Genomic DNA, 139678 nt, shown 5'->3' on the forward strand with positions numbered 1-139678 from the left:
CCAATTTAAAGCAAGGTAATGGCAGGAAAGGCTTGCCCTTCTGCTTCCCGTCAGACTTGATCATTGTCTCGAATAACAAAACAGTTGCCAGAGAGAAAGAAAAAGTCCGAAAATGGCCGTTCTGTTTTCCAGGTCAGTCCAATACCAGGAGTAGACGTTACCTAAGCCTAAGTGCAAAAAAAAAATGAAATGCGGGTGACTCACAGCAGTCACAAAACTACCCTATTATCCGTTTGGAGTAATTTGACCGAGAAAGTTTTGCTATTCTGACTTAGAGCCCTCATTTAGCAGCAGCTGGGAAATTGAGTACGGATGGATACACTTGTCATTGTTCAAGATATTGCGCCCAGTGATAGATGAAGAGGCCCAAATATATCTTTGAGTGGTGCTCGGACTGTTTAATATCTAAGTACTGTTGAAAACAGTAGATATTAAGATATTAAACTCCCTCTCATGAATAGAATTTTGAGAGCTGGTTTCAACAGTACTTAGATATCAAACAGTACTTTGATATTAAACAGAACTTAGATATTAAACAGTACTAAGATACTAAGCAGTACTTAGATATTAAACAGTACTTAGATATTAAACAGTACTTAGATATTAAACAGTACTTAAATATTAAACAGTACATAGATATTAAGCTGTACTTAGATATTAAACAGTACTTAGATATTAAACAGTACTTAGATATTAAACAGTACTTAGATATTAAACAGTACTTAGATATCAAACAGTACTTAGATATCAAACAGTACTTAGATATCAAACAGTACTTAGATATCAAACAGTACTTAGATATTAAACAGTACTTAGATATTAAAAAGTACTTAGATATTAAACAGTACTTAGATATTAAACAGTACTTAGATATTAAACAATACTTAGATATTAAACTGTCTCAGATATTAAACTGTCTCAGATATTAAACTCTCTCTTAGATATTAAACTCTCTTAGATATTAATCTCTCTTAGATATTAATGTCTTATATGCCCTGCCATGTTCCATGTTCCTCGTTTCCCCATGTCTTGCCATCAGGTTTGGCTTTGGGATTTGATTTGGCCCTTGTTATTTTCTGAAAAATCCTGCCTTAGTTTTTAAGGTTCTGTTTTAAGCACTTGACATCCTCGATTGTTCCCATGCATTTGGATCTGACCACGTTCCATGACCGACCCAATTGTAACAGTGGTGTAGACACTGAAGTCAACTCGCAAGAGCCCAATAAAAACAAAACCAACTGTCATCGCTTTAAACAGATCAAAGTATGGTGTCATTACTTTGAATGTAGTACACCAGGAGAGAGAAATAAAAAACTGCAAAATACGATCAAAAGACGTGACGCTCTCTTAAGACAAGTCACATTTAAAGTCTTTAGCCTCTGCTTACGTAATACATGTGGGTACAGAACATCCTGTTCCACAACACCCGTCAATGAGAAGAAGCCCTGCAGAAAAAATCTTGTCAAATTGAGAAATCGTCAAGTCTACGCTGTCGGCACAACAGCGCAATACTTCTTTAGCTCTTATCAACTTAGAACAAATAGTATGGGTACGAATGAACAGAAGGCCAATAACAGCAACCTAATTTCGGCCACTCCATACATCAGTTGTTAAAAAAAATCAACAACAATCATAATAATGACAAAGTCAGTTTTAAGTAAAGAGGTCATCTTCATTAGTGGCTATGACTATGTTGTGTAAAAACATTATTTTGGCTGAGGAATAGCACTGATACTTCCTGAAAACTTCTTAAATGCAATACCCAGGGAATTAGAATCATGCCTTACTCAATATCTCTGGAATTTCACAAGACATGGCATTTTTTATTTTGTTTATTATTAACCCCAAATTCTAACACAGTCAATGAGAACCTATAAACCAACCAACCAATCAACTGGCTCTGAATATGTTCTGTCATGTAGTTGTCCAGATTCCATTAATACAATGTCTGTACATGCAAAAAAATAATTATCCAACACACCATCGTCTCGTCTAATGTGGTTTTGAAACTTTTCTGCCATTTTCATTACAATCGCAATCAATTAAAACCACAAAATGAACCCTTTACTCTACAACACGTCAATAGCAGATCATATTCTATTAATTAAACCATGCTGTTACGCCCCATAGCAACTAGCTTTAGAGAAATGTGATTGGATACACATGTAAAAACACCCCTTAGGTCAGTTTTCCTCCAAAAATTTAAAGTACTGTTCTCTTCATTTGTCTCAAACGAGACTTTTCAGTTGAAATAAAGCGACTCTATTACAAGACGTTTGTACGGCAGAGGGTTCACTAGGTAAATCATCTGGTTTGGAAGAGACATCTAACGAGTAGCCGGAGGGGAAAAATGTCGGTCTAACTTTCAAAGCATTTTTTCTTCATTTAAAAATATTGGCATCTGATGCAGAAAAAAAAAGGATTCTGGGAGAAACTTTGTTTGGCAATGCATTTTGGCTGTTCACCTCCTTAGCAAGCCAATCAAAAGTCAGATCCTTGCCATGGAAAGAGTGGAAAAGCCAGCCAATTGGTTCCCATACATGAGATGCAAACTTGCTGTTAAACAATGGTTGCGAGTGCAGATTTTTTGGCAGATTTTGCAAAGAAGGAAGAAATTATGAAGAGGAGGAAAGTGAAATTGCACAGAAAGTGTTTATGTGAAGGCGAAATTATATATTACACATATTTTAAAAGGTGGTTTCTCTTATTGTGGTAAAGAGACATTTGATTTGATGCGAGATGGGTAGCTTTTCAAGCTCTTGAAAAAGTACAAGAATATAAATTCAAAAGCAACTAAATACATGTAAAAATGTGTTTTAGGTAAATTAAATTAAATGAAATAGTTTTCATCATGGACCAACCATATGGAAGTTGGTTCTTTTACACAATTTATGACTGTTTGTGGTTGTGGTCAAACATTAAATACACATGTAGTGTATTTTGTGAAGCCTCAAATTAAAAAGGGGTTGTTTTTTAACAAGGTGACATGGCACTCATGCGAACCCTTTAAAAAGTTTGGAAACACCATCGGATATATGATAATGTTTTTAAACAGTTCCTCCCGAAAATGACCAACAATCCTGCCAACATTGACGCAGTTTGCTTCATTAATTACATAAAGCATGACAGAAGTATTCGTCTTACCTTCCCCAGTTCAGCAGTAAACGTAAAACCACCTGATGGTCGCCTCCTTTCTAATCAAGAGCTCCCACCTAGAAAATTGGAAAAATGAAGAGAGTTTAAAATCTAAAAGAGAGAGTTTAATATCTAAAAGAGAGTTTAATATCCAAATACTGTTTAATATCCAAGTACTGTTAAATATCCCAGTACTGTTTAATATCTAAGTACTGTTTAATATCTAAGTACTGTTTAATATCTAAGTACTGTTTAATATCTAAGTATTGTTTAACATCTAAGTACTGTTTTATGGCTAAGTACTGTTCAATATCTAAGTACTGTTTACTATCTAAGGAATGTTTAATATCTAAGTACTGTTTAAGATCTAAGTACTGTTTAAGATCTAAGTACTGTTTAATATCCAAGTACTGTTTAATAGCCAAGTACTGTTTAATATCCAAGTACTGTTTAATATCTAAGTACTGTTTAATATCCAAGTACTGTTTAATATCTAAGTACTGTTTAATATCAAGTACTGTTTAATATCTTAGTACTGTTTAAAATCCAAGTACTGTTTAATATCTAAATACTGTTTAATATCTAAGTACTGTTTAATATCCAAGTAATGTTTAATATCAAAGTACTGTTTAATATCTAAGTACGTGTGTGGCTGACGCGCTAACCACTCATTTACAGGCTTTACCTGTCTTTATCAGTACTTCTACTGAAAGTGGGAGTATTTTTAAAACCACAGAAATTCAAATAGGAGTTAACACCGCTTCAAATGAGCCACTAATTACCGTCAATGAATGTTATTTCGACCTGTTAGGAAACAGCGAGTATCTGCGTGTGTTGCGAAAAGGAAACAGTGCACACATTGAAGCAAACTTCCTCCGACGAGAATCATTATCACATAAATACGCATCAACGGCCAGACTCAATTGCAATGGCCCACAGAGGTCATTTCCCACAAGGCCTTGAGTATGCATGTGTGATCTGTTCATTCCATTAGTGGCCATATAACCAGTCAGAAAATGGGGACAACTGGGTTCCCGCTTCTACCGTTGCTGCAAAAGGACTTAAGACTCCATCCAGTCTGGGAATTACTTGCTCACTCCCAACTCTCATTCTTAAAATATTTCCAAAAGGGGGAAGTAAAATAGGCCGATGGAGGAATAACGATGGAAAAAGCGACTACAGTAAACAATGTGATTTTTTTTTAAACTGTAATGTGATTTCCTATTAGGTCCAATGTGTACTTTGTCTCAAAGTTCTTAACTGTACCCAATTTGGGTTTTTATAACTGGGCAACCTTCCAATACATGCCACATTCTAATGGAACCACAAATGTATTAATTTTACATTTGCTGTACAGTTATAATCCAATACTTTATGACAAAAGTGGGCTTTAGCTTTGTGATGGAACTTTTTAACACATTTGGGGAACCCTTATGTGTGTGTGTGGTCTAATCTTTGCCTCATGTGTGTGTTGAAGGCTTTAATGCTCAAAGTTGGGACTTTTTGGAATAAAACGAAGCAATTTCCAGAACTTGATGACACATCTTGTGTTTCTTGGAGGCTGTCATAAAACAATCGTTCAGGATTAAAGCAAGTTCGCCTTCCTGCAGTGCTAAACCTAATCCTAACCCATATCAAATGTTCTTAATGTCGTATTTTCCGGATGATAAGTCGCAATCTCATAATTTGGCTGGTTTTGGCTTTTCACTTTGACCGCCAACAACTGTTGGTGTTTTTTTAAAGTAATAGTTTTTGGAAAAAACATTATTTTGTGACATTGTACTATACTTCTTTTGCCTGCTGGTCCCTAATACTTTAATGCATGTTTTACAATATATTACAATATATATAAGTTGAAAGTGTTCATAAGTTGAAAGTGCTCATAAGTTGAAAGTCTTCATAAGTTGAAAGTGTTCATAAATTGAAAGTGTTCATAACTTCAAATTGTTCAAATTAAAGTTAATTCAGTGCTATATTTTGTATTATAATTAATCTTTAAGCCCTATACAAGTATATTGAAGATTTATATAAGTGCATTTGTATATTTAAGCCTTGTATAAGTAACCAGCATTGGTTTGTACTGAAAAAAAATAGTCCCAAAAGTACAGTAGGTGGTAATAACAGGAGCAAATTAAGCAGGAGTGTGTTAATGAGAATGAAGTAAAGGAGTTTTCAAGCCATCCCTATCATTACCAGATGTCCACTCTCTTATTCCTCCTCCTCCTCCTCCTCCTTCTTCTTCTTCTCCTCTTTCCAGCTGTTTTCATGCTGCCGCCTCTACCGATTGTTTGGGGTTCTCACCCACCCTTCCCCTGACTTTCTCTTCTCTCTCTTTTAGTCCTTCTCTCTCTCTCTCTGTCTCTCTTTTTCTCTCTCCTCCCCTTGTTGTGACAGAGCACACCTGCTTGATCTCCGCCATAGAACGCTCCCCGAGTCCAATTACCCCGACGGGCCGAGCAGCCGCTGTCCGCAGCTCATTCCCCCGAGAAAGCAAAATTTGGCTGGATTTTTTGGGGGGTTTTGCGGGGAGTTCAACATATATTGTCTTCTGATTCCACAAGAAACAGGTTAGTCCTTTTCATCCACTTTTTAGGGCAAAATGATGGGAATTGTTTAATGGAGTATTCGGAAAGTAAAGGGGAATGTTTTTACAAGTCATGTATGTTCCTTTTTGAAGTTTTTTTTTAATTTTCCCACTTGGAATTCTAGTCAGGCTTCCTTTTTGACGGGTAAAAGGGGGTGTGGTGGGTGCCTGTTGATGCTGGCCTGCAGATTGCCCCCCTTTTTGGTCCTTTTGTTCATCCAAGCCAGCAAATTTCCACCAAGCCAAGTGCACTGTTTTGACACTTGGCCGATTGATTGTTTGGACAAAGTCGATGCGGAACCTCCCGCATTCCTTCGTGGCAGCTAAAAAAATTGCGTTTTTTCTATATATTTCCATAGAAAGTACTGGATTCAAGACTATTAGCATTAGGAAAATATTTGACTTTGCCCTGTTTAGTAGGAAAAAAACAACAGCATTTCTATTTGATGATTCACACCATTAATATTCGTAATGACTTGTTTTTTTAGCAGAAAAAAACCCGTATCTGTTTAAAAAATGCTTTCCAGCAGGAGCCAAATTGCAGTTCAGAAACTTTGAACATGAGATGAAAAAAAATCAACGTCTAAACCAAGGGGTAGGGGAATCTATGGCTCAAGAGCCACATGTGGCTCTTTTCATGGATGGATTTGGCTAAAATTGTGAGCAAAAATATGGAAACCAAGCTAAAATATGGAAAGCAGATACTACATCTACAGCTGCTTTAATCTTCATTTTTTTTTGCATTAGACTCTTCTGGAATGCATATTTTCATTTATTAGGGAGTGTATAAGAATGCCAAAAGTAGTTTTTTCCACTTTAAAAGTGGTGAAATTACTAAAAAAACATAGGCATCTATTCATATGTATTTTGACTTTGGCTCTTAAGAAATAACATTAGAAAATATGAATTGTTTATGGCTGTCTTCGTCAAAAAAGGTTGTTCTAAACCATCAGAGGAGGTTTTTGCTAACTCATTACATCCTTTTTTTGCCAGCAGCAACAAAAAAAAACAAAAAAAACCTAATGGGACTCAGATGCAGAGGAAGAAAAAACAAAGACAAAAGTGAGGAAAATCTGGGCTGGAAGGACAATCACTGTAGAGCCAAGCAGATGTTTAAAATTTGAAGCAGCAGCCATCAATGAAAAAGACATTGTGAATGCTTTTCTTTCCATTTGATATGCAAAATTTTAGCCAAAACAATGCAAGTTGCACATATTTTTCTGGTTAGGAGGATCAAACAGGACCAAAACAGTGGGGAAGAGTGTTGGGCGGTGGCTAAAACATGGTCAAACATACAAAAAAAAGCTATAAACTTTGAGTCTATTGTCTTTTATGGGAGAATCTCATTCATTGGCTCTTAAGTGTTTGTACATGTTCTCTAGTGAAATTGCCTGATAACCCACAAATCTAAAATTGGGAGCTTTTCCAGAAAAGTTGTCTTCAGTAAAACCACGTGGAAGGGGTGTTAGGATAACGTGGAGGGGAAGGAGTACACGTGTTTTAAAATGTACTGTGGCGTAGGGATAGTATGGTCTGCCTTAAAATGTTGTCAATAAGGTTGATTGGAAGCTAGGAAAGTGACAAAAAATTGAATTTTTGGAGGAAAAATTGACAAACCTGAGGTGTTTTTGCTGTCTGGGATTCATTAAAAGTGCTGGTGCCACGTTTGGGGGTGTTGGGGTGTTGTGGTGGTGGTGGTGGGGGTGTCTTCATAAAATTGGGGATGGGACTTTGACGAAGTTTCAGCTACGTCCTCAAAAGATTATTTGATCGTGCTTAGTCACTGTAAATAAAGAACACAGAGTTATTTTCCAGTAAGGTTGCAAAATTCAGAACAGAAACAACAACAAAAAACACAGTGACCCAATGCTATAAATCAACCATAATATTGATTGAAAAAGCAATAAAAATCATTAATATGTACTTTATGCATTGGGTACTTCAGTCTCATGAAAAAATGTGGTTTAAACTTTGAGCACAATTTTTTTTTTTATGTATTATATTATAAAGTATCAGTTACTGGTCATATGTGTACTTTGTAACAGATATTTATACTAGAAATTGCAGTATTATCCCTTTAATACAAATGTCTTGAACCTTTTTGACAGAGAGAGCCATAAACAATTGATATTTTTAATTGTTATTCATTGAGAGCCATATTCAGAACTTACTAGAAGTAAAAATACATGAAAACATGTGCATTTTTAGTCATTTCAATGCTTTTAAAGTAGAAAAAGTACCAGAATTATATTGACAAAATTGTTACACTGATGCTAATCAATGGGATGCAGAAAGGTTTCATTAAAAACTGGAAGATTTAAAGCAGATTTTAGCTCACAGTTTAACGGAGAGCCACAAGCACCCATCAAAAAAGCCACATGTGGCTCCCGAGCCATAGGTTTCCTACCCTTGTCTTAAAGCGAGGATGAATAGAGTTGCTGTTTTTGTAAGGGGGATTTAATAATTGTGAGTCAGCCCTCTCCTTGTTCATTAGAATACTTGCTTATTTCAAAATTCATGATGACTCAAGCAAAAAGCATGTTTAAAAAACAGTTAAATCCTCCCTTTGGTAAGTCCCTCCAGTACCTGACACACACACACACACACACACACACACACACACACACACACACACACACACACACACACACACACACATACCCACACACATATACACACACATATACACACACACAAAGCCACAGCTGGGAAATATTAGAAGTCTGTTGAAAAAGGAATGCCATGAAAAATGATCAGCAAACATTCTGCAAAAATACTCTCTTGCTTTCTTAAAGAGATTGAAAACAAAAACTTGGTGTTTTTTGGGGGAAAGAGGCTAGAAAGATGTGTGGACATGTCGCAGCACGTTTTGACATAAATTCGTCCTGCTTTTAGTGGATTCTTCGTGAGATTGTAATCCTGTCAGGCTAGTGGACATAGTCTTGTAAAGCCGTGCATGGTCTTTCTAATTTGCTTCTTTTAAGAAACTGAAAAAAATTGTATAGATGTCAGACAGAATGCGGTGAATAAAGTCTTTTGACCAACATGGCATCCAATAATTCTCAGACTTTTGGTCGCCGGTCTTTTGGTCACCGGTGAAATGGTTAGAGAGAGTTTACTGTTGAAACCAGCTCTCGAAATTATATTCATGAGAGAGATATTAATATCTAAGAGAGAGAGTTTAATATCTAAGTACTGTTTAATATCTAAGTACTGTTGAAACCAGCTCTCAAAATTAAATTCATGATAGAGAGATTAATATCTAAGAGAGAGTTTAATATCCATGTACTGTTTAATATGCAAGTACTATTAAAAAACCCGTAGATATTTAGATATTAGACTCTCATGAATATAATTTTGAGAGCTGGTTTCAACAGTACTTGGATATTAAAAACTACTTGGATATTAAACAGTACTTGGATATTAAACAGTACTTGGATATTAAACAGTACTTGGATATTAAACAGTACTTGGATATTAAACAGTACTTGGATATTAAACAGTATTTGGATATTAAACAGTACTTGGATATTAAACAGTACTTGGATATTAAACAGTACTTGGATATTAAACAGTACTTGGATATTAAACAGTACTTGGATATGAAACAGTACTTGGATATGAAACAGTACTTGGATATGAAACAGTACTTGTATATTAAACAGAACTTGGATATTAAACTAAACTAAAATGAACACACAATTGCCATTGACGTCCAATTCATTCAAAGTAGGAGTGTTGGCAGTGAATGAACGAAGGTTCATTCCACCCATTGGATATCTCAACTCGTCATGTGCAGACGAGAAAGTTGTCCTTTTTGCTGAATTTGTGCTTTTTATTTTTTTGAGATAAAAGATCTTGACCCAGCCAAGATGACTCAGCCTGCTAGGAAAGTGGAACAACATGTCCTCTGGACTTCATGAAGCTCAGACAAGAAGTCTTTGTTCCAAATAACATAAGACAAAATGAAAAACATACTAAAAAGCACTGCAACTCCAAACCTGTAGGATTTTTCCTAACCATATACAAGTATTACTAATCCACTGCATACCAATGGAAGTGTTTAGGGACTGAGATTGTCTCATTTCTTTGTGAATGACGCAGCATTCGGGAAGACCGGAACAATCTGGTCTAATCACCCAGTGCAGAACGCTGCCGGGCTTCCTTATCCCGCTTACGATTTCCGGGAAGTTGTGCCGAATCACTTTGCTGGCCACATGTGGCTCATGTGTGGCCTTTCATTACGGATCTCACAGCGACCACATGGCCCAGCAAGAAGATTGGCAGGTCCATGCACCCTTGAAAGGTCAACGGTTCTATGTTTTGCTTGGACTGTGGACATGGAAACAGTAGAGAATGAGGAACGGCCATCAAAAGTCAATTATAGAACATCTACTTCGTTTTCAAATGACTTTTCAATCGTTTATGTCATGTAGGGAGACATTAAACTGTCAATTCTGACAACATAAAGCGTGATTTTTCAAAACAATGTCTAACTATCTACAGGCTGTCTTCACCTCGCGACACCATGAGATCGGTCTGTCTTTCTCTGCTCCTGGTCACCGCCTGCTGGGCACTTCCATTTCGCCAATCTGGATTCCTCGACTTCATGATGGAGGACGAGGCCGGCTCCGGAGTGCTTGAGTACGAGCCCAAGAAGGTGGATATGGAACCGAATTACGAAATGCCGGTGCCTGAAGGACCCAAGTGCCCTTTCCGCTGTCAATGCCATCTGCGGGTGGTTCAGTGCTCTGACCTCGGTAAGACCATCCCATTGGTTACATTTTCTACTGTTCGAGTGATTTGTTTCTCAACATGACATCGTAAGGGATAACGAGCATTGAAACGGCAGTATCTAATATCTAAGAGAGAGAGTTTAATATCTAAGAGAGAAGTTTAATATCTAAGAGAGAAGTTTAATATCTAAGAGAGAAGTTTAATATCTAAGAGAGAAGTTTAATATCTAAGAGAGAAGTTTAATATCTAAGAGAGAAGTTTAATATCTAAGAGAGAAGTTTAATATCTAAGTACTGTTTAATATCCAAGTACTGTTTAATATCCAAGTACTGTTTAATATCCAAGTACTGTTTAATATCCAAGTACTGTTTAATATCCAAGTACTGTTTAATATCCAAGTACTGTTTAATATCCAAGTACTGTTTAATATCCAAGTACTGTTTAATATCCAAGTACTGTTTAATATCCAAGTACTGTTTAATATCCAAGCATTGTTTAATGTCTAAGTGCAGAGAGTTTACTGTTGTAACTAGCTCTCAAAATTATATTCATGAGAGTTTAATATCTAAGAGAGAGAGTTTTATGTATGCATGTTGCCACAGATGGTAAAATGCTGTAACCACCAGATGACTCTCTTTCAAAAGAACTCTAGCCTTTTTAGAGCAGGTGTCAGTTTTGCGAGTCAGTTTCACCACTGAGCTCAGCTTGCAGGTATGTCGCCCAGGAAATTTGTTTTCAACTCCATTTCCTGCCATGTGTGCGCCTCAAAGAACACAGATCTTTATTTTTTTTTATACCTTTGGAATGTCAGCGTTTTATCAACACATTGTTTCCAAGTACTGGTCTTTGAACCTTATCTGGATTTTGTGTGTCTAGGAATTTCTAATCCTGATCATCAAGCAAATCTAGTAGTCTGAGAATCATTTTTTTAGTCATTTATGAGTTTTTGAATTGTGTTGCCAGGTCTGAAGGAGGTTCCCAAGGACATTCCAGATGACACTACCCTTCTAGACCTGCAAAACAACAAGATCACTGAGATCCGCGAGAACGACTTTAAGAACCTCAAGGGCCTTCATGTAAGAGACTTTGGACCTCATAGTTTCCAGGAAGGATTTGTTGGTTTTCATAAATGTAGGATCACGTTGAATGGTCTGTTGCCCGGTTCTCAAGGTCACCAGGTTCACTGAAACTATTCACATGTTGTGATCTGGTTTTCCAGTCAAAATGAGTTGCATTCCTAGCATGGTGTCTTGTATACACGAGCGAGGAACACCAGGAGAGGACTTGAAACTCTTGTTGTACTTACAATAAGTGATAAGCTACAAGGATGTCATGGAAAAGTTTAAACTAACATAGCAGAAACGCATTATTGTAGATAAATCTCAGGAAGATATTGTTGTCCTTTTTTAAGACCAAACTTCCAGACTGATGGTGCAGGTAACTAACAACCTTCCATCCATAGAAAACAATATTTTTCTTATTTAATGATGTGAGAACACTGTTTTTTTTGGCAGTGCAAAAACATTGCGGTCTGGCTCAATTTACAAACTCTGATTATGTCATCTCAATTAGAATGCAAGTGTTTTTATGATTAAAAACAGAACACTAGTTGACAATTCAGATGTTCTTCCACCTGTAGGCACTTATCCTGGTGAACAACAAAATCAACAACATCCATACTAAGGCTCTCAACCCATTGACAAAGCTACAGCGCCTCTATCTGTCCAAAAACAATCTGAAAGAGATACCGGCCAACTTGCCCAAAAGCCTACAGGAGCTACGTATCCACGAGAATGAGATTAGCAAGATCAAGAAGGTCTCCTTCCAGGGGTTGTCCCAAATCATCGTCATGGGTAAATCTAATTAGACAGAGATTATATTTGAATTTGAGGAGGATGAACCCATTCCACATTAATTTAATTATTGATTTCTTGTCTCAGAGCTCGGTTCCAACCCCCTGAAGAGCGCTGGGATTGATGCCGGTGCCTTTGCCGACCTCAAGAGAGTTTCCTACATCCGTATCGCGGATACTCAGATTACGGAAATCCCCAAAGGTACTGTTATGGATTAATTTAATTTACTGAGTGTCAAAATGATATTTATTTCCACAGGTTTGCCTAGTTCACTCTCTGAACTTCACTTGGATGGAAACAAAATCTCCAAAGTCACTGCTGAAAGTATGAAGGGCCTCAAGCAGCTTGCTAAGTATTAAAAATATTTTGTTTATCTTTGTTACACATGTTTAAATGCAAGATGTTTACGTCTTACAACACAATTTATATCATAAGTCAGTCGTGTGGATCAGTATTTCGTATAACAGAGTCATTTAGACTGAATTTAGGATTTCTAATCCTTTTTTAATCTCTTTATCTCCTTGGATACGGTTTAATAAAGGAAACAATAGCTGTGGAATTGTCCAAATGACTGGGTGGGACACAAAATAGACTGTGAAAAAACTTGGAATGAATATAAGGGAAGCATTGATGGAGCACCAATCCAGTAGATTGTGTTTCAATTTCCATTTTGTCATACCACAGTCTAAGGTTGGGAAAGCGAGGGGGCGTCTTTCCATGGCCTAATTTTCTCATTATGTTTCCAATAGTGGAGTAAGAATGATGATAATACAATAACTGGTGATGTCACTCTTTCATCATAGGTTGGGTTTGAGCCACAATGAGATCAGTCTAGTGGAGAATGGCACTCTGGTCAATGTCCCCCACCTCCGAGAGCTCCACCTGGATAACAATGCCCTGACCAGTGTACCGGCCGGCCTGCCCGACCACAAATACATCCAGGTTAGACTTGTTTTTGTGATTATGATCATCTAATAAGCAATAATGAGCATCTCGTTTCATTTTGTTATGTAGATTTCATTACTATACTTGTTTAAAAGACAACCAACATCCCTTTTGGACTTTTTCCTTAAATAGGAAGTCATTATCAAATGCTACAATAAGCAACTTTAAAATATGTCATATATGTATGAGCCATATAAACAAATTATATCATATTTTGGACAAAAAAAAACCCACCAAAAGGATTAGTAATGAAATTATATCCTAATTTGCTATTCTTTCTCCACTTTGGCCCCTCCCACACAGAATGAGCTGCAATTATTATTACAATTATAATTTTTGAATCAGTTAGCATGTGACATCACAACCAGAATGTATTTTATAAAGTATGTGTTCCCTAATGCATTTCTTAGGGTAAAATACCATATTTTCACGACTATATGACGCATCGCATTTAAAGCCGCAGTGTTAGTAACAAGTGTTATTTCTATATTTAACACACACACAAAGGACGCACCCTTTTTAAAGTTTTCATATTACTTATTTATGTTTTCACTGTGAAAACACACTTTATGAAGTAGCACCACCAATTTAGTCATACGCAATTGTATATAATGACAATAAATGTTTTAAAATTTGATTTGCATTGATTCCCTCCCTTCCTTTAGGTGGTCTACCTGCACGCCAACAAAATCAGTGCAGTAGGAACAGAAGATTTCTGCCCTCCTGGCTTCAACACAAAGAAGGCCATGTACTCGGGCATCAGCCTCTTTAGCAATCCCGTTCCCTACTGGGAAGTACAGCCCATCACTTTCCGATGCGTCTTTGACCGCTCCGCCATCCAACTGGGCAACTACAGGAAGAAGTAGAAAAGCTCCATCCCCTAACAGCCACCATCTTTTACCACCAAAACCACTAAGGAAGTGTGTATTTTGTAAATGAGCGCATGAGTGTGTGTGTGTGCCTTCAACCCGACTCTTTCCTGATGGTGGACTTAGACCTCAAGCACATTGTTTTTTTCCAAAGTTCTTTTTTTTTTACTGTCATTTAGCTCGGCTTTGATTGGTAACAAACAGGTTGGTAGAGCCGTAATATATTCTCACATTCGTTCTGTAGCATAGTCTCACATTCATTGTATTGGCACAGTAATCCTTTTTGTTTATAGATGAGATCAAGCAAGCGTGTCTTCCATCGCTTCCTCACTCACACTCACTACTCGTTTTCTCTTTGCTGTCCGGCGAGAATCGAGTTTGCTTTCGAAATTTAGAATAAATCATATATGTTTTAAATGTCATGGCCAAGGATTTCTATGCATGCGTCTGTTGGTTCTTTAGTTTGTTCTTCCATTTGTTTCAAGAGAATGGTATCCCGCTGCAACCCCCCCATTGCCATGAATGTTGTACGTATAGACCAGAAATGGGCAAACTACGGCTCGTGGGCCACTAAAGGCTCTAAAGGAACGGACTTGGTCACTCCAGCTGTATAAAAACCTCTCATGGCATACAAATGGCACACACACATAACGTAGCTCTGAAACAAAGGTGTTCCTCTTCAATCTCCAGAGGAGGGATCTCCCGCTAAAGGTGTACTGAAAGAATAAAAATACTCATGAAAAGCTTTTGCGATGGTTGTAATGACAAAAATCGTGTGTTGCTGTCAACAATCACTACCTGGGAAAACCACAAGGTAAGATCATCACGGACAATGTGCCACTCCAGACTGGAGAAATAGACCACATTCTGGTCCAGTACTTAGATAATAAACAGTACTTAGATATTAAACAGTACTTAGATATTAAACAGTACTTAAATATTTAAACAGTACTTAGATATTAAACAGTACTTAGATATTTAAACAGTACTTAGATATTAAACAGTACTTAGATATTAAACAGTACTTAGATATTAAACAGTACTTAGATATTAAACAGTACTTAGATATTAAACAGTACTTAGATATTGAGCTCCCTCTTAGATATTAAACTCTCTCTCATGAATATAATTTTGAGAGCTGGTTTCAACAGTAAACTCTCTGTCACCAGACCTAATTGCAACCCTAATTGCCTGCCTGCAGCTCATTATTCACAATTCAGCGATTGGCTGCAAGGGGAATCTTAATGCTCATGTTGTACTGGAATTTGGTTGATGTGTGAAAATCCAGTGTGTATGTGAGTGGGGCAATAGGGTTCATTTTTTCCATGTGCTTTGGACACAGTCAATCAACGCTTGCATGAGGTTTATGCATTAGTAAAATGAAGAAATGTAACCTGATCTAAAGCAGATGTGTTTCAGATTCTTGGCCTTGCCTTTTCCAACCTATTATTGGATTGGATAACTTTATTCATCCCGTATTTGGTAAATTTTGTTGTCACAGTAGCAAGAGGGTGAGGATGCAGAAATAGGAAAAGTATTTTAGACATAAATAGATAGTTAATAAGTAAGTTAAAAAATAAATACATGAATAAATATATCAATAAGTAACAGCGTTGCTGGAATATATATATATATACATAGATATACATATATATAAGCACATATATACATACATATACACATGCATAAGAATTTGGTAGATCCTAACCCACAGCCATTTGCTATTTCTATTGCTGAAAGAGCTTCGGAGGGACTCCACAGACTCATGCAGGGGATGGGAGGTGCTGTCCATGATGGACATCATCATGGTCAGCATCCTCCACTCTCCCACTTCCTCTACAGAGTCCAAAGGACAGCCCAGAACAGAACTGGCCTTCCTGACCAACTTATTCAGCCTGTTCCTGTCCCTCTCCTGCATCCCCAACAAACCACTGCATAAAATACTGTAGACACCACAACACCATCTGACACAAAATCCAATTAGGAACATGTCAAATCAAGTATGTGATCACTGATGGAGATTCTATTTAGGGTTTTACGCAACACGTGCCCTGATGAGGGCTGAGTCTGCACGGCAGGGACAGAAGGTGGTGTCTGGCTTCTTGTCTGAGAGTTTATTAGAGGATCTAGTGTGCTGGTGCCAAGGCGTCCCAGAATATCCCTGTTTGCTAATGCTGCGTGTACCTAGACCTGCGGGAAGCCCTGTTAAAGCATATACTTCCAGTTGGAGCCTTTTTGTCTACTTGTATGTATCGGAGTCCTTCATTGAGATTGCTGATTGTTTCATTCACTTTGCATAACATTTGTTAAGTGAAGCAAGATTAAATAAATCGTCAGTGCATTTGCTTTGCAGGGATTTATTCTAAATAAGTTTAAATGGGTATAAAAGTGCTCTAATCAAAACAACATTGCCCAGTTTTCCATGTTTTAACTGATTCGTTTATGACAGAAAATGGTCTTTTAGGTTGTTTTGTTACCTGACATGTTTCACCATGTTACTTTCGCCTTTATTAGAATGTCACAAGTATTTTTGACATGTATTTTTTTAACTTTTTTATAAGCAGTTAGATTTTTACTCTCATAGAATTTTTTCTGAAAAGAACCAAGATTTCTGACCAATCAAAACAAGCCATCTGGTACTTCACAGGGTATATTTTCAAGATAAATATGATCATTTTTTTGACAGAGTGTCAGTCTGGTCATGTTACTCCAGTAGAGAATAATAGTATGCAAAATACTTCCTAAGAATGTTGAGAATGTCCATCAAATAGAAACTAATGCTTAGAACATATGTGTAACTAAATACATTTTTAAGAGAAGACACTAAACTTCTCTTTGTGCAACAGAGTAGAATGCAAACGATCAAAAGCACCCCCGAGATCCTAAACTTCTTTGACAGTGTGATGAACGTCTACCGACAAATGGGGGAGGCCTTTGGCTTGCCTCCCCCTTTTTTTCTCTCCAAAGGGTTAAGTCTTTTAAACCCGCTATCCCTTGTCATTTAAACAATTGTCAGCCTTCAGAAATGTGGTGAGAAAAGAATGTAGCGGTGGTGGTGAATAAATATTGAATGAAACTCGAGATGGACACGATCTGCTTCTACTTAGCCAACAGTTCTTGCTATTGCAAGCTCATTGTTATTTAAGACTTTTCTGGCTGTCTCTGACTTTCCAAAATTGGAGCATTTTTCATTTTTCTGCTCTGCTATTACGAGGGTGTTTTTTTTTTTTTACAGAAACAGCACACACAAAAACAAACATTGTACCACTGATGCAAAAATGTGACTGTTCCCATACATCCTAATAACATCTTTTCAGTCACTACAAGCTGAGGTTGCAGAAAAAAATCTCCCCCATCATTGCCTTATACTGTAGCCCCCCTAAAAACCTTCTCTCCCTCCTTCTTCCCTAGCAGACATCGTCCTCTCCTCCTATTTCCTCTCTCCATCTACCACCACCCCTCTCTGTTTCTTTCTCTCCTCCCTCTCTGTTCTTTCCTGTGTTTTTCTCCAGAGAAATCCACTTTTTTGAAGACCACAGTGATCTACCATCACCCTCCAACCCCACGTAGACGCTGTAAGAGGAACGCAGGTAAGACTGATTGATTAATTTCACTAATTTGATTAGATTAGATGTCTTTTAATGGGAGTGGCTTTCTTGGCTGAACAACCCTAAATTCAACAAGGAGAAAATAGTTATTCAGGCTTCTTCCTTTTGTGTTTTATGAGGAAGTTTTTGCGATATGTTTAGCAGTTGAAGACCAAACCAGATGCTCGTATTTGCATATCATTTGTATGCCAGTGGTAATTGGGAAGAAGTATGGCAGTAGTTGAGAACCCCAAACAATATTTCATGGCTAAAATCATGGTATAAGATTTCTGAAACATCTGTCTTGCATTAGCACGGCCAGCCGGCGCCTCTCGGAATCTGTTAAAGTAATAGATTACTCTTCTTTGAGGGTATAGGTTACCCTTTTGGGTGTCTTATCTTGCACTCTTGATGATTATATAACTTTGAGGGAGTGGGTGTGGCAATGCCTCTGTCCGGTTCACCTGGATTTTTAATTTTTTTGCTCCCGCATCCCTATTTAACTTAGTCTGTTTTTCTCTTCCCTTTTCAGAAGCAATGTTTCCTCTCCGTGTACACCTGTTGGCAACGCTTGTCAGCCTGGCGTTGTGCCAGTATGACTACGACTACATGCCGCACTCCATGATAGGACCGTCTACTGCAAATTGTGACCGCGAGTGCGAATGCCCCGTCAATTTCCCCAGTGCCATGTATTGTGACGGCCGCAAACTCAAGGCAGTACCAATGGTGCCTACAGGAATCAAATATTTGTACCTCCAGAACAACCAGATCGAAGAGATCAAATCCGGCGTGTTTGACAATGTTACCGCGGATCTCCGCTGGCTGGTCCTTGACAACAACCAGATCACCAATGCAAAGATTGCATCAGGAACCATTGACAAACTGACCGCCCTGGAGAAACTCTTCTTCAGCCAAAACCTTCTCACCGAACCAGTAATCCCTCCTTCCAAGGCTCTGGAAGAACTGAAGATGACCCACAACAAACTGAACAAGTTTTCCTCTGGTCTCCTGAACGATAAAGAGAATCTGACCTCTGTTAATGTACAGCACAACGAGCTGACCTCTGAGGCCATTGCCGGTGCATTTAAAGGTTCCAAAAAGATGCTGTCCCTTGACGTAAGCCATAATAAGTTGAAGAAGCTGCCTGTAGGCGTGCCTGCATCGCTGGAAATCCTATACGCTGACTACAACGACATTGACAGCATCGGCTCGGGGTATCTTAGCAAAGTACCAGGTCTACGTTACCTGAGGGTCTCACACAACAAGTTGGTGGACTCTGGGCTTCCTGCAGGAGTGTTCAATGTAACTTCACTGTTGGAACTGGACCTATCTTTCAACAAACTGCAAACTATTCCCGATATTAACACGCAACTGGAGCAACTCTACCTTCAAGCCAATGACATCAGCAGTGAGTGACCTCTACCTTATTGTCACATTGAGTCATTTTTGTATTTTTGGGTTAACTCCTGTGTCATTTAACCAAATCCTGTCTTTGTCCCTACAGAGTTTGACCTGTCAAGTTTCTGCAAGTACGTTAGCCCAGTCCACTTTTCCAACCTGAAGCACCTGCGCCTGGATGCTAACAACCTCACACCCCACAGCATGCCCCCTGAGACCTCCAACTGCCTGCGTATGGCCTCTGAAATCATGTTTCAATAAGGAACTTACTGTGACCGGACGTTTGGTCACCGGACGTTTGGTCGCCAGTCTTTTGGTCGCCGGTCAAATGCACTTAGATATTAGACAGTACTTAGACATTAAACAGTACTTAGATATTAAACAGTACTTAGATATTAAACTCTCTCTCTTAGATATTAAACAGTACTTAGATATTAAACTCTCTCTCTTAGATATTAAACAGTACTTAGATATTAAACTCTCTCTCTTAGATATTAAACAGTACTTAGATATTAAACTCTCTCTCTTAGATATTAAACTCTCTCTGATGAATATGATTTTGAGAGCTGGCTTCAACAGTAAACTCTCTGTCACCATTTGACCGGCGACCAAAAGAATGGCGACCAAACGTCCGAGCACCGGAACTTACTAACCTACCCACCTGTACTCCACCAGTTCTGGATTTCCATTCTTAAATCATTCTCAACACACCCAAAAAAAGCGGTATTGTAGCATCATATTCAATAAGCACTTGATAAGAGAAAGGGGACGGATTTAAGTAGGTATAGATAGCAAATATTTTTAGATAAGGCAATAAAGTTAGCCAGAAATAAAGCCTTTAAAAATAAATGGCAAAAAAGTTACAAGGAGCTGTACCTGTGCCACCCAAAAATACAACACGTTTTTTAAAATTCCAATTTGACTGAGACAAGACTGAGTAAAAATTGTGTTATTGTCTCTTTAGTAGCTTGATTTTGTTTTTGTTCGTTATGTTCTGTGTTTAGCATGTATAGTATCGTGTTTAATAAAGCCGTTGGTGTGCAAAGGGTTAGCAAAAAAAGACTGCGTATTCAACTGTTTCGTGTATAATTCATGAGAAAATTGTAAAATATGTGTTGGGTATTAAAATTCTTGAAAACGTTGGCGCATGAAACTAAAGCGTCACACATTTGTTGATTTGTACCTTTTCCCATTACGTGCATGAATTCATTTTGGTATCCTTGTTTTGATAATAAACTACAGCTTTTGCAGTCCTGGCACTTCTCCATTGTTGTTCAAGACAACATTGCCCTCCAATATTACAATCATGAATTGACTGTGAGGAACTCAGTTTGAATAAAACTTGTTTCCACTACATTTGTACAAATGGAGCTTTTTGATATAAAAGGTATACTTGCATGGACACGCATCAGACAAATTACCGTGACCGGACGTTTGGTCGCCGGTCAAATGTACTCAGATATTAAAAAGCACTTAGATATTAAAAAGTACTTAGATGTTAAACAGTACTTAGATATTAAACAGTACTAAGATATTAAACCGTACCTAGAAAATAAACCGTACCTAGAAAATAAACAGTACTAAGATATTAAACAGTACTTAGTTATTAAACAGTATTTAGATATTAAACAGTACTTAGATATTAAACAGTACTTAGACATTAAACAGTACTTAGATATTAAACAGTACTAAGATATTAAACAGTACTAAGATATTAAACAGTACTTAGATATTAAACAGTACTTAGATATTAAACAGTACTTAGATATTAAATAGTACTTAGATATTAAACCCTCTCTCTCTCTTAGATATTAAAACTCTCTCTCTTAGATATTAAACTCTCCCTTAGATATTAAACTCTCTCTCATGAATATAATTTTGAAAGCTGATTTTAACAGTAAACTTTCTGTCACCATATGACCAGCTACCAAAAGACCGGCGACCAAACGTCCGAGCACCCAAATTACAGTTGACCGGAAAAAAAAAAAATTGGCTGGCTGACAATTAATCATTAGTGAAAGGAAAATGATAAAGATTTGTTCTTCACATGGCTAACTACAGTACTTTCGTATTTCAAGCTGAGGTCTCATTCCAGATCCCCCATTTGGACACTCAATTCAAATTTAGATTGCATTTGGCTCAGCCAACTTGCGTCAGTACATGTAATCTTCATTTTTGGCTTTTTGCATTGTCCATCGTGTACTCGTTGACAGTACTTGCGGTAGTACCACAAAATGACTTTTGGAGTTCTTGGCACATGTACACAACACACATACAGATTCACATCGCAAATCACAGCCGACTGTCTTTTAGTACAATACAGTCAAAAGACTATTATATAATGTTGTTTTAATCTGGGTTTTGGAGTACTTGAGTAGTTGAGGTTAAGTATTGCTCCTGAGGCACAAAAAAAGGACCATAAATTTGTGGTTTCTGCTTCACTTTGCAGTATGCTTAAGCATTTTGTCATAACAATAGTAGATTGTTCTTTTGTTTGGGGGACAGATACTGGTTTAAGTGGGCCACTTGATATAACAATTGTAACTCTATAAGTAGTACTTTATTAAAACCGTGGAGAAGCGGTAAAAATACACAGAGAATACAATGAATACTGCGAAACAAATATCAATAGATGTAAAAGATCTGGTTATCATTTAGTAGTATAATACGCTATACTGTATTTTTCTTTAGAATAGAGCATATGAAAATTTACTCACATTTTTTTGTCTTGGTCTAGCAGGGTGGTGGGCAAATCATTCTTCAAAGGTCACTGTGGTTGCAGATTTTTCTTCCAATTGTTGAAGCATAGACAGTTTAACCAGTGAGGTTCTGTGGAAAGAAAACAAAACACCTTGTAGAACACGAGATTAATGTCACCCATCATTTATGTTGACTGTACCTATTCATGTGGTTGATTATACCTATTCATGTGGTTGGCTATACTCATTCATGTGGTTGACTGTACTTATTCATGTGGTTGACTGTACTTATTCATGTTGTTGACTGTACTTATTCATGTTGTTGACTGTACTTATTTGTGTTGTTGACTGTACTTATTCGTGTGGTCGACTGTACTTATTCATGTGGTTGACTGTACTTATTCATGTTGTTGACTATACTTATTCCTGTTGTTGACTGTACTTATTCCTGTTGTTGACTGTACTTATTCATGTTGTTGACTGTACTTATTCATGTTGTTGACTGTACTTATTTGTGTTGTTGACTGTACTTATTCATGTGGTCGACTGTACTTATTCATGTGGTTGACTGTACTTATTCATGTTGTTGACTATACTTATTCCTGTTGTTGACTGTACTTATTCCTGTTGTTGACTGTACTTATTCATGTTGTTGACTGTACTTATTCATGTTGTTGACTGTACTTATTTGTGTTGTTGACTGTACTTATTCATGTGGTCGACTGTACTTATTCATGTGGTTGACTGTACTTATTCATGTTGTTGACCATACTTATTCATGTTGTTGACCATACTTATTCATGTTGTTGACTAGTACTCATTTATTGTTTATTTTTATTATTATTATTATTATGTGTTAATTATTTATTTGTCCACTTCATGGTAAAGCTTTAAATTTCAGCACATACTTGTATAATGGCAATAAAAGCATTCAATTCTATTTAAATCTGATATTGCCTCGTACTATAGGAATTCACAGGTCCATAAACGTGTGTACTGTTGCATTGCGGCTGTCCTCACACGAGTCGCTAAGGATAATCCAATTGCATTGCAGCCTCTGCCGTCATCGCTGGAAAGAAGCGCTTGTTTAAGAAGCAATTGGCCTAACGAGCCTACATTAAATTAAAATCCCCTGGGATTAAAACTGACCCCATGACAACAGGGCCCCATCTATTCAGCAAAGTAACAAACCAATAAGAAAGTTTCTTTGCTTTATAGTTATTTGTTACTCTGCAAGACAGCAAACTACAGACTCCTGTTTACTATCAAAACAAAAAGGCTTGTTAATCCTGCCTAGGTTCCAAATGTTGGCTGCATAGAATTAACAAAAAGATTGGCATTGACCCTTGGGGATTTGTTAGTTCCAAAGAGATCAAGTGCAGCACGGAGGAATTAAACGAGACAAATGTACATACAAACGCAAACAGGCAGTGTATAACATGTAGTGTTGCAGTGACCTCTTTCTAAATGGGCCATGTCACCAGTCTTGTTAAGGCTTAGGACATGAATACTCATTGGCTAGTCATGGCTGGCTTTGTCTGAAACTGGTGGTACAAATACAAGCTCGACGCACTGTCTCATCCATTGAGACGGGAATTGACAACTCTAGAGAAGACGTGTCTTTTGACAAGCTTTGAGGTAAGTTTCTTGTAGACTTGTCTTTAGAGTGTACTCTATAACCAAATGTAGTGATGTAGGCACTAGAAAATCGGAGGCATATCTCTTAAAACAGGTATGGTGCCTTTGTCTTTGAAGAAAACGTATGCCTGACATGACATTAGTTCTGCACAAATGTGGAGTGCATTAAGAACTTCAACCAGATGTCATCCAGAAGAACATAAGAGAAATATGGACAACAAACTGACCTTGTATTTTTTCCTTGAAGTAGCACTGCAATGTGGATATTCAATTGAGCGCTAAACATCTTTAAATCTGAGCTTTAAAGATGTCCTAATGGTATCAAAGTTCAGATCTGTTGTTCCATCAGGCTAAGAAATGGAACAACTCAGAAAATGAATTGTTTCTTTACATTTTGTTTATTGATAATTGCTGAAAAAGTACAATAAGAGCTTTAAATATAATTGCTCACTTTGTATTTTTTTCCATAGGATGGCTATCACCAAGGATTACTTTCTATGGCTTCTCTGTACCATGTCTCTAGTCTGCATGGTCATGACCCAGGACATTCCTTACGAGGAATTGCTAACCCAAACCCAAACATGCCCTGGAGAGTGCCATTGTCCCTATAACTTCCCTCGTGCAGTCTACTGTGACAACAAAGGTCTGAAGAGAATCCCCCAAATCCCTCCATTCACCTGGTACCTCTACCTTCAGAACAATCAGATTCAAGTAGTCTCGGCCGACGCCCTTCGCAACGCTACTCAGCTACGTTGGGTGAATCTGAGTCGCAACAAAATCACCAGTGAGGGAGTGGAAAAAGGTACACTGGACGCAATGCCACTTCTAGAACACCTTTACATGGACGACAACCTCTTATCCTGGGTACCCTTTCCTCTACCGGCTAGTCTGGAGCATTTAAGTCTCTCTCGCAATCGGATCTCAAAGATCCCTGATGGAGTCTTCTTCGGCTTGGATAAACTGACCCTCTTAGACCTACAGGGGAATAAACTGATGGATGATGCCGTGACTGCAATGAGCCTAAAGGGTCTTGACAATCTGGTCCAAATCAACCTAGCCAAAAACCAGTTGAGCAACATGCCGCTGGGTCTGCCACCTACCACCACTCAGCTCTTCCTTGATGGCAACAATATTGACAAAATCCCTACTGGATACTTTAAGGACTTGCCCAAGATGGCTTTCCTTAGGCTCAACAAAAACAAGCTTGGCAGTGATGGAGTTCCTAACAATGTCTTTAACATCTCCAGCATTCTGAATCTTCAACTGTCCCACAATCTGCTCACTGAGGTGCCCGTGATTCCACCTGGCCTTGAGCAGCTTTATCTGGACCACAACAAAATTAAGAGTAGGTTTCCCATCTACACACTTATACCACGACTATAAGGCGCACCCTCAATGAATTACATGTTTTTCCATATATAAGGCGCACTGTCTATTTTGGAGAAAATGTAAGACTTTTAAGTGGGCCTTATAGTGGTGAAAATACGGTAATTGCTATTGACTTCCAGGTATGAAGCACTCACTACTTTACAGTCACCTCTAGAGCCAGCCATTGTTGATGTTTTGGATTTTTTTTGTATAAAATCTTGCAGTGGGGGAGGAGCTATATAATGGAAGTTTTTTAAACTAAGATGACATCTGCATATTTAACAGTATTGTTTCAGTTCAGGCGTTTATTTTTTAATATCCGACAGTGGTGGTTTTTGGTTTTTGGTTTTCTGTTTTTCCATATATAAGGCGCACTGGATTATAAGACGCACTGTCTATTTTGGAGAAAATTTAAGACTTTTAAGTGTGCCTTATAGTCGTGAAAATACAATAGCTGTAATAGTTTACAATGTCATTTCAGGTGTGAGAGGCTCCAATGTCTGTCCGGTTGACATCAATGAAGCTGATGTAAATGACAGCACTCCACGACTGCGCTACCTCCAGCTGGATGGCAACGATATCGAACCGCCGATTCCCAGAGAAGTTATTACATGCTTTCGTCTCCTTAGATCCATCGTCATCTAAATTTAAAAAGAGAATCCCTTCACCAAAAACGGTTTGGAAGACCGACTAGTAGTGCCTTCAAATGTACAGATCTGTGGATCATTAAGATCATTTTCTATTACTTCAAAATGTATTATAGCATAGACTATCTGAAAATGTACATTTACAAATAGTAGTATCTGTTTGTATCCTTTTGCATATCTTGTTATCTCCTGTTTTAATAAATATATGTACAAATACAGCACTTTCTGAATATCCAAAATGCATTCAAATATACTCAAAAGTTCTTCATGTGTCTTTAGTTCGGATTCCAGATCAGATCATTTTGCATAGTTTTCTAGCTGAACTCAGATCAGCTACGAGCACACCTGCACTTGGCCTAAAAAAGTGGGAGGTTCTTTGAAAAGCAAGGGGGAAGAGTTCCTCTCAGCTCAACGTTAGCCAGGGGCTCTTCACAGAGGTTTCATTGTGTGGATCATAGAAAATGCACGCACATAAACACACACACACAAACTGAAACAGTTTCAACACCAAGAAATTAAATATCTAAAGGTAATTGAAAGCAAAGTACTCTCGTAAAGGATCTAAATCTATCCTTTTCTTATATCCGAGGATGTATGTGTGTGTGGTAATGAGATTATTACACCCCCCACCACCCCTAAACCTTCGCCAACACCCCCACCCAATCTGAAAAAGACCCCAAAAGCAACCTGCTCCAGTCCAATCAGCCTCAGTGCCTACCTTCACACATAGTCGGCAAGGGCACTCAAGTCTGGCAAGACCCTACACATGTACACACTACATAGACACTTGTGACACCCGGACGCATACAACAGTACAAAAACCCCCTCCCTTGACCCACCACCGCCTACCCCCGCCCTCGTGGAAGCACCTCTGTGCCACCCCTTCACCATTGGCCGAGTGGTGGAGCCCTCAGCATCTCCATCGAAGCTGAAGGGAGCATTCAGGAGAGTGGGAGATACAGGTAAGTGTCCTTGACGCTATCTAAGGGGGGGTTCCTAATTGACTGATGGATTGAGTTTGGGGGAAGCTTCTTGGTGACAGATTGGTGACATCTTGGTGATTGGGATTGGTTGGCTGTTTTATGACCTTCATAGTGGATAGGATGCTATTTATTCCATCATCTTTATCCGTGGGAAAATTGACTTCATCTTTGCTTATAATGTGACTTGAACTTTGAGTTATTGTTGGGAATTGCTACAGATTTGGATGCAGCATTGAAGGATTGAAGTATGATTGGATGGATTTTAGTTGATGTATATATTTACATGCTTTAATGAGCTTATGGTTGTTCAATTGTCTTAAAGGAGAACTATAAGTAAAGGACTGTTATCCTGTTGGTGATTGAATTCCATTGAATGATTGTTGTACTTTGAGGTCTTTATATACATGATTTTGAAAGATAAGCTATTGTTGCATGTTGGAGAATTTGGGAAAGCTATATTTGAATGAATAACTTTGCTTGATAGGTTATATTTTTTCATGCTTAGGCTTTTTTGGGAAGTTTGAGATCTTAAACGGGCTCATTTGTTATTAAAGCCAAGACATTTGACGTAATTACGAAGTGAAATGACCCCCTGCTGGATATGTAATGGGAGTTTTAATTATTTGGAGTTTAGGACTGTTCTTTGAGGCTGTAAATGCAGTACAGCTAACTATTTGGCAAGGACAAGATCTCAAGAATGTCCAATTCGAAGTATAACACGAACAATTTTAATAATTCCTTCACTTGTAACACATTATATAAAAATTCCCCTCTGTATGCATCTAATATTTCAATAAATTCATAGATTCTCTTGCCTTGTGATGTATGTAGAATATCTCTCTCTCTCTCTCCCTGAGACAGTGTGTATCTGTAAGTTCTTCCAAGTGTGTTTGTTATGCGTGTGTGTATTTCCCGAAAAACTGACTACCATCCTGTCCACAAACCTCGGTGGAATTTGGAGTTTGAGTGCTGAGACAGGCACTGTCCAGGTCTTCATAAAGACCCTCTGTGAAGGGCCAAGGGGTCGAGCAAGCCTAGAACCAAACCCCTCCTTCCTCTCCTTTTTTGCACTCCCTCCGTCTAACCCTGAGGGCCAACATCTTGTCCACGTCTCTCTCTCTCTCTTTTTTTTCTTCTTCTTCTATCTTCCTCGCTCTCCGTTTCTCTGCACCGGCCTGGAGGACTCTTCCTTGTTTTTTTTTTTGGGGGGGGGGGTTTCACCGCCAAGTCAAACATGCTGAGACTTGGCTGCACCTGTCACTGCAATAAATACGTTTCAGATTCTACGATTCTAAGATAGCTAATTAAGATGTTGTTATCATTCGCCAGTAATCACTAATAACTCTCCTCAAATCCAACTAGTATATAAACAAGAATGAATACCTGATCCCAAAGTTGCAAAAAAAGTGTATTCTCAGTACTTAGAAATTAAACGGTACTTAGATATTAAATAGTACTTAGATATTAAACAGTACTTAGATATTAAACAGTACTTAGATATTAAACAGTACTCAGATATTAAACAGTACTTAGATATTAAATAGTACTTAGATATTAAACAGTACTTAAATATTAAACAGTACTTAGGTATAAAACAGTACTTAGATATTAAACAGTACTTAGATATTAAACAGTACTTAGATATTAAACAGTATATATTAAATCTCTCTCTTAGATTTTAAACTCTCTCTTAGATATTAAAATCTCTCTCTTAGATATTAAAATCTCTCTCTTAGATATTAAACTCTCTCTCATGAATATAATTTTGAGAGCTGGCTTCAACAGTAAACTCTCTGCCACCATTTGATTGGCGACCAAAAGACAGGTGACCAAAAGACCAGCAACCAAACGTCCGAGCAACACCATCACCAATACTCCCAGACTAATGTATTACTGTGATTTACACTACTTCCTTGATAAACTCCCCACTAACACACATCTATCAAGGAACTGGGGCTTCCATTTTGATGACACACCTGTCTTTTCTTTGTATTTTAAAGGCCAACGATGATGACGCTCGTGCGACTGGTACTAGGGCTGCTCATCCTCAAAGTGGCGGCAGCCAATCCTCGCTTTTCTCGACAGGTTGACTTGGATTCGTACAGCAATGGCAACTACGATGTGGACGACCTCAACTCCGAAAACCAAGAGTACGATTATGAAGACGGACCCACGATCGAGAACCCTGAGGTTAGTCGAAAAAGGGGGGTCCCCACAGGTACCGTAAATATGTTGGAATTGGAAAAACCCCATTTCAGCAGCTGCGAAACCTTTACTTCCAATCTCAACAAATCACATTTACGGTGCGCATGAGTTTTTTTCCTGAACAGGTCAGGTGGAAAAACGGTTTCCAAAGTCTGGCTTCCACTCCAACTTGAAATATCAACAATGAATATCAATGAAAGAATTCAAGACCATATTACAGGCCACCAAGAAGGCTTCTTCTTCTTCTCTCTGTACTCTTCTTCAGATATTTTTTCCCCAAAAAAGAGGGATTCCACAACTGGTTTAGCTTAACTGCGGCCGTTTCATATGTCAAGTCTGCAAGACATGTGCTTCTATCTATCATGCAAATATACCAAATGCCAGTTATTTTTTATCCAATCGATAAAATCATCTAAATATTCCTACTATACATCCAGTGTGAGATTTTTAACAGTTTTTTAACTCCACATATTTAGTTGTCAAGGAAATAATGATGCATGAAGATGAGCAGCATGCCTCTGGAATGCTGACTCTTGACTTTCCACTTCCAAACTTTGAGTGTGTGTTGCGATTTATCTTCCCATTTTTTCTAAAAAGGCAGCAAAGACTCATTGACAGAGAAACTGGAGCAAATCCCCTAGTTTTGAATAAACATACTTGAGGTTTATGCCACCTGACAATACTTAATGGAGTCTTTGTAAAGATTTTTTTGGAGATGGCCTTGAATATCAACAAAAAAATGCAGTTGTCTGGTTTTGTCTCCAGTTCTAATATCCCCTGTTGTGAGTGTCTGGACTAAAAAAAAAATAAAACAAAAAGAAAATACATTTCTATTGGAGTACCAGAGTATTAGTCTTTCTGGTTTGCTCTTCCAACATTTATTTTGGAAAACTCAAGAGACTTTATCTGGTATAATAGCCACAAATATTCCAACAGATCAGGATACTACACATGCATGATATGAAGTATTACTAAAACGGTGTAGTTTTCTCTCTTTGGCTGAATGCATCCAGTGACTATCAAAACTATGTTGCAGGCAGCAACATACTGTTTGGCTTTGTGGGAGTAAAGGAGGGGGGGGGGGGGGGGGGTTAGGTGTTAGCCTTTTCAAAGACCTGCCTTGTTGCATCCTTACGCTGTCATCTTGCCAAAATGTAAACATTGGGATATCTCATAATGATTCCCATTAGTGACTTATCCACTTTAGAAAAGGCCTTCTTCGTAATTCCTACACATCGTCATTCTGTTGTGTTGTTTTGGATCTGTTATGGCTTTAAAGGAATTGCAAAATATGAATTCCGACAGATACCATGTGTGTCTTGGTTCCACAAGAAGTATTGACTGAGGCTTTTTACTGCATACGTTTACTTTTTTTTTAGGCATTAGTGTTGAGTAGTATTACCTGGGCTGTGTGGTGTGTGGTAGTTCATTGCCACCAACTGGAGGAGACTTGAACTGCATGATTAGGCTAAATATACAGGAAATGGTGGTTTGTTTTAAGTGCGTAAATCATTGATTTGACATTAAATGCATGTAATACCTGTTGTATTGAAGATTGGGATGGAGCTTTTATGGATGACTTGATGGTTCTTGAGAAGTATGGTGGATTTGAAGTATCGGAAGTTTCTTCTAGTGTCTCGTGCTGTTCCCTCGCTACTTCACGGTTCAGCTACCGTGGACTCAGAGCTTCGCAATTTTTTTTGGGGGAAAAATACAAATATTACATTGAAACAACATATTTTACAGTTTTTTTTGTTATAACATGAATTGCACTCTCTCTACCCGTATTCTATATGGTGTACTGTATATAGGGGGGTAATTTTTAAAAAAAAAAACATTTAAAAAATATAAAAAATAATAATTTTGAATTAAATTCAAATTAAGCATTTTTGAAGGGGAATCCCTACTTTGTGGAAATTCACTTATCGCGGGTGGTCCCAGTCCCCATTAACCGCGATAACTGAGGGAACACTGTACTTGCTTTTCAATTAGTCTTAGGGTAGGAAAATATAGTTTTAGGGTTTTGTCAATCCATCCCATTCTAATAAGGTGAATGATCCTTGGCAGTCTGGTCTCAGGGCTGTTGTCTTCTCCTCAGATAGAAATTGGTACCCTGTCTCCACCCGACTACGACGGTCCAGTTCCTGAGGCTTCATTGGAGGAAGAGGAAGAGTTGACCCAAAGACCCCATCACGTCCCTCTGGGCTCAGGGGGATCCGGCGTTCTGATGGGCCCAGACACACAGAAAGGTCTGAACAGCTCAAATTCGTCCCAAATGCAAAGTCACTTAAAATCAAAGGTATTTAAAAAGGGCCTTGGAGTTGTGCAAGCAGCATTGTCCTACAACAACTAATCTATCGTGGTGATCTACCTCTTTTCTTCTTGCATGTGTTCCATTTAACTAGCTGCTGTCTATGGTTAAATGTGTCCAGTTTGTGGTGTGTCCTTTAATAACTAATCTTGTCTCTAACAAGAGGTGGAGCTGCGGCTGATGCCCATTGACATCCTTCATGTCTCCGGGGATTTTGTGGGCTTGATGGGCTCTGGTGGATCAGGGGCCTCAGGAGTTTCCGGGTCAGGAGGCCCAGGGGATCCACTGGTCTTCAGTGCCTCCGGGGATTCCAGTGACATTATTTTCATCTCAGGGGCTTCTGAGGAGTTTCTCAGCGGCTCTGGAGAATCTGGGGAGTTCCTGGTATCTGGGGATGTGGATTTCTTGATATCAGGGGATCATTCCGGTTCTGGGGATGTGGATTTCTTGATATCTGGGGATCATTCCGGTTCTGGGGAGTTTTCTGGATTTACGGAGATCTCTGGATCTGGAGATTTCTTGACATCTGGTGATTTCATGGGATCTGGAGGTCTTTTGATATCTGGAGATTTTTCAGGATCTGGAGATCTCTTGATATCTGGAGATTTTTCAGGATCTGGAGATCTCTTGATATCTGGAGATTTCTCCGGATCGGGAGATTTTTCAGGATCTGGAGATCTCTTGACATCTGGGGATTTCATGGGATCTGGTGGTCTCTTGATATCTGGGGATACCATAGGATCTGGGGCTTCGGGAGTTCTAATTGAATTGGAATCTGGGGGTTCTGGTATTGTAACAGAACCTCTATTGGGCCCTGGAGAGTCTGGGGACCAGTCTGGTTCTGGGTTCTCGGGAGATCTCCTGACCTCAGGTGCCTCTGGAGGCTCTGGGGTTTCTGGAGACATCAATGAGTCTGGGGAGTCAGGGATAACTTTATTACCTGGAGGTTAGTACTTCGTCACTGTGTTGTTCATTACCATTGTCATCCTAACCTGTTGTTTTAATGTGCGAGAATGATTGGGTAACGATCTGATTGAATGTCATCCCACATCTCATTCTTCTTATGTCTTCTAACCACTGCACCGTGGCACAAACAAGAGGTGGAAATACCTCTCATTCCTACAATTATACCACAAGAGGCTTCGGGCACTTCTGGGGACTTTTCGGGAGTCTCTGGAACCTCGGTGGATTTTGGCGTCTCTGGAGATGTAGAAGTCTCTGGAACTTTTAGTGGGTCTGCCTCTAGTGGGTCTGCCTCTGGAGAACCTGAAGATCCTGATATAATTCTGATTCCTGACACTGATAAAGGTCAGTATCTAAGCTAGTTCCAAAAGCATCTGGCAAAGGGTCATTGGATTTGTTAATGGTGGTCCCAGTAAAATTGATCTGCTTCCTAACACATAACAGTGATTTCCATTTAACTGTTGTTAAATGAAAGAAAAACTTGGTAACACCCCTAACTACTGCGGCAAACACTTTCCCACTGATTCCCAGACTTATGGTTCATGTCCAAGCTTGTCTAACCGGTTTCCTCAACACCTAATCTTGTCTCTAACAAGAGGAACAGCTGCTTCCGACACAAGAGACCCCTCAGGAGGGTACTGGTGGTGTAGAAACGACAATGGGCTCTGGTCTACCAGAACCCGAAGAACCTGAACAACCTGAGGTTGACACCAAAGGTGAGTTAGGAATAAAGAAGAGAAATAAAGACACTGAGTTCCACATGTATTTTACGTTGACCCTTGCTCACAAAACTGAATTCGACCATAAACTCAAATATCTGACTATTGCGGCTTTGCGTGTACCCCGTTTGCGTTTATTGTGTCTTTTAGACATGCCAACTTGCTTGCTGTGCACGTGCCTTGGAGGTTCGGTCTACTGTGACGACTTGAAGCTAGACAGCGTACCACCGCTACCCAAGGATACCACTCACTTCTACGCCCGCTACAACCGGATCACCAAGATCAACAAGTCTGACTTTGCCTCAATGAGTATGTTCAATATCTGTTGACATGATCGGTTAACGTCAAGAACTCACTGTGGATATCATTACTTACCAGACAAACTAAAAAGAATTGACTTGACCGCCAACGCCATCTCGTCCATCGAAACCAAGGCGTTTATAGGCCTGCCAGAGCTTGAAGAATTGGTACTTCGGGAAAATCACCTCTCACAGATGCCCGACTTGCCCGAGACCATGACCCTGATCGATGCCAGCCACAATAATATCGACTCCAGGGGTATCTCCAAAGAAGCCTTCCGCGTGAGTATATCAGAACCTGAAAATTATCAAACCCAAATTGATCATTCAAAGAGTACTTTTTTAGTCAACCTTCAAACATTTCTGTTTAAAACCAAGGACATGACTGGCCTGTTGTACCTATACTTGACGGACAACGAAATTGACTACATTCCTGTCCCTCTACCAGACAGTCTGCGATCCCTACATCTACAGGTAATGTCTCCTCTCATCAGTTTCAATGCTGTTTTTAGAATCCACCTAAAAGGAACATGTCTTCTGGTATTTCCTCAATTCTCCCACAGCGTAACAACATACAGTCGATGCACGAGGACACCTTCTGCAACATGCGAGACTTCAACTATATCCGCAATGCACTGGAGGACATCCGCTTAGACGGCAATCCCATCAACCTGAGCCGAACCCCACAGGCATACTTTTGCCTGCCGCGAATCCCGATTGGCGACTTAATCTAAAAAACACACACGGACACTGGCACCGCAACCACGCGTCCCTGTAAATATCGAACCACCACCTGCACGTGGTGCGCGGACACTCTTCGTTTGGCGGGCTTCCGCGTTCTGCTGAGATACACTATTTTGTGGAGGGGTACCACTTTGCGTGGTTATCCACGATTCCATAAACGCGTGAGATGTGAGTGACCATGTACATACACACCGTTGTAGTACACCTCTACGACGGGGTGTGCACAACACACATACATAAAACTAAACCCAAAATATCTGGATTTGTAAGTTAAAGTGAATCCTTGTCTGAATGTTTCTGTCTAGTGCCAGATCACAGCAGGTGAGTTTTTGTTTCAAGATGTTTGTTTTGTAAAGATTAAATATAAAAATTTTAAATACATCTTGCGGAACTGTAAACTTATTGAAGGCCAGAGCTCAATGGAAGATGGGGATTTGAGGATCTAATGCAATAAAAGACGCATTTTAAACAAGCATTTGTTGTAAAGTTTGTACTGTAATATAAATTATATATTCAGTGGGTTTTTGGTGGCTAAAAAAATGTATTAAATGGGCACAATAACTTATTCCAAAGACAATTGTTCATGAATTGGAGTGTGTAGTCGTGACTGTGTAATTTGTATCGAATAAGCTTATGAGTGAATAAAGTTGTTTTGAAGCCCGCTTCCATTAAGAAGCTTTTTGTATTGCAGTACTACTGAAAATTGTTAAAATAAAGTAGGTCTAACTTGTATTTTAGGAGGTAAAAATGTTTAGTTTACCTCCAATGCATTAAATATTTATTACCGAAAGGCCCATCATGGTCTTGGGTTCAAATCCAGTAATACCTCTAATATTGCAGTTAATGTAGACCAGATAAACATAAAAACCACGACGTAGGATCACCTCCATTATTCGAAACACAATATGCACGTGTTTTTGCATCTCTGCAGAAATACAAGATGATCAGTGTATATTTATTAATATTACAGCTATAAAGTTTAATCTAATCTCTAATCATCAAAAGACTGTAATGTATTAATATCGGATTTTGGCATTTTCCCGTGTTTTTTCCCGCATTAGTCAATGCATAATACAAAGTGAACAACAATGGATCCAAAGCACATTGTAATTACACTTGGGTTTCCCCAAAAGTTTGGAGATCACCTTACTTGTAATTGTCCAGCAGTGATCTGATGTCTTTTTGCAGCTTTGGTTAAACAAATCAAAGTTGCAAACACGGGTTTGGTGTCCAAACACCATGTAGATCGGTAGCAGATAACAAAAACTCCCAACAATACAATACAATGTTCATCGGAGCCCGAAATTCAGGTGTCGCAATTATAGTAAACTGACGTCACCATTATGGGTGGAGTCTGCGAGCTCTCGCTGGCTCACTCTAGCCCCGCCCACTTTATCTAAATTTTATCGACTTTTGTTTTATGCAGCAGAGCCTGTAGAACTGATTGTGAAGGCTTTTGGGCAGATTTCTGACCCTGGCAACAAATAATGACTGAAATGTGATTAATTTAATGCTTCAATATGAACACATATGCCATGATGAAGTGCATTGCAAAATATTGACGCGCCCTGAATCCGTGACGCGCTCCAAACCCGGAAATATCATTGCCAGGCACTATAGCCTAACATGCTAGCTGGAAGCTGCTTGAAAACATGGGGGCTGTTAGTCAAGTACACCACTGACAGCTTTTCTTGGGAGTGGGCGATTTAAAAGGAAATCACCCGAAGACATTTTGTCACGTAAGTTTCTGCGATCTGACGAAATGACACTTGATTCGAATGAATACGAATTACTGCGCATTCTTGGCTTGTTAGCACAACCTCTCCACTGCTGCGGTGAATCATCACCAGAATATTAAATCGATCCGCGTTAACTTGTGGTCCTTAACATGTCGGGTTGTTTAATTGGCAGCAAACTGTGGCATTTTGTTGTACAAGCCAAGACTTGTTGGTTATTCATAAATAAGTCGGTCATCATTAGTAGTGCTATCAACGTTGCTTGATCTCTTTTTTAAAAAAGCCAATTTAGGATCTATATAATTCGCGCATTAAGATCTGAAAATATACATCCGCTCATTCACAACATGGGTACTATGAGTAAAAATTGTTTTTATTTTACAATACAAAATTTACAGAAGTCACTTAGACTAGCTGTATAGATGAACAAATTTCAATTTTACGTTGTTGTCAATATGACATTTAGGACTTAAGATGAAAAAGACAATTCCCCCTGATATATTGCCTATAAGTGTAATGAATTGTACACTTAGCATCTTTAATCCCAGCCAATGACAAATACACTAGTCTAGTGAAACAATTTGGTAACAAACTGTTCCTTTATTAAACATTGACATCTTTTTAAAACAATGTATCAATTCTTTGTACCATACAGATACATTCCCGGTCCCCCTTCAAGATGGAGTCCATGCTGAACAAACTGAAGACCACCGTCACCAAAGTGACGGCAGATGTCACCAGCGCCATCATGGGCAACCCTGTCACCCGGGAGTTCGAAGTGGGCCGACATATTGCCAGCGGCGGACCCGGTATGTGCTGGAGGATCTACAATGGTACCAAGAAATCCACAAAGCAGGTGTGTATTTTTAATCCGTCCTATTAAATGGAAAAACTCACCGGATGTGTTTTGGTCATCTCCAGGAAGTGGGCGTTTTTGTCTTTGACAAGAAGATGATTGACAAGTACCAGAAGTTTGACAAGGACCAAATTGTGGACTCTTTAAAGCGAGGAGTGCAACAACTGACCCGACTGCGACATCCACGTCTTCTGACTGTTCAGCATCCTTTGGAAGAGTCACGGTGTGTAGTGCACTAATGTTTCATGTAAAAACATGCTGTAAAACACGAAAAACATAAGAATAGACAAAGCTACTGCCACAGGCTGCCGCGTAAACGCCGCCATCATGGGGATAGGGGTAAAAAAACATCTGGATTTTATTTACTGCGAGCCATAAGATTGCTGCTGCGCAGAGAAGACGAGAATAGTGCATGACACATCTGGCATAGTACACTGGATTATAAGTCGCCCTGTCTATTTTGGAGAAAATTTAAGACTTTTAAGTGCGCCTTATAGTCGTGAAAATGCAGTACTTTTGAACCAGTTCTCCAATCAGAAAGCATGTTAAGGTTTAGTTCTTGTTTTTTTCAGGGACTGCCTAGCCTTCTGCACGGAGCCAGTGTTCGCCAGTCTATCCAACGTACTTGGCCACTGGGACAACCTTCCCAGCCCTGTGCCTAATGACATCAAGGAGTACAAGCTCTACAACGTGGAGACCAAATATGGTCTGCTACAGGTGAGAAGGTACAATCTCAAAGTCTACCAGACTCATGTCAGATACTTCTACCTCGTTTTAGATCACCGAAGGTTTGTCTTTCCTGCATAACGGAGTGAAAATGGTCCATGGCAACTTGTGCCCAGAGAACATTATTCTGAATAAGAGTGGTTCATGGAAGATTATGGGTTTTGACTTTAGTATTTCATCCAGCAATCCATCTGACAGTGAAGTGAGTGGAAGAAGACATCTAGCAGTTTCAGTAGCATCTCCGGTCATTGTTTTAACTTGGCACTTATTCGCTTGCAGCCCAAGTTTTCGTGTAAGGAATGGGAACCAAACCTTCCGCCGCTATCCCTGCCCAACCCGGAGTACCTGGCGCCAGAGTACATCCTCTCGGTCAGTTGCGACACGGCGTCCGACATGTATTCTCTGGGCGTGGTAGCACATGCTGTCTTCAACGAGGGCAAACCCGTTTTCGCCGTCAACAAGCATGATATCTTCAAAAGCTTCAGCCGGCAACTCGATCAGGTACCCCCGGTAGGACAAGGAGGCCACATGGGACTTGAGCATTAATGCATGGTTTGCTTGTTTTAATGTAGCTCACCAACATCAACCCGGCATTGCTGAACAAACTCCCGGAGGAGGTGCGTGAGCATGTGAAAATGCTGCTGAGCGTCTCGCCCACTGTGCGACCAGATGCCGACCAGATGACCAAGGTCGGCATTTATCTCCTGACATCGCACCGTCCTCGTGGTGTTTGTCTCTCATCCATTTTTTCCCCCCTCCTGTGGTCTAGATTCCATTTTTTGATGACGTGGGCGCGGTGACATTGCAGTATTTTGACTCGCTCTTCCAAAGAGACAATCTGCAAAAGTCTCAATTCTACAAAGGCCTACCTAAAGTCCTACCTAAACTCCCCAAGGTAAACATGGTAACTTTCATTAGGGCTGGAGTTTAATATCGAAGTACTGTATAATATCTAAGTACTGTTTAATATCCAAGTACTGTATCTAAGTACTGTTTAATATCCAAGTACTGTATCTAAGTACTGTTTAATATCTAAGTACTATTTAATATCTAAGTACTGTTTAATATCTAAGTACTATTTAATATCTAAGTACTGTTTAATATCTAAGTACTATTTAATATCTAAGTACTGTTTAATATCTAAGTACTGTTTTATCTAAGTACTGTTTTATCTAAGTACTGTTTTATCCAAGTACTGTTTTATCCAAGTACTGTTTTATCTAAGTACTGTTTTATCCAAGTACTGTTTTATCTAAGTACTGTTTTATCTAAGTACTGTTTTATCTAAGTACTGTTTTATCTAAGTACTGTTTTATCTAAGTACTGTTTTATCTAAGTACTGTTTAATATCTCAGTACTGTTTAATATCCCAGTACTGTTTATAATCTCAGTACTATTTAATATCCCAGTACTGTTTAATATCTCAGTACTGTTTAATATGTAAGTACATTTGACCGGCCACCAAAAGGGACCAAAAGACTGGCGACCAAACGTCCGATCACAGTGGTCATGGACCTCATTTGATTATTCCTGTCCATTTTTTTTACCCGATTAGCGTGTGGTGGTCTACCGGATCCTTCCCGTTCTTTCTTCGGAGTTCATCAACCCCGACATGGTCCCCTTTGTACTGCCTAATGTGCTGCTCATCGCCGAAGAGTGCACCAAGGACGAGTACATCCGCCTCATCCTGCCCGATCTCACGCCTGTTTTCAAGCAGCAAGAGCCCATCCAGGTAGGACTCAACTTGGAGTCTCAAAAAAAAGGGTCTGAAACAGAAGCACGTTCTTAGGTTATCTATCAGACTGTCTTTCTATTCCCTCTCATGCTTCCTAAGGCTAGCAACATGGTAGGTGGTACAACAGTGCTTTACCTTCTTGACAGGGAAGTTGTTTCATAACTCTCCACTTGTGTTTGCCTGTACAGATTCTACTAATCTTCTTACAAAAAATGGACCTCCTCTTAACCAAAACGCCACCAGAGGACATCAAGAACAGCGTTCTGCCCATGGTTTACCGAGCTGTGGAAGCTCCATCCGTGCAAATCCAGGTTGACATATTATTTGTCAGGGGAAAAGTGTAGTGCTATTGAGCCTTGAAATTAAATTCTCTTTTTTTTTTGTCATCTAGGAGCTGTGCCTCAACATCATCCCGACTTTTGCTAACCTAATCGACTATCCGTCCATCAAAAATGCCCTCATCCCTCGCATCAAATCTGCCTGCCTACAGACGTCCTCACTCGCCGTCAGTTATTTTATAATTGGTTTTATAAATCTGACATTGAGTCAATTGTGACTTTTCCCCTTCTTGTGGTCATGTAGGTGCGTGTGAACTCGCTAGTGTGCCTGGGAAAGATCCTGGAGTATATGGACAAGTGGTTTGTTATTGATGAGATCCTACCCTTCCTGCAGCAGATCCCATCCAAGGAACCGGCTGTGCTTATGGGAATCCTCGGTCAGCTTCTCATTTTACTCTTTTTAAAATATATATATATATATCTTTATTTGGAGCAAAGCCTTACCCGTCACCTCTTTAGGAATCTACAAGTGCACCTTCAGTCACAAGAAGCTGGGCATCCCCAAGGAGAACCTGGCCACCAAGAGCCTGCCACACTTGGTGTCGCTTAGCATCGATAGCAACCTCAATCTCAATCAGGTAGTTTTTACTAGCAATTGCGCAGTACTTTCGTCTTCTCTGCGCAGCAGCAATCATATGGCACGCAGTAAATAAAATCCAAACTTTTTTTTAACCCTTTCCCCATGATGGTGCCGTTTACGCGGCAACAGATCTGTCCACTCTTATGTTTTTTTGTGTTTTACAGGATGTTTTACATGAAAAATAGAGGGAACATTGACATGCACCTGCTTATGGCAGGTTTGATACTAGTGTGCTCATAACGAGCAATGATATTGGTACTAAGTGCGCTTAGGGAGGTTGTCTTTCTGCCCAGACCAACGAAAAATTAGAGAACATTGTTTACTAGTGTAAAATTGGTACTTAGTGATATATTTGTGTCATGTTTTGTGTTTTGCAGTTCAACTCATTCATGGCAGTCATCCGAGAGATGTTAAGTCGCATGGAGGCCGAGCACAAGACCAAGCTGGAGCAGCTGCACATCATGCAGGAACAGCAGAAGTGAGTTTACTTTTAAAGACCCAAAAGCATACTTTCTCTTGGATTCCTTTCCATTGTCTATCTACCCATCAGGAGTTTGAACATCTCCGGTACAAGCAAGCCATCAGAGGAGTCCAAAATCCCATCAACATCACAACAGGTAAATTACTTCAAGTCCTGAGCAAGAATTTATGTTTTTTATAGGTCATTTAGGAGTATTTTGTCATTTCTTCTCAGATCGATGACATCTTGGGCAGCATGGGGGCGAACGGAAAGGAGAACGGATCTTCGGCTGTAGCTCCTCAGCCTAACAGAGTAAGCTACAAGTCTTCAGCCTTGTTTAAAATATCTCAACAGTTCTTCTACTCTGCCTTCAGATGTCTTTGACTCTGGAAGAGAAACAAAGACTGGCTAAAGAGCAGGAGCAGGCAGCTAAACTGAGAAGTCAACAGCCATTAGCGCCACAGACCATCAAAGCGACCACCTCCACCAACTCCAAAGTATTCTTTTCTTTTGGGGGGGACTTTGGTTTCATTCAGGGGTCGTGTAGACTAAAATGCTACATTTTTCTTGCAGACGAAAGATCTAACGAACAGCCTGCTCAACAACATGGCATCCCTGAACACAATGTCAATGACCAACACGCCACGACAACCCATGGCACAGTCCGTTTTCCCCTCGCCATGTACTGGCCCGCCCATATCCAATGGCTTCAATTTTCCTCCAACAGTAAACATGGCGACAAACACACGGCCACCAGGTTCTAGTGTCTTTAGCGGCATGCCCACCACCACCAGCACCCCCAATTTTGGCGCAATGGTGCAAAATAACAGCCAGATGAACATGTCAGCATTGGATAACCTTTTCACATCCAACAAACCCAAAATGTCACTTAACCAAATGGCACCTGTGAATAGCAACCCTTGGCTTGGCCAGTTTGCCCCAAATACTCAACCTGCCATGCATGGGGGTCCGGTAGCTGGATTCGGAATGCAGGCGAACCCTTTTTTCACTCCGCAGAACTATTCGCAACCTTCCCCCGCCGCCGCCAATCAAAGCGGAATGAAGAACAGCACATCCGTGAACAACGATCTAAAAGATTTATTTGGCTGATATGATAGTTATGACAATGTGAAGTTGCAAAAATCGACTTTTACAGCGTCTAATTTAGATGGTGCCTACATTCTGCACCCCATTTGTATATGAAGGACATGTTGCCTCTTGGATTGTGACTTCTACGACGAGGCTAAGGGTTTCTTACTTTTTTCTACTGGATATTTCTTAAGGTTGCTCAATGGCTTTTGGTGGGTCACTTTATGAATGTTCATTAGTATATTATGGTGAGTAACCAAATTTGGGAGGTTCCTGAACGTGTAGCATCTAATACTGCCTCAATGGCAACAATCTTTACAGCAGGAATAGTCTCACCATTACTGTGTGCCACGTCATTAATATTTTACTACTCTTTTTGAATGCAGTATGACTGGTTCTGGCATCCCTTGTGGCTACTAATGCTAAAAAAGGTGCATTGTAGGCTCTTGTGCCTTTTACAGGGTGAAACTTTATTTCATTTTCATCTTCTGAACTGCTTTATCCACATTAGGGGGTGGCTGGACGTTTGGTCGCCAGTCAAATGGTGACAGAGTTTACTATTGAAACCAGCTCTCAAAATGATATTCATTCAAGTACTATTTAATATCTAAGTACGGTTTAGTGTGAGTTTAATATCTAAATATCTACTGTTTTCAACAGTACTTAGATATTAAAAAGTACTTGGATATTAAACAGTACTTAGATATTAAACAGTACTTAGATATTAAACAATACTTGAGAAATTAAAACGCTTTCTCTCTTAGATATGTAAATTTTGAGAGCTGGTTTCAGCAGTAAACTAAAAGGGACCAAAAGACCGACCATTAGTGTTATGGGGGTTGCTGGAGCCATTCCCAACTGACTTTGGGCCAGAGGTGGGTGGGCATATTGAATTGTTGGCCTCATGAATTGATTCCGGTTTCCATAGCATTCCTTTCAATATTAAAAAAGTCAATAAATATCTGGATGCCAGCACTTTTTAAGCATTTTAATTAGATGGCACAAAGGGGAATCTGCCATTTTACGTGTGTGTGTGTAAGGGAAATTAAGCTTGTGCAATAGCAATGATTTTATTGGTTTTTATGGCACACCCAAACAAAAGCCACGCAAATTCAAATTGCACAGCTGTCATTTGGTTTTTCACTGGAAATCGCTTTTAGAAAGCTTTTGGTCATTTATTTCCTATTTCCATAGCTGGTGATATTTTTGTGAAACAATGATCTGAGATGGTTCAATATAAGTGTGTAGTATATATGTAATGAAAAGAATATAATCGTTCATTTGTGTGTGTGCTTGTTTTTATGACGACAGAAATGTTACCAATCACAGAATAAAGACTATTTTATTGCATGTAAAAGGGGTTACTAAACGTCACTCCTTTTACATGTAAAGGCACAAATCGTAAGTGTAATTGCTTATATATTGGTTAATATGTCACAAAAGCAGACTTGTGTTGACATTTCGTAGTGAGTTCATATCCGTAAACAAAGACCTCCCATATGAAGTCAATGGGAGCGTACCATTTCAGCTAAGAAAGGTTAGTTTTTTCTTTCCCATTTAAATGTTACTTCTATAGTGAAGGGCTTGCAATAATGGAAAGCGCTATTTACTTCCCTTAGTAAACACTAACCCTAACCCAGCTTCACTTTAAACACACCCATTTACAAATAGTCAAATGGTTTCGCCCACATTTCCTGGAGCTCCTCTGCGTTACTGAAGGACCTTTAAACAGTCAAGATTGACAGACACAGAAAACAACTACACTTTTCTTCACATAACAACGATTTCCAATAGTCGCCATTACGAGAGATTTAAACACGGTAAGAACACATTTGTTTCATACTTTTTTTTTACATTCCAAGTAATCGCTTGTTTGCGAGTTATGCTCACTAACGCGGAGAATTTGGAAGGAATCTCGAAATGTACTCAAATAACAAATTCGTTACAGTGAATGTTTTAATCATGGAAACATATCGTGATGAATGTTGAGTGTGATAATTCTTTTATTATTATTTTTTAGGTATATATGAAAATACTATTGCTTTTGTTTGTTGTGGACAGGTCACGTGTACTTGGTTGTCACGCGTGTGTGGGTTTTTATTTTGTCCATGTGCTGTGTTCGGAACCAATGATTTTCCATGTAAGGATGAGTGACTGGCAGATTCAGCCAATGGGAGACACCGTGTTTTTTAAGACCCACCTCTTTTATATACTGCTTTGTTTACATTGTACTACACTAATCTGGACCTCATTGTTCAAAGCCTAAAAAGCCTATAAATCAGCATATTGTCAATGCACAATTGATCTTACACTTTATTTACCATATTTCCCATCTTATTTTATTACATGGTATCATAATCAAATACATTTGTATGTGTCATGTAGTGAAGGAGGTGCAGATGCCAGAAATAATCCCTAGTCCGGAATCTGTCTGGATAATCCACAGACTACACCCTAGACTGGTCGCCAGTCAGTCGTAGGGTACACAGAGAGATAAGCGACCATCCGCACTGCCAATCAAACCACCACTTGCGGGAATCCAACCTGCGTCTGCCTGCACCGAAGTCAGGCAAGTGAACCTCTACACCACTAAGCAGCACAAGTGCTATCTTTAAACCAAAGTGGGAGTGGGCCTTCATTTTTAGCTCCAGATAGCATGACAAAAAAACCCATAGGCCTCTGATAATATTAGAAACTTGCCTAATTGTGAAAATGCCCTTCTGCAGCAAAATAAAAAATAGTTCATATATCAGTTGGGGGTTATATTTTTGATGTAACTTTAAACATGTTTTTCAATAGTGAGATAATTATAGCATAGGTTTGTTTGTTACCTTTGGTGAAACCTTCAGTATTAAACAAGTTTAATGTAACAGTATCCAATGTTGACAAGCTCTTTTGTTTTCCTTGGTTTCCATGGAGACGCTTGAGCTCGCCTTGCTGTTGTTCCATTAATGTAATGTCACGCGAAGTTAGTGGTCCTACATCAGGGAATGGGAAAACTACGGCCCGTGGGCCACATTCGGGCCGCTAGGTCTTTTAATCCGGCCCATCTGTCAATTTTTTAAAGTCAATGTAGCCCCTGGGGCGAAAAGTTTACCCACCCCTGTCCTACATCCAAAGACTCAAACAAAGCGGAGAGTTTCCATGAGTGTTTTAGGAATAAAATAGGTTTTAACAAATTTGTGTCAAATTAGATTTTTGGAATGTACTTGTCAAACCACTCTTATGGCTTATACTTCATTTCTGTTCCACTTTGCAGCTTGACCATGCCTCTGAACAAGGAGAGTCCGTCCTCCACCTCCAGCAGCGACGAGCAAGGCAGCGACGGCGAATCGTCACTGTCGTCATCGCCCCGTTTCAACAGCACGGCGTCGGCCAGTGACACCGACTGCTCGCGAGAGAGCTTCACCAGCGATGGTTCTAGCAAACCCTGCACACCCTCCTGTAAGTAAAGCAATATTGGCTCAGCACAGTTGTTTTTATTCAATTCTCCATTAAATCTCCATATCAGCAAGCCCTCCCAATGCAATCACCCTGGACGAAGTAATGGACTGCGCCAAAGGCATCTCCAACCTCAACTTGTTCCACGAGATAGTAGTCAATCGTGATTTCCACCTGGAGCCGCATAGCCTGCCTGAAGACAGGTAATTATAGCGCTTTTAAAACGGTCACTGTTGACATTTATAGCCACACTCTATACAGGTTGTCACTCTCTCATCAACCACACACTTAAAATATTTGCCCTGCGTCCCTGAACAAGTTAGGGCGGCTCGTTTAGGCAAATCGTATAAATCCATCTTGAAAAACAACTGTCAAATGCTGTGCCATAACTAAAGCTTTGATTTCAAATGGGATTTACTTATATTTTTGTTGGTCTTCAGGCAATGTATCTAGTTATATACGTATACACCAAGCAGAGGGGCCATTACATTACTTATTTTGCATGACCGGACGTTTGGTCGTCGTTCTTTTGGTCGCCGGTCAAATTGTGACAGAGTTTGAACCAGCTCTCCAAATTATATTCATGTGAGAGTTTAATATCTAAAAGAGAGAGTTTAATATATCTAAGTACTGTTTAATATCTAGGTACTGTTGAAACCAGCTCTCAAAATTATATTCATGAGAGAGAGTTTAATATCTAAGTACTGTTTAATATTTAAGTACTTTTATTATCTCAGTACTGTTAAAACCAGCTCTCAAAATTATATTCATGAGAGTTTAATATCTAAGTATTGTTTAATATCTAAGTACTATTTAATATCTAAGTACTGTTTAATATCTAAGTACTGTTTAATATTTAAGTACTTTTTATTATCTCAGTACTGTTAAAAACAGCTCTCAAAATTATATTCATGAGAGAGAGTTTAATATCTAAGTACTCTTTAATATCTAAGTACTTTTTATCATCTCAGTACTGTTGAAACCAGCTCTCAAAATTATATTCATGGGAGAGAGTTTAATATCCAAATATCTACTGTTTTCAACATATATACATTTTCTGTTTGCAGTTTATGGAAGTTGGTACATGACAATGTCCACAATGCATTCTGGGATAGCCTGGAGTCAGAAATAAACAATGACCCACCCGAGTACAAGCAGGCCATTAATCTGTTGGAAGAAATCCGAGAGGTATGGAATATAAAATTACCTTTTTTTTTATTCCCGTGCTAAAATGAGACATTACACTTTTGTTATAGATTTTGTTGTCCTTCCTCAACCCGGGCGCCAATCGCATGCGGACGCAAATCTTGGAGATGCTGGACATGGATCTCATCAGGCAACAGGTTGACAACGACGCCGTGGACGTGGCAGGGCTGGCCTCATATGTCATTGACGTTATGGGAAAAATGTGTGCTCCCGTCCGGGATGAGGAGATTCAGAAGTTGAGGGAGAACCCGGGCAGCATTGTGATGATCTTTAGGTAAACACAAAAAAATTAAAAAGTTAAGCTTTCAGACTTGTCACAGTGAGTGCTGCCTTGTTTATCAGGGAGATCTTCCGTGTGCTGGACTTGATGAAGACTGATTTTGCCAACCTCACGATCAATAGCATGCGACCTATCATGCAAAAGCAGAGCGTGGAATACGAGAGAGCGACCTTCCAGAGCATCCTGGACAAGACGCCTGGTGAGCATGGGGTGCTCGGATGTTTGGTCGCCGGTCTTTTGGTCCCTTTTGGGTGCCAGGTCAAATGGTGACAGAGTTTACTGTTAAAATCAGCTCTCAAAATTATATTCATGAGAGAGTTTAATATCTAAGTACTGTTTAATATCTAAGTACTGTTTAATATCTGAGTACTGTTTAATATCTGAGTACTGTTTAATATCTGAGTACTGTTGAAAACAGTAGATATTTAGATATTAAACTCTCATGAATATAATTATGAGAGCTGGTTTCGACAGTACTTATATATTAAACAGTACTTAGATATTAAACAGTCCTTAGATATTAAACAGTACTTAGATATTAAACAGTACTTAGACATTAAACAGTACTTAGATATTAAACAGTAATTAGATATTAAACAGTACTTAGATATTAGACTCTCTCATGAATATAATTTTGAGAGCTCTCTGTCACCATTTGACTGGCGACCAAACGTCCGGTCATGGAGCATAGCACTACGCGGATCAAGTGATTGACGTTTGACGCTGTCCATGTGTCAGGTGCCTTGAACAACACCACGGCGTGGATCAAAATGACTTTTGAGGACCTTCTATCCAGCATGCCGAGCATTCAGGAAAAAGGGCAACCATGTCTACCCGGACCGTTCCAAGTCCTCAATGCGGCTTTTCTACACATCCTTCTGTGGGACCACACTGAGCACCCCTTCCCAGAAGTGAGTGCTTCCTTTTGGAATGATCACTTGCATTGAGAATTCTGAATGTTAATTTTCCACGGTGTTGTTAGACATGGATGACGGATGAGGGCCGTCTACGGGAGGTCCAGGCGCAACTGAGGCAGTGGCAGACGGTCAACGAAGTACTGCTCATCGTCCACAACGCGGTCGCCGGGCCCGTTCAGGGTGTCGCAGCCTTGTCCGAGCGTCTCAAAAGGATAACTGCTGTGCTGCTCAACCACATGAACGATCCGTGAGTATGCCAATCTGTCTTCAATGTTAGAGTTAAGCTGATCGTGTTTTTTTGTGTCTGTTTTCCAGAAATTTTAAACTTGACGAAGCGCTGGTCTGCGTCAGCGCTCAGATTTGCAGCGAGTTAAACAAGTCCTTGGCGGAGAGGAGTTACCCGACGCTGAGCACTTCGCTGCAGACCACTATCACAGGCCAAATCTGCGCCATTGCGCAGAAGGACAACCCAATCCGCGTTCTTGTTGGTAAGTGCCAGATGATTCCACTCCTGGGTGCTCAGACGTTTGGTTGCTGGTCTTTTGGTCCCTTTTGGTTGCCGGTCAAATGGTGACAAGAGTTTACTGTTGAAACCAGCTCTCAAAATTATATTCATGAGAGAGTTTAATAACCAAGAGAGAGAATTTAATATTTAAGTACTGTTTAATATCTATGTACTGTTGAAAACAGTAGATATTTAGATATTAAACTCTCTCTTATGAATATAATTTTGAGAGCTGGTTTCAACAGTACTTAGATATTAAACAGTACTTAGATATTAAACAGTACTTAGATGTTAAACAGTACTTAGATGTTAAACAGTACTTAGATGTTAAACAGTACTTGGATGTTAAACAGTACTTAGATATTAAACAGTACTTAGATGTTAAACAGTACTTGGATGTTAAACAGTACTTAGATATTAAACAGTACTTGGATGTTAAACAGTACTTAGATATTAAACAGTACTTAGATATTAAACAGTACTTAGATGTTAAACAGTACTTGGATGTTAAACAGTACTTAGATATTAAACAGTACTTAGATATTAAACAGTACTTAGATGTTAAACAGTACTTGGATATTAAACAGTACTTAGATGTTAAACAGTACTTGGATGTTAAACAGTACTTAGATATTAAACAGTACTTAGATATTAAACAGTACTTAGATGTAAAACAGTACTTAGATATCAAACGCTCTCTCTTAGATATATGTATGTATATATGTGTATATATAGTCCGGTCACGCCGCTCCTGTACTCCAAACCACAACCATGTCCTATTGTCTTTCTTTGTGTCCACAGAGGACCGCGTCCAGCATTACTTCATGGTGCTTATCTGTGATCGCAAACCAGAAACCAAATTGGCACAAACACCCGGCGGCCTTGATGCCATCCGCATGGAGTTGGCCTCAATTGCTGCCAAGTTCCTCTCGCTGGTCAACTTCAACCGGGCCGTGTATGGACCTTTCTATGCCGACATCATCAGGAAACTGATGTTCAGCAATAGCTCCCAGTCAGCGGCTTCTCCTCCTCAGGATATCGTCACCACTGAGTGAACCATTAAGCTTGCAGTGATGTGTATCCCTAACAATATTCACTTAATACTTCAGGAAAATCTCACCAAAAAGTGAGTATAACAGGGCTGTTTAGTTAACATGAACCTGTTATATGGCACAGTACATAGACAGTTCTTTTAAATCCCTTCTATTTTTTTAGAAGATTTATTTCATTATGCCGTGCATTGATGTATGGAGATAACTATATATTTGCACCAAAATGAACTTTATAAAGAAAGTTGCAAATCACTGGTCTAAGATACATTTGATTATGTCATAATCCTTTCATGCAAATGTTGATAACAATATTGAATCATGATTTTTTTTTTACTGTAATTCATTGTACAGTACAAGGTTTGTAGCTCCTTAAGAGCTATTAAAAATATTTAGGATTTTTTTTTGTATATTTGTCTTATTTTTGTTATTTTTGCTTGTTTAACAATGCATCCTTAAATATGTTTTTTGTGTGATTGCTGATGTTTGTTACAAAGCTCTGTACTGTAGTTTACCATATATATTCCTGCATATGCTTGATATACCTTATGTGTAAATATACAAAAAATGGTGCTGAGGATCTTGTATCCAGTTTGGATCCAAAGATGCACAGAAAACAAAAAGCAATTATTTACCTTCACTGAAGTTTACATTACAATATTGTTTTCTTCTGTACTACTGTTAATGTAATAAAAAAATACAGAAATGTTGCAAGTATCCCATTATTTTGAATAATATGGTAATATCAATGCAATTATCATTTCAAAAACTATACAGCAAATCTGTAATTGGGGTTATCTCTGGGTTTCATCCCACATTCTGGCTCCAGCACCCCCTGCGACCCTTGTGGGGATAAAGCGATTCAGAAAACGAATAATTGAAGTAAATAAACTGCATTTTCCCACAAACGAAGTCGTCTTTAAAGGCATCACCCGTCTGGATATTGGACGACCTAATCTATCACGTGGTTTAACATCGGCACACTATTGGTCGTCACCTTCAGGACTTGTTGTTAACCAGGAAACAGGCAGTCTAAATTGGGGGTGAGTAATCGGGAGGAAATTAGTTTTACTCAATTTTGACAGTGGATTTTGACTTTATAGTGCAAACATCATTTAGTTTTACAAATATTCTAGTTGATGAAAGCAGAGATTCGTAAGTATTCATCCTTGATTTCTTTCTTTGTTTTCTCAGCACTGGCAGTGGGCGAACTTGTCTCGACATGTTGTAAGTCTTTCGCTTTTGAGTTGTAAAATAATTAATCGGGTATTTCTTAAATTGAAAAATATATCTGATATTATGGGCGGCTCGATGGATGAGTGGTTTGCCTCACACCTCACAGTGGGGGCCGTGGGTTCAAATCCAGGTTGGTGCACCTGCGTGAGTATTCTCCGGGTATTCCGGGGTCCGCCCACATTTCCAAAACATACATGGTAGGCTGATTGGGCACTCTAAATTGCCCCTAGGTATGAGTATGAGTTTCCATGGTTATTTGTCTCCTTGTGCCCTGTGATTGGCTGCCCACCGATTCAAGGTGTCCCTCGCCTTTGGCCCCTAAGTCAGCTGGGATAAGCTCCAGCACCCCCCGCGATAAACTAACGGATAAGGAAATCCATTTACTTTTTGGGGCATTTCGTAACTTGGATCTTTTTCATATCTTGAGGCACTCATTTGCATATAAAAAGCTTTCATAACCTGAAACACTGGAACATTGCTTCTGATGCTGTTTCAAGAGTCAAATTAAAAACTTATATGATAATGTAATTGTTTAGGTTGCAGTAGTATTGGTTGGATTCCTTCCTGTATGTTTGGAAATGGCGCTGGAGGAAGGCGCACGGAGCTGCCTGCTTCGCTTTCGCCTGAATCTGGAACAGGACATCAAGGCTACCTACCTGATGGACCACATGATCAGCGATGGTGTATTGAGTTGGGAAGAAGAGGAGAGGATCATCACTCAGGTTGGCATACAAAAAAAGTTTTTTACATTGAAATATTTGCTGATTTGGGGGTCATTCTGCAGTCTGGCAGGAAAGAACAGGCGGCAGCACTACTGGAACTGCTGCTCAAGAAAGACAACAATACTTTTGTCTCTTTCTATAATGCTTTGGTCAAGGAGGCATACTATGACTTGGCTAGTTTGCTTCTCAGCAGCCTTCCTGGTATGTCACCAAAAAGTTCTGACGATACATCTTATGGTAAGAATGAGATTATTTTCCTATGGAAATATACATGGAATGTTTCAGAAATGAGCCTTGACTTGTAACTCCAGTAGAAATGTATTGTGACGCAAAGTTTGCCGTTCCTTCCATTTTTTTTTTTTTATCAGTCCAAACTATTTTGAGTGAAGGCGGCGTCCCTCAGAGGCCAGTGGTTTTTGTAAATCGACCAGAGCCAGTCAACCAGATCCGAAATAAGCTCTACCACCTCCGGAAGGAACCGGGGTGGGTCACGGTATTCGGTATGGCCGGCTCTGGGAAATCTGTTCTGGCGGCGGAAGCTGTCCGAGACCGCAGCCTCATTGAAGGTATATAGTATCCATATTTTCTGCTTCGCAACAATTTCTTTTGGAGTCAAATGAAGATAGAGTTTACTGTTGAAACCAGCTCTCAAAATTATATTCATGAGAGTTTCATATCTAAGTACTGTTTAATATCTAAGTACTGTTTAATATCTAAGTACTGTTTAATATCTAAGTACTGTTTAATATCTAAGTACTGTTTAATATCTAAGTACTGTTTAATATCTAAGTACTGTTTAATATCTAAGTACTGTTTAATATCTAAGTAAAACTAATATTTAAGATATTTAACAGTACTTAGATATTAAACAGTACTTAGATATTAAACAGTACTTAGATATTAAACAGTACTTAGATATTAAACAGTACTTAGATATTAAACAGTACTTAGATATTAAACAGTACTTAGATATTAAACAGTACTTAGATATTAAACAGTACTTAGATATTAAACAGTACTTAGATATTAAACAGTACTTAGATATTAAACAGTACTTAGATATTAAACAGTACTTAGATATTAAACAGTACTTAGGTATGAAACTTTAAGTACTGTTTAATATCTTAGTAAAACTAATATCTAAGATATTTAACATTACTTAGATATTAAACTCTCTCTCTCAGATATTAAACTCTTTCTCTTAGATATTAAACTCTTTCTCTTAGAAATTAAACTCTCTCTCATGTATATAATTTTGAGAGCTGATTTCAATACTAAACTCTGTCACCATTTGACCGGCGACCAATAGTCCGGCGACCAAACGTCTGACGACCACATGTCCGAGCACCAATTTTTCTTGTCAACAGAGTGCTTCCCAGGAGGCGTTCACTGGCTGTCTATCGGCCAGCTAGACAAAGCTGACCTGCTCGTAAAAATCCAAGCGCTGTGTTTTCGCTTGGAGCAGAGCTTGGACTCCCAGTCCCTCCAGCGGCCTCCCACCTCATTGGATGAAGCTAAAGAACGTCTGCGTTTCCTGATTTTGCGCAGACACCCCAGGTTAAAATGCACCGCACACTATCACTTCCCCAAAGGTCTCCTTTAAAACGTCTCTGTTTGTCGGTGTCCAGATCTCTGCTGATTTTTGATGACATCTGGGACAGCACAGTACTAAAATCATTCGATATCCACTGTCGTGTACTTCTGACAACAAGAAATAGAAGTATTGCTGACTCAGTGAGCGGTAAGCAGTTCAGGATTCGTACCAAGGGTCAAGCTGAAAAACCTACTGGATTTTTTTCAGGTGCTAAATATCAAGTTGAGGTTGAAAGTGGTCTAGATGACACCAAAGCACTTGAAATCCTCGCCCTGTACACCAAAAACTCACCTGAAGGTCTACCTGAGGATGCTCGGAGCATTGTTAGGGAATGTAAAGGTATCTTTTACGTTCCTGATGTACTCACTTGCAAATATTTGGAACCTCATTTTGGATTTTTAATCTCACGTCAGGTTCCCCGCTGGTGGTGTCGTTGATCGGCGCCTTGCTCAAAGAGAAGCCAGACCGTTGGAATTACTACTTGAGGCAACTGCAGCAAAAGCAGTTCAAGCGGATACGCAAGTCGTCATCATACGATTATGACGCGCTGGATCAGGCAATGGCGGCCAGCATCGAGGTGCTGCCCGATGAACATCGAGAATTATATCGAGACCTCGCTGTGCTAGAGCCAGATGTGAAGATTCCAGCCAAGGTATTTTTTAGGTGGTCGGACATTTGGTCGCTGGTCAAATGGTGACAGAGTGTTTACTGTTGAAACCAGCTCTCAAAATTATATTCATGAGAGAGAGTTTAATAACTAAATACTGTTTAATATATTTGGTACTGTTTAATATCTAAGTACTGTTGAAAACATTAGATATTTAGATATGAAACTCTCTCTCATGAATATAATTTTAAGAACTGGTTCCAACAGTACTTAGATATTAATCAGTACTTAGATATTAAACAGTACTTAGATATTAAACAGTACTTAGATATTAAACAGTACTTAGATATCAAACAGAACTTAGATATCAAACAGTACTTATGTTTTAAACAGTACTTATGTTTTAAACAGTACTTATGTTTTAAACAGTACTTAGATATTAAACAGTACTTAGATATAAAACAGTACTTAGATATAAAACAGTACTTAGATATTAAACAGTACTTGGATATTAAACAGTACTTAGATATGAAACTACTTAGATATTTAACAGTACTTAGATATTAAACAGTACTTAGATATCAAACAGGACTTAGATATTAAACAGTACTTAGATATTAAACAGTACTTAGATATCAAACAGGACTTAGATATTAAACAGTACTTAGATATTAAACAGTACTTATGTTTTAAACAGTACTTAACTGAGCAGTTAACCCAAGGTATTGATTTTTTTTGATAGGTGTTGTCCATCCTCTGGGATCTGGAACCCGAGGAAGTGGAGGACATCCTTGAGGAGTTTGTCAACAAGTCCCTGATGTTCGTGGACAGTCACAGTAAACCTCACCTGTACTACCTCCATGATCTCCAACTGGACTTCCTGGTGGAGCAGAATCGTGCCCAACTAGAGGTTAAGAATGATGATAATGCCCCCGAAAAATAGTTCAATAGTTTCATGCGGTTTCGTGTTTTAACACTGCAGAATCTCCACACCAAGGTGGTGCGTCAGTACCAGCAGCACTACAACAAAGGTCCCCCTGCATCGGGGGACAACGAGTGCCTCTACTGGATCAGGTTCTTGACCTATCACATGGCTAAGGCCAACCTGGTGCAGGTAAGGGCGGTCACATTCATAGGTGGGTGCTTGGACGTTTGGTCGCCGGTCTTTTGGTACCTTTTGATTAGTTTAATATATAAGTACTGTTTAATATCTAAGTACTGTTGAAAACAGTAGATATTTAGATATTAAACTCTCATGAATATAATTTTGAGAGCTGGTTTCAACAGTACTTAGATATTAACAATACTTAGAATTAGATAATAAACAGTACTTAGACATTAAACAGTACATAGATATTAAACAGTACTTAGATATCAAACAGTACTTAGATATTAAACAGTACTTAGATATTAAACAGTACTTAGATATTAAACAGTACTTAGATATTAAACAGTACTTAGATATTAAACAATACTTCGACATTAAACAGTACTTAGATATTAAACAGTACTTAGATATTAAACAGTACTTAGATTTTAAACAGTACTTAGATATCAAACAGTACTTAGATATTAAACAGTACTTAGATATTAAACAGTACTTAGATATTAAACAGTACTTAGATATTAAACAGTACTTAGATATTAAACAATACTTCGACATTAAACAGTACTTAGATATTAAACAGTACTTAGATATTAAACAGTACTTAGATTTTAAACAGTACTTAGATATTAAACTTTCTCTCTTAGATATTTAACTCTCTCATGAATATAATTTTGAGAGCTGGTTCCAAAAGTAAACTCTCTGTCACCATTTGACCGGCGACCAAAAGGGACCAAAAGACTGGTGACCAACAGACCAGTGACCAAACGTCGGGTTACAGTGGTGTTCATGTTCCTCATGGTCCTTTTGTTCCCAGGAGCTCTACTCCCTTATGTTCTCTCTGGACTGGGTCACCCACAAGGCCCAGATATTGGGTCCAGCTCATCTAATCAATGACTTTGTGGAATACGGACCCATTTTGGATAAAAAGGTAGTAAAAAGCCAGAATATGACAAGAAGAATTAACCCCAGAAACTAAGAAGTTTTTTTTTCCTTTGCCAGGACAGCGACGTACGCAGTCATTTCCAGGAATTTTTATCCCTTAACGGCCACCAACTGGAACAGCGGCCTTTTCCTGATGTTGTCCAGCTAGCTCTTTCACAGCCTCAGGTTACAAAAGTCTATGGACAGGCTTTGAAGCAGGCGCAGGAACGGGCTAAAAGCGGAAAACTCTACTTCGATTGGCTGTACGCTATATTGGAAAATGTCTGAGGTTTAAGGGAATGTTTTCCAATTGTTTGTTATCGTCTCCAGGAATAAAAGCAGTGTCCAAAACCTCTCCCGGCTGGTCATCCACCCACATCAGGGCTCCATCTACGCCGCTTGCTTCTCACATGACGGAGCCAAGATGGCTTCCTGCGGAGCCAGCCAGACGCTCAAGGTTCAAATGACAAACACGCTTCTTGGTGACCTTTGATGAAATCTGTCAGATTTTGGGAATCCATAACATTCGTCTCATATCAAAAGGTATTTAGGAGCACATCTGGTGAGAAGCTGAAAGAAATCCAAGCCCACGATGATGAAGTTCTCTGTTGTGCCTTTTCCCCCGACGACCGTCTCCTAGCAACCTGCTCCAGTGATAGGAAAGTCAAGGTAAAAATATTAAAGTTGATCATCCTTCTCCATTTTTTTACAGCATCTGTGTGTTGCCTCAGGTGTGGAATTTGGAGCAAGGCATGCTTTTGAGGGTCTTCAAGGAGGAGCATGAGGAGCAGGTTAACCACTGCGAGTTCACCAACACGACCCGCCGCCTCCTGCTGGCTACCTGCTCAAATGATGGGATCATGAATGTTAAGGTCAGTGTGCGAATTTGGAGATCATTTTGATAAAGTATACAGACGCTCCCCTACTTACGAACATTCAACTTACGAACACCACCTTCCTCCGCCCAGTTCGTTGCAGTGCGGAAGTGCATGACGTATCTCCAGTGCGCAAAGATACTTTTTCATTTCTATCATTAAATATCTGGTGCGTCTATTATTCAATATGGTTGGTGGAAAGCGAAAGGCTGAAAAGTGAGGGAGGTGTAAGGATTAGGCAAGCCATTTCATTTGAAACCAAAGTGGCAATAATAAAGAAGCTTGATGCGTGTTAGAAAGTGGTGAGCATTGCACGGGAATAGAACTTGAACCGTCAGTAAAATGTATAAACAGAAAGATAGAGCAGCAGGACCTAAATATTAAACATTGCACAAAGGTTGCAAATTAATTCAATGATGCCATACAGTGCTACCACATTTATGATAAAAAAAACTGTGAAATTGTCATTACATAGCTTCTTTTGGCCATTTTCTAGTAAATCTCTACCATATGTATACAGTACTGTATGTATTCTCTCCATTTTATTATCCTTTTTTTCAGTACAAACCAATGCTGGTTACTTATACAAGCCTTAAACCTACAAATACACTTATATAAACCTTCAATATACTTATATAGACCTTAAACATAAATTATAATACAAAATATAGCACTGAATCAACTTACGAACAGATTCAACTTATGAACAATCGGTTGGTACGTAACTCGTGAGCATCTGTATGCTTGCTCTACTCTTCTATTGTATATTTTCCGTTTACATTTTCAGCTGTGGAACCTGAACAAACCCACCTCACTAAACACCATGTTTGGACATTTTGAGCCAGTCAACCACTGCTGTTTCTCCCCCAATGACACTTTCCTGTCCACCTCTTCCAATGATGGCACCGTTAAGGTAAGATAAAGACTGACTTTCAAAACTGGTCAAATAAAGAGAATCTTGTCCGATTCTTCAGCTGTTCGAGGTGTCCTCCACCAACGAGTGGAAAAGTATCAATGTGCGGGAATGGTGCACGGATGCCGGCGAGGAAGTTCCAGTCAAGTGTAGTACTTGGACAGGTGACGGCAAGCGGCTGGTGTGCGCCGTCAGGAGTGCTGTGTTGGTGAGTCAAACCTTCACATACTTCATGGATAGGTTTGCCAGACTGTTGTTCTTCATCTCAGGTGATGAGTGTGGAGACGGGACATATGCTGTTCGAGATCCGAACGGGTCGTCTGAGCATGGTGCAGTATTGTCATGCGTGTCCCACCACCAACTTGCTAGCCATTGCTTTCTCCAACTATGCGGTGGAGGTAAGTGCGTGACCGGATGTTTGGTCGCCGGTCTTTTGGTCGCCGGTCTTTTGGTCGCCAGTCTTTTGGTCGCTAGTTTTTTGGTCGCCAGTCTTTTGGTCGCCGGTCAAATGGTGACAGAGAGTTTACTGAAACCAGCTCTCAAAATTATATTCATGAGAGAGTTTAATATCTTAGAGAGAAGTTTAATATTTAAGAGAGAAGTTTAATATCTAAGAGAGAAATTTAATATCTAAGTACTGTTTAATATCTAAGTACTGTTTAATATCTAAGTACTGTTTAATATCTAAGTACTGTTTAATATCTAAGTACTGTTTAAAATTTAAGTACTTTTAATATCCAAGTACTGTTTAATATCTAAGTACTGTTTAATGTCTAAGTACTGTTTAATGTCTAAGTCCTGTTTAATATCTAAGTACTGTTTAATTTCTAAGTACTGATGAAACCAGCTCTCAAAATTATATTCATGAGAGAGTTTTCAACAGTACTTAGATATTAAACAATACTTAGATATTAAACAGTACTTAGGTATTAAACAGTACTTAGATATTAAACAGTACTTAGATATTAAACAGTACTTAGATATTAAACAGTACTAAGTTATTAGACATTACCTGGATATTAGACAGTACTTAGATATTAAACTCTCTCTCTGATGAATATAATTTTCAGAGCTGGTTTCAACAGTAAACTCTCTGTCACTATTTGACCGGCAACTAAAAGGGACCAAAAGACCGGCGACCAAAACTCCGAGCACCAAGTAAGTAAGACTCTGACAATGACCCTCACCTTGTCTTTCAGCTATGGGACTTGGAAGAGAACAAGAAGATGGCCGACTGCAGCGGCCATCTGAGTTGGGTCCAGCGAGTCCAGTTCTCCCATGATGGTTCTCAGCTTCTCTCATGTTCCGACGACCAAACCATCAGGGTTAGACGCACCAATATCTTTCTTCGATATTACGATAAAAATATACTAAACATACTTTAAAACTTAACAGCTATGGGAGACGAATAAAGTCCACACCACATCTGCCGTTCGCCTGAAGAGAGACTTTGATGCTTTGTTGAATTCAGACGGAGAACTCGTAGTTTCGGCTGCAGACAACTGCAACAGACTGCAGGTAAACAACATAAACCTGGACATTGAATCTAGATGCTGACAGTACTGTGTACTCTGGAGGTACACGCTGGCAAAGCAGGTTCGCTGCTGTTTCAGTCCGAGAAAGTGGCTTCACGTATTCGATGCACGTGCTTGTGCGGACAACCCTTCGCCGTGGCGTTTGGCACCGAAGACGGTACCGTGCAGGTATTAAACTAAGGTATCTTACCCACCTGGATTTGTATCTTGAGTTACTTTTTACGTTTGCAGATTGTGGCAATACCTTCCGGCGAAGTTCTCGCCACCTTGCTGGGTCACAGCAGGACAGTACTGCACTGCCAGTTCGTCCACAATGGCCGAACGCTCATCTCGTCATCTGAGGACACCACCATCAATGTAGCTAACTTGGTTCATTGTCTTTCCTTACCTCTCTGTTTTGCTTTTATGGATATATTTGCTATATTCGCGTTCAGGTGTGGAAGTGGCAGTCGGGCGAGTGTCAAGTGTTGCGGGGCCATAAGGAACAAGTGAGATGTTTCTCTTTGCTGCCGCCTGCTGAAACACGACTGCTCTCCTGGTCCTTTGATGGCACCGTCAGGGTAAGTAGCCATTAAATAAGCACGATTATGTGATCGGACGTTTGGTCACTGGTCTTTTGGTCCCTTTTGGGCGCCAGTCAAATGGTGACTGAGTTTACTGTTGAAAACAGCTCTCAAAATTATATTCATGAAAGAGAGGTTAATATCAAAGAGAGAAGTTTAATGTCTAAGTATAGTTCAATGTCTAAGTACAGTTTAATATCTAAGTACAGTTTAATGTCTAAGTACTGTTTAATTTCTAAGTACAGTTTAATGTCTAAGTACAGTTTAATATCTAAGTACAGTTTAATATCCAAGTACAGTTTAATGTCTAAGTACTGTTTAATTTCTAAGTACAGTTTAATGTCTAAGTACAATTTAATATCTAAGTACAGTTTAATATCCAAGTACAGTTTAATATCTAAGTACAGTTTAATATCTAAGTACTGTTTAATCTAAGTAATGTTTACTATATAAGTACTGTGTAATATCTAAGTACTGTATAATATCTAAGTACTGTATAATATCTAAGTACTGTTTAATATCTAAGTACTGTTTAATATCTAAGTACTGTTTAATATCTAAGTACTGTTTAATATCTAAGTACTGTTTAATATATAAGTACTGTTTAATATCTAAGTACTGTTTAATATCTAAGTACTGTTTAATTATCTAAGTACTGTTTAATATCTAAGTACTGTTTAATATATAAGTACTGTTTAAAATCTAAGTACTGTTTAAAATCTATGTACTGTTTAAAATCTATGTACTGTTTAATATCTAAGTACTGTTAAATATCTAAGTACTGTTGAAACCAGCTCTCAAAATTATATTCATGAGAGTTTAATATCTAAATATATACTGTTTTCAACAGTACTTAGATATTAAACAGTGCTTAGATATTAAACAGTAGTTAGATACTAAACTCTTTCTTAGATATTAAACTCTCTCTCATGAATATAATTTTGAGAGCTGGTTTCAACAGTAAACTCTGTGTTACCATTTGACCGGCGACCAAACGTCCGACCACCATGCGATCAAGTCAAACAAAACGAGTTCGTCTCTTATTCAGGTGTGGGACCTGGAAAGCGGAGCGGATCTGCAAGACATTGAGGCTCACAGGGGAGCTGTTTTATCTTGTCACGTCTCCCCGGACGGCCGATTCTTCACCACAACTTCTGCCGACAAGACTGCCAAGGTCCGAGATCTCCGAGCTGTAACACAAAATTCTTTATTCTTCTGATGATTTTTTTTCTCCTGGGCTTCAAGGTGTGGCATTGCGAATCCTGGCAGTGCGTTCACATTCTCCGCGGGCATCAAGACTGCGTGCGGAGTTGCCGTTTTTCCTGGGATGGGCGAAGGCTTGCAACTGGGGATGATAGGGGCGAGATCCGGGTAGATTCTTGTAGTCTTTTGCCATTCTTAAGTCAGGTTGCCTAAGTAAAGTATTAATCTCATATTTTGACAGTTATGGAGTGTCACAGAAGGCTCCTTGCTGAAGATATGCTCACGAGATGGGAAGGATGGCCTAGATTCACTGCATGGAGGCTGGGTGACTGACTTACACTTCTCCCCAGACGACTCTCTTCTGGTTTCCATCGGTGGCTACGTTAAAGTAAGTACCTTGTACACAGTGCTGGGAAAAAGTATTTGCCCCTGTCCTGATTTCTGTGTTTTTTGGGGATATTTATACGCACACACAAAGGTTTCAGATCATCAAACCAATTTTAGGAAAGAGAAAATGCAGTTTCTAAATCAGGATTTTATTTACCAAGGTAGAACAAAAATTACAAACTTACAAAAGAAAAGTATTTGCCCCCTGAACCTAATACAGTGGTACCTTGACATAAGATCGTAATCCGTTCTGAGACTGAGATTGTATGTCAAGGTTTTTGTAACTCGAGCGAACGTTTCCCATTGAAATAAATTGAAAACAAATTAATTTGTTCCTACCCTCTGAAAAAAACACCAAAAACAGAATAATGGATTGGAAAAAATGTTTTATTTCTTCTAATTCGCCATATATTGACAAAGTAATGAATATAAGGTGGTTTAATAGTAATAACATGTGTTTAATAGATTTAAAATTAGATGCATTTCGTGGAGGGGAGAGACGGAATTGTCCGGCGACAAAATGTTTGTTCGGCGAACTGTCAGGCGACGAAACACCCGGGTACCGCAGTTTCCGTTTCCAAACCTAATATCTTTTGTTTTGTCATCCAGTGGTGGGACGTGAATGAAGGCAAGGCCTTGCAGACCTTCTACCCAACTGGAAGCGCTCTAAAAAAAATCCACGTCTCCTCCGATTTTTTCACGTTTATCACCATCGACAACATTGGCATCCTCTATGTTCTCCAGAGAGTTGTGTGATGGCCTAATAGTAGTCGTCAAAACCACTTTAGTGCTTTTTATATTTATATTTTGTGTTTAACTGCTGACCTGCGACAATCTAATACAATATCAAATCGGTGATGGATACAAGTGTTGTTTTTTTTTGTTGTAATTTATGAGATTATTTGAAGCCTTACCGAATGTGCTTTGTCAAAAAAATATTGTAAAAAATGTTGACAATCACATGACAGATGCTCTTTGATTTTGTTGCCCACTGGCAGATATTTTGTGTGTGAGAAAGTGATTCAGAAAACGAGATCAGATATTGGAAACATTGTTATTTATTGTAATGCACAGAGAACTACAACGTCCTCACTTGGGATTTTTAGAGTCCTGCATTTAGTGGAATCCCCTCAAAAGGCTTAAACCAGAGACTACAATGGACAGCCAGTTCAGGCCAAATCAGGTTCTTCCAGACTTCAGTCACTGAAGGAAGACTCGCTGTCTGTGTTGTCGGGTTCCTCGTTGTTTTTCCCTGCCACGCCGCCTGGCATGGGCATATCCGGCTTACTGCAATCAGCATGAAAGAAAGCATCATGTTAAACTGGAAAAAAAACCTGATAAAATACTTCCAACTCACTCTAACATGTCCGGATCTAAACCTTCCGCGATCATTTTATTCCGAATGGCCATTACAGGAACACCCTGCCAATAAAAAAAACAACAGTTTGACAGCAGTGACATTGAATTTAATGTTTTTATTCATTAACAGAAGTACTTGCTTGCTCACCACTAATGTTCCCTCTAAGATGCGCACTAATCTCGTCTTCTCTGCGCAGTAGCAATCATATGGCGTGCAGTAAATAAAATCCAAACTTAGTTTTTACCCCTTTCCCCATGATGGCGCCATTCACGCTTCAGCCAGTGGCAGTAACTCTGTCCACTCTTATGTTTTTTTGTATTTTACAGCATGTTTTACATGAAAATTAGAGGCAACATTGACATGCACCTGCTTATGGCAGGTGTAATACTAATGTGCCCATAACGAGCAATTAAGATGTCGCTCATACTGGTACTCAGTGCACTCAGGGAGGTTGTCTTTCTGCCCAGACCAATGAAAAATAAGAGGGAACATTGCTCACCACATGGATCATCTTCAGATATTTGGCATAGCGTGGATCCTTGGCTACAGTCATGATATTCGCTTCTTCTACTTTGGGCGTGTCGTCCAGGGTACTCTTAGGAGCCTAAGATCAAGCAGATTAGGTTTATTTAGTCAAACATATATTTAATGGTGTAATACGACATTATGTTTATTTTTTTTTTTTTTTACCTCTGGAGGTGGAAGTAACACAATTGCAGGGCTGTCTGTCTGACCCGGCGGGATAGAAGCAACTGATTCATTGGTTTGAAAGTTTTGGGGATATCTAACAGCATCTACCGTGACATCTTCCAGTCCGGGAATGGAGGACAGCTAGTTGGGAGAAATTAAAAAGAAATATTATGATGCCAGTTGCAGAAAAGAGTAGAAGAATTAGAGAAAATACCCACTTTGGCTTCCAAAATGCACAGTGTAGTCTCAATCTGTTGGATGCGCAAGGATATGTTGGCCAGTTTCTGCAGGTAAAATAACAAAATGTTAGGTCTTTTTTGGATTAATTATGCGAAGATAAAAACACAAACCTCTTCACACACGGTGGAGAAGTTGTTGAGGAAGCGAACTGTATGCACAATGAATTGGTTGAGAAAAGAAACCATTCTTCTCTGTTGAATTGCAGGAACCTAATGCAGAATAGCCAGGAATGTGACATAATAAAAGTGCTAAAAGGGTGAATTTTAATACAAAAATACCCAATAATGTTATCATTTTGTCACCTTTATTTGCTGGCTAAGATAACACATGCGATTGATAACAACCTTAGTCAGATCCATTCCAGAGTTTTAATACAAAAATGCTCAATATGATGTTAACATTGTGTTACATTAATTTGCTGGCTAAGCTAACACATAATATTGATAACAACCTTTGTCAGATCGATTCCAGAACCCACGATCGGAAGTCCGTCTTCGTCCATATTGTTCACCAAAATGGTTATTTTATATTTTAAATGAAATGTATTTATCTTAATGAAATGAGGTAAAAAATAGAGACAACAATGTTGACTAATTCATGTGACTATGATGTGTAGTATCGCGTGACTTGACGAGGTTTCTGAGTTTATTCTGAAGGGAAGAACCGATTTCCGCATCTGAAATTGCAACCAAAAAATCGTTTTGCACTTGAAATGTATTATTTACTCCAAGGGAATAAGGTTAAGAATGAATATTAAGAGAAAAAAATGACATGATCCGAGTCATTTAAGGTAGATTGTTCGTGATTTTTACAGAGCTTTTGTTTTGACAAGCAGGAAATGAATGAGGGTGAGTTCGAGGCAAAATGCACATGCTAATCCCGAAATGAATAACATAGTTTATTTAATTTGATCCGTTGCACATCATAACATCGAAACATCTTGAAAAAAAATCGAGAAATTATGAACGGTATGCATTTTGACGATGCACTTGTTTTTTTCTGTATACTTTAGATTACAGTCGATAATACTCACTCAGGGTAGTGCTGAGTTTGCTATGTATACCTCCTCAGGTTACTTCAGGAAGAATTGTATCAAATTGTATCAAATACTCATTGAAATCATGTGTTTTTCTCAGATATTTGCCCAAACTTTTCCACTCTCCGTCTCTTGGTACCCCCTCTGCAACTATGTTGGGCTGCCATATGGCAGATGGCCAAGCAGAAAGATGTAATGAATTACCACCAACTCCAGGAATTTGTGTACATCGTCACCGAGGCGGTTCCTGGACTCATGAGCCCCAGACAGAGGTCCCAACTCATTCTGGGCCTCAGAGCAAGGGTAAAACACCACTCTTCCTGTGTTTTTTTTTTTAAATAAAACAAATCTTCAGCCTCTCTAAAGTAATGATGGGTGCTTGATTGACAAATATTGTGTCATAGCTGATCCTGGAGCTGTGTAAAGGCTCAGTCCAAGGTTGTGTGGACTTGCAAATGATCCAGAACCACTTAGAGAGACTGCCAGTAACATCAGAAGTAAGTATACTTAGTATACTAGTAGTATAGTGCTTTTCGGCTGTTGTAAATTCAAACCACTACAAAATTGCAGTGGCGGTCCGTGAATTTCCTAGTGATGCCTTCAGCAATAACTATTTTATGGCTATAAAACCTTGCCACACAAAAAAATAATCAATAATAACCTCATACAATTGAAATATGTAGCAATATAGCCATATTTTACTCACCAAAAATCCTTTTTTTAACTGTACACAATTCTATCCATTCTATTAAATGTCACTTCACTTCATCACCATCTTATTTTAATTAATTTGTGTCGGCAGAACGATGTTGAAGTGAAAAATGCAGAATGCACTTTTGTGGCTTTGGTTCAGAGTCTCCTAAAAGATCCGTCTGAGCGAGCTTACTTCTTTCAGGTACAGTTTTTTTTCTGTTTATGTTTCATATGTACTGTTAACGGATGCACTTTTTTATATGTATCATATCTTGTACTGACCCGGCCCATCTGTAAAATTTTTAAAGTCAATGTGGCCTCCGGGCTGAAAAGTTTGCCCACCTATGACCTATACCCGCTAAATTGAAGCCGTTTTTTGTAAATAAATGTATTTTTGTAGGCCATCTTCCCGGTAGAATATGGTGAAAAGTATGACACAGCCATACAGGCGTTGCTTTGGGAGCTGTTGTCAAAACTGGAGAAGCTTTTCCCTGTACCTGACCTCAAACAGGTATTCTTCTCATGGTATTCTTGTATTGTACTAGTAGTAATGGATTGGAAATTCACCAGGTTGTACTTTGTTTACAGACAGCCGCTTGGCTAAGCTCAATGCCACAACTTTGGGACCAGTGCGTCCAATCCAAGACAGAAGAGTTGGCTTTAATCTTTGAGAACTGCAAGGCTGCTCGACTTTTAAAAATGCAACGTTAGTACATTTGAGAATAGTAGTCCTGTTAGTTTTAACTGTTTTTGCAGCTTCTTGCTTATGTTCAACTCATTCTTCTTCTTCCAGACGGTCCCTCATCCAGCATTGGTAACTGCATCATGTCCGCCTTGTCCATCCCGCCATCTCATAAACCGGACCTTTCCGAAGTTGCGGAGTCTATTTACCGGTACGATGACAACCACTGCCCTATGACCATTGCCGGGTCCGAGGAGTACAGGTTCGTGACAGTCTATGCAGAGGTTGAGGTCCAAGACACGGCTAAAGATGATCCAGGTTTCCCCAGTGATGAGGACCTGGTGACTAACCAGAGCGATGCGGTCGAAGCGTTTGAGATGCTGACCGAAACTATCGAATGTAGCGAAGATTTTGTGGCAAAAGACACAGAAACGAACTGTCAGATGAGCAATCGGGAGATCTTTGAGGAAGTCAGAGATGACGGCACAGAAGAGGAGGCAACGTCTCTTGAAACAGAATTTGTTTTCTATGAAAACCACAGCTCGTCCATTGCATCGATGGACAGCTCAGACATCTTGTGTGAATTTAACAGGTATGTTTTAAGACTTTGCCATGGTGCTCGGACGTTTGGTCGCCGGTCAAATGGTGACGGAGTTTACTGTTGAAACCAGCTCTCAAAATTATATTCATGACAAAGAGTTTAATATCTCAGTACTGTTGATATTTAGATATTAAACTCTCATGAATATCATTTTGAGAGCTGGTTTCAACAGTACTTAGATATTAAACTGTACTTAGATATTAAACTGTACTTAGATATTGAACAGTACTTAGATATTAAACAGTACTTAGATATTGAACAGTACTTAGATATTGAACAGTACTTAAATATTAAACAGTACTTGGATATTAAACAGTACTTGGATATTAAAAAGTACTTGGATATTAAACAGTACTTGGATATTAAACAGTACTTAAATATTAAACAGTATTTAGATGTTAAACAGTACTTAGATGTTAAACAGTACTTAGATGTTAAACAGTACTTAGATATTAAACAGTACTTAGATGTTAAACAGTACTTAGATGTTAAACAGTACTTTGATATTAAACAGTACTTAGTCATTTAACAGTACTTCGATATTAAACGGTACTTGGATATTAAAAATTACTTAGATATTAAACAGTATTTGGATATTAAACAATACTTAGATATTAAACTCTCTCTCATGAATATAATTTTGAGAGCTGGTTTCAACAGTAAACTCTCTGTCACCATTTGACCGGCGACCAGACGTCCGGTCAAACTTTGTTGCCATGAATTGGGGGTACACAGATTGCCAAAATATTCTTATTTGCTGCAGCGCCGTCACCGATCAACAACTCAACTCATCTGCAATCACAAAGACAGATTCGCATGAGGACAATCCCAACAAGAAGACATCCATCCTCTTTGTGTGCTCACAGTGTCCTTTCTACCAACCGGTCGACGCCGACCTCCCACACTTCCACACTCAAACTATTCTCACCACAGATTACCAAAAACTATGGAATTCCAAGAAGTCGCCAACTCCCGATGAAAACGACCAAATATTCACATCCATAAAGCTCCTCCCCAAAGAAGAAAACACTGACCAATCCACTGCCATTGATGACAGCCCTACCACTGGCAAGCAAAAATCCCTAACCTGCCAAACCTGCAGCCGCACATTCACCCGCACATCGGACGTTCTTCGCCACCAAATGACCCACACGGGCGAACGCCCCTTCCACTGCACACAGTGCAAATCCACCTTCCAACACTCATGGGATCTCGCCAAACACCGTAAAAAGTCTCACGGCGCCATAGTCTCATTCACTTGTTCCACCTGCAATACCTCCTTCCCCCACTTGCGTGCTTTAACCGCCCACCACAAATCCTGCCGCTCAGAAGACGCCCAACCATCGCCTATTTGCTTCATTTGCGGCCACGGGTTCGACACAACCGCCGAGCTACAAGAACACCGCAAATCGCACGTTGCCAAACGCTATGTCTGCCCGATTTGTGACGAAGCCTTCGACTCCCTAACGGCACGCTCACTACATCGTCAAACACATTTAGCAAGGCAGCAATTCAAATGTCCACATTGCGAAAAGACATACACCCGTAGATCCGACGTAAAAAGGCACTTATCCGTCCATACCGGTGAACGCCCCCACGTTTGCAGCCAATGCGGTAAAAGCTTCTTACTACGCTTCATGCTAGCCCGGCATATGCGCGTACACACGGGTGAACGGCCTTTCCGATGCGTACACTGCGATAAAACCTTCACCCTGGCGTCAGTGTTAGCCCGCCATGAGAGGATGCACACAGGAGAGAAACCATTCCTCTGCTCACAATGCGGGAAAGCCTTCCTTTCACAAGGCGAGCTCTACAAACATCATCGATCGCATGTTGACGACCGACCCTTTGCCTGTCCGCAATGCGACAAATGCTTCAAAACTAAGACGTCGCTAAAAAAGCATCTGTTGTCGCACGCCGGCTCACGTCCTTATCCTTGCACCTATTGCGGAAAAGGCTTTTCCAAACCTTCCGCTCTATCCCGACACCATTTAATCCACACGGGGGAGAGACCATTCCCTTGTGGCTATTGCGACAAGTCTTTTCTGACTCTCGTAGAGGCACGACTGCACCAGCGCGTCCATACGGGCGAACGGCCGTATTCTTGCACGGTTTGTCCACGCAAGTTCAAGAGCTCGTCCGAACTGTCGTGGCACAATCGTTGTCATTCGGGAATTAAGCCAGCTGAGTCCAATTGTAGGCATTGTAACAAGATATTTTCATCCAAGGCTAAACTCAAAAAACACTTGGAGACACACAAGGAGGAAGAATTAGCCCAGCCTACATCATAGTGATGTTTAAAAGCCATTGTACTGTATTTCATTTGTTTAAATAAAATTATCTTTCAAAAAAAAACATTTGTTGTAGTGTTGAATGATATTGACCACTAATCTTATGTCATGACAGTTAGTCTTACACCAATACCAATAATAGTTTCGTACCAGCACTTATAATGTCACTCAGTGGCGGGCAGTCAGGGCCTTCAAGGCCTTCTCTGTTGGCCTAAGAAATATCTGAATTATATATTATATTTTGTCCATCAATACTTCAATAATAATTCCAAATTGTCTGTTTGCTTCCTTTCATTGCTTTTCTGTTTGGCTGCACTGCTTCCAGAGAGTACTTAGATATTAAACAGTACTTAGATATTAAACAGTACTTAGATATTAAACAGTACTTACATATTAAACAGTACTTACATATTAAACAGTACTTAGATATTAAACAGTACTTACATATTAAACAGTACTTAGATATTAAAAAAGTACTTACATATTAAACAGTACTTAGATATTAAAAAGTACTTATATATTAAACGGTACTTAGATATTAAACAGTACTTACATATTAAACAGTAATTACGACCAAAAATGATTCCAACAGCACATCATCGTTGGAATCTACAAGTTTTTGGCTCTTAACTCCTATAATAAGCGCTCCATTTTCAGGACCTAATTATGCTATTGATTAGCCTACATTCCAGTCTGCCTAACCAGGCTTGCGCTTCACTGCGCTGGCCTTGTTTGACCTTAATCTGACTTTAAAAGTGATGAAATTACAAAAAAAAATTGAAAAGACACTCTTTTACATGTATGTATTTTGACTTTTAAATTCATTGCATGGCTCACAAGACAATAACATTGAAAAAAATGAATTGTTTGTGGCTTTCTTCTCGACCCCTGGACTTTATACACTTATTCCCGTTAATGTCAACCAATGAGCTTCAACAATGACATCACCAAATATAGGCGTGGCTTTCAAATCCTCTTAATTGCATTGGTGTTAAGACTTTAAGGAATTTAAGCAATCCAGCCTGAAAGTAGTCCCTACTTTTAATTTGTATTATCACGTACAAAGTAGAAAATTAAATTTTTGGGGAAGGGAGTGTTTATTGGAGCAATACAAAGGTTTCACCAAGTCCAGTCCACATCTACTACTGACATGTTTTTGCTCTTTCCTCCCCAGCCTGTGTGAACGCCGCCTGGCCCACATTCCACTCTTACCACGGGACGAGATGTCACCCAGCTGAGCGGCGTTGGTGCTTTTGTCAGCCACAGGGAGAACAAAAAAATAAAACATGGACTTCAAATCAGAACTACTCAAATCCATCTGGTATGCCTTCACTTCACTTGATGTGGAGAAATGTGGAAAAGTATCCAAATCTCAACTGAAGGTAAGTGCTTTCATTGAGAGTCAATGGAAGAGAGCAAAGGGCATCCCTGTGGTTTTTTTCTCTCTTTGCTTTTCACACTTTTTATTCCTCTGTGGTGTTATCTGAAGTCCAAAGGTTTTACACCAATGGGACTTTTAAACGTGTTAGTTTTTGAATGCTTTCCTGCTTGTTGTTGAGTCGAAGCTTGGCTAGGTTGAAAAGAATCTAGGGAACTTGTTGGAAGCTGTTCTGACATGTTGTAATCACTGTTAGCTCCTGCAAATAGATACGTGCATGTGTTTTACCTTTATTTTTTTTTCAGTTTATGTTGGCATGTCTTCACAGAAAGCTCTAGATTAGGGGTGTCCAAACTATTTTTTCTTGGAGGGCCGAAAAGCCAAGTTTGTCAATTATCTTGTAAAGCTTGATGACATAAAGTATTATTGTCATATTGCAGCATTATTGTACTAATCCAGGGAAAATGTTTCTAATATGTTAACTCATTGGCTGAGTGCTCGGACGCTTGGTCGCCGGTCTTTTGGTCGCCGGTCAATTGGTGACAGAGAGTTTACTGTTGGAACCAGCTCTCAAAATTATATTTATGAAAGAGAGTTTAATATCTAAGAGAGTAGTTTTATACCGAAGTACTGTTTAATATCTAAGTACTGTTGAAACCAACTCTCAAAATTATATTCATGAGAGAGGTTAATATCTAAATATGTACTGTTTTCAACAGTATTTGGATATTAAACAGTACTTAGATAGTAAACAACACTTAGATATTAAACAGTACTAAGATATTAAACAATACTTAGATATTAAACAGTACTTTGATATTAAACTGTTTTCAACAGTAGATATTTAGATATTAAACTCTCATGAATATAATTTTTAAGGACGGCTTATACGCGAGAAATTGTAAAATTCAACCATTTTAAGGCAACTATAAGGGTGCGGCTTATATGCAAGTAAATACAGTATTCATCTCTATTTTGGAGACCTGCAGTTGACCAACTTTACTTGTCATTTGTCAAGGTCCTTTCCCACAACCTGTACACGGTTCTGAACATCCCACATGACCCGGTGGCCTTGGAGGAGCATTTCCAGGACGACGATGATGGGCCCGTGTCCAACCATGGCTATATGCCGTACCTCAATAAATACATCCTGGATAAGGTTCAGTCACGGAAAAAAAATGGGTGTTCCTCTGCACCATGTTGTATCTAATACAAAGTGTCACGTCACAGGTGAAGGAAGGGACATTTGAGAAGGAGAAATTTGATGATCTGTGCTGGACCATGACCATGAAGAAGAACCGCAAGGGGCCACCGTCCGAGGGGGCATCGCTGTCTGAGAGGAACTGCTTCAAGCTCTTCTGCCTCTTCAACCTTCTCTCAGAGGACTGCTACCCGCTGGTTATGATACCGGAGGAGGTAAATTAGAACCAGAAAACGGTGCTCGGACTTTTGGTCGCCGGTCTTTTGGTCGCCGGTCAAATGGTGACAGAGAGTTTATTGTTGAAACCAGCTCTCAAATTTAATATCTAAGAGAAAGAGTCTAATATATCTAAGTACTGTTTAATATCTAAGTACTTTTGAAAACAGTAAATATTTAGATATTAAACTCTCATGAATATCATTTTGAGAGCCGGTTTCAACAGTACTTAGATATTAAACAGTACTTAGATATTAAACAGTACTTAGATATTAAACAGTACTTAGATAATAAACAGTACTTAGATATTAAACAGTACTTAGATATTAAACAGTACTTAGATATTAAACAGTACTTAGATATTAAACAGTACTTAGATAATAAACAGTACTTAGATATTAAACAGTACTTAGATATTAAACAGTATTTCAACAGTAAACTCTCTATCACCATTTGACCGGCGACCAAAAGGGACCAAAAGACCGGCGACGAAACGTCTGGTCACGAGAAAAACAGGCCACAGGTTTAGTAGTCCAGAGTTCAGTCTTTGATAGTTATAGATAGTTATTCGCTGCCGGCCATCACAGTTTAAATGGAGAGAGTAATCAATTAATTTTAATTCATACTCCTACTGATGATCAGGTGGAGTATCTTCTCAAGAAAATCTGCAGTGCCATGAGCCAGGAATGGGACGGCAAACCCTTAGAGGACTTGATATCCCAGAATCCTGCGCTGCAAGAGACTGGCATGTCAATCTGGAGCTTCTTGGAGCATGTAGATGCCGGACGCCTGTTGTGGGTGTCCAGTGTGGAGAGCTTCCCCCTGGCCTTGCATGCGGTCTTCCTGGAAATGTACCACAACGTCCTGAAACGGGTTGGTTAACCGTCCCATGTTCGGTCTTTTTTGTTTTATTTTCTTATCTAAAATGTGACTAGACGATGGCAGGGCTACATGTGGAAAAAAGGACACGTGCGGCGGAATTGGACGGAGCGCTGGTTTGTACTCAAGCCGTCCTCCATGGCGTATTACGTCACCGAGGACCTGAAAGACAAACGTGGGGAGTTCCCATTGGACAAGACTTGCGTCGTTGAGGTCAGTTAGGATAAGGGATTCCAGCAAACTGCATTTTAGTTGACAATTTTGCCTTTATTCTAGCCTATTCCGGACAGAGATGGAAAACGTTGCTTGTTTTGCATAAAAACTCACAACAAGACATTTGAAATGAGCGCTTCAGACCAAATACAGAAAGTCGAATGGACGCAAGGTTGGTAAATCTTTTTCTTGTATGGGTGAAGCAGGATTGTAGTAAAAAAAAAAAATATATATATATATATATATCTATTGTGTTACCACATACTCATTTGAATAGAAAGTACCTAACGTATTTTTACGACTATACGGCGCATGGTATTTTTAGCCGCAGTGTCAGTAACGAGTGTTATTTCTGAATTTTAAACACACAAAGGACGCAACGTTTTTTTAGATGCAGCCATGCATGGCAAAAATAAACCAGCTTAAACATGCATGCACTAAAAACACGTTTTTAAAAAGGCAACGGAAACAAAACCGATTATATTGTAATGGTTGGATACCATATTGTATATTGCTGCAAAATTACTGAATATGGCCACGTCCAGCCGTGCAAACGGCCTTACGGCTGCAGAGCGAGGGCAAGCCGTCACTACACCGCGAGCTGAAGGCCAAGAGGCGGGTTCAGAGGGAACACAGCCAACGGGAGCGTAGTTGCAGTGCCCGGAGCAGCTACAGCAGCCAATCGGAGGACTCGAGCACACTGGAGGTGGAACGGACTGACAAGGAGCGTCAAGACCTGGAGATCGAGAGTATCATACAGGTAGGTCAGACCTGGACTATCTTTTTTGCTTTCTTTCCTATTAATGGGATCCCGTTGACGGTGCTCGGACGTTTGGTCGCCGGTCAAATGGTGACAAGGAGTTTACTGTTGAAACCAGCCCTCAAAATTATATTCATGAGAGAGAGTTTAATATCTAAGAGAGAGTTTAATATTTAAGAGAGAGTTTAATATTTAAGAGAGAGTTTAATATTTAAGAGAAAGTTTAATATTTAAGAGAAAGTTTAATATTTAAGAGAGAGTGTAATGTCTAAGTACTGTTTAATGTCTAAGTACTGTTTAATATCTAAGTACTGTTTAATATCTATGTACTGTTTAATATCTAAGTACTGTTTAATATTCCAAGTACTGTTGTAACCAGCTCTCAAAATTATATTCATGAGAGTATAATATCTAAATATCTACTGTTTTCAGCAGTACTTAGATATTAAACTCTCTCCCTTAGATATTAAACTCTCTCATGAATCTAATTTTGAGAGCTGGTTTCAACAGTAAACTCTCTGTCACCATTTGACCGGCGACCAAAGGACTGGCGACCAAACATCCGAGCACCGAAAATAGAAAGAGCTTTACTGGTCCACAGTGAGTAAAATGGTGATGACCACTGCCTGAAAGGATTAATAGGACAGATTTAAAAAATTTGTTGGTGTCTTCTGGCAGCACGCACGAGAATTGGAAAGTCGGCGGCGGGAGGCGGATGAGCGAGAAAAAAGGAACCAAAGGGAGGTGCAGATGGAGCTGGAGCGACAATTGGAAGAAGCACAAATGGTCAGACCCGGGTCGATTGTCTACCGTGTACTCTGAATTGAAAAATAATCCACTTGGTCAGATGAGGGAGAGCATGAGAGCGGAGATGCAGGAGCGAGCCAAGGAAACCGAGCAACAGCGCCAGAGGATACAAGAGTTGGAGGTCACACAACGTAGAATGGAAGCCGCCCTCAACATGGAGATTCAGGCACGACTGGAGGAAGAACGGGCCAGGCAGGAGCTGGAGAGGTCTGATTGGACTTCCATTAGAGTCGGCTTTGTGGAGCAAATAGTTTCCTCTTTGAATCCAGGCTATTGGATGCCGAGGAGGAGAAAAAGCAACAGTTCCGGATTCTCAGAGAGCAGCAACGGCTTCTGTGCATCCTCAACTCAGGCGAGGACGTTGACGAGGACGACGAGGACTTGGACCCCGACATCGGCGCCCTTGACTCGGCCTCACGGGAGCTTCAAGATCTGCAGGCCTCGCGGCAGAGGAGTCATCAACATTTGGAGGTCAGAACATTTTTCGGTTTAGGATTTAACAGCTTCCTGAACTTGAAGTTGATCTTCTAGGAAGTGCAAATGAAGCTGAGGAACGCCAGTCAACATGTCCGCCATTGGAACGTCCAGCTGAACCGCCTGATGAAGCCCATTGGCCCTGGAGGTGACGTGAATTCAACTCAAATTTATCAAGTTTAGCTTCTAATTGATTAATTCTTGTAGATCGTATGGAACGTGGTTCCACCAAATATTCGTGCCCGAAGACAGAGGGCGCCCTGGCAAGCAATGAGTTCATTTCCAAGTTCAAGATACTGAGTGTCCACAACAACCATGCGCCAGATGAATACCAGGACGTGCCAGAAGAACATGGGGAGGCGTCCAACCTTTCCCACGACTCGGAGGAGGTGGGACAAACCTCCAATGGAACTCTATGAATCACATAAAATGTGTGGTTGCCAGTATGTACAGTGAGTGATGTCATGGAAAGAGCTGTTTTGACTAAAAGGAATTCTTAATTATTTTGGAGAAATAAATTAATGGGAAATAATATAACTCTTAAAAATCAATGCAACAACCACCAGATAAAACAAATCATTTTCATATCAAAGAGTTTCATATCTAAGAGACAGTTTAATATCTAAGTATTTTTTAATATCTAAGTATTTTTAATATCTAAGTACTGTTGAAAACAGTAAATATTTAGATATTAAACTCTCATGAATATAATTTTGAGAGCTGGTTTCAACAGTATTTAGATATTAAACAGTACTTAGATATTAAACAGTACTTAGATATTAAACAGTACTTGGATATTAAACAGTACTTAGATATTAAACTACTTAGATATTAAACAGTACTTAAATATTAAACAGTACTTTGATATTAAACAGTACTTTGATATTAAACAGTACTTAGATATTAAACAGTACTTAGACATTAAACAGTACTTGGATATTAAACAGTACTTAGATATTAAAAAGTACTTGGATATTAAACAGTACTTAGTAAAGCTTTGAGATAGAGATAATTACCCAAGAATTTTTAATCCAGCAAGAAAAAATGCGCATAGAATACATTTCATCTCTTCATAACAAAATATATTTACATAGTTCACAGTGGCGTTGATATACTTCAGTTCAGAGAAAATGGGTTAGCAGGCTGAACAGACAGTCCAATTGTAAAAAATAGTAATAATATTAATAATACAACTACATTAAGGTTTGACGGTATTCCAGCTTATAAATCCGTTCCTTTGTATGGTTGAGCGCCATCTAGGTGTTTCCACTGTGAGCTCTTTGGAAGATTGTCAACGGCAAAAAGGCTCGAATGGTTTGCATGAGACGGACGGAGTCAGTCTTCCCTCCGTGGTACGCAGCCTTCCATCTCCAGGACTTCGGGCCAGCCTTCGAACTTGTTGGTTTCTGCGTTGTTCTTGATGTGCTGCCGCCAAAGGAAACAGGAAAAATAACTATCAGATTGACCACAGTGTCTTTACTGCACATCTTTGCTTTTAAACTCTAAGGATAGTGTGTTCCGGTACTCGGACTTTTGGTCGCCGGTCAAATGGTGACAGAGTTTACTGTTGAAACCAGCACTCAAAATTATATTCATGAGAGAGAGAATTTAATATCTAAGTAGTGTTTAATATGTAAGTGCTGTTGAAAACAGTAGATATTTAGATATTAAACCAACAGTACCTAAGATATTAAACAGTACTTCGATATTAAACAGTACTTAGATATTAAACAGTACTTAGATATTAAACTACTTATTAAACTACTTAGATATTAAACTACTTATTAAACTACTTAGATATTAAACTACTTAGATATTAAACTACTTAGATATTAAACTACTTAGATATTAAACTTCTCTTTCAGATATTAAACTTCTCTTTTAGATATTAAACTCTCTCTCATGAATATAATTTTGAGAGCTGGTTTCCAACAGTAAACTCTGTCACCATTTGACCGGTAACCAAAAGACCGGCGACCAAACGTCCGGTCACGGTGTGTTCCAACCACGAGACAAGAGCTCAAAGCACTGCACCTGCTCAAAAGGACTCTTGGTCTTGATCCCTTTCCCTCCTACGAAGATCCAGTTATCCCGAAAGCCTAATTTGTTGATGATGGAGCTTCCCAGGTCGGCGATTAGCTTCCGCGCTTCGTCGTTAAGTCTGGAAAAAAATGAGGAAAATTCTATCTGATAAAAACGGCAATTTATGCATGTAATGATAAAGTAGGAATGGGCTTATACTTAGAGGCAGGATCGTCAAAGGAGGCCATCATGACCACTGTCCCATGCTCGATTGCTTTCAGGAATTGAATGAGGGGAGCCACGTCTAGGACGGAATGTATTTACACTATTCTGTGCTGACGCTTTTATCTTAAAAATAAGACACTCACTTCCTGCCCACATGTCAAAGGAGTCAGTCTTGTACAGTTCTCCTGTTCGTCCTATGTCGCAACAATGACATTTTTCAATGGCCTATTCACCATTGCGGACAAATGTGGTATTATTTTGGATTTGAAGCCAAATATGTAGCGTCACCATTGACAAGTGCGATGTTGATTCCTCGTCCCACGTTGTTTTTCACTGCACTCATGAGCCTGTAACAAAAATTCTACAATTTGCAAGGCTATTGTTTGATAAAAATCTTGCTTTTTCAAACTAAATCAATTCTAAAGACAGTCATTGGATTTTTTGATCAATAACGAGTTATAATTTCGTACATTTTGTCCTCCAGGCACATTTTGGGTCCAACTACGCTAGCCGCACCACTTGCCATCTTGAAGGCAAAATGATTTTCGGGACACGCCTTGGAAAGCCCACATTTATGTTGAACAGGTTTGGCTGTGTGTGATGATAAGTTATTATTTTAGTGTTCAAAAATCATAGCAGTTTAATTATACAAGATATATTTACCCTCTTCATTCACTAGGACCAATTCATCTAAAAAGACAAAGATAAATAAACAAGAGATCATTATAGTGATGTATGGAGAATTTTACTGTTTTTTTTATTACTCACTTTTCAGCCAGAACGCCACTTTTATCTCCAGAAAATGGAGCACCAGATAAATGACAACAATTAATGCAGAGAGAAGTGCTGCCAACTTCAAAATACCTGAGGTAAGAAACCCATTTGGTTCATGGTTAGTGTCTTTCCCCCGAAAAGCAGGAATCCCAGAATTGGAAGAAAAAAAAACTAATTTATTGGGCTTTTACCTCCAAACCGCACCATCATAAGCCAATTTCGGGCCAACCTGAAACACACACACCTGAATCTATAAAAACAGTCATTTTCGAAATAATTTTAACATTCAACCGGTGTTTTAATTTTCCGATTTGCAGTGGGAAAACTGTCCTACAAAGTTTTTGTATCATAATAAGTTCTGCAGGCTCTGCTGCATTAAACAAGCATCGATAAGACTTGCTTTAACCAATTAGATTTCGAGTTGGCAACACCACACTGCCTTGTCCCAAGTGTAGGGATACGTTATTGCCTTCTTGCTGGCGTGGGGATACGTCATCGCTTTCGCCAAATTTGATTGGCTGGTGATGGAGTAGGCGGGCCAAACTATCTGGAGCTGGTCATCATTAAGAAAAGTCAGACAACTCCAAAGCAAGCAAATCTGTCACAACTGGCAACAAACATTTTCAGCACTAAATTGAATAAAAACGTATGACAGAATTACAACAGGACAGCATTAGATTCGATGTCAGTAGAAAAGAAGGAAGGAAGGAGGATGGATATTGTGTACAGTTAAAAAAGGATTTTTAGTGAGTAAAATGTGGTTATCTTCCTAGATCATAGTTTGATTGTATGAGGTTATTATTGGTTTTTTGTGTCGGATTGAAGTCGTCGCTAGAAAATGTACGGATAACCGATGGATTGATGTGAAGTAGACTTACCAGTAAGACAAAATAATCACTGTGACATGCAGACGTTCAGTTTCGAGTCCAGAAGTGACACCCAAGATCCTCTCGTATGACAGAGCGCTTCTTCTGACTCAATTTGGCAGTTACAAAACGGTTGATACCGGCAGTTTATTAATTTGTTGAAAAATACAAATAAAGTAAAAACACAGACCAACTAACACGTTACTGTTATAAAAGACAAGTTTGGGTTTTTATCTTGAATTTTATTGTTGTGATGGAATGTATTCTCTGCATTGTAGTGAGACATCTTCTCAAAGTAGTTAACAGTCTTTCTTACTTCCGCATTTTTCTTCTTTGCGTATTTCAAAAGTTACATGACACCACAGCCCCCTCCTCCTTTCTCTACAAAGAATAAAATCCCTTGAAGCTATAGTATTTGCATGTTAGGTTTTGAGTGCTCAAACATAAAATAAACCACAGAACTTTTCCTTTTTATCTGAACTCATACCCTGTCACTGACATCAATGTACCTCCAATTAATTTAAGCATAAAACAAGATCAACAAGCAAAGCTTTTAACATTAAAATAATAATAAAAAAAACTTCAGATCCAGACTGAAATGCATTTCAATAAATAAAGCTATTTAATTTGGTCTTGGTTCTTCAGATCCAGTTAAGCATCAGACCAATAATAGTTTCATTGTAGAAGAGTAAGCTGAAAAAGAAAAGAAAAACATCCCGGTCAATGTAAAATATTTTAGTGTGTAATATATGTATATATATATATAAAGCCATGTTTGTTACATTATCCGAATCCAGCGCACAGGCCGTTCCATTGCTACTGTTTCCACTTCCTGGATTGCATGTGGCTCCATTACAGTCATCTTGAATCTGTAGATTGGAGAAACGATACTCTGGTTCCCTGCAGGGGTGGGTGACAACAGTATGAAACAATAGTTGGTCTTCATACCCTTAGAAAACTAAGCGGTATTCCCAGGCGTGCTTGGTTTACCTTCGGCGATCAACCCCTCTCCTCACAGTGACCAAAGCGCAAATGATGGCCGCCAGGACCACCACGCCTGCCCCGGCACACACCAATATCAGTACCAGTCTTTCTCTCTAGAAACCCAAAAAACAGCTCTAAATGTATATGAGGAGAAATAGTTTGAGGATCTTATAGGTCCTCACCGATGTGTCAAAGTGTGTGACTGGGACGGTGAAGTGGGCAGTAGGTGTATCTTGGCTAGGTTTAACACCACAAGGTCTGATGATTGTCTGGACTTCCAACTGAGATGAAAATCCCCCCTCGCAACGATCACTAGGGACTTTGCGATAACCCGCCGTGAGGAGTTCGTCCTCTTCTCCGTTTAAGCATAACTCCAAAGTTTTGGTGTGTACGTCGGGCTGTCGTATACACTGGGATGTGTTGACGTGGCGCTGATATCCGTAATCACTGTTGGAAATAATAGTTTGTTTAGTATGTTACTACTAGTACTTTTGCCCTCAAATGATTATTTTGTTTGCTGTATCAATTGTTTTTATTTAATTTTGGGGGAGTTTTATGTGATGTACAGTATTTGTGTCAAAATGTGCTATGCCATTATATTTAGATGTGATCGGACGTTTGGTCGCCGGTCTTTTGGTCGCCGGTCAAATGGTGACAGAGAGTTTATTGTTGAAACCAGCTCTCAAAATTATATTCATGAGAGAGTTTAATATCTAAGAGAGAGATTTTAATATCTAAGTACTGTTAAATATCTAAGTACTGTTTAATATCCAAGTACTGTTTAATATCCAAGTACTGTTTAATATCCAAGTACTGTTTAATATCCAAGTACTGTTTAATATCCAAGTACTGTTTAATATCCAAGTACTGTTTAATATCCAAGTGCTGTTTAATATCCAAGTACTGTTTAATATCCAAGTACTGTTTAATATCTAAGTACTGTTTAATATCTAAGTACTAATTAATATCTAAGTACTGTTTAATATCTAAGTACTGTTGAAACCAGCTCTCAAAATTATATTGATGAGAGAGAGTTTAATATCTAAATATCTACTGTTTTCAACAGTACTTAAATATTAAACAGTACTTAGATATTAAACAGTACTTAGATATTAAACAGTACTTAGATATTAAACACTACTTAGATATTAAACTCTCTCTCATGAATATAATTTTGAGAGCTGGTTTCAACAGTAAACACCCTGTCACCATTTGACTGGTGACCAAAATGGACCAAAAGACCGGCGACCAAACGTCCAAGCACCTATTTGCCTTTTCTTGCCTAATCTAATATAACTGCTTCACAGATCAATGTGTTTTGTGATTCTCACCACAAAAAATCTTCCCTGGTACACTGGCACTGGCGTTCCTTCTTTACCACGATGTAGCTGCGACCATTCCTACACACAGATTTTTTCTTCCGCCTCCGGTACGTCTCCTTGACGCCAAGGACACAGCCATCCCGTTCGGAAGCACCTCCATCATCAGTTAAGTGCGCTAACCACTCTTCATAATCTTCATCATTACCTGAAACAATGTTATCTGAATGTCATGGTGGCTTTTTCTTATAAGTTTAACTTTAACTCACATTCTCTGGTGATGAGACTCTGGAAGTCAATGGTGACCGTCACCCACATGGGTTGGTGGTCATCCTCGGGACGAAAGCCCCAAACGCTAACGCTCATGGCTTTGGTGCCTGGTTCGGAAGCCAAGCCGGCAAAAAAGAAGGGTTGCTCGGTGAATTTGTACGACTTCCAGCAGTGACCCTCATCCGAAGAGAACCTGAGAATTAATTATACAGTGCCGTTAAAAAGTATTTGCCCCCTTCCTGATTTCTATCATTATAAAATTCAACGATTTTAAAGTAATTTTAAAGGCGTGGCTTATATACGGGGGCGGCTTATATGCGAGAAAATACAATATGTATTGTATCTCACACGATGGACTGAAAAACACAAGTCAGAGCCCAGTTTGGAACCCTAAAACGGAAAGTAAAAGCGAGAACCGTACTTGATGGTTGTAACTTGGCCTTCACGCTGTGCCTCCACGGCTACAACGAGCCCACCAGAGTCGAGTATGCTGTAGTGGTGAGGACCCTTGAGCGTGCCCATCCAGTTGTAACCTCCGTCAGAGGACACAAACACATCAGGATTCTGCCACGATGCCAGGCAGTCACCTACCGTCCCTACAAGCAGACGAGAGTTACAAGCCATGAGAAACGTTGTGCTAAGATAGGTGCTCGGACGTTTGGTCCCTAGTCTTTTGGTCAAAAAAAAATTAGATTCATGAGAGAGAGTTTAATATCTAAGTACTGTTGTAAACAGTAAAAATTTAGATATTAAACTCTCTCATGAATATAATTTTGAGAGCTGGTTTCAACAGTACTTAGATATTAAACAGTACTTAGATATTCAACAGTACTTAGATATTAAACAGTACTTAGATATTAAACAGTACTTAGATATTAAACAGTACATAGATATTAAACAGTACATAGATATTAAACAGTACATAGATATAAAACAGTACTTAGATATTAAACAGTACTTAGATATTTAACAGTACTTAGATATTAAACAGTACTTAGATATTAAACAGTACATAGATATTAAACAGTACATAGATATTAAACAGTACATAGATATAAAACAGTACTTAGATATTAAACAGTACTTAGATATTTAACAGAACTTAGATATTAAACAGTACTTAGATATTCAACAGTACTTAGATATTAAACAGTACTTAGATATTAAACAGTACATAGATATTAAACAGTACATAGATATTAAACAGTACTTAGATATTAAACAGTACTTAGATATTAAACGGTACTTAGATATTAAACGGTACTTAGATATTAAGCAGTACTTAGATATTAAGCAGTACTTAGATACTAAAAAGTACTTAGATATTAAACAGTACTCAGATATTAAACAGTACTTAGATATTAAACAGTACTTAGATGTTAAACTACTTAGATATTAAACAGTACATAGATATTAAAGTTCTCTTTCAGATATTAAACTTCTCTTTCAGATATTAAACTTCTCTTTTGACCGGCGACCAAAAGACCAGCGACCAAACGTCCGCTTACGGCTAAGGTATGGAACCGGCGACCGATTACCATGTGCGATAACCAGACCAACTGCGGTGGGCTCAGATAGGAGGAGCATGGGGATTATGCGATTCATGCGACTGTGTTCCCCGTGAATATGAAGGTTGCACTGCTGAAAACAGTCATTAATGCTTGAGAGAAATGTATGTGTATACAAGATACGCTTGAATGGCAGCTCACACACATTCTTTACTTCCTTTCCACATTCCACATTGTGAGGTTTGGAAATCTGATGCCATGTTCCTCCACGATTGAATGAAATGACTGATCTGATTCGTCCATCTGGAACAGCAAATGTACAGAATTACCATCTTGTCAACGGCGACTTAGATATGACACGGTAACCGACCTTTGTCCAGTTTATTGGTGAGGTAGACGCCACGGAGGGATGTAATGTTGCGGAAATCACTTTTGCGCTGCCCGTCAAACAAGTGGCGCTCCAAGGATTTAGAAAATAGGATGCCACGGTCATCCGACGTGTACATGGTCCCAAAGTAGGTATCTATAGGAATTACATTGATGTTGCAAGACTTTAAGTCCATGTCAGGGGTGGGCAAACTTTTCAGCCCTGGGGCCACATTGACTTTAAAAAATTGACAGACAGGCCGGGTCAGCACAAGATATGATACAAATAAATAAGTGCATCCGTTAAAAGTACATATGAAATATAAACAGAAAAAAGAACTAAAGTATTAACATACTCATCACTTATCATTAAAGTAAAAAGTATAAAGTACAAAGTAAAGTAGAAAGGAATGTATTAAGAAATGTTAAAATGTGTTTTAAAAAAGATAGAAATAGATAGATAAAAATTTGACTGATGGGCCGGGTCTGCACAAGATACGATACAAATAAAAAAGTGCATCCGTTAACAGCACATATGGAACATAAACAGAAAAAAAGGACGAAAGTATTAAGATACTCATCACTCATCATTCAAGTAAAAAGTATATAGTGCAAAGTAAAATAAAAAGGAATGTATTAAGAAATATTGAAATGTAATTTAAATGAAGGGCTTTGGGTGGTAATCTGGCTGACTGAAGGTAGGTAAGAAGACAGTGAGAGGTAAGTGATCAATTTTATTCTTTTTGTTGAGTCAATGATGTATGACAAAGCCTATGTCTGATTTTATCTTGATAATTATGTCATGCGCAAGCTTGAGGACAAGGTCAGTTTAAAAGGGCGACAAACACATTACAAGTGTGTTTGTTTGTGCTCTTATGTTACACCCCGATCTTCAGATATGCTTGTCAGCCTTTTGTCACAAAACCCATAGCACTGTCGACAAAAGTTAAAGACCCCTTGCATATCTTTGCTTCTTATCTAAGGTTCTGTCAACTTAACAGCAGTATTTTAAAAATTGAAGGTATTGTGGACATTTTAAAAGAGTTTTAAAAGGGTTTTTGGACAAAATGTAGAAAATGGTGGATAGAAATGAAACACCATCCAATTGGAAAAGACTCCAAAGATGAGAATGATTCGTCAGCAATTCGCCAAACTGGTGAAACCAGTCTTTGCTGTCAAGCTTTTCCATAACAAAAGAAAAAAAATAGGCTGTTTATGCCAAGTTTGGAAGTACTATTACTGTTTTTGTACCTCCTGGGTTGTCCACGTGCATGAAGAGCATGTCCTCATCTCCATCTAAGATGGAGTAAAACTGCAATTGTACACAAATGCGGACAATGGTATTGATAACGTGAAATTAGAGATGACTTATTTTATACTCGGAAAACTGAAAGGCTCACTTGTTCAGTTGAGGCAGATGGGAGTAACGCTCGACTGAAGGTGTTTCCTTGGTCGGATGAGAAGTACATGACCCTCGGTGATCGCTGGGAGGAAAAAGACATAAATAAATGGCCCAAAATGGTGTTTCTTTTAAGGATATCTCACCGTATCCTCCATGACAGAGAAGAAGAGAAAAGCGCCGATGTAGCCGAAACTGTAGACGTCTTCGTGAATGGTGGTGAAGGTCTTCCCAAGGTCTTGGGTCCTCTTCAGTTGCATGTCACCCCTCTCTTCTTTGTCCACTAAAACGACAGGTCGTATTCTTTTATGATATAGTAAAGATAAATGGCCATTTGGGGTGCCCGGACGTTTGGTTGCAGGTCTTTTGGTGACATAAAGTTTACTGTTGAAACCAGCTCTCAAAATTATATTCATTAGAGAGAATTTAATATCTATAAGAGAGACTTTAATATATACGAGAGATGGTTTAATATCTGAAAGAGAGAGTTTAATATCCAAGAACTGTTTAATATCTAAGTGCTGTTTAATATCGAAGTACTGTTTAATATCTGAGTACTGTTTAAGATCTAAGTACTGTTTAATATCGAAGTACTGTTTAATATCTGAGTACTGTTTAAGATCTAAGTACTGTTTAATATCTAAGTACTGTTTAATATCTAAGTACTGTTTAATATCTGAGTACTGTTTAAGATCTAAGTACTGTTTAATATCTAAGTACTGTTTAATATCTAAGTGCTGTTTAATATCCAAGTACTGTTCAATATCTAAGTACTGTTTAATATCTAAGTACTGTTTAATATTTAAGTACTGTTTAAGATCTAACTACTGTTAAATATCTAAATACTGTTTAATATTTAAGTACTGTTTAATATCTAAGTACTGTTTAAAATCTAAGTACATTTAAAATCTAAGTACTGTTTAATATCTAAGTACTTTTTAGTATCTAAGTACTGTTTAATATCTAAGTACTGTTTAATACCAAAAGACCGGCGACCACCTTACTTGTGTCTTCTTTTCTGCAGCTAAAGAACAAATTGACACCAGCACCCCTAGAAAAAAGCAAAAAGAAATCCTTTCTTAAAAATGACTTGATTTTCCAAGGCTTTGGACATTTTTCCTGTTGATTCTCACCATGAGAAAGAATGCACTCCATCATGCACTTTTGTCCACGTGGCGCCAAAGTCCAACGAGAGCCAGAGAGCACCCTGTCAATTCAGATCAGGAACTCACTCATTGGCCATGATGTTTACCCTCTTCTCTCCAAGACGTGAGGTATGTATGCCCTTACAATCGTATTGTCGGTTTCTTTACAAGTCGAGCAAACAACACTATACATAACTCACGTCAATACTGAGCGCCACCAGCAAACTAGGGTTGAAGAAGTGGTAGTTCAAGGGCTCTAACAAGTGGAAGGGCAGTTGAACAAAGTGAAACGTGGCACCCGCATCCGTAGAGGTGAAAATGACGCCCCCCGGATAGTCCACCACCGGCGTATCAGCCACTAGTATCACCTGTTCCATATATACATACATTGAGAAGTCTCTAGAACTTCCGCCATATTGTTTTGTCCAAAACTTTGAATCCAACTCACAGAACTTCCTGGTCCAACGCTAACGCCAAATTCCTCTTTAATAAAAGTGTGGTTGATACTGGATGAGATGTCATGGAAGGACTTGCCGTAATCCGTACTGGGGCGAGAAAAAAGTGCTTAGATGACAATAAATCTTGTTTTTGTTCAATATTTACCTTCTATAAAGACGTGAAGAGCCTCCTTCAAGGAAAGTGTCTATGGGCGCATTGATTGTGGACAACACCAATATGACCTAGATGGTAGATACTTGCTTATGTTGGGTGCTTCACATAGTTGTAGCGTGGTATTTTTTTGCAATTCTCACCCCTGTATCGTCTCCCACCCATGTGAGAATCACGTGGGAGCCGTCGTCGCCGTTAAAGCCCGTCTAAAGAGCAGAAAAAACAGCATAGTGCATCAAATGTAGCCCTTTAAAGGTGATATATGTCCACTCTTATTTGTTTTTCGTGTTTTACAGCCCATTCTATCTATTTTTAAATGGCATTTTAATATTTCTTAATACATTCCTTTTTACTTTACTTTGTACTTTATACTTTTTACTTTAATGATGAGTGATGAGTATGTTAATACTTTAATCCTTTTTTTCTATTTATGTTTCAGATGTACTGTTAACGGATGCACTTTTTTATTTGTATCGTATCTTGTGCTGACCTGGCCCGTCTGTCAAATTTTTAAAGTCAATGTGGCCCCCGGGCTGAAAAGTTTGACCACCCCTGGGTTAGCCCATCGGTGTCAGAGCTTTGGGGTTCTGGGTTCAAACCCAGGTCAGTCCACCTGTCCATATAATCTAATGAAGACTATAACATATTTTAACCATATAATCTAAAGAAGACTATGACAATTTAATCATGTATTTTATCATTACAATACAACATAAGGCTTTATTTTATATATATTTACAACTACTGTATGATAAAACAACAGTTTGCAGCTCAATGACTAACAATACTCATGGAAAAAAATGTAAAAATAATCCAACAATATCAATAAAATAAATACAAAGTAAAATAAATCACTTAAAATTGTATAAGACGATAAAAAAATCTCAAAGGACCACAAAATAGACCACGGCCCTTAGGTTGTGAACCAAAATTTTTACAATACATTACCTCATGTGTGTTGTCATCCAGAACTCGATGCTCGTCTGGTGTTAATGTGAGCTGACATGATTCGAATGGAGGACCACTAGAAGCCCTGGAGTTTCCCGCAGAAGTCGAGGCGCTCCGTTTGGAAAGTTTCCACGCCTCGGTCCCGATTTGAAGCAAAACGCAAAGCACAGCGACCCACCTCCAGATCATGACCGGTGTCCAACACACTCAGAAGCCCCAGAAAAAGTGTCCACAAGCGGCAGTGTGTGCTGCAAAGTGGCAGCGGGGGTAGAACCAGACCAGGTAAGTCCGTGGTGGAGGGATTGGCTCATTTGCATGCAAAGTGCTGCGTCCTCATCGGCAGGTGTTGGAGCCCGCATCCCCTTCCCCCATTTTTTTTTGCGCACTAGGGCCATGTGTGACCTTAAACTAAACATGTGTCAACCTTTCCCATTGAAATGAACTAAAAACAAAGTAATTTGTTCTAACTCTCTGAAAAAAAAACACAAAAAACAGGATATTGGATTGGAAAAAGATCTTTATTTTTCCGAATTTGCCATTTATTGACAAAGTAACATATAACTAGTGGTTTAAAATTACTGAAATGATACAAATTAAACTGACTTTGTACTTTATACTTTTTACTTTAATGATGAGTGATGAGTATGTTAATACTTTAGTCCTTTTTTTCAGTTAATGTTTCATATGTACTGTTAACGGATGCACTTTTTTATATGTATCATATCTTATGCTGACCCGGCCCATCTGTCAAATTTTTAAAGTCAATATGCCCCCCAGGCCTAAAAGTTAGCCCACCCCTAAGTTAGTTCATCATCAGTCTAAAGCAGCCATTCATGTGAATATTGTAACACAGTTAAAAACCTCTGATTGTAAATGAATGAGAACAGTCTTTTTTTTACAGTTTGTCTACCGTAACTCCCCGTGACCATCTCCATGCCACACAACCACATGACGGCCATTAGCACCAATTTAAAGCTTTAACTTTAATTAAAGCCGATTTGTCTCCTATTCAGTGTCCATGTGATGTCCTGTCTTTCATGTCACATGATAAGACAGGTCTAAGGTTAACATGTGGTTTTAATATGATTTTGCATCTTAACTCTCATCTTCACCTGCATGTAAAAAAGTGTGTAGTAAAGTTACCATAACAGAAAATGGTGAGTTCAAAACCCCCAAAAATCTTGCTGTTAAAATCCACTATGTCTAGATTACACGTCTCTATGCTTATCATTACCAACGTTACCCCCGCACTCTGGGAAAATCTCCTTGGTTACTCCCCCTGCTGACATGCTTGTTGTCTCTTTTCCAGGCAGGTGCATCCTGCGAGTCCTCCACACGTGGGAACATCTACTACTACTACCAGATAAGAGTATTTGGGTGACACCCTTCAAGGTTCCCACAAGCGGAATCCTAAATGTAGCTTGCATTTGGCCAAGGGAGTCAAACTTGGAGCTGAGATGGAGGTCTGTGAGGGCCAACAAGTGGACCGGTGGAGGATGTCAACCGGAGGAGAGCTATTCGTCCGCCACCAGACTGCAGCACAGCGCTATAGCGCCACCTGCATTCATGCCAGAATGGGCCAGGGGAGGTAGGATGTTTTTTTTTTTTTAATCTAAAAGCCATAGCTTAATGTGAGCGTTTAAAAATAGGGATTTCATGGATCACTGCTGGGCTATCCCAGGCGGGCTAAGGGAAAGGAATCACTGAGTCAGACTGCCAATGACCTACTTTCAGCCTTTTAAAACAAATCCCTCCCAGTTATTATAATGTATAAGTTTCAAAGTGGTGGCCTGGGGGCCAAATGTGGCCCGACGTGTCATTTTGTGTGGCCCGGGAAAGTAAATCATGCTGCCTTTTTGGTTTAGGATCAAATTAAAATGAAGAGTTTAGATGTATATTAAAGTTCCTGATTTTTTTTTAGCACTTTTAAATCAATGATTGTCATTTTTTAATCAATTTTCAGTGTTTTTAGTTCAAAAATCATTTAGTAAAATCAAAAAATATATATAATAAAAGCTAAAATAAACATTGTTTTAGGGTTAAAATAACATTTTTCTTGCATTCTAAAAGTTTGATCATTTTTTCCTGACACGTATTTTAAAAAACAGCAATCTACATATTTTTGATGTAATCAAAGGCACCTTGGTCTAATTTTTAACATTTCATTTAATTTTAATCTAATTTTTAACATTTAAATCTGTTTCTCAAATACATTCTTAGAAAAAAGAAGGATGGTCTTTTATATAGTTTTAAAAACATGAAGAAAAAAACATTTTAACTCCCAGGATAGCAAAGAGCCACATGTGGCTCCCGAGCCATAATTTCCCAACCCCTGATTTAGACCCTAACATGTCACGTGACTATCCTCAACCCTGAAATGCGTGTGTGCGCACCTCGGTGGCAGTGACGTCACCACATTTTCCTTGTGGTGAGCGACATCATCAGCTCGCGTGGAATTGACACTCCCCCACGCGGAAAAGGGGATATAACTAGGATCGGGCTGGTACACATTAAGCGTGCCACACACACAATCCAGCGTTACATACGCTAAAGTCTTGCCACCTTTTTTATTGATTTATTTTTGTTGCTTCACCGACTTTTGGAGCCACAGGCGAAGTGTCTGCCTTCATTCCTTCATCGAGGTAAACTCACGTTTTTACGTAGCATGCATGTTAGCGTCCTCGCTTCGTTCACTTTAGAATTTCACGACGATCGTTTTTCAATTTGAAGTTAACTATACGTAGATGTCTACTGAAGTGGATCGGATGAATAAAACGCTGCAGTTTGTTGTTTTTCCATAATTATAAGCCCCACGCGCGTGAGTTGACACAAGACAGCAGACATGCGCAGTAGAGCGCCATGCTGCTCAGCTAATGGCTAACTTTAGCTCCCCATGCATCCCATTTGTGTGCTCATTGACTCAAAAAAAGAGAAAATAAAGTATTCTCCTTGCACTTGTAACACCAAATCTGATCATAACCAACAAGATCCATATTATTCCAAGTGGTGGCAATGTATGCATAATAACATATTGATCTGATTGCCTTTTATTATAGAAAACTATTCTTGTTTAGGGAACATATGGCTCAGGAGCCACATATGACTCTTTTGATGTGTGCATATGGCTCTCCACTAACCTGTGAGGTAAACTATGGATATCTGTATTATGGCATTGACACTACCCCTAGCGCCTTAATATTTTTTCTGCTTGCCGTATTTGTCCTATCGACTGATTTATTTTATTTTATCGTGATAACAATTTTAGTATTGGTCCATATATAAAGCGCACTGGATTATAAGGCGCCATGTCTATTTTTGGAGAAAATGTAAGACTTTTATGTGCGTCTTATAGTCGTGAAAATACGGTATATGCTTTTTTTGCGGAATTAAATAGCAAAAAAATAATTCTAAGACTACACAACAAATATAAAGTGTATTCTTTGGCTGGAAAATACAGCAATAGACTCATGAGAGCTTACTAACGACCTAAAATAATATAAAAACATGCCTTAGTCTGAGTTTTAATTCCTGACATCCCTGTTTCTGTTATTTTACAGTATGGCAGATTACCTAATCAGCGGTGGTACCAGTTACGTGCCTGAGGACGGACTCTCGGCCCAACAGCTCTTCTCTATCGGCGATGGCCTCACATACAAGTAAGATGGCACTCCTATGCCCCTCCTTACTCGGTCTCGCCGCGAGAAAACACACACTTATACGTGTGTGTGATCGATTAGCGCTTTATAATGGCCAACGCGTTCTGAACCAGCAGATGTGAGCAACACTCGGATGGTCAAACGGCTGAAGAGCTATGCTCTAAAGGAGATGGGTTGACTTACAAGTGAGTAGAACTAGTTCAATTTGAACATGTAAGCAAAAAAATCAGCATGAAAAAAAAAGCCCCTGGAGGTCACTCACCCCCCCACGATGATACGCCAGATTTGAAATGGACAATTTGCAATCTGTCTTGGTGGGATGAACGCAATCAATTTTCTTTCTGTGGAAAATTCCAAAGCCAGAACAATGATTTTCTGGAATTATTGTCACAGAGATGCAGTTGTACAATGGTCATGAGGATAACACACTCGCATTTATTTTAGCAAGATAATCCTAGCTGGCAACATTATGTAATGTCATTTTATATACACTTGTATTGTCAAGAATTTTCAATGCAGTGGGTGTTTCATTGTTTTATCATGCCTTCATTTCAGAAAAAAAGTATGTTTTGAGGGGCTATTTTTGGAGTGTGACTGGACGTTTGGACGCCGGTCAAATGGTGACAGAGTTTACTGTTGAAAACGGCTCTCAAAGTTATATTCCTGAGAGTTTAATATCTAAGAGAGAGAGAGAGAGAGAGTTTAATATCTAAGTACTGTTGAAACCAGCTGTCAAAATTGTATTCATGAGAGAGAGAATTTAATATCTAAATATATGCTGTTTACAACAGTACTTAGATATTAAACTCTTTCTCATGAATCAACAGTAGATACTTAGATATTAAACTCTCATAAATATAATTTTGAGAGCTGGTTTCAACAGTACTTGGATATTAAACAGTACTTGGATATTAAACAGTACTTGGATATTAAACAGTACTTGGATATTAAACAGTACTTGGATATTAAACAGTACTTGGATATTAAACAGTACTTGGATATTAAACAGTACTTGGATATTAAACAGTACTTGGATATTAAACAGTACTTGGATATTAAACAGTACTTGGATATTAAACAGTACTTGGATATTAAACAGTACTTGGATATTAAACAGTACTTGGATATTAAACAGTACTTGGATATTAAACAGTACTTGGATATTAAACAGTACTTGGATATTAAACAGTACTTGGATATTAAACAGTACTTGGATATTAAACTCTCTCTTAGATATTAAACTCTCTCTTAGATAATAAACTCTCTCTTAGATAATAAACTCTCTCTTAGATATTAAACTCTCTCTTAGATATTAAACTCTCTCCCATGAATTTCATAACCAAAACCACCAGCATTTTACTTGAAATCTTGGCAATATTTGGATGGACTGATTTCTACAGAGGGATCGCCTATTAGTGGCCTAATCACACGCATCACGGCTTCTGCCATGGCTTTTCTCATGATGCCTTCAATTGACATCATGTGAAGAGAACGTGACGCAGGGCATGCACTTTGAAAAAATGAACTCACAATATAGCGACCCTGTGTCAAATTCCTACCGTACTGTACCAAAAGTTCTCTGAAAACGCACATAGGACCCAAACACAAAGATAAACTTATTTTCATTATGCTGTACTTTTTCAAATATTTTGCAAAAATCAATATTTCAATGAATGTAAAAAAAAAAACCATAACAGTTTGCTTTAAATTATGCTATGTAACTTTTTTTCCATTTTATATCGATTTTGCATGAATCCCATTCACCTCGGATAAACTATATGATATACACGTGCCCACAAAGACTGTAGATGTTGCTTTTCTCTGGATATCTTTAAAAAATAGTCAATACTATGGGCTACACATTCCTTATGTACTACTCCCCGCTTTTGGAGAAAGTAATTAGTATTTAACTTTTGTCTTTGATTCAGTCACTAAATGCTAACAGATGTTTTTCTGGAATTTCTGCTGGTCTCTTTTAAATTTTTGTAGGCGTCAGAGCAAACAACACTGTGGTTTTCTGCTCTACTTTTTTTAAAGTTTTTGGAAAAGATGAAAAAACCTGTTATGTACTACACATAACCACATATAAATACCATTTTATACTGCAATACACATAGCAAAAATGTTTTTTAGTAAGGTCCCAGATATTAAAAGTGTGGATATTGTCCTAAAACTGAACTGGAACTTTTATTTCGGACATTTTCTGACACTGACATTTTGTTTTTGTCTTTCAGTGACTTCTTGATTCTGCCCGGCTTCATCGACTTCACCTCAGACGAAGTGGTAAGAACGTCAGTAATGTCTTTTTTTTCGCCCCGTCTAGACGCAAGTCAGCCACCATAAACCTCAAAATTGACTGAAACAAAAATAACCTTGTTTATTTTTTGGGTGGAGACATTTGGTGACAGCTGGTTGGATGTGTTTCAGATAATCTCATGGGATTTATAACAAATCCTCCTGCTTTATTCATTTTGCTGGTTTTAGTTAATATATATCTGTAATCTCTTGTTTACTATACATACACAAGCTCTGTTAAGAGTTCTGTTCACAGTACCATGCATAAAAACTGCAGAAAATGTCAATACTTCTATTCATAAGTCATCATTGTGATACTTATCTGTCCTAGTAATTGTCTTGATACGTTATGCTTCTTTTTCGATGGTTCAACTTTGGGTTATGAGTCCTTTTGTAGTGTCACAGTTCTGCTTTTCAGTATCCCTGTTTGGCTTTTTGAACAGTATGTCCATTCATTTAGGACACGCTGTTTCAGGCCAAATGTAGAATTCCACAAACTGACCACTTTAACAGATCATGTGTGTGCAAAATTCACGTGTTTCTATATCGCAGATGGAATTTCACAACTCGGTGAGGTGTTCAGTAAATTTAAATTGATGGTGGTGTTCTACCTTTGCCATCAGTTTCTGAGTAAAGAATCCCCTTCACTACTTTATTGTTGAACCCTACCTCACATACCATTTAATGTTATTGTTATCAGTATTTTTACATCAAGAAGAACAGTTGGTTCATTTGTATGATATGTCACTTAGTGGCCAAATCGGTGGTGTGATGAATGACGTGCACTGTTACTAGGAGACATATTTGAAGCTCCCTTATGTGTACCATTTTAACATGGTTCTGCAGTAAAGACGCTTTGCGAATAATGGGTTTTTATTGGCTACATTTAGGGTTGAAATGGAGAAGAACTGAGTCACAACCACATACACAGCAGATTTAGACTGTGCTCACCCGATTTCACCGCTTGTTCTTCTATTTGCACAGTAAAGTAAAAAGGAATGTATTTAGAAATATTAAAATATAATTAAATAAAAGATAGAAGGGATGTGAAACATGAAATTTGATTTTCTTTGTAGATATGTTTTTCTACATAAGCAAGTACCACATTGGATACATTATATAGTTTAATTCAGCTAAACACTTTAGCGCATCGGCCTCACAGCTATGAGTTCCTGGGTTCAAATCCTGGTCACGCATGATTTCCCTGGGCCTGCATGGGTTTCCTCCAGGTACTCTGGTTTCCTCCCACATTTCAATTGATTGAACAGTCTAACTTGCTCCAAGGTATGGGTGTGACTGTGCATGGTTGTCCAACAACACATTTTTCAAGGGTTTTTATTTTATTTATTCGTTACTTTATCTAACTCTGCCATTTTTCTTTGTTTATTTTTACCTGTCAGGACTTAACATCGGCACTAACCAAGAAGATCTCATTAAAGGCCCCACTTATCTCATCCCCCATGGACACGGTCACAGAGTCAGCCATGGCCATCGCAATGGCGGTAAAACGCTAATCATTTTCTAATATTCCATTTATTGTTATCATGATTAGTATACCTTTGTTAAATTTATAGCTGATGGGAGGCATTGGCTTCATCCATCACAATTGTACTCCTGAGTTCCAAGCCAACGAAGTCCGTAAAGTCAAGGTAAGCCGTAGTTATCCATTCTTGTGATTTCTGGATTTTAGATTTTTTTTCCTTTGACGAACGTTTCAGAGATTCGAGCAAGGTTTCATCACAGATCCAGTCGTGATGTGCCCACGCCAGACGGTGGGCGACGTGCTGGAAGCCAAAGTGCGCCATGGTTTTTCAGGCATCCCTGTCACGGAGACGGGGAAAATGGGCGGAAAGCTGGTTGGCATCGTAACCTCCAGGGACATTGATTTCTTGTCGGAGAAGGACCACAACAAAACCCTGGCGGAAGTGAGTGTTCTGTACTTAAATTTGTTATAAACAAGCAGAATAGTAAAGGAGAAAGTTCGGTTGTATGATATTTCACTTAGTGGCCAAATTGGTTGGTGTTACTAAGAGCCATATTTGAAGCTCCCTTATGCGTACCATTTTTTTAAATAGAGTTCTACAGTAAAAATGATTTGCGAATAATAGGTTTTTATTGGCTACGTTTAAGGTTGGAATGGAGAAGAACTGAGTCACAACCACATACACAGCAGATTTAGACTGTGCTCACCAGATTTCACCACTTGTTCTTCTATTTGCACAGTAAAGTAAAAAGGAATGTATTAAGAAATATTCAAATTTAATTAAATAAAAAAGATAGAAGGGCTGTAAAACATGGAAAACTGAATTTCTTTGTAAACAATGTTTTTGGCCAGAGTTTTCAAAAAGATTATGGAGGCTACGTAGAGCTGGCCATGTGCAAAGTACTGTTCTTGCAGTGGTTTTAATATTTTATCGATTTTTCTCTGCTTTTGAGAGACCAATGATCTTGAAACTCCGGATTAACACTTATGACTAGCTTGTAAATGGCTTGCAACGGCTTTCAAATAGCTTGCAATGGCTTGCATTGGCTTTCCAAATTTGGTGTGTGTTTAGAAACCCGATTTTATTTTTTTTCTTAGATTTTTGATATTTATTGTTTTTTTTTATTTTTTTTACACAAAACCAAGCCTGTGTCAATTACCGTAGTCCATAGAGCTCGAACAGATACACACACACCAACAAAGATGTATTAATATAATAGTATAGATATAAATTCGCCATATATACACGAATACTCTGCTTGTGCTCTTTCAGGCTATGACAAAGAGGGAAGAGCTAGTCGTCGCCCCGGCGGGAGTCACCCTAAAAGAAGCCAATGACATTCTGCAACGCAGTAAAAAAGGTAAAAATGCAGGCTTGTTAGTTTCGATGTTTTGTTGAGGTTCTCTTTGCGTACCAGGCAAGTTGCCTATTGTGAACGACAACGACGAGCTGGTGGCCATCATCGCCAGGACAGATCTCAAGAAGAACCGGGATTACCCGCTGGCTTCCAAAGACTCACGCAAGCAGCTGTTGTGCGGCGCCGCCATCGGAACCCGCGAAGACGACAAGTACAGGCTTGACCTCTTGTCGCAGGCGGGTGTGGACGTCGTGGTGCTGGTGGGTACTGTTCTAGTCAAAAAACAATGTACTTGATATTAGAACACTTTATTTCATTGTACTTTGTGTTGTTCTGTTACTTATATATATTTTTTCTGCAGGACTCTTCACAAGGCAACTCCGTGTTTCAGATCGACATGATAAATTACATCAAGCAGAAATTTCCTGAATTGCAAGTCGTGGGAGGAAACGGTACATAACGATGAGGTTTTTTTTCCATTATATTGAAGGTAATAGACATTGAATTCATTTGAATTAGAATTGAATGATCCATGTTTGGATGCTGGTCTTTTGGTCGTTGGTTAAATGGTGACAGAGTTTACTGTTGAAACCAGGTCTTAAAATTATATTCATGAGAGAAAGTTTGATATGTAAATATCTACTGTTGATTCATGAGAGAGAGAGTTTAATATCGAAGTACTGTTGGAAACAGTAGATATTTAGATATTAAACTCTCTCTCATGAATATAATTTTGAGAGCTGGTTTCAGCGGTACTTAGATATTAAATAGTACTTAGATATTAAATAGTACTTAGATGTTAAACAGTACTTGGATGTTAAACAGTACTTCGATGTTAAACAGTACTTCGATGTTAAACAGTACTTCGATGTTAAACAGTACTTCGATGTTAAACAGTACTTCGATATTATACAGTGCTTAGATATTAAACTTTCATGAATATAATTTTTGTTAAACAGTACTTCGATATTAAACAGTGCTTCGATATTAAACAGTGCTTCGATATTAAACAGTGCTTCGATATTAAACAGTGCTTCGATATTAAACAGTGCTTAGATATTATACAGTGCTTAGATATTAAACTTTCATGAATATAATTTTGAGAGCTGGTTTCAACAGTAAACTCTGTCACCATTTGACCAAAATGGACCAAAAGACCAGCGACCAAACATCCAAGCACCAAATGATCAATGCCAGTTCCTCGTAATTGAAGGGAATCTGATGTCTACTCTTAAGGGCAGCCCACGAGATAATTATTAATCCTTATAAAATCACCCTAACACTTAATAAAAATGAAAACAAATCCCTTTAACAGTGGTGACGGCTGCACAAGCCAAGAATCTCATCGATGCCGGTGTGGACGCACTTCGCGTCGGCATGGGCTGTGGCTCCATCTGCATTACACAAGAAGGTAATCACACAGAAGTGTTTGCCACGTTCCTGCTCACGGTTGCCCGTGGCAACGGCAGCCCACTGTCCGCCACCTTCCTCTTCTGGTTTTGTGTGCAATTACTGAGCCAAGATTCGCCTCTTTGCTGCCATTTGCAGTTATGGCATGCGGGCGGCCTCAGGGGACCTCGGTGTACAAAGTAGCCGAGTACGCGCGGCGCTTCGGCGTGCCCGTCATCGCGGACGGCGGCATCCAGACTGTGGGACACGTGGTTAAGGCGCTCTCGCTCGGAGCGTCGACCGGTAGGAATATATCGGCAATAACAGTTTAAATTCTGGATTATGATGTCAATCATTTTTTACCACCACAGTTATGATGGGTTCCCTGCTGGCAGCGACTACCGAAGCGCCCGGCGAGTACTTCTTCTCAGATGGAGTACGGCTGAAAAAGTATCGCGGCATGGGTTCCCTCGACGCCATGGAGAAGAGCACCAGCAGCCAAAAACGTTACTTCAGGTGAACTGGAACTGCGTTTTTATTGAATTGACTGTATTTTCCGGACTATAAGTTGCACTTTATAGTTTGGCCTGTGACAAATACTTAACTGTTTTTTTTTGCCTCACTGACCATCAATACTTCATGTTTAAAAAAATGTATATATTGTGTAGAGTAACCCCTCGATTATTATTATATGAATATAGACCAGTTATGGTTGCGATAGTCGATTCATCATAGTGTGTATTTATGGAATACTACAACTATAAAAATTCCAAAAGACTAATGTACTAATAGCTAATTGTAATCTACTGTATTTTCACACTTATACGTTACTTCAGGTGAACTGGAACTGCATTTTTATTGAATTGACTGTATTTTTCGGACTATAAGTTGCACTTTTTTTTATAGTTTGATAGGGCCAGTGACAAATACCTAAGTGCAACCTGTTTTTTTTGCCCTAATGACCACCAATACTTCATGTTTAAAAAAAATACATGTACAGTAATCCCCCGATTATTATTTTATTAATATAGACCAGACATGGCCGCAATAGTAGTGAATTTGTGAAGTCTTGATAATTGAGGGATTGCTGTTAACTTAAGTTTTTCAAATAACAGCCTAAAAATGTACAGTAAATTAAACAATTGAACCCGAAAAATGTGACTTATCCACTAGTACGACATGTGCTTTTTCCCACTTTTCATTCTGTGATTTGGCTAGTTGCAACATATACTCCCATGTGAATTATAGTTAAAAAATATTCAGCAGTATGAAGTTGAGAATTGACTTTTTATTTTGAACTTGGCTTACAGTGAAGGTGATGCAGTGAAGGTGGCCCAGGGTGTGTCTGGATCGGTGCAGGACAAGGGTTCTATCCACAAGTTTGTACCATACCTCATAGCTGGTATTCAACATGGCTGCCAGGACATTGGGGCCAAAAGTCTCTCGGTACTCCGGTTAGTGCAACTCTCTTATTTTTTTGCTTATGATTCCGCCATGGGAGTCAAATATGGTACTTTCTGTGTCATCAGCTCCATGATGTACTCCGGAGAGCTCAAGTTTGAGAAGAGAACCATGTCGGCACAGATGGAGGGAGGCGTTCACGGACTTCACTCGTAAGCAGTTTTTTTTAAATCCATATTCTCAACCCTAACTCTAACCCATGAGAGTTTAATATCTAAATATCTACTGTTGATTCATGAGAGAAATAGTTTAATATCTAAGTACTGTTGAAAACAGGAGATATTTAGATATTAAACTCTCTCATGATGAGTCAAAACTTGAAAATTTTCTGACTTAGATAAACTTTCAATTCCGTTGAATAAACTTCAATGGCATAAACAACTGAAAAATGAATGTAGAACAAAAAATGTTCTCGTTTCAGTGCAATTTAGAGTGATAGACTTCCAATTCCATTTGAAGGGGGAATGGTTGGCAGTTAAAATGCATTGGACGACAATCAATGGCAGCAAATCGTATACAAATTTCGGGCATTTTTTTCTAACCTCAAGCTAACTAAATATGAATAAACAGTCGTCTTTTTACTTTCTTAATTCATTTTCTCAACAAAAGTAAATTATCGTATTTTCACGACTATAAGGCGCACCGCATTTAAAGGGGCACCCTCAATGAATAACACATTTTAATTTTTTTCCATATATAAAGTGTATAATAAGGCGTCCTGTCTATTTTGGAGAAAATTTAAGACTTAAGTGCGCCATTATAGTCATAAAAATACGGTAATCTAAGATGCTGATTTTAGCTTTAACAGCATGTTCCTTCTCTAATGAGCCTGTTTACTAAAATAGCAGAATGCAGTAGCACTTTAACAAAATACTCTTAACATTGTGTAGTTCCGCATGTGCTTTTGATGCACGAATTAAGAATTAACCCAAAACTATTGCGCAGTTGAAATCCGAACTAATTGTTTCTTTGCGTCTCACCTCGACAGTTACGAGAAGCGTCTTTACTGAGCTGCAAGATGACCTATCACACCACCTTACTTTAAAAAGTGAAAAAACCTTTGTTTACCTGACTATAAAAATCTCACAACCAACGTGTTGATCACTACACGACTCTCCAAAAAATCACAACAATGCAGGGGAACAATGTTTTTTGCGTTCAAAAAGCACCCAATCAGTTTTTCCCCAATCTTACCTAGCGACAGATTTGACTTTGCCCTTTTCATAGTACATTTTGTAGTCGCATTTTTCGTTCTTTTTGGGGTGAGAACACTTACTTTAAAGCCTCTAACATGACCAAAACTGATAATCAGGTTTGTTTCCACAGATGAGTTTTGTTACATAAAAGCTATCTGGGCTTTGAATATAAAGCCACAAAAAAGTTTTTGATATGCATGTTCTTTTTCCACAAACCCAAAAGGGTTATATTTTTATTCAGCTTTGTTGTAATAGCATACGTAATGCCACAAGTTTTTTTTTTTTTTTTTTTGGGACATATTCTCTTTTTTAACGTTAAAACCAAATCAGATAAAAGTAGATAGGGTGGTGATAGATATTAGTCTGTCCTGACCTTGTTTGTTTTTACTGCACAAATGCCTTGACAAGTGGACAGTTTCTGTTACAAATAGCTCACAGAGCTTGTTTCGCCTTGTTACATTATAAATAATTACCAGTCAGATTTAGACACAATCTATCAAATGACAAATAGTGTCCACTCTTGAATGGTAGTATATTTGATAAGGCCTTATGCTATGACTCGCAGATTCTACCAAAAGCTACATTTCTTCAAACTGTATAGTTGTACCTTGAGATATGAGCTTAATTCGTTCCGGGACTGAGCTCGTATGTCGATATTTTTGTAACTCGAACGAACGTTTCCCATTGACATGAACTAAAAACTAATTAATCTGTTCCAACTCTCTGCAAAAAACACCAAAAACAGGATATTGGATTGGAAAAAAATTTTTTATTTTAAAAATGCTCGTAGATATCTGTTATACACGAAAGAGATGCGGCAAAAAAAGATGGTGCGCTAAAATCTCAAACAAAATCTCATCTCTTGGCCACCTGGCTTTCTCGTATCTCAAATTTTTTCTCGTATCTAGAGTTAATTATTTGCTCAAACTTTTACTCTTACCTCGAATTGCTCTTATGTCGGGGTCCTTGTATGTCGAGGTACAACTGTAACTGTGTTTTTCTCGAATAGCAGGGTCTTGTATTTTAATGAAAATGCCCAAAAAGTACATGAAAATACAAGTTTATCTGTTTTCATCCTGAAACTACCTGTTTACCGTTTAAAAAGCACTACAACAGGGAAGATGCTTCACTGTTGTATTTGCTTAAAGAAATAAAGAAATCAAACTGATCACGTCTGTTGTCTTTTGTGGGAAAAAACCAGAAAAAGTATTTGCAAATCAACTTTATTAAACGGTGTTGTAGGGATTAAAATGGTGGCTTTATTCAATGTCGTAAAACATGACTTCAGGGTTTCAAATTGACTAAATGCATCTTAAACAGAGAGAAAGGACTAAGGTGGTATTTGGACCAGTTTAGAACGTTTTTTTAAGTGATTTGTGTACTTTTCCAGGTTTTAGGTATGTTAACAAACAGGAATTTCTTATTGAAAATTAAAAATAAAAACTTGCCATGTCACTACATCAAATTGTTGGAAGAAAAATGTGTCATAGCAGAGCTTTTTGCGTAAAATTATTTTTGGATATTACATAGTACATTTTAAATGTTTCCGCTGATATTAAAGTCTCGGTTTTGTACCATTAGCCACATTTTTTATAATCTTTTTATACAATCCATTTGGATAAAATCCCATTTTTTTGTCACAACTAATTCCGACGGTCTTGTCACGTTTATGAATAATTGCAGGATAAAAATCGCTGACCAATTCCAATCCTACAGATTCCCAACTAGGTCTGTTCAATGGAGTTTACACTTGGACTCAACGATAAACCGGCATAGAGCATCTTTTCAAACGTTCATGCCATGGGAAACTTGGCACTAACCACAGGTTTAGTCTTTATTTATTCCTTCATTTGATATTCAAACAATAAGCAAAATGTACTTATTTGAGTCCTTCTATGTACCACTTCCAAATAGGTCATGTTGACATTATAAAATGATGCATTGTGATCCGGCCATGCATTTTTTTAATACTGTTATTTTGCCTAAAGTCTGTTCACAAGCAGTTTGTTCCAGTCGGCATATCTGCAGGGGGATCACCTACAACAACCCTAAGTACGTCAGCTTTGAAGGTCCTGGATGGTAACAGGTAAGCCGGGGCCCGCCGGGGATTGGGTTACTTGCCGGTTGACCCTCCACTGTGGTGCACGGGAAAAAATACCTCGCAAAGTCTTGGTTTTCTAATACATCGGGGCAATTTAGTGTCCAATCAGTCTACCATGCATGTTTTTTTGAATTTGGGAGGAAATGGGAGTACCCAGAGAAAACCCATGCAGGCCTAGGAGTACATGCAAACTCCACACAGGTGGACTGAACTGGATTTGAACCCAGGACCCCATTGTGAGGCCGATTTGAATGTGTATTTCAAATTTATTTAATATTTCAGTGACAGGTTTTATTGTATTTTCTACCCCCAAATCAATCCGTCTATTTCAACCTATGTCTTATATTCCCATCAAATAAGAGTGAAGTTGAACTAATATAATTACATTAATGCCGTAATCTGAATCTCTTGACAGTAAATTTTATGATAATTGCAGCTGTTAAAATGACCACAAGAGGGTCATATTTCCTCAGGCTCGCTGGGTTTTTAAATCTTTCCCCCCAGTTTTCATTTAAGATGGTAAATTTTATATGAAAAAAGAACCCCAGGCAGTACATAAAGTACCATATTAAAATTGGGAAAAATATGTAACTTATCAAAGCCTGTTGAACATTAGTTTCCAGGTAAGATGGTGGCAAATAACTGCTAAAAAATACAATATGAAGATATAAGTGTAGCGGCCCAGTAGGGCAATTGGTTGGCCAATTTTCTGCAAGGTCAAAGTAGTACTGGTGACCTTTGTTGCTTAGCACAGTTTTACATTCCATCCCATCACCTATTCTAGGCATAGAACAATCATTGTTTTTTGTAAACCATTTATTATCTATCACAGGATAAAATCAGCAGATTTATTTTCATTTTGGGTTCTGATGCTTGGGTCCAGCACAGATACTTTTTGGGGTAAGGGCTTCCTGGTTACTGCCTTAGGAACAGCAAGCCCAGACCGCAAAAAGAGCCACGCAGGACAAAAATCTAGATGGTCATCAACAGGGGTGGGCAAACTTTTCAGACCGGGCGTGGGCCACATTGACTTAAAAAAATTTGACAGATAGGCCGGGTCAGCACAAGATACGATACATATAAAAAAGTGCATCTGTTAACAGTACATATGAAACAAACAGAAAAAAAGGACCAAAGTATTAACATACTCATCACTCATGATTAAAGTAAAAAGTACAGAGTAAAGTAAAAGAATGTATTAAGAACTATTAAAATTTAATTAAAAAAGATACGGACGTTAGGTCGCCTGGACGTTTGGTCGCCTGGACGTTTGGTCGCCTGGACGTTTGGTCGCCTGGACGTTTGGTCGCCTGGACGTTTGGTCGCCTGGACGTTTGGTCTCCTGGACGTTTGGTCCCTTTTGGTTGCCGGTCAAAAGGTGACACAGTTTAATGTTGAAACCAGCTTTCAACATTATATTTATGAGAGAGAGTTTAATATCTAATAGAGAGGGTTTAATATCTAACTAAGTACTGTTTAATATCCAAGTACATTTGACCGGCAACCAAACGTCCGGTCACGCTCGCCGGAAAATAGCTTCCAAAGTTGTTTCTTTGGAAGCTATTTTTGTGTCCACAGTCAACGGCCACTCCACTCGTTTCACCTCAAAGATAGAGGTTTCTAATATTTTGGACGCACTGATCCAAATTTTGAAATCCCTAACTTCTAACTACACTAAAAATGACTAAAATATGTGGAGGTGGTCAGCACGTGTGGCCGTGACGTCACCCAAAAGCAACGAACCACACTTACCTCACTTTGTGCGTCATAAACACTGGGTAGGGAGGGTTGTATGTGTCTGTGTATTATTTTTATTATCACATGCTAATCTCTTACATCAATTTTCCAATTTTCTGGCGGCGAATGAATCCGGTCCAGTTCTGCGCGTTCACATCGACGATGGTGAACGCCCGAAAAGCAACACACGCGTGACGCAAACGCGGGGAATACGTGAGCGCGTGCATGCGCGCCCGCGCGACATGAATTGGCACTTGTTGCGTTCACGGAACGTGTACGCGCAAAGGTTTAAACAACAAAAAAAAAATGCAACAACGAGCATCATGCAGTTTAGAGCAACGGGTAGAAAGATGCTCACCCTTGCATGGAAAATCAAGGACAGAGAAGAGAAGGGAAGCAGCAGCCGTTGACTGTTATAAATGCAAGACGCCCCCCACCGTTACCCCTCCATAGTGCATCGCTAACACAGCCTGTAGTTCTCAATCATCCTCTTCTGGGTTGCTTTCTTCCGCCATGAAATGTGGAAAGGATGGAAAGAAAGCTCCGGATAGTCAATTCCTCCAGTCTGCTGCTGCCGCCGCTGTTGCTGCTGCTGCTGCTTCTTGCTGGTGGTGACCTGCATTGACGTCATTGCGTCATTAGGTTTCCCCTGGAAACACGGGAGAGCTAAAAATAGCAACACATTAATTCAAACCTTAGGCTGAGGGAGAAAGCCAGTTGGAGAGTAAGAGGGTCCTTTTAAAAAAATCTAATCAAATTATATAGGATTTTTTGGGGGCTATTTTTTTCTTATTGTTTTAGATCTGGAATATAGGATATTGTAGTGATTTAGATGGTGAATTTAATTATTTTTATATTTGTAAATAAGAGTTGGAGATTAAGAGGGGCCTTTTTTAAAAATTAATTCAAACTATATGGTTGTCTATTATTGTTTCTTTTGGCTATTTATTCGTATTGTTTTATGTCTGTAATATGGTATATTGTAGTGAATTTAATTATTTTTATATTTAGGAAGAATACGTTTATCACCTTATGTCAGACATGGGCAAACTAAGGCCCGCGGGCCTCATACGGCCCGTTAGGCTTTTTAACCCGGCCCGTCGATGTTGTCCAAATGTTAAATTTTTATATTTCTTAATACATTCCTTTTGACTTGACTTTGTACTTTATACTTTTTACTTTAATGATGAGTGAGGAGTATATTAATACTTTAGTCTTTTTTTCTGTTTATGTTTCATATGTACTGTTAACGGGTGCACTTTTTTATATGTATCGTATCTTGTGCTGACCCAGCCCATCTGTCAAATTTTCAAAGGCAAAAAAGTTAATTGGCATTTTCCCTATGATATCAGCCCCTGATTAGTTAAAAGTTTAACCAGACTTGAGTTATATACATTATATATTTTATATCCCCTCATCGTTCCAGTCAATAAAGTCAAGGTAGGAAAGAGTGCCAAAATGTATTAATACTTATTATAATTGTGTCCCCTGTTCGGCGGGTGCTGGATAATGATGCATTTTATCTCATCTAATGAGCTTACTAAAATATATATACTATGACAGGCCTTCTGAGATGGTTCAGTGTGTTGGTAATGACTCGAAATGGTTTGCCACACTTGTATTCAAATAAGTACCATCGATGAGGAAGAATAGTCATTTTGGACTTGTTCTTTTCATACTATCATGTCGTGTATGCCTATAATTAAAAAACAAAAGTTTAATCGATTGTGTGCTTGCAGGAAGAGCAGTTGGACTTTCTGCACCTGTTGGCCTGCACAGGAACTACAACTGTCTCCCTTTTCGCAACGCTGATGGCGGGGAGGAACCACCACCTGGTGTCAGGTGAGTAATTCATGCAATAATTGAATTTTTTAAGTAAATGAAGGAAAAGGTGGTGCAATCAGCAGAAACCACCTCCCTCTGACTCTTTGTACAAATGGTCCTCCTTTATATATGACCACCAGGGGGCAGTAGTGCCCAGGAGCCCTCTAAATACCTGCATTAGTAAAGGATGGGGGATGTAAGAGGATCCCAGGGGGCTCAAAGACACGAGCATGTGTGTTGAATTGGACGTCAAACTTGATTGTGCTTGTTGAACCGTGAATATTTCCATTTTTTTAAAAAGCGTTATCGTAGCATGTCATTGCACGACAGGGAATGGCAAAGGTCAATGTTTTTTTTACGTTATGTCTCATGTTGAGATGGAGTAGAAAATCTAACGTTTTCTGCATTTTAAGCCGATTTTTAGAAGCTGAAAATGGGGCAACGTTATTTAACTTAAATAGTTGATGCTGCAAGACAAAAAAGACAGTTCCGCTTGCCTCGTTAAGTGACGTTTTTAGGTCAGGACATGAGTGTTGTTTACGAGGACTGGTTGCAGGGCAGTCAAGCACAAATGTTAAAAAAAAACTAAAGAAAGAAGGGGGAAAAGCATTGTTGTGCATCACTGTTAGTAATCATCTGCCTCTCAGCGTTTAGTCAATTCTGTCATTATATCTAAAGAGATTTCAGGCTCTTGAACAATGCCGCTACTAATTTTTCGTTGGTCTGGGCAGAAAGACAACCTCCCTGAGTGCACTGTGTACCGATATCATTGCTCGCTATGGGCACACCGGTATAACACCTGCCATAAGCAGGTGCATGTCAATGTTCCCTCTAATTTTCCCATGTAAAACATGCTGTAAAACACGAAAAACATAAGATTGGACAGAGCTACGACCACTGGCTATTGCGTAAACACCGTTTAAAATAAGTTTGGATTTTATTTACTGCGCGCCATATGATTGCTGCTGCGCAGAGAAGACGTGAGTAGTGCACATTTGCGTCTTAAATATGATAAGTTACAGTGTTCCCTCGCTACTTTGCGGTTCAGCCACCGCGGACTCAGAGCTTCACGGATTTTTTTTTGGAAAAAAATACAAAATTAAACTACAAATATTACATTGAGACAACATATTTTACAGTTTTTTGTTATAACATGAATTTCACTCTTCTATATGGTGTACTGTATACAGGGGGTAAAAAAAATACTTTAAAAAAATAAATAAATAAATATATAAAAATATATATATTTTTTGGAATTAAAATCAAATTAAGCATTTTTGAAGGGGAAACCCTACTTCGCGAAAATTCACTTATCGCGGGTGGTCCCGGTCCCCATTAACCGCGATAACCGAGGGAACACTGTACTTTGCAAAGTGTTACATGAGAGCGTCTAAACTGGGAAAACTAGGAAGTTTCATGGGGTGAAAAGGGGGTGCTTTGGCATTATTTACCTCCACTAATGATGCCCTTGTTGTTCAGGCCCGTTTTATTATGAGAATATTTTGAGCAAGTCAGTTGAGGATATATAAGTCAAGACTTTACAACTGCCTGTCAGACAAAACACCAATAGGCCTGTCCGAAGGCGCGCCACCGTCGATAGCCGTTAGCAGCGTAATTTGGAGGATGATGCATCCTTTGCCGTCCTCCTTCATTTACAGCATTGCCGTTTATGATAACGCAAAGTGAGAGCGAAACATTCTCATCGATGCAGTCATTCTTGGAGGAAGTCCAAAACCTTGCATCGATCGTTTTCAAGAGGCGCGAGCTGTCAAAAAGAACGTAATGGATGGTTCATCTCGGTAATGAGCTTTCTCGCGCCGTGTTTGGCGGAATATCAGGTAATTGTTGCGGCAGGTCCAACAGCTTTTAGCTAATATCGTGTGTCAAAACAATGGATGTCAGACACTCTGACCATTCATAATCACTTAGACTTGTTCAATTTTGGACACTGGTTAGCTCTATCTACAGTGGTACCTTGAGATACGAGCTTAATTTGTTCCGAGACCGAGCTCGTATGTCGATTTTTCTCATAACTCAAACGAACTTTTCCCATTGAAATGAACTAAAAACAAATTAATTCGTTCTAACCCTCTGAAAAAGACCAAAAACAGGATAAAAAAAAGTTTTATTTGTTTTAATTCGCCATCTATTAAAAAAGTAACACATAACTAGTGGTTTAATATTACTGTAATGAGTTTAATAGTACTAAAAATATACAAATTTCGAAGGGGGAGATGGACACACAGTTCTGAAGATAATAAACAAATTTAAATGAACTTGAATTACGATGCAGACACTCAAAAATACGTTTAATAGTTTTATCGAACCTAACACTAAACTTAATTCTAATTTAGTTTCACACTTTCTTCTCCCGGCTCTTTTTTGCCCCGCCTCCACACCGACTTTCAGTCAATATCGAAGGTTGTTTGAGTTTTTTAATCCCTTCAAAATATTCCCAAAATGATGCACACAGATGTCTTCATAATAAGATAACGCAAAACCACTTGCCAACAAGAATCAGTCTTGTACTAGCAATCGCTCCGCCATTACATACACTGAAGGCATTGGATTGCAATTCACAGCCCGCCACTGTCTAAAACCCAACCTTTGTTATTTCACAGTCTTTCCAATAGTGTCGACCCGGATTTGAGTGGACGCGGTATACACACTGTCGCATTCACGTACCTTTTTCGGCTCCCTCTTTCGCTTGGGAGACCTTTTCCCACCCCTGTCTACTTCTTTTCCCATCGAGACTCTCCCTCTTGATACCTTTTGCCAGGCCACCTCTAGCGTCTCCTTGTGACCCCTCCCTCCCACTGGCTCCGTCTCTACTGCCGGTAGCACTTTATCTGCCACCTTCTCAGTTCGCCGTCCGAGTCACCTTATTGATTGTCCAGTGAGGGCGGCGTTTGTTTTCAGTGCTTTGACTCATCCCCGCTGACAAATCGATGTGGTATGATCGTCTGTAGGAACACATTTGGCGGTGATTGATCCTGTTTTGGTACCACTGGCAGTCTGATAGACATCCGTTCCATTTGGTAAATGAATTCATTTTCTGATATAGTTATGATAGTTTTGAAAAGAAAAAATTCTATGATTTTTTTGTTATGACACTTGCTTGCAATTAAAATTATATTTCCAATTTAGTGCCAAATTTACATGTTTAAATATCACTTCACTCTAAACAAACTAACAATCAATGATTGAAGATGGTTTGGTATCATTGCAAGTGCTTTATAGGAATTATTAAATTCAAATAATGACAAAAATTTTAAAGACTTGGCCAGGACATTTGCCCGCAATTAAAATTAAATTATCATTCTGTTCTATTCTGGTCGATTTGAGAAAATCTTCAGTACAGTAATCCCTCGATTATTGCGGTTAATGTCAACCACTCATGGCCGCGATAATCTAAAAATTGCGATGTTGGGTCACCTATTATCAATTTTCGCTAGCCGTCGGAAAAATAATTTGATACAAAACATATTCTATAACCTCTACAGACATTCAGAGCATAACTTTATATATTTTCAGATAAATTGGCTTAGCCGTTTTAGAGTCTGTAATGAACCAACACAGACAAACACACACAGACACACATAGCTACAAGGCAAAGCAAGTTTGTCAACTTATCTTAAATGGTGCAATACGAACAAGCAATTACAAAGCAAGTTTGTCAGCGTATTTTACATGGTGCAATACAAACAAAGCGAGTTTGTCATCTTATTTTACAACGATGCAAAGCACTACATGCAGGCAACAGGTCTTCTATAGTTTACTTTAACCTCAAGGATGGGTGGGAGAAACTTGATTTATTGACTATTAACTTGTTTCTTTCTCGCTTGTACGTTCTCCAGTTAATGCTTTTCAAGGCCGCTGAGTCGGCATGTCGCCTTTACTTTTAGCATAGCTTCCTGTGACACAGAGCTGTCCACGTGGGATGGCGGCCATTTGGCTGCGGGCTCCGTCTTGATCTACATTGTCATTGTCAAGACTACTCAATGGAGACACACACACACACACACACACACTAAGCCGAGTGCGGAGGCAAAAAGTGACGATGCCATGCATTAGCCCACATCAGCCCGCACTCGCATACATTCAAAGTGCGAGGGCAAGGGGATGTCCTGACACAACACATTTGCAAGACAAGTCTGGAGTCTCCTTGAAGAACCATCGGGGTCCTTTCGGTGGTCCATCAAAACAGTGATGTCACTTTTCGTTTGTGTTTGGATAGATTTGAGTTATTGGGTTTCAGCCACATTGACAGTGATAGACGTAAATCCAGTGCGCCTTATATATGGAAAAAACTGAAAACCAAAAACGAAAAACCACCACTGTCGAATATTAAAAAAACACAAACGCCTGACTTGAAACAATACTGTTAAATATGCAGATGCCATCTTAGTTTACGACATCTTCCATCAGCTCCTCCCCCACTGCAAGATTTTATACAAAAAAAATCCAAAACATCAACAATGGCTGGCTCTAGAGGTGACTGTAAAGTAGTGAGTGCTTCATACCTGAAAGTCAATAGCAATTACCGTATTTCCACCACTATAAGGCGCACTTAAAAGTCTTAAATTTTCTCCAAAATAGACAGTGCGCCTTATAATACAGTGTGCCTTATATATGTAAAAAATGTCATTCATTGAGGGTGCGCCTTATAATGCGGTGCGCCTTATAGTCGTGAAAATACGGTATTTTGCCAAGTCTCCTGTACTGCTCAGAGCTCCCTACACTGCTCCTTTGCAGTGTCGTATTTATATGCCTCTAAAGTTTTAAGTACGTCTTTGCCAGTGCTATTGCTGCACTATGCTCTGCTGCTGTCACTGCAGTAAGCTTGTGAAAGCTTTGAGAAAGAAAATAAGCAACACTTTTGAGGCGAAGTGCACCAACAGAATTGAAATTTAGTATTCAACGGTGCTCAGACGTTTGATTGACACTTGATTGGTTTTGATGATCATCATCAATGGCACAGAAAAGGGCTGAAAAGCACTATCAGGTTTTTTCAATACAATCTGGCCTCTATCTTGGCCTGGTTAAGTTTGAAGCAGGCAGATTGCACAACCGCGTTAATGTGTAAGTGTGCAAATGTACTTGACATTTGGCTTAAATGTCTTTGACACAGCCACAGAGGAGCTTCGCCAGGCAGCCTCCCTGCAGACCGTGACCGCTGTGACGCATTGGTGCGTGCTCGTCGACCACCGACGGTGGGCGAGGATGGGTCGCCGGACTCCATGTCAGCAGACCGTATCCATCGCAAAAGGTGTCCCAGGTAATGTTCCCTTTAATTTTTTGTTGGTCTGGGCAGAAAAACAACCTCCCTGAGTGCACTGATTACCAATTATCATTGCTTGCTATGGGCACACTAGTATCGTACCTGTCATAAGCAGGTGCATGTCAATATTCCCTCTAATTTTTCATGTAAAACATGCTGTAAAACACGAAAAATATAAGAGTGTACTGCATTATAAGGCGCACCCCCAATGAAGGACATTTTTCCCATATATAAGGCGCCCTGTCTATTTTGGAGAAAAATTTTAAGACTTAAGTGTGCCTTATAGTCATGAAAATACAGTACATTTTTTTATTTTTAGAATTTTTTTTGTTTTTATTCTGCGTGGAGGCCACTATTGGTTGAACTACTATTGTTTATTCAATATATATTTTTTGCATTTATCAGTGTCAGTACAGATTTTGTTTTTTTTTCAGCCTTATTCTATTTCAAACTGGACGTTAGAAGCTAAATACCATATTTTCCATATATAAGGCGCATCACATTATAAGGCGCACCCTCAATGAATGGCACATTTTTTTCCATATATAAGGCGCACTGGATTATAAGGCGCACTGTCTATTTTGGAGAAAATTTAAGACTAAAGTGCGCCTTATAGTCGTGAAAATACAGTACCTTTTTAAGATTCAATTAGCTTCCTTTTACCATGTAATAATTATGTTAAGTTGATCATAAGTTAAGGGTAGAGTTCCAAAGTAACATCTCCATTTGAGAGTGGCGATTTCAATTCTCCTGGCCTCAATTTTTCCAAAGCCTGAGGATAATGAATGTAGCCTAGAGCCAGTGTACTGCCAAGCAATTAGTAAATAATGAACTCACTTGCTTTCTTTTCCTACTTAATTAAGTCTCCCCAAGGCTCTCAATCAACTCCCCCACCAAGCGTGTACGGGCCACAAATTGATTCCTTTTGCTCGAGGCTGCACGGTTTTGGCGGACCTCTTGGCAGTGTGTTACCATGTCCTTAATTGTTAGCTTCATGGTAATCTCAGCCTTTTCGTCAATAAGCGGTCTAGGCCAAATAAATATCAGAGTGGAGTAATTTGTATTTTATATACGTCCCTGGGCCTTGACTTGATCCCTGACAATTGGGGTCACACTTTTTCTACTCCTAATTAATGTTCTCTCTAATTTTTCATTTGTCTGGGATGAAAGACAATCTCCCTGAGCGCACTGAGTACCAGTATAAGCGATATTATCATTGCTCGCTATGGGCAGAACAGTATAACACCTGCCATAAGCAGATGCATGTCAATGTTCCCTCTAATTTTTCATGTAAAACATGCTGTAAAAATAAAAAAAACATAAGAGTGGACAGAGATACTGCCACTGGCTGTCACGTAAACTGCACCATCATGGGGAATGTGGTAAAAAATAAATAAATAGTTAGGATTTTAATTACTGCGCGCTACATGATTGCTGCTGCACAGAGAAGACGAGAGTAGTGCGCAATTGCTCATGAGTCATCCATTTTTAATCAATTTAATCACTTTTTTTTTTCGCTTAAACACGTAGTCAAAACATTCGAGGTGCTTGAGTATAAAAATAAAGTCAAACTACTTCAATAATTTGCTATTTAAGATATTACCATCTAATATATTATTAGTACTTGAATATTATGATATAATATAGTATTAGTATTTGAATGTTATTCTATAATATAGTATTAGTATTTGAATATTATTCTATAATATAGTATTTGAATAGGATTCCATAATATAGTATTAGTATTTGAATAGGATTTCATAATATAGTATTAGTATTTGAATAGGATTCCATAATATAGTATTAGTATTTGAATAGGATTTCATAATATAGTATTAGTATTTGAATAGGATTCCATAATATAGTATTAGTCTTTGCATAGGATTCTATAATATAGTATTAGTGTTTGAATAGGATTCCATAATATAGTATTAGTATTTGAATAGGATTCCATAATATAGTATTAGTCTTTGCATAGGATTCTATAATATAGTATTAGTGTTTGCATAGTATTCTCTAATATAGTATTAGTGTTTGCATAGTATTCTATAATATAGTATTAGTATTTGAACTCAATCCAATCTATTTTTCATGCCATTTTGAATACACACATTTACCCTTGGCACTTGTTTAAACAATCATAATAAATGTACATCATGTCATATGTTTTCATAATGCTTTTTACCCCCAATCATGCCATCTGCATCTTTTCTTATGTGTCAAGTATCCCATAGTTACCCCACATGATGTCAAGCTCCAGAGTTCACTCACTGCTACTCTGCAAATTGCAACGCGGAGTGGAGTCGAGGCCAGATGTGGGTTGGACAGCGCAAATTGATTCCCCACATTCGTTCGTCTTCATTAAATCTTTGCCTTTGAGGAGACTTTTGACCAGGTAAGAATTTTGCGGCCGTCCGAATGTCAAAAAATCCAAAGGTTAACACCACCTTTTTGCTTCTTGTTTCTCACCTTCTCTGACTCACAATCAAGGCCCACTGCTCGCACCTCTCTTGGCTGCCCCCCCCAGCGGAGAACAGACCATTATCTGCCACTTTCAATTACGGATTCCCAGGCTTCCACTAACAAGGCCCAGAAGGTGCGTTATTTTGGAGGGTTTTGGTACAAAAGTATCTAGAAAAACTTCTATACCCATTTATCTGCATTTTTTTATGTGATAAATATATTTACATCCATGTCAGGAAACTTTAGAATTCCATTTAATGAATTTAATCGAGATTTTATTTATACTTTATGCACTAGCACTGTGTTTATATTTTTTTCCATTGATTGTGATTATTACAAAACCTTGGAGAAGAAAGGTTTAAAAATGTTAGTATTACGTTTAGTGTAAGGTTAGATTAAATTAAATTTTGAGTGTGTAGTATAATTGAAGTTCAATTATTTTTTTTTTGTTATGTTACGAGCGCGTTGCCGTGCAAAAAGTCTCCGAAATCTGTTTAAATTTAGTACTATTAAACATCATAACCACTAGTTATTTATTACTCTATAATATCTGGCATATTAGAACTAAAAAAATGCTTTTCAATTCCAATATCCTCTTTTTTGGTGTTTTTTTCAGAGGATTAGAACAAATTAATTTGTTTTTAGCTAATTTTTATGTTAAACGTTGATTATTAATACAAGTAAATTGACATACGAGCTCAGTCCCAAATGGGATTAAGCTCTTATTTTAAGGTACTACTGTATATCAGAGGACGATTTCCAGGAGAAAAATACACCTAAAATCGTAAGAATTTAAAATGTTAAGAAGGCTATTTAATATATGGAAAATATATGCATCGTACTGTAGTTTACTTGGTGGTTGCCTGAATAGCACCATATAAGCAAGGAAGTTTATCTTGTCATGTTTAGCTCAAGTATTTATTGTGTAATCTATATTTATATATATTACGCCCCCGGATTATGTGCCAGAGGATTAAAGGAAGGTAGGAAGGTGACTTTAGCCTGTCACCAAGTGGGCAATTTTTTTCTCTTACTTGTCCATCTGCTTCTGATTTAATTCCCCGCATCCATCCATCCATCCATCCGCCCATACGTCTCTTCCTTTATCAAGCAAGGTCTTACTCTGTTCTTCAGTGTTGTGCATTGACATTAACCCGCTTAGTGCTCGTCTAGTGGCGGTGGATGCCGAGTTTTACTGTCATTCCCTATAAACAGGTACTTTGTGAGTCACAGCCTCGGTGACTGCATTCCGTCGCTTGTGCTGTTGTGATTTATGTGCCCACAGCCTGCTAACATAATGCGCACGGCATCCCAGGCAGCTCAGCAAACCCACAATCTGAGTTGATGAATTATTGCTCCATTGCCACACATTTCACATATTTTCTATCTTTTTTTTGTTTGTTGCCGTTATTGTTTTTTTAAATAAGTGGAATTTAATTGAAAGTCAAGTTTATTATTAGGTGAGAATGTTAGGTCGAGAGTTTACTGTTGAAACCAGCTCTCAAAATTATATTCATGAGGGAGAGGTTAATATCTAAGAGAGTTTAATATCTAAGTACTGTTTAATATCTAAGTACTGTTGTAATCGGTAGATATTTAGATATTAAACTGTCTTATGAATCTAATTTTGAGAGCTGGTTTCAATAGTACTGGGATATTAAACAGTACTTAGATATTGTAACTTCTCTTAGATATTAAAGAGTACTTGGATATTAAAAAGTACTTAGATATTAAACAGTACTTGGATATTAAACGGTACTTAGATATTAAACAGTACTTGGATATTAAACAGTACTTGGATATTATACAGTACTTGGCTATTAAACAGTACTTGGATATTAGACAGTACTTGGATATTAGACAGTACTTGGATATTAAACAGCACTTAGATATTAAACAGCACTTAGATATTAAACAGCACTTGGATATTAAACAGTATTTGGATATTAAACAGTATTTGGATATTAAACAGTATTTGGATATTATACAGTACTTGGATATTAAACAGTACTTGGATATTAAACAGTACTTGGATATTAAACAGTACTTGGATATTAAACAGTACTTGGATATTAAACAGTACTTGGATATTAAACAGTACTTGGATATTAAACAGTACTTGGATATTAAACTCTCTGTGATATGAAACAGTACTTGGATATTAAACAGTAAGTCCGTCCAAACGGCAAAAGAAGAATGTTACTTCACATGATATAACTCCACATTACCAATTCCCTTTGCTATCTTGTCTTTTTGTCCTCCTTTCCTGCCTAGAGCTGGTGGAGTGTATGCTAAAGCTAAGCCTCGGGCATGGATGTATAGCTCCAGCTTTTGTATTTTTAATTCCATCTGATGTGATGCCGCAGGGATTTGGCTGGCTCCACTATGCCTCCCATACTGGTGGTGCCTTTGGAGTTGACCTTAGAATGTCTTCGCATCCGCCATGATGTCATGTTTGGCATTGTTTTTGCTGTTTCATCTGCTCTTCACATCGAGTAGCTATACCTCGCTTGTGTTATTTTCTTTCCCTCATCTTGTTTATTTGATTAGGCTTTAGGTTATTGTGACCAGATTGTGAGAGCTGTGTTTGACATGTATATTACATCTGTCAATCACAACACTCCAAGTAAATCACCTCTGCACTGTAAACCACACCACTGTAAAAGCCCCTAACAAAATTGACCCTCCATCTCACCTCAACTGCACAAACTCTTTAAAAATGCCACCAAAAAATGGAAAGAAGTCACAGTAGAAATGGAAATGATCAAGCCTAAAAAGGCCAGTTGTGTAAAATGACTGTGTTTTGCTATGCGCTCAGACATTACACCCACAAAGGCTCCTTAATTCTCCATCACCGATCGCTCTTAGCCATTTATTTGAAATGGCTTGTCAGCCACGGCACCGTTATGTCTCTAAAATACACCCGCGTGTAACAATACAGCCTGATTTATAGGACAATGTGGATTAAAGAAACAAGTACTGCGCAAAAGAGAGTAGATTAGCTGCTATTTTTATCAACAACTAAGCAACACTTGATGGATGGCAGGTTAAAAACGGCAAGATGCTTCGTTTTTGGTTTTCTGTTTTTTTTTCCATATATAAGGCGCACTGGATTATAAGGCGCACTGTCTATTTTGGAGAAAATTTAAGACTTTAAAGTGCGCCTTATAGTCGTGAAAATACGGTATGTTATAGAATAAGTGGTGGTGGTGATGGCAGTCATGTTCAGTGATTGACTTTGACGGAATGTTGTCGAACCTTTTTGAATGACGGAAAGTCCAGGAAGAAGGAAAGATGCTATTTGTGATTTCAGGACATTACTTGAGGCATTTTGGCTCCAAAGAGAGCAAAGTAACTGGGCAGATGTCATCAATTCTAGCAATCTAAGGCTTGCTGGGGAAAAAATGGGGGTCCAGTCACAAGGCTCCACTTTTAATGTGGCTTCAATTTGCACTGAGAGCCCCTGAAGTGTCGGGAAAGCCTCAGGCTTAAGTGATTCCTTAAATGAAGTGCAATCACTTAATAGCCACACAATTCCTGCCATTCCACATGCCGTTAGCCCAATCAGAACCCCCATTGGGTAGAGTTTTTAAACGATTTTCTTTGCTGGAAAGTTTTCCAAGTTTTCCAACCTCTTCTTACTCGCTTTGGCAAGATTTCGGACTCACTTATCTTGTCTAATTTGTGAAACTCAACTCTTTAGGTCGATTTATCTGGAGCAAATTAAATGACATTGATGTTGGGCAGGTAGAAAATGAACAGATTTGGCAGATTAAAAAAGAACTATATCTAAGCGCAAAGTCAAACTTTGAGAGAAAAATCACTTGAAGCGGTAGACGTGACTAAATTGTAAATTCCATTTTTTGATGCTCTTTGAAATCTATCCATATTTAAATCTTTCTGATGCGCTGACTTTCTAGATTTCAACCTGATGACTTTTTAATCAAACGTGTCTCAAAGCAACCTTTGTTTGCAGCCACCAGCAAATATAGAATCCAATTAAATTGAGATTTTATACCGTTAAATGCATCTTTACAAATCATGTTGGAATGAAGCCATGGCTTCTTCTTATCGGAAATCTTTTAAAGCTCTCGCGTCAATCATTTTTGAGATGTTTATCTATTATACACATCAATTTGACGCTTAAATATTTCTTATTCTATGACTCATGTATACATCTTGCGTACAAATTACAGCCTTGCATAATGAAACCAAAAGGCACTTGGGAAGAACATAATGTCATGTTCTCTTGAGTTTCCAGTTATTTCTACAACCTCTTTTCTCTGATAGAGTAATTGGAACAGATACTTCTTTATCACATAAAATATTCATAACGTTTGATGACTTTCCTGACTTGTTCAAGGCAATAATTCGCTTTTTCAGATCCATTCTGAGCTCCTTTGACTTTCCCATTGTAGCGTTTATGGGCGATGACACAATTGATGACTTTCCTGACTTGTTCAAGTCAATAATTCACTTTTTCAGATCCATTTTGAGCTCCTTTGACTTTCCCATTGTAGTGTTTGCGGGCGATGACGCGATTGATGACTTTCCTGACTTGTTCAAGTCAATAAATCGCTTTTTCAGATCGATTCTGAGCTCCTTTGACTTTCCCATTGTACCGTTTATGGGTTTTTGCATCCAATGAGCCTTATTTAAATGGCCTCAGAGTAGTCACCAGCTGTAGTCACTCCTGATTATTCACAAGAATTTAAGAGGCCATGCTATACAGTCATGGGAGAGAACATGTGGTCCAGGTTGTGCATCCGAGTGACATCCGATAGAGAAAGACAGATGAAGTACTTCTTTGTCAACTTGTTTTCTCAGGGAAACGATGGTTGTGTCACAAGAAGCCAGTCAAACCCAAGAAGCTACTTGATCCGTCAGCACGAAAGTGGGCGGCAAGTACAAGTGTATGTGCTTGTATGTGTCACAGCGCCTGTAACTTCTGCAATGGCAGTGTGGTGTGAATTTTAACAGTAACATCGCCTGACTGCTAGACTGCAAAAGAGGTAAAATTTTGCTCTCTGCAAAGCCGCAATACCTCAATCGTGTCATCGGCTTTGCTCCATGCTTGTCTTATGTCTCCTTTGACAGCTGCCTTGTCTTTTGGTCAATCTTTTTGGTCCGGGGTTGATGCCTGACGTTGTTTAAATCGATGACCGGTCAGCTAGGTCCACTATCACCCTGGAAATGGCTCTATTGGCCAATTCAGCTGCTTTCTGGTAACTACAGAAAGCATCCATGCTATTATTTATGGTTTACAAGAAAAGTAATGTGCCGAACAAGTCAAAACATTCAATTTTTCGGAGCTTGGTTAAATAGAAAAAGCGCATATTGACAAGTTCATTGTTGTTAAGGAAGGGGCAGTTTAATGGAAAATTTTACACAGTGGCACTGTTGGCTTGACTGAGATGAATAGGCAACCCAGTGTCGGCATTGGAGTGACTTTAAGATAACAATAGTCGCTATTCATCAGCCATGCAGACCAATTGGATCTTACTGTGAAATAATCCATTACAGGCCACAAAAGATTCCCCCTGGGATCTAATGGACATTGCTCGTCACAACCTGGCAGATTACAGCGCTGGTGTAATGGATTAGCTGGTCTTTTCACATGAGTAGACTTGCATGTGACCTCTGAGACTTGTGCTTCATCTTTAAATTCTTCTGTTGTCATGGATATGAGAAGTAAAACATTTTTTTTTTGCTTTTAGCGTAGTCTACTGTTGCAAAAACAAGGTTCTAAGTCCTAAGATTCTGTCTAAGACTGATTTTTATTTTTCTATCTTACTAAGTGTGGAAGGAAGTCAACAAGGAAATGGAAGACAACATTTCAATGTCTTTTGTTTTGAAGGAATTAAAGTTAACAGCAGATATCTCAGAAAATGAGTCTAGGACTTCTGCCAGAAGGACAATAGCACATCTATGCTTAATCCTCTGAATAATTGCTTTCTGCCTTTTTATATGTTTGTATCTCTAAAATAAGTAGACTGCCTATTTTTGTTAGTCCAACAAATCTCTTTTCCATTTTGGTCCCTTCTTATATCTTTTGCCAAATTCCTTCAAAGAGCTCCCAATTCTGTCGATGTTTATTTACGTTGTTTCATTCACCGTCTCGCTTATGAATCGTTTTACTTTGTAGTCATTTTCACAATCATGCAAATATGGATATTTATTTTTAAAAGGCAAAAATAAAAAAGCCATAGAATCTCCTGGGATCTTTTACATTTGTTGTAAGCACATCTACCTCACTGTGCCAAATGTAATTTCAATATTACCGGGAACATGTGAAGTCCTTGAACCTTACATCGTTCCATCTTCATTCTCCCTGTTGCCATGGCGCTCAAGGCAACGGCTACATGTGTGGTTAGCCAGTGCGTTCCATTACAACCGGAGAGCTGCTGCTTTTTTGCGCCATTTCTCATTTCGCTCTTAAGAAAGTGTGTCATGCTTTTCCTTCCTTGCACTTGTGACAACAATTGTCTTAACTACATCCAGAATAGAAAGATTTGCTCAGAATCAACTCCACAACTGGTGACGAGTCTTGAGATTTATTCAAAAAGTTTAGGAAACAGCTCATTCCCAAGATGGACCCCCCACACCAATGTTTTCATCCTCCATCATTGATCTTCATGGAAGAAAAGCTCCCATCCATTCAAATGGATTAGGTATCTATCTTCTAGTGACAAACTCATTTAAATTCACAGCAGAAGGATAACTAGAGTTTCACGACTGCATGTCTGCCAGAAACCACCATCCCTTTCAAAGGGTCACCCGATTAACACCAGAACACTTGTTTATCTGGCAAAAACCTACAATGTTTGCAGCCTGAGATAGGCTTTCCACTCCAGTTAATTTGCCCTGTTCTTGGACTGTTTTATAGCTGAGCCATAGACTCTCCATCACAGGCTGGAGGCTGTTGAGGAACTAGCCAAAGTTCCTGGGTATGACGCCCAGACTGAGGAGGCTCCAACTGGCAGAAGTCATGAGGTATTGAGTGTGTATTTCCCTTTCTTGCTGTAATAGGAATGTAAAACTGCATCATGAGAACCTATAGTATATGGCATTTTCTGCTCAGTTTTTTTATTTTGCATGCAATTATCGTATTTTTTTTCCATATATAAGGCACACTGTATTATAAGACGGACTGTATTATAAGGCACACTGTCTATTTTGGAGAAAATTTAAGACTTTTAAGTGCGCCTTATAGTCGTGAAAATACGGTAAATTCCAACACATCTGGGTGGTTCGAGGTAGAGGTTGAAATCTAACTTCTTAAATCAAAACAAAGACATTAGTCGAGACATTTTTGGACGGTGGTCTGCATTGAGCTTAGTGTGAACAGTTTTAGGGAATTTTCTTGTCTTTCCAGAAAAGTAGAAGCTCTTATCTCTGGGGACTAACTTTAAATGTCCACCTATTTTCACTTGTTGTGGGTATAATGCCACAACAAGGTGGATAGAGGTGGTGAAAATAGCTGTGTGTACAGGGCTAATTACATTCCAAATGTTTCCTTTATTGCTTCAAGAGAGCTTTAAAGCTTTTTTGGTCTGGGTAGAGGAGAAAGAGGCTCAGGGTTTGATGTTGGACAGTGTTTAATTTATGGCTTTTGCTGTGGTATCCCTTCATTCAGATGCCAATCACTGCAGACGGAATGTCTGCAGACACTGGGCTCAAATAGTCACTGTTATTGGATAGATCTGTTCAATTGACATGGATGGCTCCTGCTGGGCTTCTCCCGGAGGGCGGCTAAACTGTGAAAGGCTAGACCCAATTCAATTCCGATAATCATATTTGTGCGGCGTCTGCAATTTTTATTCATTAGGCTAGTATAAGAATATAGATTTTTTTTTTTTACTCTCACCAAAAAGCTGGTATTCTGCCCAGATACAGTCATAGTTCCCAATGCACTATGCTCATAAACCTCACTCTCCCAATTTTCTTTCCCTTTATGAGTCATTACCATGTCATGTTAGCTTAAAGCAAAGAAAAAAAGTTTTTGCAGTATTTTCAGTATCTGACAGAAATCAAATATATGACTTACCACTGTATTTTTGCCTTCAGTAAAGACTGCTTTTTGCTCTATTTAAAAACAGTCAGTAAGTACCAAAAGACATGTATAGTACTCTATTTTAGGAAAGGGCATATTTAAGTGAAGTAGTTTGATAGAGATGCACAAATTTAGTTGTTTTTTTTAGGGTTAGGCTTATTTTTTTCGTGTTTTACAGCCCATCTATCTTTTTTTTAAATTTCATTTTAATATTTCTTAATACATTCCTTTTTACTTGACTTTGTACTTTATACTTTTTACTTTAATGATGAGTGATGAGTATGTTAATACTTTAGTCCTGTTTTTCAGTTTATGTTTCATATGTACAGTTAACGGATGCACTTTTTTATTTGTATCGTATCATGTGCTGACCCAGCCTATCTGTAAATTTTTTTTTAAGTAAATGTGTGGCCCCCGGGCCAAAAAGTTTGCCCACCCCTGGGCTAGACTATTTAACCCAGCGATCTTCTGTGAGACAATAATGTGCAATAGGATGATATTCTGTACACTGAATTGTTTACATCTCTTGTTGTGGATAGATTTGGGAGTGCAAAGAAGACATCTTGCCACGTTGTTCCGACTATCCGCCCTTCCCACAGAAATTATATGAATGAATCCCACTCATGGTCTCGCTGTGGACATTCATCTACTCGCCAGCATTTGCTTATCTGGTGCTCTCACACCTGTGGTGGTTTCCTCGCCACTGCCAAAAAAAAGGCCCCAGACAGACAAAATGGTTGCAGATAACCTTTAAATGGGAATGACGGTTAGAGGAGGCAGAAGATTGTGGTGACCATTTGGCAGGGTTGGCATTTTATATTACAAAAGAATGTAGACATCAAGCTTTTTTTATAGTATACAGCCAGTCGGTACCCCTTGGGAGATACCTTTTTATTTCTTCTTTGGGGGTACTATTGTAACAAAAGAGTAACATTTTCAGAAGTCATGTTTTATAAATTGCAGGGGCCAGTGTGGATGTGACCTTTGAACTTAAAACGTCCGTCATAAATCGTCATGGAGGTTGTTGTATCTAACAGTACGTTCTGCCTTTTTTAGCTGCCATTTTTCATCTATTTTGCCTTAGAAAATCTTCCAGATGCTAAATTGGACTTCTAGACCAATAATTGATCAAATCCTTAGATAATAAAAGTTTTTCCCATTTATATTCAAGGGAAAATACTTTTAAAAATGTAAAGAAAGTAATTACAATAATGTGTATTTGTTTTCATCGCTGGAGTAAGACCACTCTGAGGGTACTTGAGTTTAAATTACAATACTTAGCAAATAAATAAATAAAGAACAGGGAATTGCAACATGATCATATTTGCAAAATATATTCAGTTAGGGACTGAAATCACCTACATATTTTTTTTCAGTTTTATGCACCATAAAGTAATTAATACTCCAATAAATGTCTATGGCACAGTGCTCTCATGTCACCAATTGCAATACTTCATTAGTACTCAACCCACTACTGAGAAGCAGCCAGTAGAGCTGAACTACAACATGTGGCCATTGGGGTTGCCAGGCAAATAATATTTTAATTGTATGAAGTAATTATTGATTATTTTATGTGTTGCAGCTGCTGTTATGTGTTGCCAGCCTACAGCCTTTCAAATGTGGGAGGAAAAAGGAGTACCTGAAGAACTCCACACAGGTAAGACTTTTTTATTTGTGTAAACGACATAGTATAGTAGAAAAAGTAGCTCCTCTGTGGCACAGGGGTTAGAGCACTGGACTCCCGAATGGGAGACCTGGGTTCAATTCCCCGGTTGGGACACATTTTCACTTAGTTGTTTCTGTGTACTTCTTGTCAAGAAACTCAGATGATGACTAAGGAGAGTGTAGTCACTTGGTTGGCGCAGAGGTTAGAGCACTGGACTCCCGTCTGGGAGACCTGGGTTCGATTCCCGCTGTCGTCCTTTGGCTGATCACGACACCAAGTAGTCTGGAAAATGGAACAAGAAGAAAAAAAAAAAAGAAAAATCTTTTTAATTTTTATTAAACACTTAGTCATACTTTTCAGCAAAAGGTTATATTCCGAACTGCCTTCGGCAGTTCGGAAGACACTTGATGGACCTGTATTGCGAAAGGCGTTCTCGGGTCGGCCTTCGGCCGACCCTCGACCGCTTGCTTGGTCAGTGAACCGCCGACACCGGGAAGCGAACTCACGTTCTCTCGGTGCAAAGGCGAGTGTGCAACCCACTACACCAACTCGTGCCCCACTTATACATAGGTGTTGAAACGTTTTATCCAAGGAAATGGGGTGAAACACTTAGTCATTTTTTGGATAAAATGCTTCATCCACCACTGAATACTTATACACTTAAACACTTAGACATTTTAACTTATTCTTTTAACTGAATATTTGGAAAATCTTTGCCGACACCGGGAATTGAACCCAGGACCTCAGGGGTGGCAGACTGATGACTTAGCCACTGGGCCACCACCCTGTGAGAGAAGGTAGTAATACTTATACTTATATCTCATTCATTTACCTGAATAATATTTGGAAAATCTTTGCAGGCACTGGGATTTGAACCCAGGACCACAGGTATGGCAGACTGATGACTTAGCCATTGGGCCACCACCCTGTGAGAGAAGGTAGTAATACTTATACTTATATCTTATTCATTTACCTGAATAATATTTGGAAAATCTTTGCAGGCACTGGGATTTGAACCCAAGACCACACGAGTGGAAGACTGATGACTTAGCCATTGGGCCATCACCCTGTAAGCAAAGGTAGTAATACTTATACTTTTATCTTACTAATTTACCTGAATAATATTTGGAAAATCTTTGCAGGCACTGGGATTTGAACCCAGGACCACAGGTATGGCAGACTGATGACTTAGCCATTGGGCCACCACCATGTAAGCAAAGGTAGTAATACTTATACTGTTATCTCATCCATTTACCTGGATAATATTTAGAAAATCTTTGCAGGCACTGGGATTTGAACCCATGACCACATAGGTGGAAGACTGATGACTTAGCCATTGGGCCACCACCGTGTGAAAGAAGGTACTAATACTTATACTTTTATTTCATCCATTTCCCTGAATAATATTTGGAAAATCTTTGCAGGCACTGGGATTTGAACCCAGGACCACAGAGGTTGCAGGCTGATGACTTAGCCATTGGGCCACCACCCTGTCAGCAAAGGTAGTAATACTTATACTTTTATCTCAATCATTGAACTGAATAATATTTGGAAAATCTTTGCAGGCACTTGGATTTGAACCTAGGACCACAAAGGTGGAAGACTGATGACTTAGCCATTGGGCCACCACCAAGGGAACAAAGGTAGTAATACTTATACTTTTATTTCATTCATTTAACTGAATAATATTTGAAAAATCTTTTCAGCCACTGGGATTTGAACCCAGGACTAGAGAGGCAGGAAATTGATGACTTATCCACTGGGCCACCACCCTTTAAGAGTAAGTAGTAGTACTTATACTTTTATCTCTTTCATCTACCTGATTAATATTGGGAAAATCTTTGCAGGCACTTGGATTCTAACCCAGGACTAGAGAGGCAGGAAATTGATGACTTATCCACTGGGCCACCACCCTTTAAGAGTAAGTAGTAGTACTTATACTTTCATCTCATTTCTTTACCTGAATAATAGTGGGAAATGCTTACAGCATTAGGCTTTGAACCCAGGACCATAGAGGTAGGAAATTAATGACTTATCCACTAGTCCACCACTCTCCAAGATTAAGCAGTAGTATTTGTTGTTTTGTCTCTTTTCACTCCCAGATCATACTTAGTACTTTATGGTACCTTACTATAGTATGTCGCTTTTTTGCAACAACAAAAAAGCCGAACTATACTCTGTCGTTTTTTAAAAGATAGATGTGTTACTATACTGTCATTTTTTAAAGAAAAAAATACTTATTATACTTCTATGTCAGGGAGTCTTCCTCCTCTGTTTTGGTACAATCATAAAATGTTCTGCTAACTTGACAGTGAGTTTTTAATTCATTTTATAATACTTCTTGACATGATTCTTTCATTTAGTGTACAAACTTGTGATGATGGCACTTTACCATCTTGACTGCAGGTCCATGTTTCCATTGTAATCCACAAATTGAGTGTTATATGTGTGTGACACACATCGACTTGTGTATTTCTACACAGTCTCCCCTTAAGTATTTTTAAAAAGTATCCATGTGCTTGTTGAAACAGCACTATCTGAGAAGGTGACAGTGGTGTGGGGGCGAGTGTGTTGCGTATGAAGTGTGGTCATTAACACACAGTTAACAAGTGTTAGTGCATTGGTCCTGTACAGACTGGTGTCAAAATGACTTCCACTAATTAGCTCGCCCACCGCCTGGTGGGCTGGAACCCAAAATCTGTACTCCCATCGACAGTAACTCAAACGGCAGGACATATTTGATCCCAGGTCAGTCCTCACTGTTAGGACTTTACATGTTCTCCCCAGACTTGTGTGGAGTTTCTCTGAGTACTACAGTGTACTTTCACATTCTAGAACAGGGGTAGGCAAACTTTTAGACCCGAACCTTAACCCGCCATTGAGAATCTGCATTTCTGCCATGTACAGGACGAGTATGACCAGAAAACAGATTGTTATTTCTGGTTCTAGCAGATGTCTCATGCCATACTTTGATGTAAATATATCTGTATGATCTTGAAATGGTGGTATGTATAAAAGACTAAAGATGAAATAGATCTGTTAACTGTAAGTGTGGGGGATTGTCGCCAGGGGAAATCTCCACAGTGCATGGAGTGCCCATTGTTTATTCATGCCTCTTAAATAGAAGCATGTGCATTCTTGCATTCACTGGCTTCTTGTGTCTAACCGACGGTGAAGGAAGTTCCTCAAGGCCCCCCTTTGCTCACTGACATCAAATACCCACCATAATGGATCATTTGCATCAGAAGTGACCCAGAAAGAGGAATCAATGTTATACTCTCCCATTGTCTTCTGCAACCTTCTTTTGATGAGATTTTCGCCAAACACCCACATCTTTCATCTTTACCCTTAACTTGATATTGACCGCTTCCATTTACGGTCCTATTGACGCCTCTCTTTCCACTGTTTCCAAACCGCATCACCACTAATTTGTCAATATGCGACATGACAAGCGCTTCCACGCAGAGCTTTTTTCCACTTGACTGTTCGATCCATGCCTGACGGCCACATCTGTCTTAACAGTACTTAGATATTAAACTCTCTCTTAGATATGAAACACTACTTAGATATGAAACACTACTTAGATATGAAACACTACTTAGATATGAAACACTACTTAGATATTCAACACTACTTAGATATTCAACACTACTTAGATATTCAACACTACTTAGATATTCAACACTACTTAGATATTCAACACTACTTAGATATTCAACACTACTTAGATATTCAACACTACTTAGATATTCAACACTACTTAGATATTCAACACTACTTAGATATTCAACACTACTTAGATATTCAACACTACTTAGATATTCAACACTACTTAGATATTCAACACTACTTAGATATTCAACACTACTTAGATATTCAACACTACTTAGATATTCAACACTACTTAGATATTCAACACTACTTAGATATTCAACACTACTTAGATATTCAACACTACTTAGATATTCAACACTACTTAGATATTCAACACTACTTAGATATTCAACACTACTTAGATATTCAACACTACTTAGATATTCAACACTACTTAGATATTCAACACTACTTAGATATTAAACACTACTTAGATATTAAACACTACTTAGATATTCAACACTACTTAGATATTCAACACTACTTATATAATAAACACTACTTAGATATTAAACACTACTTAGATATTGAACACTACTTAGATATTGAACACTACTTAGATATTAAACACTACTTAGATATTAAACACTACTTAGATATTAAACACTACTTAGATATTAAACACTACTTAGATATTAAACACTACTTAGATATTAAACACTACTTAGATATTAAACACTACTTAGATATTAAACACTACTTATATAATAAACACTACTTATATAATAAACACTACTTAGATATTGAACACTACTTAGATATTAAACACTACTTAGATATTAAACTCTCTCTTAGATATTAAACTCTCTCTTAGATATTAAACTCTCTTAGATATTAAACTCTCTGTCATGAATATAATTTTGAGAGCTGGTTTCAACAGTAAACTCTGTCACTGACCGACAGACCGGCGCCCAAAAGTCCGAGCACCGCACTGCCCTGCTGTGGGAATGAATCTAATAAGTTAGTGTGATTTAAAAGCTTTAGCTCACTCCTGCCGGAATGTTGAGGACTCTAAAATATTTGTGGTAGCAGTGCAAGAACAAAAGGTTTCTTTGGCACACTGCGTCAATCCCTCCACCCGTGCTTCAATTCATTAAAACACAAGTAGGTCACCTATAAAATGGCCGCCCCTTGGACACCCTCACTGTTCGCCCTTCTTGTCAGCATATGTTCCTCTCGAGCTTCCGCCAGCAAGGGGCTCAATATTATGGTCTGGCGAAGCATCTTGACAGGCGGCTGGGCGAGAGATTTATTGTACCGTCTTTGAATCTGCTTTTGATAGCAGACCATTTTATTTTGGGCACCGCTTTTAATGACCGTAATCAGATCCTGGCTAGAGCGGAGGGGCGCCATCACCAAAGTGCAAGACGCATCATGACAGCGGAAGACAAAAAAAAAAAAAAAAAGACTCCAAGGAGTCTGAGCTTGTTGTTTTGTCCACCCACACAATTTGTCCAATTGGTGTTGTTGTGGTGTGACTCATTGAGTGTGTCACTAGATATATGCATGTGTGTGATTGTGATATCCTAAAGCAGTAACCCAATTGGGCGGTCCAAGTGGGACAAACATGGTGAATATTTGTTGCTTTTTTTGGGTTATTCATGTTCGTTCAAGTCATCAAGTATATATCAAGGTTCAGGGTAGACTTTCACTGAGTTTTGAGCAGATCTTTTCAACTTAAGACTCACTTATTGCCATAATGCCACACCACAAAAAAAGCTCATGACCATTGATGAAGGTGGGAACATAGATTGACTAGTAAATAGAGATCTTCACCTTTTAGCTCATCTCCTACTTCATCCAAACTTGAATTTGTCAATTTTGCTTCTTCCATGTCTCGTGGGCGGGTCTTCAATGTCAGCTTGCCTGTTGGAATGCAAAATTGCCTTCAAAATTGGTCACATGTTGAGTTAGCCTACTAATAGTGGTACTTTTATTTACCCATATCAACAAAGGCTTCATGTTTATTTACCTTTTTCCCCATAGTAGCTACCACCTTTCCCTCATGTTGAAGTAGCCATATTCTGGATAGTTGAAGACCTTCACACACACAAAATAAAACTGCCTGTTAGTACACAAGTGCCAAGATTTATGTCCATACTATTTTTTTTTGTTGCTGTTTACGTCTTCTCCACACTTTGTTGATTCACTGAACACTGAATTGGTGTCCAACCAATCGCAGGGCACATGGAGACAAAGAGCCATTGACACTCACACTTATACCTATGGACAATTTGTCCAATCAGCCTACCATGCATGTCTTTGGAATGTGGGAGGAAACCGGAGTACCTGGAGAAAACCCACACAGAACATGCAAACTCCACACAGTTGGACTGACCCGTGATCGAACGTTTGGTCGCCGGTCTTTTAGTCTCTTTTGGTCGCCGGTCAAATGTACTTAAATATTAAACAGCACTTAGATATTAAACAGCACTTGGATATTAAACAGTACTTGGATATTAAACAGTACCTGGATATTAAACAGTACCTGGATATTAAACAGTACCTGGATATTAAACAGTACCTGGATATTAAACAGTACTTTGATATTAAACAGTACTTTGATATTAAACAGTACCTGGATATTAAACAGTACTTGGATATTAAACAGTACTTGGATATTAAACAGCACTTGGATATTAAACAGCACTTGGATATTAAACAGCACTTGGATATTAAACAGTACTTAAATATTAAACGGTACTTAGATATTAAACTCTGTCACTCATGAATATAATTTTGAGAGGTGGCTTCAACAATAAACTCTCTGTCACCAAAAGGGACCAAAAGACTGGCAACCAAACGTCCGAGCACCGACTGACCTGGATTTGAACCCAATGAGTCCTGACTGAAGCCGGCACGCTTACCACTCATCCGCTGGGCCGCCCGGGACCTAGAATGGAATAGAAAAACATTTCACCAGATCTATCTGTACATTGGCTATTGGTAGTCTCCTCATCAGTACGCAAATGTGATGCCCACTGTTGCGTATTTGATAACTGTGAGACGTGATTAGTATCATAACTGCTTGGCTTTGGAGGCAAATATCTACACATCAAGCTGGAATTTACCCAAGATCAATAATATTCAGTAGCTGTCCGCTTTGGATAACTTTTGACCTTTTCCACTATTTAAACTTTGCTGTGGATTCTTGCGTAAGGTGCACTGTGACTGGTCGACTTACTCAGGAGACGTACTGTTCATCTGTCGACCTACTTCATAATTTATAGCGCTTGTCAGGGTGATGAGAGTCCGACGTGATGTCCGCGGGGGATCGATAGCCCACGACTGAAGTCGAACCGGCTCGCTTGTCCACTGGGAAATAGCAGAGGCAAACTAGGTTTGTCAGTGTGGTGGTTTCATCAAGATGTCATTTCACCCCTGTCCTCTGTAAAAAAAATATTCAAATAAAAGTGCATGTGTTTTCAACCTTTGCTTTAATTGAGATGAAAAGGTTGGCAAGCAAATGAACCTTTTATTTACTTCCATCTCTCCCACTTGAAAAGGATGGGACGTTTGTGGCTGTCAATAGCAGCCAGTGAGTTGGCTTTGGGGCATTATATGTCATTTCCTGTTGATTTTTCTTTTTTGTTTTGCCCACTTTATTGATTTTGGAACATTTCTGGGTCACGCATGTACAGGTCACTTATTGATTTTGTGTTACTAAACAGGAAATGACCCAGGAGTATCCCCAGTGACTCAAAATCAACAAGAAGTAACCTCTAAATTCCTTTAACCCGCAAAGACTATTCTTTATCTTTGTTTTTTTTTTTAACAGTGCCACCTGTTTATGGTGCTCAGACGTTTGGTCGCCGGTCAAATGGTGACGGAGAGTTTACTGTTGAAACCAGCTCCCAAAATTATATTCATGAGAGAGTTTAATATCTAAATATCTACTGTTTTCAACAGTACTTAGATATTAAACAGTACTTAGATATTAAACAGTACTTAGATATTAAACAGTACTTAGATATTAAACAGTACTTAGATATTAAACAGTACTTGTATATCAAACAGTACTTGTATATCAAACAGTACTTGTATATCAAACAGTACTTGTATATCAAACAGTACTTCAATATTAAACAGTACTTCAATATTAAACAGTACTTCAATATTAAACAGTACTTCAATATTAAACAGTACTTGGGTATTAAACAGTACTTGGATATTAAACAGTACTTGGATATTAAACAGTACTTGGATATTAAACAGTACTTGGATATTAAACAGTACTTGGATATTAAACAGTAGTTGGATATTAAACAGTACTTCAATATTAAACAGTAATTAGATATCAAACAGTACTGAGATATTAAACAGTAATTAGATATCAAACAGTACTTAGATATTAAACAGTACTTAGATATTAAACTCTCTCTCTTAGATATTAAACAGCACTTAGATATTAAACAGGACTTAGATATTAAACTCTCTATCTTAGATATTAAACTCTCTCTCTTAGATAATAAACTCTCTCCCTCTTAGATATTAAACTCTCCCTCATGAATATAATTTTGAGCGCTGATTTCAACAGTGAACTCTCTGTCACCATTTGACCGGCAACCAAAAGACCGGCGACCAAAAGACATCCGGTCACGCCTGTTTATGACTATATATTGATTCTTAGCAGGACCATATCGATAACATTTTAAAATAGGTGTCGCAATATATCACAATCTGGACATACTTTTACACCCTTACTCTGAATACCAGAAAGTATATCCCAAGCAGTGTGTTTGTGCCACCTCACCTGAACCAAGCGGAAGCCAAACTGGTGCTTGGACCTCACTGAAGCCGCAAAGTTCCGCTGGCTCAAGTCTGGGAAGATTTTCATCTAATAGTGCCCTTGGTCCAACCTCATCTTGGCACCCGCAGTGTTCGTGCTGTTCCCGGTGTGCTCGACTCCCCTTGACCCGCTAAATCCACGGAGGCAGCACTAACACGCACTGAAGGACTGCAATGCCTTTGTGAGAGGTGAAATGTCTTTGGAGACGGCCAGAAAAGTCCACTTGTAGTCAATCCATTTATTTGCCACAGCAAATATGATCGACCTGAATGAGAAGGAAAAAAAATGTTGGTGAGTTTATCACTAGTAAATGCCAATCCATTTGAATTAGGAAAAGATATTAAACAGTACTTGGATATTAAACAGTACTTAGATATTAAACTCTCTCTCATAAATATAATTTTGAGAGCTGGTTTCAACAGTACTTGGATATTAAACAGTACTTGGATATTAAACAGTACTTAGATATTAAACTCTCTCTCATAAATATAATTTTGAGAGCTGGTTTCAACAGTACTTGGATATTAAACAGTACTTGGATATTAAACAGTACTTAGATATTAAACTCTCTCTCATAAATATAATTTTGAGAGCTGGTTTCAACAGTACTTGGATATTAAACAGTACTTGGATATTAAACAGTACTTAGATATTAAACTCTCTCTCATAAATATAATTTTGAGAGCTGGTTTCAACAGTACTTGGATATTAAACAGGACCTAGATATTAAACAGTACTTAGATATTAAATTGTACTTGGATATTAAACAATACTTGGATATTAAACAGCACTTGGATATTAAACAGTACTTGGATATTTAACAGTTCTTGGATATTAAACAGTACTTAGATATTAAGCTCCCTCTTAGATATTAAACTCTCTCTCATGAATATAATTTTGAGAGCTGGTTTCAACAGTACTTAGATATTAAACAGTGCTTGGATATTAAACAGTACTTGGATATTTAACAGTACTTGGATATTTAACAGTACTTGGATATTAAACAGTACTTGGATATTAAACAGTACTTGGATATTAAACAGTACTTGGATATTAAACAGTACTTAGATATTAAACAGTACTTAGATATTAAACTCTCTCTCATAAATATAATTTTGAGAGCTGGTTTCAACAGTACTTGGATATTAAACAGGACCTAGATATTAAACAGTACTTAGATATTAAATTGTACTTGGATATTAAACAATACTTGGATATTAAACAGCACTTGGATATTAAACAGTACTTGGATATTTAACAGTTCTTGGATATTAAACAGTACTTAGATATTAAGCTCCCTCTTAGATATTAAACTCTCTCTCATGAATATAATTTTGAGAGCTGGTTTCAACAGTACTTAGATATTAAACAGTGCTTGGATATTAAACAGTACTTGGATATTTAACAGTACTTGGATATTTAACAGTACTTGGATATTAAACAGTACTTGGATATTAAACAGTACTTGGATATTAAACAGTACTTGGATATTAAACAGTACTTAGATATTAAACAGTACTTAGATATTAAACTCTCTCTCATGAATATCATTTTGAGAGCTGGTTTCAACAGTAAACTCTCTGTCACCATTTGACCGGCGACCAAACGTCCGGTCACGGAATAAGATGGTGTTGATGCAACGTCCATTTCAGAAAATATCTAGAAAGCATTCAATCTCTTCATCGTTCAATGTCGAACTCTAACTCATGTTACACCACACACATAACAACTAACCAAACAACATTTCCAATAATGCCTGTAGCTACGGATGCCTGTTGTGTGGAAATAGGCGTGTGATTTTTAGCTTTAGTCTGAAACATAGTGCGATGACTTTCATACACAAAACCAACCCCTCCTCGTTCAAATTGATTTGACAATCACTCATTTAAATTCTCAGCAGAATATAAAAAAAGAGTAAGGGTGTCAGTGATGTGGCGCGTGGGAGGTGAATAATGACTTTAGCTTAATTAGAAAATAATAACCAGTTGCAATTTCCTTTACTTAATTACAATCAGCACACTGGCGTGATAATGACTTCCCATATCACTCATCGGGGGGACTCGAGCTAGAGTTGACATCTGTCTACCCACGTAGTTTAAGCTTTTTACCTGTTGAAAACACTGAGAAATGATTTAAAATGTCTCTTGTCGGAGTCTAGTTTGTAATGTAGGGGAAGAAGGCATTTGTAGAATGGAATTAGTGTAATCTTCTGATTCAAAGTTATTTTCGGTTTCAGTGCTTTCTTAATTTATGGTGTACCACAGTATTAATTTCTGTGACACTTTCCTGGAATGGGTCTTGCCAGTGTACTTGCACTCTATTCTATGTCCTCTCTGTCCTTGTCAGGACGGCTGGATTGACGAGCACGGCAATTAGAAGCCAGTCAATCAGGGTCCTCCACATCAGCCGGGCAGATATGCATTTCATGAATATTGAATTTCCATTTCTGCCACGGCATTAAAGCTCAAATATTGCAAGACTGAATTGGGTTGACACTGCCTTCTCATTTGTCACAGCCAGAGGCAGTCCTAGATAATTTTGCGCCCTAAGCAGACAACCCTTTCACCACCACCACCAACATAAAAATGTATTATATTCATGTTTATCAAATACACATAGTCATGCCTCTACTTACAAATGCCTCTAGGTATAAAATTATCAGGTTACGAAAGCTTTATATATACAAATGATTGCCTCAAGATATGAAAAAGATCCCCCATGAAGTAAATTCATTTCCTTATCCGTTATTTTAATTTAAAACATAGTCGCGGATGCATTGATTTTAACATTAGAACATCGCTATACTCTACTAGGCTCTCATTGGCTGGCTCACAACAACCACTATCCATCAAAATTATATTCATGAGTGAGAGTTTAATATCTAAGAGAGAGAGTTCAATATCTAAGTAGTGTTTAATATCTAAGTAGTGTTTAATATCTAAGTACTGTTTAATATCTAAGTACTGTTTAATATCAAAGTACTGTTTAATATCAAAGTACTGTTTAATAACTAAGTACTGTATAATATCTAAGTACTGTTTAATATCTAAGTACTGTTTAATATCTAAGTACTGTTTAATATCTAAGTACTGTTTAATATCTAAGTACTGTTTCAAGATTCTTTCTTACACACCTGTTAACCTCTGCTAAATGCTCCCCTTATTAAGCGATTTAAAAATGTAAAAATGCAACACATATTTACACACAAGGCACATATTTACTCACATTAGGCACACGTAAAAGTCTAAAAAAAAAATGTGCTACAAATTGGACGTCTTTCTGGCACAAACAATCAAAGAGTGCCTGCGTATATCATGCCCCAAGCTAAAAATGCAAATGTATGATTGTGGAATTAATGCTATAAATTGATACAAGAGTGTTTTGCAGAAAATAGAACTAAATATCTTATTTTGATGATTGTATTATCATTGAGTTGAGGTGAGGTGGGATTTAGGACAACCCCACCCAAGCAAAGAAGCCAGTGTAGTGCTCCGCTTCATGAAATCTGCATTTAGATGGAAGACGAGAGGAGAATCCACCCTGTAAGCCTTCAAATGCCAGTTTTGTGAAGCTAAACTGCATTCCTGATGATGTTTGCCCGCTGGAGCGCAAAATGAGGGAACTCAGATAATGATGTCAGGTATAGCGAGCGTACCTGCAGAAGCGAGCGGTGCTGTTGGATTCGCGGGGTCAACGAAAGACTTTTAATACGCCCGAGCAAGGAAAACGGGCTTTTCAAACAGCACCGCGTTCTTGAAGTTTGTCAAAAATAGGAATTCAATTACAGAAAGTCTACAAGAGGCTATTATTGTTTTTGCTTTAATTTTTTGTTCCAATGTGATGCTGATTAGTGCGAGTGTTGCAGATATCTTTTGAGGCGTGGCCGGACGTTTGGTCGCCCGGACATTTGGTCGCCTGGACATTTGGTCGCCCAGACATTTGGTCGCCCAGACATTTGGTCGCCCAGGTGAATATAATTTTGAGAGCTTGTTTCAACAGTAAACTCAAACGTCCGGGCGACCAAATGTCCCAGCGACCAAAGTACCCTTTTGAGGTCTACAAGTCTTCCATATATCCAACCTTTCAAATGCTTGTAATTCAATTGTCATGAATTATGAAGCTACTTTTCCCCAGCCTTTGTATTCGAATTTGTTCTTAACATCGTCTTACATAAGCAGCGTTCAAGAGCTTGATTAAAGATGCATAATTAAAAATGGCTCCTCTTTAGCTACTTCTAGTATCTGCCCCAATTTCCTCATTAATACAAGAAAACAATGAATACACTGTTAAATAATGTTTAGACATTCTGTATTAGATTATGCTAATCTATTGAATATGAGTGTGTTATTTAACCGATTAACCGCCATTGACATTTCGTACATTTACTGCCAAACCCCCAGTTCAAATGGATTGGACATCAACAAGTGATAAACTCAAGTTAGGACATTTTGTGCCAATGGTACGCCTCCAAATCAAAATCCCATTGTAGCTATTGTCAGACAAACTAATCAATCCGACAAATTTCACCACCAGCAGAAACGTCTACCAAATGGTATATGTCATTATAGGCTTGAGGCAGAAGTCTATTTTTTCCCCCGGACGGCATGGCCTGATTTCTTATTGCCACAGACTTTTTTTCATCCCAAAAGCAAACCGGTAGAGATTGACCTGAAATTTTTTTGTCATGGTGACGCATCGCAGCTGCAGGCGGTGTCATTTCTAGGTCAGTCGTGTTGCTGTAATGCGGACTATCGTTCATTTTCATTAAGAGCAATAAGCTAGCCTGACATCTGCTGTATTAAAAATGTAATTGTTAAATAACATCAATATGTAATTGCCACCACCTGCATAATTAATGCACGCTAATGCAGAAAGTACGTATGGAACATTTCTTATCAAGTATAGGCCTCATCAACAATAGGTGGGCTTATAATTGAAGTGGTGTGCAATTCTCAAGCTTGGAAAAAATGATGACATCACCTGGGAAGCAAAATGGCAAGGCAGACATGCACCAAGCTAAAAATCAAATTACCTTTATGGTGATGAATACGTTAGTGGATGCACGAAGCGTAGTACGGCAGCTGAGGAATTATGTGCCCATGCGCTAAGGAACCAGGAACCTTTCAAATAATCGGCATGTTCAGCATCTATCACTGCATTTGATGAAATGGGATCTTGTTAGGGAGAATCCAGGTCATGAAAAACAAGAATTATTAGATTAGGATAAGACTTCTTTCTGCCTACAAACAGTAAAAAGAAAGCAACAATGCTTGTTTAAGGAAAATGGGGAGAAAAAACAAGTAACCTATTTTCACGACTATATAGCGCACCGCATTTAAAGGCGCAGTCTCAGTAACAAGTGCTATTTCTGTATTTGACACACACACACACCAATACACGCAGCTAGACATGGCAAAACATACTCCATCTTAATTAAACACACAGAAACACTAAAAACACATTTTTAAAAAGGCAACAGAATCTATCACTGCGTTTGATGTAAGCGTTTCTACAAAAACTCACGTATTTTTTTTCTCTGGGTAATGTAAGCGACCAATCTATTTGGGGGTGCATAAGAACCCTTCCCAGATATTTTTTTTCAATTACATTACAAGTTGTCAAGACACTCATCTCTCATTTCTATTTTGTTAGGGATTATTTTTTTGACCTATATTTGTATTTAAGTGTGTATTTGATAGTTGGGTTATGTTAATCTATTCCTGCGGTGAGCAATCCTTCAAGAGATCTCATTATTAATTAGAGAATCCCTGGAGTTGGTTGTCTTCACCCAATTCCACTGCAGTTATCCTTGCTTTCCATGGATTTTTCTGTCAGACTAACTAATTAGCAGCAAGTGTGTATGTATGCATCCACTCTTTGTGTTTATACACGTTTGTGAGCGTCATTTTTCATTGTAGCACAGCACATCAATATGGATCAGGGTGCTGTCATTGCACTTGGACACTCTCGATGATTTCTTATTTTTGAGGACATCGATCGCTTCAAAAGTGCAGCCCATGTCTCTGCTTGCTACATACAAGTTTATTAGGCATTGTGGACGTGTATGTGTGTTTCGGTTTCCGTGTGTTTGATTGACAGCAAGGCATTCCCAGAGGCAGAAAATCTATGGCCTTTCTTGCTACCACCTTTACTCTGTCTGCTGTCTTTGCCACCCTTGATTTATTGTCATGCTAATTTCTTCACCGTCCTGCTATAGGTTCCCAAAGGGGTCAGCAAAAAAAAAGCCTGAAGCAGATGGGAGAGGTGTCCAGACGGTTGCACTTTTCTATTCATTAGCATCTGTGCTATACATAGGATTTAAAGAACATCAAGAGTTTAGGGCCAGTTACTAGTAGAGGTAAAATCGGGATGGAAAAAAAATGTGGGAGGAAAGCGGAGTACCTGGAGGAAACCCAGAACATGCAAACTCCATACATGACCTGGTTTTGAACCCAGGATCCCAGAGCTGTGAGGCCAAAGTGCAAAGTCCAGCGGGTTAATTTTTCTTATGTGAGGTGTTCAATTATGGATGACTTCAATGGTTTGTCCTTGAAGCCTCACCTAGATCTTTTGTCCCCCCAGTTTGCCCATTTAATATTTATCTATCAAGTCTAGTATTCGGCCATCTGTTTGCGTCTAATATTTATTGTAGGGAGTTGCTAGTGTGTGTTTTAACTGTGGGCTAATGTAACAGCATGTTGGCTCATTCATAAATCAAGTTTGGCTTATTTTTAATGGGATGGCATATGGAATGATGACATTCCAGCCTTTGGACTCCATATTTTAGCGTCATCAACAATATAGAGTGATTAATCGTAACTTGATAGGTTTCCCCTTAAAGATTGTAGCATCAAATTGATGTGTGTCGTACGGTGTTTGTACGTTTTTGGGGGTTTGTACGGGGAATCATAATCATTTATAAGGGCAGTTATCGTTAGAGGTTGACAGATATGTAAACACTATAAAGTCTTAGCAATTGAACTGATTGGCAAAGCATTTTTTTCATCTTCAATTATGAAGTCAAGAAGAGGCGCTTTGACAAATTTGTCCTTGAATGTATTTATCCCCCTCTTTCTATCGTTTCCTCGATTTCGTGGAATCTTAATCCTCTTTTTTAATGTCCGACGAGAAAGTATAGTTCTTTAAGCGAAAAGGCTACAGCGCACGATGGGTTTGCTTTCCACCCCTCTTCAATCAATAGGCTTTGAGCCAACTGTCAACATTGGTTAGCGGGATAGCGACGGGCGGAGGAGATAGGCCCGCATCGATTCCACACATAAGGTACGCGGTGACATTCCGTTTCTTTATCTCGGGCTGAAGAGTCTCGGTTAAAAGGGCATTCCAATTCTTTTACCTTTACCCAACGACTTTGGGGAGTTCCTTTCCCCAACTTCTTGCCACGTCCTACCACGTTATTGATTGGATCAGAGCGGCGCTTACGAGTGGTTTGGTTGTCTTTGATCGCCTGTTAAGGATCTAATCTTTACGTATAATCCCAGTAACCCATTCCCATATTTTAAGATTACTTCTCGGATTTCATATTGATAATAGAACCGTCAAGACTTTCACTTTTAACAAACATACGTAAAAGAATGGTACTAGTAATGTATTTTCCATATACAGTGGTACTTCTACATACAAGCTCAATACGTTCCGAGACTGAACTCGTATGTTGAGCTTCTCGTAAATAAATCAAACGATTCCCATTGAAATGAACTAAAAACAAATTACCGTATTTTTACGACTATAAGGCGCATATAAAAACAAATTACCGTATTTTTACGACTATAAGACGCACATAAAAGTCTTAAATTTTCTCCAAAATAAACAGTGCACCTTATAATCCAGTGCGCCTTATATATGGACCAATACTAAAATTATCACGATAAAATAAAATAAGTCAGTCGATAGGACACTATCTATTAGCAAAGACCATCTTTAGACTCTTATTGCCATGCTCTCAATTTTGGAGGTACTTATTTTCAGGTACAATGATAATCTCTCTTTGTATAAATATGAAGTGTCTCAATAAATGGAGTGTGTTAGGCTTATATCGTGGTTCCTTCACTTGCTGGCGGCTTACAGACAACATCATATTTAATCCTAATGCATCCAAGGTGACCCTGGACACATATCGCCAGGCATATTGAGAATTAAATCCCACCTCCATAGATTCAGTGCATTGTGGTGATATAAAATGTACTAATACAGCATGGTAGACTTACCTCAGAAACACTCTTAAGGCATATGATTGATTCCTGTCCACGGATCGACCAATGAGTGTGGCTTTATCCCTGTGAGTTGATTGGATGCAGTCGAGCCATATTCATAATGTCCAAGCAAAAGAAATCTAGAAATTGGAAACATTGTTGTTATGCAACTAAGAGTAGGGTTGCGATTTAGATCAATGTATGAAGTACAGTGTTCCCTCGCTACTTTGCGGTTCAGCTACCGCGAACTCAGAGCTTCGCGGATTTTTTTGGGGGGAAAAAAATACAAATATTACATTGAAACAACATATTTTACAGTATTTTTTGTTATAACATGAATTTCACTCTCTCTACCTGTATTCTATATGGTGTACTGTATACAGGGGAGTAAAAAAATAAAAATATATATATATATTTCTTTGGAATTAAATTCAAAATAAGCATTTTTGAAGGGAATCCCTACTTCGCGGAAATTCTCTTACCGCGGGTGGTCCCAGTCCCCATTAACCGCGATAACCGAGGGAACACTGTACTCTATGACTGTAGCATAAAACAATTATTTTACCTTTAGATTTCCTTTGCCATTCAAAATTGGAGGTCAATCACCACCCATTTGGATTTCCATCCAAAAGGCAGTTAGACCTGTCGCTCTTCAAATGGATCGGACATTTGTTGTCGTCAATGGGAACAATTAAAGGTGGAAGATGTCGGAATTGAAGTTGAGTCTTATAGCTTCTGTAATCAAATCATTAGTGCAAAAAAAACACATTCATCCCTCCCCAAGTTGGGTTAAAAGCAAACATCCAAGCAGGGCCCCCTCTAGGCAACAACACATTTGAT

The 139678-nt window shown here is 38.7% G+C and overlaps 14 protein-coding genes and 3 long non-coding RNA genes across 36 annotated transcripts; 13 read left to right on the forward strand and 4 right to left on the reverse strand.

The window, feature by feature from the left end:
• The first annotated feature begins 5469 nt into the window (after positions 1-5469).
• On the forward strand, positions 5470-14540 carry dcn (decorin). The gene is made up of 8 exons (XM_077709824.1): positions 5470-5702; positions 10226-10479; positions 11420-11532; positions 12096-12309; positions 12397-12510; positions 12568-12661; positions 13113-13251; positions 13920-14540. Exons 2-8 carry the CDS (start codon positions 10248-10250, stop codon positions 14118-14120), a joined length of 1107 nt encoding a protein of 368 aa, XP_077565950.1. The 5' UTR covers positions 5470-5702; positions 10226-10247; the 3' UTR covers positions 14121-14540.
• Positions 14541-17545: 3005 nt separating this feature from the next.
• lum (lumican) lies at positions 17546-20462 on the forward strand. The gene is made up of 3 exons (XM_077710033.1): positions 17546-17713; positions 18243-19118; positions 19215-20462. The coding sequence occupies exons 2-3, from the start codon at positions 18248-18250 to the stop codon at positions 19367-19369; spliced, it is 1026 nt and encodes a 341-aa protein (XP_077566159.1). The 5' UTR covers positions 17546-17713; positions 18243-18247; the 3' UTR covers positions 19370-20462.
• Positions 20463-23261: 2799 nt separating this feature from the next.
• kera (keratocan) lies at positions 23262-25678 on the forward strand. Its single transcript, XM_077710082.1, has 3 exons — positions 23262-23445; positions 23916-24790; positions 25295-25678. Exons 2-3 carry the CDS (start codon positions 23917-23919, stop codon positions 25456-25458), a joined length of 1038 nt encoding a protein of 345 aa, XP_077566208.1. The 5' UTR covers positions 23262-23445; position 23916; the 3' UTR covers positions 25459-25678.
• Positions 25679-26195: 517 nt separating this feature from the next.
• Positions 26196-34345, forward strand: epyc (epiphycan). The gene is made up of 10 exons (XM_077709724.1): positions 26196-26422; positions 28444-28633; positions 30747-30897; positions 31123-31905; positions 32058-32267; positions 32519-32638; positions 32792-32950; positions 33020-33222; positions 33319-33414; positions 33504-34345. The coding sequence occupies exons 2-10, from the start codon at positions 28451-28453 to the stop codon at positions 33672-33674; spliced, it is 2076 nt and encodes a 691-aa protein (XP_077565850.1). The 5' UTR covers positions 26196-26422; positions 28444-28450; the 3' UTR covers positions 33675-34345.
• Positions 34346-35118: 773 nt separating this feature from the next.
• On the forward strand, positions 35119-41933 carry scyl2 (SCY1 like pseudokinase 2). Its single transcript, XM_077710046.1, has 18 exons — positions 35119-35423; positions 36076-36276; positions 36342-36499; positions 36849-36993; positions 37055-37204; positions 37282-37503; positions 37575-37691; positions 37772-37897; positions 38558-38734; positions 38926-39048; positions 39129-39242; positions 39320-39452; positions 39535-39653; positions 40033-40133; positions 40206-40272; positions 40350-40427; positions 40490-40612; positions 40689-41933. The coding sequence occupies exons 2-18, from the start codon at positions 36100-36102 to the stop codon at positions 41223-41225; spliced, it is 2667 nt and encodes an 888-aa protein (XP_077566172.1). The 5' UTR covers positions 35119-35423; positions 36076-36099; the 3' UTR covers positions 41226-41933.
• Positions 41934-42644: 711 nt separating this feature from the next.
• tcp11l2 (t-complex 11, testis-specific-like 2) lies at positions 42645-48608 on the forward strand. 4 transcript variants are annotated; one of them, XM_077710058.1, is made up of 12 exons: positions 42660-42741; positions 42876-43024; positions 43590-43773; positions 44457-44648; positions 44716-44848; positions 45713-45833; positions 45902-46125; positions 46194-46330; positions 46870-47042; positions 47114-47295; positions 47364-47536; positions 48355-48608. In XM_077710058.1, exons 4-12 carry the CDS (start codon positions 44471-44473, stop codon positions 48606-48608), a joined length of 1575 nt encoding a protein of 524 aa, XP_077566184.1. In that variant the 5' UTR covers positions 42660-42741; positions 42876-43024; positions 43590-43773; positions 44457-44470. The 4 variants fall into 4 exon arrangements, with proteins under 4 accessions (XP_077566185.1, XP_077566182.1, XP_077566183.1 ...); XM_077710059.1 differs by lacking the exon at positions 42876-43024 and having other exon boundaries at positions 42645-42741; XM_077710056.1 differs by having other exon boundaries at positions 42653-43024.
• Positions 48609-49578: 970 nt separating this feature from the next.
• On the forward strand, positions 49579-61707 carry apaf1 (apoptotic peptidase activating factor 1). Its single transcript, XM_077710098.1, is given in 27 exon segments — positions 49579-49645; positions 49797-49829; positions 50375-50560; positions 50623-50797; positions 50929-51126; positions 51928-52117; positions 52189-52301; positions 52362-52493; positions 52568-52806; positions 53504-53671; positions 53744-53875; positions 54684-54797; positions 54869-55053; positions 55121-55247; positions 55334-55459; positions 55522-55662; positions 56453-56578; positions 56640-56786; positions 56848-56976; positions 57778-57903; positions 57974-58096; positions 58156-58470; positions 58548-58673; positions 59725-59850; positions 59922-60047; positions 60121-60267; positions 60876-61707. Coding segments are annotated over 25 exon segments (3822 nt in total). The 5' UTR covers positions 49579-49645; positions 49797-49829; positions 50375-50416; the 3' UTR covers positions 61023-61707.
• Positions 61307-63810, reverse strand: washc3 (WASH complex subunit 3). Of its 2 annotated transcripts, none has more exons than XM_077710123.1 (7): positions 63590-63810; positions 62667-62765; positions 62535-62600; positions 62317-62457; positions 62126-62230; positions 61624-61688; positions 61307-61553 (listed from the first exon to the last, which is right to left on the reverse strand). In XM_077710123.1, the coding sequence occupies exons 2-7, from the start codon at positions 62739-62741 to the stop codon at positions 61463-61465; spliced, it is 543 nt and encodes a 180-aa protein (XP_077566249.1). In that variant the 5' UTR covers positions 62742-62765; positions 63590-63810; the 3' UTR covers positions 61307-61462. The 2 variants fall into 2 exon arrangements, with proteins under 2 accessions (XP_077566249.1, XP_077566247.1); XM_077710121.1 differs by lacking the exon at positions 63590-63810 and adding an exon at positions 63008-63200.
• LOC144181560 (uncharacterized) lies at positions 63175-64089 on the forward strand. Of its 2 annotated transcripts, none has more exons than XR_013324701.1 (3): positions 63175-63524; positions 63693-63895; positions 63997-64089. It is a non-coding gene; the product is annotated as an uncharacterized LOC144181560 (long non-coding RNA). The 2 variants fall into 2 exon arrangements; XR_013324702.1 differs by having other exon boundaries at positions 63175-63404.
• Positions 64090-64186: 97 nt separating this feature from the next.
• Positions 64187-69173, forward strand: LOC144181584 (uncharacterized). The gene is made up of 6 exons (XM_077710161.1): positions 64187-64195; positions 64395-64487; positions 64686-64796; positions 64874-64991; positions 65079-65559; positions 69034-69173. Exons 1-6 carry the CDS (start codon positions 64187-64189, stop codon positions 69095-69097), a joined length of 876 nt encoding a protein of 291 aa, XP_077566287.1. The 3' UTR covers positions 69098-69173.
• On the forward strand, positions 68868-74316 carry def6c (DEF6 guanine nucleotide exchange factor c). The gene is made up of 12 exons (XM_077710105.1): positions 68868-69241; positions 70256-70396; positions 70468-70653; positions 71297-71527; positions 71600-71746; positions 71810-71918; positions 72292-72506; positions 73185-73292; positions 73354-73520; positions 73583-73784; positions 73845-73935; positions 73995-74316. The coding sequence occupies exons 1-12, from the start codon at positions 69146-69148 to the stop codon at positions 74204-74206; spliced, it is 1905 nt and encodes a 634-aa protein (XP_077566231.1). The 5' UTR covers positions 68868-69145; the 3' UTR covers positions 74207-74316.
• A 480-nt stretch (positions 74317-74796) lies between these two features.
• On the reverse strand, positions 74797-77817 carry fam3c (FAM3 metabolism regulating signaling molecule C). 2 transcript variants are annotated; one of them, XM_077710116.1, is made up of 10 exons: positions 77687-77817; positions 77000-77037; positions 76803-76898; positions 76698-76724; positions 76505-76625; positions 76323-76381; positions 76178-76228; positions 76029-76113; positions 75822-75948; positions 74797-75212 (listed from the first exon to the last, which is right to left on the reverse strand). In XM_077710116.1, exons 2-10 carry the CDS (start codon positions 77016-77018, stop codon positions 75123-75125), a joined length of 675 nt encoding a protein of 224 aa, XP_077566242.1. In that variant the 5' UTR covers positions 77019-77037; positions 77687-77817; the 3' UTR covers positions 74797-75122. The 2 variants fall into 2 exon arrangements, with proteins under 2 accessions (XP_077566242.1, XP_077566243.1); XM_077710117.1 differs by having other exon boundaries at positions 77000-77052; positions 77687-77746.
• A 186-nt stretch (positions 77818-78003) lies between these two features.
• On the reverse strand, positions 78004-86520 carry LOC144181549 (sortilin). 3 transcript variants are annotated; one of them, XM_077710101.1, is made up of 20 exons: positions 86223-86520; positions 85418-85480; positions 85269-85345; positions 85114-85210; positions 84866-85033; positions 84654-84727; positions 84525-84571; positions 83667-83803; positions 83522-83605; positions 83373-83433; positions 82126-82278; positions 81961-82058; positions 81786-81888; positions 80669-80843; positions 80247-80440; positions 79990-80185; positions 78841-79105; positions 78665-78771; positions 78457-78574; positions 78004-78367 (listed from the first exon to the last, which is right to left on the reverse strand). In XM_077710101.1, the coding sequence occupies exons 1-20, from the start codon at positions 86409-86411 to the stop codon at positions 78350-78352; spliced, it is 2424 nt and encodes an 807-aa protein (XP_077566227.1). In that variant the 5' UTR covers positions 86412-86520; the 3' UTR covers positions 78004-78349. The 3 variants fall into 3 exon arrangements, with proteins under 3 accessions (XP_077566227.1, XP_077566228.1, XP_077566230.1); XM_077710102.1 differs by having other exon boundaries at positions 78007-78367; positions 81786-81885; XM_077710104.1 differs by lacking the exons at positions 78004-78367; positions 78457-78574 and having other exon boundaries at positions 78684-78792.
• LOC144181561 (uncharacterized) lies at positions 84526-87804 on the forward strand. 3 transcript variants are annotated; one of them, XR_013324704.1, is made up of 3 exons: positions 84526-84794; positions 86244-86504; positions 87532-87804. It is a non-coding gene; the product is annotated as an uncharacterized LOC144181561 (long non-coding RNA). The 3 variants fall into 3 exon arrangements; XR_013324703.1 differs by having other exon boundaries at positions 86294-86504; XR_013324705.1 differs by lacking the exon at positions 84526-84794 and adding an exon at positions 85815-85877.
• Positions 87805-88626: 822 nt separating this feature from the next.
• LOC144181552 (inosine-5'-monophosphate dehydrogenase 1b) lies at positions 88627-100228 on the forward strand. Of its 6 annotated transcripts, none has more exons than XM_077710109.1 (17): positions 88627-88864; positions 89297-89366; positions 89780-89878; positions 89992-90063; positions 92113-92161; positions 93574-93675; positions 93748-93822; positions 93892-94098; positions 94930-95017; positions 95075-95274; positions 95376-95466; positions 96330-96425; positions 96563-96706; positions 96775-96919; positions 97714-97857; positions 97933-98016; positions 98853-100228. In XM_077710109.1, exons 3-17 carry the CDS (start codon positions 89781-89783, stop codon positions 98872-98874), a joined length of 1617 nt encoding a protein of 538 aa, XP_077566235.1. In that variant the 5' UTR covers positions 88627-88864; positions 89297-89366; position 89780; the 3' UTR covers positions 98875-100228. The 6 variants fall into 6 exon arrangements, with proteins under 6 accessions (XP_077566235.1, XP_077566237.1, XP_077566234.1 ...); XM_077710111.1 differs by having other exon boundaries at positions 89995-90063; XM_077710108.1 differs by lacking the exon at positions 89297-89366 and having other exon boundaries at positions 88628-88864.
• Positions 100229-109868: 9640 nt separating this feature from the next.
• LOC144181562 (uncharacterized) lies at positions 109869-112558 on the forward strand. Its single transcript, XR_013324706.1, has 3 exons — positions 109869-110000; positions 112238-112398; positions 112494-112558. It is a non-coding gene; the product is annotated as an uncharacterized LOC144181562 (long non-coding RNA).
• Positions 112559-122171: 9613 nt separating this feature from the next.
• On the reverse strand, positions 122172-135804 carry LOC144181558 (uncharacterized). 5 transcript variants are annotated; one of them, XR_013324697.1, is made up of 8 exons: positions 135661-135804; positions 130593-130893; positions 129024-129154; positions 128662-128732; positions 127813-127879; positions 127616-127707; positions 123018-123111; positions 122172-122467 (listed from the first exon to the last, which is right to left on the reverse strand). XR_013324697.1 is itself a non-coding variant. In XM_077710124.1 (7 exons), the coding sequence occupies exons 2-7, from the start codon at positions 130674-130676 to the stop codon at positions 122451-122453; spliced, it is 462 nt and encodes a 153-aa protein (XP_077566250.1). In that variant the 5' UTR covers positions 130677-130893; positions 135661-135804; the 3' UTR covers positions 122172-122450. The 5 variants fall into 5 exon arrangements, 1 of the variants encoding a protein (XP_077566250.1); XM_077710124.1 differs by lacking the exon at positions 123018-123111; XR_013324700.1 differs by lacking the exons at positions 122172-122467; positions 123018-123111; positions 127616-127707 and having other exon boundaries at positions 129024-129227.
• Positions 135805-139678: the final 3874 nt, after the last annotated feature.

Source organism: Stigmatopora nigra, chromosome 23 (genome assembly GCF_051989575.1).
Source record: "Stigmatopora nigra isolate UIUO_SnigA chromosome 23, RoL_Snig_1.1, whole genome shotgun sequence".
NCBI classification, from domain to species: domain Eukaryota; kingdom Metazoa; phylum Chordata; class Actinopteri; order Syngnathiformes; family Syngnathidae; genus Stigmatopora; species Stigmatopora nigra.

Bases quoted from the DNA above. Each gene is read 5' to 3' on its own strand.
- dcn (XM_077709824.1), top strand. From the start codon at position 10,248: ATGAGATCGGTCTGTCTTTCTCTGCTCCTGGTCACCGCCTGCTGGGCA. The intron at 10,480-11,419 runs GTAAGACCATCC...TTGTGTTGCCAG, and splicing joins GGTTCAGTGCTCTGACCTCG to GTCTGAAGGAGGTTCCCAAG. The intron at 13,252-13,919 runs GTTAGACTTGTT...CCCTTCCTTTAG, and splicing joins CCGACCACAAATACATCCAG to GTGGTCTACCTGCACGCCAA.
- lum (XM_077710033.1), top strand. From the start codon at position 18,248: ATGTTTCCTCTCCGTGTACACCTGTTGGCAACGCTTGTCAGCCTGGCG. The intron at 19,119-19,214 runs GTGAGTGACCTC...TTGTCCCTACAG, and splicing joins TCAAGCCAATGACATCAGCA to AGTTTGACCTGTCAAGTTTC.
- kera (XM_077710082.1), top strand. From the start codon at position 23,917: ATGGCTATCACCAAGGATTACTTTCTATGGCTTCTCTGTACCATGTCT. The intron at 24,791-25,294 runs GTAGGTTTCCCA...ATGTCATTTCAG, and splicing joins GGACCACAACAAAATTAAGA to GTGTGAGAGGCTCCAATGTC.
- epyc (XM_077709724.1), top strand. From the start codon at position 28,451: ATGATGACGCTCGTGCGACTGGTACTAGGGCTGCTCATCCTCAAAGTG. The intron at 28,634-30,746 runs GTTAGTCGAAAA...TCTTCTCCTCAG, and splicing joins CCACGATCGAGAACCCTGAG to ATAGAAATTGGTACCCTGTC. The intron at 33,415-33,503 runs GTAATGTCTCCT...ATTCTCCCACAG, and splicing joins TGCGATCCCTACATCTACAG to CGTAACAACATACAGTCGAT.
- scyl2 (XM_077710046.1), top strand. From the start codon at position 36,100: ATGGAGTCCATGCTGAACAAACTGAAGACCACCGTCACCAAAGTGACG. The intron at 39,453-39,534 runs GTCAGCTTCTCA...TCACCTCTTTAG, and splicing joins TGTGCTTATGGGAATCCTCG to GAATCTACAAGTGCACCTTC. The intron at 40,428-40,489 runs GTAAGCTACAAG...CTCTGCCTTCAG, and splicing joins TAGCTCCTCAGCCTAACAGA to ATGTCTTTGACTCTGGAAGA.
- tcp11l2 (XM_077710059.1), top strand. From the start codon at position 44,471: ATGCCTCTGAACAAGGAGAGTCCGTCCTCCACCTCCAGCAGCGACGAG. The intron at 47,043-47,113 runs GTGAGTGCTTCC...CGGTGTTGTTAG, and splicing joins CTGAGCACCCCTTCCCAGAA to ACATGGATGACGGATGAGGG. The intron at 47,296-47,363 runs GTGAGTATGCCA...TCTGTTTTCCAG, and splicing joins CTCAACCACATGAACGATCC to AAATTTTAAACTTGACGAAG.
- washc3 (XM_077710121.1), bottom strand. From the start codon at position 63,058: ATGGACGAAGACGGACTTCCGATCGTGGGTTCTGGAATCGATCTGACA. The intron at 62,458-62,534 runs GTGGGTATTTTC...TCTCCCAACTAG, and splicing joins TGTGCATTTTGGAAGCCAAA to CTGTCCTCCATTCCCGGACT. The intron at 61,554-61,623 runs GTGAGTTGGAAG...TGCTGATTGCAG, and splicing joins TTAGATCCGGACATGTTAGA to TAAGCCGGATATGCCCATGC.
- LOC144181584 (XM_077710161.1), top strand. The intron at 64,488-64,685 runs GTACAGTTTTTT...GTATTTTTGTAG, and splicing joins AGCGAGCTTACTTCTTTCAG to GCCATCTTCCCGGTAGAATA. The intron at 65,560-69,033 runs GTATGTTTTAAG...TTTCCTCCCCAG, and splicing joins ATCTTGTGTGAATTTAACAG to CCTGTGTGAACGCCGCCTGG.
- def6c (XM_077710105.1), top strand. From the start codon at position 69,146: ATGGACTTCAAATCAGAACTACTCAAATCCATCTGGTATGCCTTCACT. The intron at 70,654-71,296 runs GTAAATTAGAAC...ACTGATGATCAG, and splicing joins TGGTTATGATACCGGAGGAG to GTGGAGTATCTTCTCAAGAA. The intron at 73,785-73,844 runs GTCAGAACATTT...TTGATCTTCTAG, and splicing joins GGAGTCATCAACATTTGGAG to GAAGTGCAAATGAAGCTGAG.
- fam3c (XM_077710116.1), bottom strand. The intron at 76,725-76,802 runs GTGAGTAATAAA...TTGTCTTTTTAG, and splicing joins AGTGGCGTTCTGGCTGAAAA to ATGAATTGGTCCTAGTGAAT. The intron at 75,213-75,821 runs GTGCAGTGCTTT...CTTTGGCGGCAG, and splicing joins CCAAGAGTCCTTTTGAGCAG to CACATCAAGAACAACGCAGA.
- LOC144181549 (XM_077710101.1), bottom strand. From the start codon at position 86,411: ATGATCTGGAGGTGGGTCGCTGTGCTTTGCGTTTTGCTTCAAATCGGG. The intron at 85,034-85,113 runs GTGAGTTGGATT...TATATGGAACAG, and splicing joins GCGTTGGACCAGGAAGTTCT to GTGATACTAGTGGCTGATAC. The intron at 83,434-83,521 runs GTGAGCCTTTCA...GTACAATTGCAG, and splicing joins CATCTGCCTCAACTGAACAA to TTTTACTCCATCTTAGATGG.
- LOC144181552 (XM_077710109.1), top strand. From the start codon at position 89,781: ATGGCAGATTACCTAATCAGCGGTGGTACCAGTTACGTGCCTGAGGAC. The intron at 93,676-93,747 runs GTAAAACGCTAA...TTAAATTTATAG, and splicing joins CCATGGCCATCGCAATGGCG to CTGATGGGAGGCATTGGCTT. The intron at 96,920-97,713 runs GTGAACTGGAAC...CTTGGCTTACAG, and splicing joins AGCCAAAAACGTTACTTCAG to TGAAGGTGATGCAGTGAAGG.
- LOC144181558 (XM_077710124.1), bottom strand. From the start codon at position 130,676: ATGAAAATCTTCCCAGACTTGAGCCAGCGGAACTTTGCGGCTTCAGTG. The intron at 127,880-128,661 runs GTCAGTCGGTGC...GTGTGTGTGAAG, and splicing joins CTCATTGGGTTCAAATCCAG to GTCTTCAACTATCCAGAATA. The intron at 127,708-127,812 runs GGTAAATAAACA...TTGCATTCCAAC, and splicing joins GTAGCTACTATGGGGAAAAA to AGGCAAGCTGACATTGAAGA.